This window comes from Diplotaxodon limnothrissa, linkage group LG10 (genome assembly GCF_057381915.1).
Source record: "Diplotaxodon limnothrissa isolate DT_005_m linkage group LG10, D_limnothrissa_male_GT1.1, whole genome shotgun sequence".
In the NCBI taxonomy this organism is placed as follows: Eukaryota; Metazoa; Chordata; class Actinopteri; order Cichliformes; family Cichlidae; genus Diplotaxodon; species Diplotaxodon limnothrissa.
Window position 1 is genome coordinate 19,303,843 of NC_140605.1, and position 113,047 is coordinate 19,416,889.

A 113,047-nucleotide genomic window follows, 5' to 3' on the forward strand; every position below is an offset into this window, starting at 1 on the left:
CTGAACATACTCCAGTAGCAGAGGATGAGGTTGTTTGAGGAGAGACCTCGAGAAATTGTGCAGATCAAAGAGAAGGAGTTTGATCAGGAAAAAGAGAGAGCCTTGGGAATCGAGGCTCACTGTCTATAGAGATAGACCAGTGGCAAAAATATAAAGTCTAAGAAAGCAACAGTGAAGATACGCAGAGAAATTTGCTGAAGTGTGCAGCAGACAGCCGTGTCTATACAGAACATATTTCAAGTTCATGACAAAGCCCAGAAACCAATGCTGCTATAGGAATAAAAAGCTGAAATACTTAATCAGACACAAGTCATATCAGAGAGCAAAAAAAAGAGAGCACTTCAGCAACTGATGAGCTCCAGGCTGCTAGACTCAAGAGGAAACATGAGAATAAGAGGACTAAAAGGCAGAACAGTCTCACAGTGCTGAACTCTGTGCAACCCTGACTGGGAATAAAACTGGGAGAAAAGTATTAAAGGACAGAGATGTAAGTCATGTCAAGTAAAGTTTGCTGATGTCCAGCCTCAAGGTACGGCCCTCACTCATCCTATTTCCTCTCAGAGGAGCAGCTACCAGCAGTGGTGTTCATTCTCTGTTGGAGAGGCTGTCCAACAGAGGGGCCATTCTGGCTTTAAAAAAGCAGCTTCTGCTCAGAGGGAGGTGTGAGAGCAGTCCAGATCACACTTCAGTGAATCTGAGATGTGGCAAGAATAGGAAGACATTGACAGCATGGATAGAAAAAAATGTTATATTGTGTCTATTAAAAAAAGTGTCTCTCTGAGCAACAATTTAAGATCACAAAGCTTTTAATTATGTTGCCGACCTTACACCTAGAAAATAAATCCTGTTTATTTGTAATGATGTAAGGATTTTCATGAGGTATTAAGCATGCCTCTTGCCCCCAAAATGGGCTTGAATATCTGATATCCATGTTTATGAGCAATCTTAATAAAAATCATGAATTACTGAGCAGATACATCATTTTTTGAGACGACAACTCTGTGGGAGACACATAAAAAGATGGGAATAAAGCGCACACATTAAAACAGGCAAAAGAAATTAAGTCCATCTTCAGCAGCCAGCGTTTTATCTTTAACCCTCTGTCAGAGAAAGGAGGTGTAGGCTCAAGGGCAAATAACCAACGATCTGTCCAAAGTCAGCAGAATGAATAGTGAGCAAGGCCTGATTGCAGCAAAACATTATACATTATACAAAACCCAGATCCAGCACAACCAGAGAAAAACAAGAGATAAGACGAAGGCCACTTAAAATTTTAACTTAACACAGTGTAAATATTTTTGCTGACAGCCTTCTGGGATCTCGTACACTTGTGCACTACATCACTCTGGATGCAGTTAAGGATCAACAAAGAAAACTTTTGCAACAGACTTGATACATAAAGTCAATGACTTGGGTTTCTACCTGACACTAAAATGTGAATTTAGTGTAACCTTCAGAAGGAAGAAAAACCATAAATTTGTTAACAGAAGCATGTGATGTGAGATTGCTGACTCACTGGAGGTAGGAATAAACAACTCATGTTCCAACACGTGAAAGCCAAGCCACTTTTAAAATTCATATAATTTTCCTGTATAAAGATAGCTCATTTTCCCAATTAGTCCTCTGTGTTCTCTGTACTACATTTGCAGCAATTCCTAAGGAAAATAGCTACTGGTATTTATTATATGTAGGCGGGTGTGTGTGTGTGCATGTGTATGGCTCACCTCTCCAGAGTCAGAAGGACTGCATGGCCTGCCCTCTTAAAGTAGATTAGCTTGAAAAAAAGAACTGAGCGTGCATCGTTGCCTGGATACAAAAAGCATCATTAAGCACAATTATCAGCCACTTCAGCTCACAATGAACAAGCTTCAGTGCAAATTTCAAAACAACATATCATTAAAATCAACAACCTATACAGAGGAGGAAAGAGTGGTATGGAAAGATGAGGCCAACAGGTAAGATGAGGAAATGTGGCTGAGAAGAAGGAGAAGAAGAGAGATTTGAAGATAGATAAGTAGGCAGGAGTTCACTGGCAAGTTTTTGGGGATGTTTCAGATGTATACACAACTAATTACTGACATTTTTTTTACCTCAATATATTGGAAATCTAATGTGACCAAAACATTTTATGCACTAAATGAAAGATGTCAGGTTGGGAGAGAAAACAGTACAGAGAACGATGCATTGCAAAAAGACAGCAGAAGCAATGAAAGGCAATGTGAGCAGCGTGTGCAGGGAATATCAATACAAGTTTCCAAAAGAGTCTGGGGGAAAAAGAGAGGCACTATAAGCTAACAAAAGCGGCAAGACCGTTTTTCACTGGGACAGGACAACCATTGGGAGCGTTTGATAAAGAATACAGAGTTAGGGCAAGAGAGCACGCAATCACAGAAAGGCTGCAGCCCAACTCATTCCTCCTCATTATGCTGTGCATCTCCCTGAAGGTAGTTTGGGTTTTAAATTAAAGAGAGCTAGAGTTATTGCCAAATGTACCATCCAGAGAGAGACAGTAAGAGAATAAAATGGAGTGACTACGTAGGGAAGAAAAGATTCTGGGAATGGAGTGCCAAATTGCCAAACTTCATAAGCAAAAATCATCACAGAAAGTTTTGTACCAAATGAAATTATCTGAAACTTTGTGCAACAAAACAGATTGTATATAAAAGATGGATATAGCCACTGTTTGTCACCCACTGGTTTGCACATTCAGTTCAGTTTTGTTTATACAGAGCAATCTCAGATTAACAACTGCCTGAAAGCGCTTTACATTGTAAGGTACATAACTCAGATATTAGACAGAAAACCCAAACAATCCGATGATCCCATATTAATAAGCACTTGGTGACAGTGGGGAGGAAGAACTCCTTTTTAACAAAAAGAAACCTCTAGTAGAACCAGCCTCAAGGCCACGACAGGAGAGCATAGTGGAGGACAAGGACAAAACATAAACTATTCAGCAATATGTAGAATATAGTCAAGTAAAGAAGAAAGTAGAAAAGTGAGTTTCCAGAAGTGAAAATCCCCCTCATTTTCCCCACTGGGATTTTGATTTGGAGTCACTATATTGTAACCATTCAGCTATCCACTGTTACTAAGTGGAACATTGTGGCATGGTGCTATGTGTTGCTGTGGAAACCTATCAACTTTGTGTTATTAATAAAAAAGTGTTTAATTTGCAGTGCTGTGGAAAAGAACTCTACCCACAATCCTCAGCTGAAACAGAGATCTCTTTGATTGGTGGAGGTTACTGTTATCATGGAAATGTTTAAACTTCAGAGAGCGCAAAATCTTAGAAAGTGAGAGCGGTGGATGCAGTTAGGAGCACCATATCAATATTTAACTACACACACAACACACACACACACACACACACACACACACACACACATATATATATATATATATATATATATATATATATATATATATATATATATACATACACACACAAAACTATTATTATTATTAGACGTAGTAGTAGTATACAATATTTTAGATGAAAACAACTCCATTCGTGAAGGCTTGAAGTTAGTCCCTTTGGAAGCTGGTATTTGGTGTGCATTTTGGCATGATTAGTTCATTCACTGCCAAATGTATTTAAGTTGCACAGTCTTTTCACTTTCTTTTATTTATTTATTTATTTATTTATTATCCAAATCAAATCTTTTAATGGTCATATTCACTTAGTAGCTTATTGGCTTGGTTCAAGTCTTATAACTCTTTGAGTAATGATTTTCCAAAGCGTCAGTGGATAAAATGAAGCTCTTAAAAAAGTGGGCAGGCAGCCTTAACTGTAAACTTTATCAAAAAGGAGCCTAATCTTTTACACCTCCCACCATTTATTACCTTATCTGAAAGAAAGGCAGCACGGTGGCACGGTGGTTAGCACTGTTGCCGCACAGCAAGAAGGTCCTGAGTTCAATTCCACCATCAGGCCGGGGTCTTTCTGTGTGGAGTTTGCATGTTCTCCCCGTGTTTGCGTGGGTTCTCTCCGGGTACTCCTGCTTCCTCCCACCGTCCAAAGACATGCAGCTTGTGGGGATAGGTTAATTGGATAATCCAAATTGTCACTAGGTGTGAATGTGCGAATGAATGTGAATGCAAATGGTTGTTTGTCCCTGTGTGTTGGCCCTGCGACAGACTGGCGACCTGTCCAGGGTGTACCCTGCCTCTCGCCCTATGACAGCTGGGATAGGCTCCAGCGCCCCCCGCGACCCTGAAAAAGGATAAGCGGAAGCGAATAAAAGAAAGCATGGAGTGCTAAGCTAATAAGCATCAGTTGTTAGCTAATGTTTTAGCAAACTTCGTTTGCTAAGACTATCCACAAATGGCTAATTAGATGTAAGCAACTTGCTAATAAGATTTGAACTTTCGGTTTACTGTGTGCTACTTAATCAACTGCATGACAGGGAATTATTTGTTAGATAACAAACAGGATCGAACAGAAGTAGAAATTTCTCAATATTTCAAGTTTTCACTGAGTAGCTTGCAGTTTGTAGTCACTTCTGGGTAAATCCAAATTTAGAGATGACTTATTTAAAATTTAGTGTGAATGTCTTGAGATACTAACCAAAACTTTTGGCCTACTGATGAAAAATGCAATTAATTAATCAAAATAGTGTCAAAAAGAAGCTTCCATAAGGTTAGCATGGACTTCAGTTGCTCAAATGTCCATTTGAAGAATTTCAGTTTTGTACGTCTGTATTATCATTTTTCAGACCCAGGGGTTTGCTGCTTGGGATTCATCAGTGTATAATAATATATAAAAAATACTAATGACTGTAACAATGTAGCATTATGAGCGTTTAATAGATTGAAAATGCTTATAACTTGCATTCACTAGCTATTCAACTTGCATCATTTAATCTCTGCCAATTCAGAATAACAAGCAGCTAGTTCAAGCTTAGTTAACTAATTAGCTTATGAAGGTTAAATCTACTAGCTAACTGTCCCTTTGTAGTATTATTAAATTTAAAACACAGTGTTCATTGGTCAGGTTAAATAAATGATTATTAGTCCACATCAAACTGATTTGGTGTCTGAGCAGCAAACTACAAAATTGAGAGAACACTTTGTGACACTGAGACAAGTTTATAATGTTTTTATTAATATTGTCAGAGCAACATTCCCAATTTCCGGAATGAAACATCATAATGAAATGAAATGGCAAAGCATTTAAAGTGAAACCTTCCAGTTTCTAACATGTTTTTACATTGTAGCTACTTCCGCAGTTTTCAGCAGCACTGATCTGATTAACAGAGGTTATTACTGCAGATCAAAAGGCAGGAGTATAATTTTCTCCAGCCTTAATATCGCACGAGTGGCCGGGCTCACATATGGGGCATGCTGAAATGTAGGCTATAAAAAATGGGGAGAAAAGGAGGCCAGGAACAGAAGATAAGAAAGAAGTTGAGCTCATACCACTGGGAGATGAAAAGTGTGCTGCTGACCTCTAGCTTTCATACCGGTCATGGTCATTTATTCCTCGCTTTGAAGTGTCTTTCCTCTGCTGTCATAGATCAAGTCAAGACACAAGGCTGGTCTAACCCAAATTCAGCACAGCCCCCTTCCCCTCTGTGTCTCACCAGCACAAAGACTCTGACTGCTCCTCCAGCGGTCGCTCGCATTTCCTCGCCAGTTTCGTGCCATGCAGTAATTTGTGATGGAATATTATTAACAATATTAATATACAGTGGAGGAGGATTGGTTTTCATCTGTCTTTGTGAAAGCTGATTATAAGGGGTTTAATTTCATCAGATAAGGATGGCTTCATTTATGAGCACGCACAGCTTTGGGCACCGAGCCTGACAGGCATTCAATAAGACAAGCACTCCCCCTGCTGTTCATGGCAGTGTCATCGGCATAAATAAAGTAAAACAAAAAGCTTCCTGACTTTTAATCTGAACAAAAATCCTTTTTTTAATTGATCATTTCCAACCAAGGCTGTTTGGGATTATGTGAGGGTGTGGGCATCAGGAAGCATCTCCCATTCTTCAGCAGACAAAGAGAAATCACTTTTTAAAGGCTTTTTGTAAATACTGGATTTTTAAACTAAACGTCTTTTTGCTCCTCAATAAATTTCCCTCCTCTTCCTTTTGTCTCTCTTGTTATTCCATGACGAAACAACAGTCAGGATGTCTGGGATTGACGTTCCGTTGATGGACCAAAATGAGACCGGAATCTCGTCAGTAGACAATGGGACTTTCCTCCGTTTCTCCCCGACCTCTGCCTCCACATCTGCGGCCGCCTCATCTCCGGGGCGTCCAGGGAATGTTTATGTTTATGTATGGCTCTTTCTCGGCCTGCTGGTGTTCCTTCTGACGCTGCTCGTCATTTCCCTACACAGGCTCAAGAACATCATCTCCTCTTCTTCCTCTGTCCCCGACTGCAGCAGCGAGGGAGGAAGCTCCTTCACCAACATGGAGATATGTAGCATCTCATCTCAGAGGTCCACCATCTCTGCACTCTCCACCTGAGGGATGTGGGAGGGAGCACATACAGTACAGACATATGCACATGTGCTCTCATTGGTGCATGCCCATGCAAACAAAGGCAAGCATGCACACACATATAAAGCACACAGAGGTCCAGCACCTCCTCACTGTGACATACAAACACAAAAACCTTTTGTCAGCCCCAAAGAAGCTGACATAATGGCATTACAGTCCGTGCATGCATATTCTAATTCTGGCGGGGCCATGCAATCTGCATAGGCACAGGGGAAATATCTGCTCATAATGTGATGAAGAGGTCTTGAAGGGTGAGTGTGAATGCACCCTTCTGAGTCTTACTTTCACAATTAAGACAAATGAATCTGAGATTCTGCTTTCCCTTTGCGGGGAACAGCATAATGAGGGACTCATTATCTTTTCTCCTCTTTTTTCTTTTTGTCATTTCTCGTATTGCACTCGTGTTCAACTTAGAAGAAATACTATTGTTTGAAGTGAAGCTTTGTACAGCATGCTTCATAATGTCTGTAGACTACATTGCAAACTCGGTATAAAAATCCTATTAAAGCTCTTTAACTTTGTACATGAAGTACATAGATGTGTCTCAGCTGTTCAGTAAGGTTTTGGAAATGAAAAGGCAAGATACATCCAAACTGTGATCACGTCAGGCTTGTAATCATTCAAAGTATGAAGAAAGGAGGTTGCACAAGAAGAGGACCGATAACGGTGATGTGGATGTGAAGGTAAGAAAGAAATGACGCTTGGAGACTTGACAGACAGGCACCCACGGACTCCAGCTCCAGACAGGCCAGGTCAAAAGTGCCATCAACTACAAGAGGAAATTCCGAGCCTGAAAGACAGGTCTACCAGCGCGACAGATTACCACTCTTGCCTGTCAATTTATAAGGCGTCCGATCCCGGTCTCCATAGAGACTACAGCAGCTCTGTGCTGCCATCAGCTTTTATTCCAGGCTTCGGTTAGAGAAATGGTTGTTTACTCTGAAAATACATCATTTACTTGTTTGTTATTTTTTTAATATTGTGAGTTGAAGTCTTTTTGACACTGTGACAAAAATGTATGGCACGTACAGAGAGAATTATTTGAAAACGGTTCATTCATCTTTGCCACACTTTGTCAGAAAAGTCAATAAACTGTAAAGACCACAAAGGCTCACAGATGACAGCCGCAAGCAATAAAAACAGCCAGAGCTGTCAGACTCCTTGACAAATCCTCACTGTTCTCCAATTAATCTGTGTATTTCAAGTGGTACGGTCTGACAGACTCAGCACTCCCCCATGTATAAACTTTAATCACAAAATCCCTTTAACTTCTATACATGCTGAAACATCACACTAATTAAAAAAGAGATTAGTGGCAATGCTTTCGTTTATCATTCCAGTTATAATTGAGGTGTTAATGGATTTGTTTGTCTTGCAAAATTAGGAAAATGGCTGTAGTACTAAGCATAAGATAAAGCATCAAATATACTGTAAACAAATTGGATGTAATTATTAGCTTTGCTGTAGTTTCACTTCAGCTCATTCTTCCCAATCCACGAATCCCTGGATTTTAATTTTTTTTTAAATGATTGAAAAAATGCCACATACAACCCAAAATATATACAAAAATATGTATCCATTCATCTTTTATTATTAATATTTGGCCAATTCTGGTAATATCTTTATAAAAACTGTGCTAGACACATCAATAAGATGCCATAATTAGGTATACAAGACCTTAATAATTGAATTTTCGGTGGCTATACAGCTCAGTGGAAACAAAAGTGGGTACACAATATAGTAATAAAGCAATAATAACCATAAATAGAGTGCGGTATTGAACGTAGTTTTTAGGTGAGCAATGGTAGATGTAGTATAGTATAAAGTATAAATAAAGAGATTAATAACTAGGGCTGATAATGTGCAAATAAAAGTGTAGTTTGTAATTGTACAGTTAATGTTTTACAATATGATAATATGTAAACATATTGGCCTGATTTAAGGTTATTACAAAGTAATAACTACCGCAAATATTTCCAGGTAACATTGATAGCATTAAATAGCACATTCAAATACAGATTCTTTTAAAACATGAGGTGGTATTAATTTTAATATTAAAATAGTGACCATAGCCTTGTTATTTTACTATATTTCTTATTGTAATCGGATTAATAAACACCCAGGTCAGTCAGTCAATCAGATTGTAAAGTTCTGGTCATTTTAAAGTAATTAGTTTTAAATCTAATAAAAAAAAAAATAGAAATCAAAATGTTTCAGTATAAAATTAAGTCATATCATTTTAATATTTCATTTATAATTTTAGACTATAAAATTCACTTTTAGTGGCATAAATTGATACTTAAACTAGTGTTATTTTCTACTGCCTGGTCATTTTAACTGTTTGGCATGTAAATTTTATCAAAACCAATGTTTCTCTTATTTAGAAGCACTTAAAACATAAAGAGATATATATTCTATATATTTATGAACAAAGAGCTGAGGCATGTTTAAAATCTGCAGACCTAGTATCACAGAGTAAGTGGCTTATGTAAGTAAGTGGCTTACTGAAGTGTCCATGGGCAAGACATTGAACCCCCAAGTTACTCCCAATGGCCGGTCAGTGACTTACATTTGATGCACTGGGTGAATATGAAAGGCGCGTTTTAGAAACTTTATTAGAAAACAAACAATTTCTTTCTTCCTGTTAAAAGGGCGTTTTTCCTTCCCACTGCTGCCATGTGCTTGCTCCCAGGGGGTCATCTGATTGTTGGGGTTTTCTCTTTATTATTGTAGTCTTTACATTATAAAGCGCTTTGAGGCAAGTTGTGTTTTGGCACTATGTAAATAAAATGGAATTTAATTGAAACTGAAGCTACAGTTGGTAAGGGCTCACAACAGAAGATTGGAAAAACGATGCATGGATCCATCCTGCCTTGTATTAACAGTTCAGGCTGCTTAATGAATAAATAAAACTGAATTGAATCAAATTATTAAATGATGTTTGATGAGAGCAATGTGTGGCCATTTTTTATAAGCAGCCAAGCAAGCAAGATTGTGTTTTTTAAGAGTTGCAGCAAAGCAGTAAAATAATAATCTGTTTATAGTTTCACAGCGAAAGTTCACAAATTCAACAACTAGTGTATAATTTTAGCTTTTAGTTTAATTTTGCACATAAAGATGTTCAGCTATGAGAACAAATGACTATTTTAAACTGGTGAAATAAAAGAAAATAGATAAAACTGAACCTCTAATGTCGTCTGTGAAATTTCAGGTTGTATAATCACTGTGACAACTTTCAGTGAGGACGGCTGTTCTGTTCCTGTGTTATTTGAAGAAGCTCCACAGGAGTAGGTTTAAATGGGTTCTTTAGAAAAGAACAATGCAGGAAATGCTGAAAACTGAAAGTGGTAATTTTGTACTACTAACAGGGTATTGATGTCTGTGATGCAGGATGTTGCTATTTTCACAAACAGGAAAGAAAAAAAAACAGCAGGTAGTTCAACGAATGACAAGTGTGTGCAAAATGCAGCGTTTTAACTAGAAATCGCATTTATGGAAGTAAGATTTCACTCAAAATGGCAATAAATGTACGCGTGATCAATGAAAAGCCAAGTCATCAAATTCTTTGCATATTTTATTTTCTTATCATGATTTTTTTTCCAACTCACACGTCATATTTTACATCTTTGCAATAAAACATGAATACAATAGTTTTTTTTTTTAGGGTTTCATAGATCCAAAAATATTTAACCTTTTTTTGGATACGTAAGTTGAACCTGTCGATAGAGTATGTGCATGTGCGCATTTGATCAAGATGGCTTCACACATACGGTACATCTCACATTTCATCCTCTCTCTCCGCCCTCCGCCCCGCCTCTATCAGCTACAGAATCATGATATTGCTTACAACTGTGAGGTTGTAAAACTTATAATCACAGATGAGCTCAACGTTTTAAATACAAACATCAATGCACAAATTATCCCGTAGGAAAATGGACCTAAACGAAATGGCAGCCGACCAGAAAGAACCAAGCTAATAAATAATGATATGTGATTGGTGCAAAGTGCAAATACAAAACAAAACTTTTACATTGATTTGATTCTCTCTCTTTTTTTCTTTTTTTTTTTAAATAATCAACAAATGTGGGTAAGTGAAAGTTTGCGCTTCCAGTCTTATTCAGCTGATCAAGTCTCCCGCCAAGCCTGAACCGAGACTATATGTACATATTTGACAGAACGATCACCAAATATACAAAGGAAATCATGTCAGTCTTGTGTTCGTCATCCTTGGTGGCACTGGTAAGACCTCTTTATCATTACCTTCCCTGGCAAAACATTTACCACCGTTATTACCATCAGCCTTGTCAACATTATAATAATTATTACACAGTATTTTACATACAGCAAGTCATTAATAAATTAAAGGTGATAAGCGCAGTTCGTGTAGTGAAAGTAGAAGTGTAGACTCTGAAGGAAGCAGAGCCTTATTTACATAAAAATCTGATTTAAGCCTGCTGAGGGTAAAGAACAAAAAAAACCTAAATGAATATTCAAAAAAAGAAAAGAAAAGAATAAAACAGGTGAAATTAAACAAGATTAAACAATTTTAAAAAATTAGACCTTCCAGCAATTTTTCAAGGGTGAATTTAAGATCAAGCCAATAGCACCTGTTTTTGAACAATGGGTAGAGCTAGTTCATTTCTGACCATTTCTTATCAGTTTAGATACATATTTCATTAATTATCCACCCAATAAGCGATGTGCTGGCATCTCCTCAAATGAAAAGTAAAGAACAAAATGTTAAACATAGCCAAAAGAAAAGAAAAGAAAACCTAGGATTTCTTTGAGGAACAGCAAATGTACCAGTCCTGTGAGTGGTACAGGTATGAAAGACCTCTACAATATCTGCTCACCTTGCCTCCCCCTCCCCACTCTGCAGTCTTCTTATTCTATTAGCAGGTTTTGGTGTGTATCTTCTGGGTATTAAGTGTCTGTGGTTACACACGTGTGTGTGCGCGTACATACACGTATGCACAGAGGAAGCAGTTTCCACCAGCGCCGTCGCATCCTAAAATCAAGTGAACTTCACAAGGGAATACAGCCTAAGGTCCGGTACTTGTTTTTCCATCGTCTCTGAACCTGTAGTTTCCCCTGTGCTGCAGATACACAGCAGAATGCATCACCTCCTCGCCTCCCTCCATCGTCCTCTTCCTCGCACTGTCCTCAGTACCTGTTCTGGTGTTCGTAGTGCCAGCGGTTGAAGTCTATGTTGAATGCCACAATGCTGCCAGACGCCATGCCAGTGATCAAAGTCCTGAGGGCAGAGAACACAGTAAATCACATCTGCGAACCATCGTAACTTTTGCAATCACATCACAAAGGTGACGCAGTCTTTGTCCTCTTCCTGTTTTACCTCTGGTCGTGTGATAGGTCCATGGCACGGATTCCGGCATCACAGCCCGGATAGATGTAAAGCTGTTTGAAGTCACACGCCTGCCACACCTCAACAACTCCATTATCGCCTCCTGTCACCAAATTCTGCCCGTCACTACTTAGCAGGATTGCCTGGAAAAGAAAAAAAAGAGTCCAAGTTAAAAGAAGCTCTTGGTTTATGGCTGAATAATGCGAACACCAGTGTATGAAAATGTTTGCATTCGAGTAACCCTGACAGCTTTACCCGTGTCGAATCGTTGACCTCCATTTGTGCCAGCAGTTTTCCATTTATGCTGAAGTTGCAGAAGCGGCCTCTCTCATAGTAGATGATGCAGTGTCCCTCGCTAGACACCGAGATGAGGCGTGGCTGCTGGCACAGCTCTGGACCCTCCAGGGCTCTGAGCAGGTCCCCTGTGATAGTGTGGACGAGGCACGGGCCCTCTGAGGGAAAAGATCAAAGCAAGATAGTGTAAAGCTTTGGCAAAAGCAACATTCACTGTGATTAACGTTCACTGCGTCCACGCCACTGTTCTCTGATGTGCATCTTTTATAATTAAATTAAATATTTATTTGCAAATAAACCTCTTCTGGGCAAAGACATATAAAGATGTACAAACCTTTGGCTCCACTAATAACCAATCCCAGCTCCGCGCAGACGGACACACACACCACCTCGTGGTCATGTCCTGTCAGTACTGCTCTGGGAGCAGGATAGTCACCTGAGGAAAACACAGTTAAGAGTCAAACCACTACATTTGCAGTAAAAATGTTTCCATTGCTGTAAATATACAATAAACATGCTCTAATTATTCAACTTAATGTTTGACCTTGAAGCGCATTCATGCACTCATGTCCCAAACAACGACTAGTTAACTTGCACACATTCTGTATCCACCATTTCACCACTCACTGTTGTTAGGGTTGTCCCCTATAATATGGTGCCGCCCACTCCAGTACCACAGAAGAAGAGTGGCATCTCTGGATCCTGACACGATGTAGCAGTCTCCTCCAATGTAAGACTCTGACCTAGCCAGACACGTCACCACATCCCAGTGGCCAAAAACTATCTGGGTCAGCTTTCCTGTGGAGAGCAGGGAGGTAGACAAGTTTGCCAACGTGTGTGTGCCTCTCCTTATCAAACTCCTGGAAGGCGACGGTGGGATAAAAATGCTTCGTGATGATAACTTAATCAAGCCGTGTCTCCTTTTAAACCCGAGGATCAGTAAAAACAGCATCTACCTCCATGTGCCTGCATGTATTTCCAAAAAAGCCTGCATCTCTTCTATGTAATAAATTAATAAACATGCAAAGCAAAGACACTGACAGAATCATAAATTTAAGCTTCAAAAAGGAAGCTGACAGCCTCGAGGAAATGCTTGCTGTACTTAGTGCTTGACATGACTTATAAATAATACAAAAACCAACCAGTTTCTGTGGAGTAAACACGGAAGCTCTTGTCCCAGAAGCCGCAGACGAGGATGTAACGGTTATCAGCAGTAACCACAAAACAGTGTGTGTTAATTTGGATGCTCTGGTCCACCAGGTCAGTGATCTGACGCTTGTTCACGCCTGAGTTGTTTGCTACATGGGAAGAAAAAGATGTAATCAGGCTAATGAGGGCAGAAAAATGGAAAATGGTTAACAGTATATCTAAATTCCCGATGCATCACGTGATGCTTTTGGCCACAGCTCCCCCAGTGATCTGGAAATTCCCTTTATCTACTTACAGAACATGTGTATCAAAACTATGGTCTGCAACTGCTTATATAAAAACAAGAGCTGCATATAAGCATCTGTGATAAATTCTGCAATAACCTATAATATTAAAAACTCCTTGATTCAGATCTGCATCTGGGCCACATCCCACCTCTGGTCAATAAAATACGACATAAATTGCATCTATAACTTTTTGAATGGATAAAATGCTGTGAATATGTGTGAGAACTGACCAATGAGAGGGTCCATCTCAATGGGCAGATGATGAGCTTGTTCTAGGGAGTATCCTGGAGCTCCACGGAGGCCTGAAGGGTTTGAGGCACAAATATTACACAGTCATACATACGCACATCTTCAAGTGGTGAAGAAGGCCTGATCCAGTGCTCTCTGATGGGAGCTCTGATGCAAGCGTACATTAAAAATTAAGTGCCTCGTGTGGCAGTCGGTACTAAAAGCCACTTAAGCTGCCCGTGATCCTGTATAATCACATTACCATGATTAATTACACGTAGTCTGTTGCGCTAATGAGGTCATTAATAAGGTTAATTGAAGCTTTAATTAACAAATATTTCTATGTCAACATCGAGGGTGTGAACAAAACAGGACTAAAGGGCATTATGAAACAACAAGAGCAAATGCTTCAGGCTCAGCTGTAAGTATACAAGCATTACCGGCTTTGGGAAATCAGTCGCAAAAATTCTTTAATAATTTAAATTTTACACGGACTTCCATCAACGTACACTCACCGACAGTGTTGTGCCAGCGGTTTACGGCGAACAGCCGGCTACATGTGACCGTCACGGCTGCTGGTATGCTGAGGTGGGGGAGCGTGTTGGCCGCGACGTGTGTCACGGGAGAGTTGGAGGGAAACTTGAGCACCATGATGACATCCTGCTGCATCTGATCCTTAAACATCAGAGGGCTCTGGGGAAGGAAACACTGGTGAGACAGACAGAGAAAGAGAAAGGGAGAGAGAGAAAGGGCAAGAGGGTAGGTTGGAGGAAGGGGGATGGAGACGAAGGGAGAGGGACAGACAGAACAGATGGGACAGAGGGACGGCAGGGGAAACGGTATATTAGTGGGAGCACAGGGTCAGAGCAGGTACACACACTGAGGGTGGCTCTAGGTCTAGGAAAGGAGGCGGATGCACCGGTTGCTGAGGGCTCGGGGTCTGACGGGTTTGGGTTGACATTGATGGCTCTGATGTAGAGAAGCAGAGGCCTCATGCTGCTGAGAGTAGCAGGGACTACAGAGAGGCTACAAACACCATTACATACTACTGTATGTAATAAAACTTCAAATAGCTTACATCTTGCTAATGGAAGCTATTCCTCTCGGAGAATGCGGACTAAAAATAATTGATGCACTGGGTAGAAATGTTTTAAAAATATGATAAATAAATGAAAACAATGAAGATTCAAAGCACTGCTAGCTCAGTAGCTCTGCAGCGCTCCTACAGTTGACTTGGTGTTTTCATCAGGTGTTTGTCTGTAAGTGCGTGCCAAGATGTGCTAAGGCTGTTGAGGTATCTCACCAGGTGCATGGCGGAGGACCGAGGTGGGTGTGGCTCGATCAGCAGCTGGGAGGGCACCTGACCACTAAGCTGAATCTGGGCCTCAATCAGCTGGAATCAGAGAGGAAGAGATGGGCTTACCACGCACAAGTTCGATTTCTGCACTTTAATGATAATCGTCAACAAACCTCACGCTGTACAGCATCTAGATTGTCTAGGTTGACTGCTCCCTCGTAGGATAAGAAGTTGAACACATTGAGAGCTCGCACCGCTTCTGGCCCTCGCTGCTTGTAGCCAAATATTAGATCAATCCACTGGTGAAGCTGGCACGACACGAACTCGCTCTCCAATGCCTGGAGAGAGGGAAAGAATCAGAGAGAGAGAATATTCGCAGTTTATCTCCAGATTTGAAGGTGAGGCAAAGAAAAAAAAGAAACAAAACTTCCAGGTTTAGTATTAAAAAAAACAAGTCTCTGTTTTTCTCACCATGCGGTTAATGCGAACAAAATCCTCGGGTTTCTTGGCCCAGACGGGAAGCTCCACATCACTTACAGGAACTGCATCTTCGCGCATCCCGAGCTCATAGTCATTACTGTTGACGAACATCTCGGGCAAGTAGTAGAACTCTGGGATCAGCTCCTTATGGACACGAGCAAAAACACATTGTTCAGTCACTGCCTCTTTTTGAGGAGCATGCTGTGCCATGTGGTGGCTTAACCTTGCTTAATGTCTGCATATCTTACTGGAAAGGAGACACAAATGATATTGTAACTGATTTTGAGTACATCATAAACAAAAAAGCACAATTAAATAAATAGAAAAAATAAAGACCTGAAGAGTACAGCCTACTTACGATGGGGAAATATTGTTCTTCTGCAAAATTACCAGGTAATTAAACAATACCGAAAATTACTTAAGCAGTACTTAAATTTCTTACAGTATAATTTGTATCTCCTTTCCAATAAAACAGAAACAATTTCGGTTAAGCCACTCTATAATACAGCCCACACACAGGTACAGCCTACTTGCTCTGTAAGATGGCAAAATATTATTTTGTTTTCTGCCAAATTACCAGAAAATTATGCAGTACTTGAAAATAATTATGCAGCACTTAAAATTACTTACAGTATAATTATTTCTTTGTTACATGTAAAAAACCAACTCGTTATTTGTTGTTTTAGTGGAAGCTAAATTTAATTTCAATGCATTTTCATATAAAAAAACATTGAAATTGTTATATTATAAAACGAACACCCCAAGATCAGAAACAAACAGCCAACAAACCAAAATCACACAAAATACCTAGCCTGGTGAACATCTAACAATCCACCCTCTGCACTCTCAGTATAATAACAGGCTATGCTGCTGCTTTAGTTAACTGGATCTAAGAAAAATCCACATCAATTATTGACGCTCCTTTAGCAAATTATTATCAAATATTTCACATATGGTACTTTCAGCTGCTCCCTTATTTCCCAAGGGGTCACCACAGCAAACGGCTCCACATGTCTGATCTGGCACAGATTTGTCACCAGATGCCTTTTCCTTCCCTGCAAAACTCCCATTTATCCTGGAGTGTGACCACCGCTGACTTGCAAACCCTTAAAACTGGGGTTGTGCCTCCTCCTGGAATTAAGCTGAGGACCTTTCCTCATATGCAAAACAAATATGTTAACCACTTGAGGCCATAAGGCCACTTCTAAATACTTTCAAATTGGAAATGAAAGAAGAAAATCATAATTTCATGCTCCTGGTGTTAGGTCTCAGTGCGGATGGATTTTATGCTGAATACATCTAGTCCAACAACCTCAAACCAGTCACTTCAGTAGGTTGTTCCACGTTACCTTCACATCAGCCGTGTCCCTCTGGCAGTTCCTCCACGAGCGACCGATGCCAGAAAAGGCTCTCTCTGGATGGTCGAACTTACCATCATTAGCGCTGAGGAAAAATGTGGTAAAGGGCTCCTACAGGAACAGAAAACAGACACGTTCATGTGAAAAGCAGCCCTGAGTGTCTGGCGTGTGTTTAGTTAGCTGTTTCCAGTTTATAAGTGTGTTAAGTAGGCACTCACTATTCTGAGCATCCACATCAGTGTTGAATGAGCTGTGGAGTATAAGGTTGTGTAGTGGTGAGGAGGTGCGCTGTCGTCATCCCATGTCTCGTAGCGCTCAGCATAAAATGCTGCTCGTTTGGGATTCAGGGCACCGATTGGCTAGAAGAAATCAGAGAGAAATAACTGGATGAATACTTTGAAGAGAAACCACACATTAGCGTTCTTCTGCATAGCGGGGTGTATACGCTCTTGGTGGGGATGTGATAAGGAGAGATTTGTGCTATTCCTTGGTACATTATGTACCGTAAATGCTATTTTGTGACTTTGATTCATTTGAGTTGATAGCATCTCCAAGTAGCACACATGCAGGAAATTGGAAAAGGTGCATAAAGAGTTTTATGGGTGGGAGCTCTAACCTTGGAAAGGTCTCTGAAGTTGCCCGGTAGTGTGAGATCGAGCTCCTCTGAATCATAGTTGGTCAAGACCCAAGGAAAGACAGGGTACTGGTTCAAATCATTATAGGTCCTCCCTGCAGAAGACACAACAGCCATCAGCGACAACAGTGTGGCGTTAGTCTTGTTATAAACTGCAAGGACACACACACACACACACACACACACACACACACACACACACACACACACACACACTACTCTTAGATTATAACAAACTATAAAATGTCTGTGTAAATGTTACTCTGGGAAAAGAAACGTTGCTATAAATATTTTAAAATCTTACACATCCATTATGCCGGACTCGTGCTGAAATATTAACGAACCGCTGAGCCCAGATGAAATGTTATACACACATTAACTAAAGACGCATGTTTTTAGTTAAAAAAAAGAAAGTCAAGCAGAGAGATAAAAGTACAAACTGTTGATAAATGATGTCAGGAGTTAAACAAATATTCACTCAGTTTCTTTGTGTGCTTCTGACACTTACTCAGTATCTCAATATGTATTAAAACAAGTGGTTTTATTCATTTTTCTAAATCTGTTTTCTAGTATATAAAGAACAATTTGGCAAACTGCAGACAAAGCATTCATCTTATTACAAATCTGTCACCTTCTTTGTCTGCCCTCTTCATTAAAGTGTTTATAGAATCACCAATGAAGGAAATACACAATGGAAGTGTGCGTTTTCTATCCTTGGCAATCGAAGCAACCAAATAAGTTTAAACTGCTAAAAAACTTCACAGTGAATAAGAAATGTCCGTATGACTCAGCAGAAATGTTTGGACATATCAGCCAGATTTGTGTGCTTGACCGATCTTCTGTTCACACGTATATCATTGACAGGTCCAGAGGTAGAAGAGTCAGCGCTCATTTAAAGTGGACTTCACCTGCAATAGTGTTGAGGAACATGAGGTACTCAAAGTTAGAGATCTCTCTCCGCTGCCAGCGCTGCGTCATGTTGGATGACTTGAACAGCTGGCGAGGAGTGGCCAAGGAAATCCGCCTGAAATGTACACACACACGAAATGTAATTCTCCATTTATCAAATCTTGGCATTGCCCTTCGAAGACAGAGCTGTGCATACCTGGCCTGTGGCAGACCATAACTCGTTCCTACACCGACCCGCGGGAGACTGTAGACAACCCGTTTAACGGTGGCCTGGTCGGGGAAGTTAAACATCACAGATGCTAGAGGGAGAACAAGATACAGTTAATGCTGATTTAAAATGAACCACTCACTTAACACTGAGCTAATATCCAAGAGTACATTTAAACAGATCAGGTAGTGTAGTCATTCTATACTAAAGCGGGTTAATTGCAGTGTCACCTGTGAGTATGATCGTTTCAGTAAGAACTCTGGAGACTTACTTCTGTTGGCCATGAAGACTTCTAGTCCAGTGTTCTGTAGCAGGTATCGTCTGGAGAACACAGCTCGGATCTCACTGAACATCCATTTGCCATGCAAACCCTCCGAGTAGGCAAGCACCTAATGAAGATGCACATTATTGGGAAAAAAAGCACAAAGAAAGACTTATAAGTTAACCCTGTAATTTACCGGTTTTCCTCCTCTCTCTTTCTGTGCACTGATCACTTATAAAGAAAAATGATTTGTTCTTACTTTAGGGTCCATCTTCTTAAACGCAGTATCTTCTTCATCTACCTCAAAGTAGATCTCAGTAGTAGTGATGGACAGAGTGCCTCGAGCCACCACCACTGGTGCTACCAACTGAGCTGGAGTACTCAGAACCACCGGACCTGTGGGGACAAATTCAAGGGTCAGGCATTACTATCGGTAGTTATACAAGTATCCGGGTCATGCCAATAAGCATGATCACAGGAGAATATAAAACAGCACATTAGGGTCATTTCATGTTAGTTAAGATTGACCAATCATTGGCTTCTTTCCCCTCTGTTGGAAACAACCGATCGGTTATGAAAGCCAGGGAGGAATCACTGGATTAAACAAGGTGTTTGATCTGATTTGCATCAGTTTTTAGTGAATTGTGATTTAATCTTCTGTGAGATAAATCAGCCAGACGGTTAGATTAGCTGCAAAGCTTTCAAATGTCAAACTTGCCTTTGGAGATAAAAAGTCTCGGACGAAAACGTACTAAAAACAAGAGTCAGAGAGTTTATTGTTCAGCTGGACTGTAACAAAGTCTGTGTGTGTGTGTGTGTCTGTGTGTGTGTGTGTGTGTTTGTTTCTTACCAGCGAGGTTATCGATCTCTTTTTCCTGCAGCAGACTAACAGCGTCATCGTCTCCCTCCAGCATGAGCTCTGCCTCCGGGTTTTGGGTGACCACCGACTGACTCCGGAAATTCTTTTTTTTGAGTCCCTTCTCCTCGTCTTCTGTACCTGTTTATGTTTAAGTGAGCATGTTAGAATATGCAGGAAAAAAACAAAACAAAGCAATATTTGTATGTTAGTAAACATTACTGACTGTACTCATCGAGAGCTTTGAGCGGCATGTCGGCGTGAGTAGATCCAAAGGCATTTCGCACGAATCTCCGCCTCCTCCTGAGGTCGTCCTCCCAGTAGTCTAGACGCCAGAAGTCGTGTAATTGGCTGAAAGTCGGGAGGAAAAAAGATGAACAATTTCAGTTGAGGCACTTGTCTAAAGACAGAGATGACGTTATATGTGACATTTATGCTAAAAACCACCCAAACTAATTTCCTACAGTCTAAAAGGTTCCTCGTTATTAGGATAAAGGGCATCATTTGACCATGAGGGCTTTTCCAACTCTACAAACACCAATAACGGGCTTTTAGATAAAGAGGAAGAACAAATATTGTTGAGTTATGAACTGTAAACAACCAACAGTTTCTTTAATAGTGGCATAACGGATGAAGGATGGATAAGGTTAGATGTTACATGTTACATCACATGTGGCCGCCAGCCTGTAGGAAGGTCTGGATGAGCAAATGCTGAAGTGCATTAAAACAAAATAAGGACATCAGTCTCTTGATGCTTCCAGGCAGTAAATATATTAGGAGTCAGATACTGCACATTTTTATTACCCATTTCATTAATTTATATCAAAATCTGACTCCTTACTCATACTCCTGCAGGGATCGCTCGTGAGATTACACAGTGATGGTCTACCTCTGTGACATTGTTCCCCATGCTCCGTGCTTATTGGTCAGGATGTTGAGGATCTTCTGTTTCAGCTGGTTAGCAGTCACATGATCTCTGTGCTTAGCGGCGCTGATGAGGTGATCACACATTTTCTCCTCCTCCCTTCGGTCTGCAGCGTACTGCGCACAGTTAGACTGGAGGAGAAGGGGACGTGGAAAGTTAAACAAGGACCAGAAACAGTAAGACCGTGGACCATTACTGTGACGAGGACATGGTGCTAACAAGGAGTCAGTAGGTGATCAGATGAGGATCCTTAGTATTTACACATCAGGCCGATACACGCGTGGATAACTGCTTATCTTATATTGCACATATGCTAACAAGATTTATCTGAAGTTATTCCGAAACTGTCAATTGCAATCTAATGTAAAAAAAAAAACTGTAAAAAATGTTTATGTAAAAAAATATACTGATAGTCCATTTACTCTTAAATATCAACAATTAGTTGATTATCATTTTCTTGGAGGATCAAGGCTGTTTGTCAACCCTGAGATGAGAAAAAACTGAGTTTTCTGTTCCAAAAAGAGTTGAATAAAACTTTGAGGCATTTATTGCGGTAACAGACTCTGTGAACCTGTCTGCTGTCTGGTTTTAGTTCCTCATTTGTAAGGCTGATAGAAAAATGAACAGCAGAGTGAATTCATCGCACAATTTTACGTCTTTGCAGACATGAAATCCCAATTATATACGGTATTAGCTTCATGTTATATTTCACACAAGTGCTTTTATGATCAATCAGTCAATGATGTCAGCGCATAGACAGCAATCAGTGGACATCATGGATTTATGAACAGTTTAAAATAACAGGCTACATCTTTCTAACTCCGTGATTCTTTGAACAATAATGCAGCTGTTTTTTCTAAAGAAAAAAAGTGTTTTTTCAAGTCACTTCACTTCAGTGACAGAAATATTTGCAAATGTTTTAAAACTAAAGTTTAAATATTAAATTTAAACACAATAATTTGTGATGCTGTAATCGCTCACAGTGACAGAAAAAGTGGGAGCATGACAATAAAACAGAACGAAACTTTGTAAAGTTAAACAGGCTGCAAATATATGCCTCGATATGCATCGATTATACATTGATATGCAGTTACTAGATGCATAATTTGTAAAGGTTTCAGTGTCTGAAAATTCACAGTTTGAAAACTTTGGGGCCATTTCCACTAAAAATCATCTAAATCGGTGATACTGGGTGTAAAAATTTGATTTAGAAATCAGTGTACGGTCCGACACTCAGCTGCGGTCATAAGCTGTGGGTAGTGGCTTATCCACAGAGACTGCTGACCCAAACCCAGACGATGGTTGAATTGACTCTTTTCTCATAAGATAAAAGTCATGGCCCACACCGACTCACACTCATATTCCAATGGATAAAAATAAGCTCTGCTTATTATTTACTTGTTGCCATGGTGACTCTTGGTATCAGAGCTCCATTAATGATGGCTTTTTGCTCCATTACTTATGCATGCTCTTAACGCAGAGTTTACTGACCTTATTTCTGGAGCTGAAAACTTAAATTTGTCCAACCCAGAGTTCAAAGTTAGTTTGTTGAACCTGCTTTCTGGAAAATGGACCAGATAAACCTGAACAATATTTACCTGAAGCCCTCACAAAACAAAAGGACTTCACTTATCTGCACTGCTGATTTTTTTAAAAACGTTGAAAACAATACATATCGTCCAGTTTCTGTGGCTTCTTGCTCGCATACATACAGCAAGTGACAAACAGAAGTTGTATTTTGTGCTTATACCTCAAATTCAGCATGTTTGTGTACATCCTCAGCCCTCTGTCTGTTCAGGATGAACTCCGCTTCATTCGCAACGCGCACAATATGATCCTTCATGGCATGGCACAGGAGTCTGGCAGTGGGAGTAAGTGGAAAAAGAGCAAAAGAATAAAATAAAATGGAAGGAACCATCTCTATTTAGAGAAAACATAAATTCTCAACAAGATGGGATGTGCAGCAATAAGAATGGCTAATGATTTCAGCTAACATCTGCTTCATTTTCAATGCAATGCTGTCGTTTTCCACTTTGTGCTTTCTTTGTTGGGTTTGCACTGATACTCGGGTAGTTTGGAGTAAAAAGGAAAAGCAAAACTGCAAGCACTGAAATTAGACCGGCTCAAATCAGCTGTAAATGTAATTGCACAATAATGATTCGACTTCCTGCTGGTCACACATGGCACTGTGCACTTATCCTGGCAAGGTTCTCATTAGGGCTCTATCACACCCATTAGTTGTTAAGCACTGATACAGAATTAGTGTTAATGTGTGAATTACAGAGTGATGTGCTGCGATAATCATTAAGTGTGATGGATTACCTTCCCTCATTGATAAGCTCAATGAAAGCGAGTCCAGCATTCTTCTGAATTGAGTTCTGCCACTCCTAAGTGTAGAAGAGACACCAAAAAGAGTACGATGAACCACAGCTGGGAGTAAAAAAGGGTAAATGATGAACAGGTCATGCCATGCACACACCTCTACGGGTCATTTTATACTGGTTTTATTCATGTTCTAAACATGTAGTCAGTTTATTTTGGAGACTAAAGAATGTTAATTCATTTACTGTTGGTTTTACAATGGCTCATGAAAGTGGATCAGAGCATCAGAATGACTAGTGGCGCAATATACAATTACCCAAATACTTCAATAAAATATGAAATAAAACATATGATTTACAAGTACTTTACTTGAGTGTTTCTGTGCTATGCTGCCTTCTACTTCTGCTCTCCATTTCTTTGTTTTAAAGAATTAAATTGTAATCCTTGAACACTCACAGGTAATCTTACTACGATACACAAAATCTATGTTTGGGTGTCTGTTTGTTTGCAAACTCCTCTTAGCTCATCAGGAGTTGAGCAGCCAAACTTGGCATGCAGGTACATCTTGGTGCCCCGATGGTTCTTATCCATATCAGACACTATGGCGTCATCATGTTGCCTAGCAACAAGCTAAAATAATCAATTTATGCACCTGTGAAATCTTATAAAATGTATCATATAATTTTGTCACAAACACATTTTCTTTATATTGCCAGAATCTAAATTAGCGTACTCCCTTCTGAGTCACCTGTGCTAGATCAGAAAGGATGCTATATTATGATGCTGTTATATTGCCTAGCAACCACATCTACCGCCCCATTTTTAAACATTTCTCAAGTTTATCAAGTAAATCAGTTTGGAACCAGCACCGACAGGCCAAACAATATTATAGCACGGGCATGCAAATGCAATGCAATGCAAAGTATATACACATGTAGTATCTACTACAGCTTACACTACATATCAGTATATACAGGATTAACAATTTATAATATATTTGTACCATATTCAGAGTTACATCTGAATATCTTTGTATTTGATGAAAAACAAAGAAAACACATGACGGTTCAGTTCCCATAAACATGTTTTAATGGAGTGTTGAATTTAATTTTTCTTTTAGCCTGCAGTAGGTTGAAGTTCCTGCCTGGGAAACCTGCTGAAAGCACCTCAGAAACGCAGTGACAGCAGATGCCAGAGCAGCTTCACTGATCCGATATTGATCGCGTGGAACTCTACAGGAGGGATGATTATTCCAAACGATATTCCCTCATTTGGTGTCTTGATAGTGAAAGTGGAGAAAACTGGTCTCCCAGAATTCATCTGCTATAGGCGTTCAATATCGTTGTGATCTAGTGACCTTCATACTCAAACTTTCACTGAGCTCTCGTGACATGCAATGGGGGCACTGTCATATACTGGAAAGGATCTCTCTCATCAGGATAGAGAAGTTTCAATACAGGACAAAACTGATCTGCAGCCAGCATTTCCTCAAACCATGACAACACAAGTGTCCTGCTTTCTTGGCCTTCTTGTTTTCATTAAACATCAACCTAATGACCAGCATCACAGTGATAAAATATGTGTTGGTAATTGATATTTTCAACCAATAATACTGAAGTATTTTTTCCACTAATCTAAAATCATCCAGGCCATCCTTTTAAACTATGATTCCTCCTTCAAAGCCACTTATCTTCAATGATGCTAATTAAAACAACAACAACTATGCCTTCTTGGCTTTTTAGTACATGCCAGAAACCCTTGATTATTAATACACAGTACTGCAGTGAACCTGTGTGAAGGCATCTGCATTTGTTATATCGGGGATTTCCTTTAATTGGTCAAACATTTGTTCATTCTTCCACAGTAAATGCTGTTACATCATCAGACCCTGACTGGACGAGCTGATCAACACGTAAAAGGCTTAAAAAAGAAATTTAAAAAAAAGCTTTATTTCAGAGGACATAAACGGTTTCATCATTTACCATTGACTGTGTGAAAAGTGCACAGTAGTGCAACACTGATCAAAGGAAAGATGAAAGAAACAAGTAAAAATGCTCCTGTCTGTGAGAGAATGGAGAGTGGAGAAGGGTAAGAGTGCTGCTGAAAGCCTCAAACTATCAGACCTCCATTAGCTCCACTGGCTCTTAAGGCTGTGAAGGACACGTGGGACTATCTCCTGTTACATCCCCCCATCCGGAGGATCGATTTCTGGGCTAGGGTTTGCTCTCCCGGGTCTCTAATGGCAGACAAGGCCGGAGCCAATGGTAATACTATACATGCTGACGAGCAGCCACCCAGAAGTGGAACAGAGAGGAAAAGAAAAGGGAGTGGTAAAGAGAAGGGCAGTGTGGAGAGTGGTACGAGATGAAAGCAGTTGCTCCTGAAACACCGATTTAAAAATGACCACGGCTGAAGATGTAAGAGGACAAAAGGCGAGAGAGAAGATGACATAGAGGTAAAGATGAAGAAAATGGAGAGCGAGAGGATGGAAATGAACGCCTAAAAGAACAAGAGCGCTTTGAGAAACTTTACAACTTAAAAGAAAAGAAAAGCTGGTGACAGGTTCCACTTGTGAAAGGCTCTGCGAAGGTAAGTGTCACTCTCGCTTTGAGTTTTATGGAGTTTTATTGAAGTAAACTGAGCTTACTGGCTTACTGTGATAGCAGACGGATAAATGAGCCAGACAAAACGAATTAAGATGTAACGTCTGTGACATAATGTGTTTTTATGTAAAACTTAAACCTTGCATATGTCACAATTCTAGCCCTGATTTTATTATTATTGAGGGAAAACTATGCTGTGATATTAGATTACATCTGCAATGCGCTTATTACACAGTCGTCCCTGCCTCACAGGGCAGATCAATAACTCTGAAGCTTCCGGTGTGCTCTAACCCCCCCACCCGAAAAAAAAAGCCTTTCAAAAACACTTAGGCACGTCAGGTTTTGACAAAACTGATTGAAAGCGTGAGGACATTTCATCAAGACACAGAGAGGAGAGGTGAGAAGTTACCAACCTGAGAACAGAGCAGCATTACGAGCTCCACCACAGACGTGCTAGACTTCATACAGACCAGACCTGTGGCACAGACACATACAACACAGTCAGGAGCCTCTCTTTTATTCTCTGTGACACGCACGCACGCACGCACGCACGCACGCACGCACACACACACACACACACACACACACACACACACACACACACACACACACACACACACACACACACACACACACACACACACACACACACACACACACACCACTGCAAGATACAAAAATATCATCAAGAAGACACTGTAGTGTCAGCGGTTTCTGCTGCTGTGCACAATCATCGTTTAAAAAAAGCATGCCACAGAAAAGACAAGAACAAACGGTGGAGAAAAAGATGAGGGACACCAGGAAGCAGGTGAGCAGAGGCAGGACTGCAACGCATTTAGTACAATCTCTTACACCCGTAACGCTAAAACTGGCATAATCTTATCTAAAAATATTGACACATCTAGCTAGCTGAATAGAAACAGTGCAAAATCCTACCTGCTTGACGAATGGGTGAAGCAGCCAGTTCAAAGACACACACACACACACACACACACACACACACACACACACACACATCACCTCGTTCTCAACCCTCCACTCACTCTTTTTCGATCTCACTCTGTCTCGCGCACACATACATTACTGTGAGGGACAGTGAATGAGGAGACTCCACAGAGAGACGCCAGTTAGAGAAAAAGGAGCCGTGTACAGCACCTGTACCTTCTATGAGCAGCTCCTGCCCATGGCTACCCAGCAGCGTCCTGGACAGGAACGGAGCAAAGTCCACAAATATCTCCCTGAGCAAAGGGGCCACCTTCTCCAAAGCACGCTCCAGCTTTGTGGTGATACTATGGCGGAGATAATCGAGAGACAAGGATGAAAACGATAGGCGGGCCGATAACATGAGCAACATACAGATGAGGGTACAAGAGCGTTTGAGGAAAAATCTCAGGGGATATACAGTAGGCGAGAAGGGACAAATGTGAATGAAAGAAATATGTGGAGACACGTGAGAACAAGGAAGGGAGGCACAGGACACAGGAGAAGAGAAAAAGCAGGTGAAGGAAACAGAAAAAAGTGCAAGTCGGACACAGAATGTAGAAAAAAACGATGGTGTGGTATGGAAGCAGTATGTCTGTATTAGTATTACTAGGAAAAAGATGAGTTAGAAAGGATAATTGTTAGCCGGTCAGCTTAGCACTGTGGGATGAGTGAAGGTTAAAGTGTGATAAAAACTGAACCTGAAAAACTGCCAGACTTGTCTCTTGAATGGTATACTGCGTCTTTATGTGTGTACAGCTGCATTTTAAATGCTTTTCCATTCTTTAGAAATTGAGACATGAAGAGTACAAAGCAGCAGACTCAATTATGGAGCCGCGATGGCAGTGAAGTTTATATTCCTGGCTTTGTAGGTAATGCGATCTCTGAAACAGACCTGGGTCGCTAATCTACCAATTGTGGTTTTGTTTTAACCTGCTCGGAGAACCAGATGATTTGCGAAAGCTGCGGTGAAGGTTAAAACAAGCATCTCGACTCAGGTCTGGCCTGGAGTTTGGGGTTAGTGTGAGGAGATGACCATGCCAGAAATGACAGAGTTGACTCTGCTACTGAAAAATTGTTGAAGCTGTTGAGGAAGTCGGCCCTTTCTTGCATGGCATTCTGGGAACATTTAGTAGTGGTTGGGCGTGGCAGAGGGTGTGTGGTGGAGGAGGGGCAGAGGGAGGGGCATGGGGACAGGACGAGTATCTCCTTGCCTAAAACACTGTCCTGCATCTCGGGGGGCTGCCTGGAAGCCAGCCAGAGAGCTAAAAGACTTGAGCTCAGGGGGCGTCTGACCGCTGCGCAGCGCACACTGCGCCACCTCACAATAGGCACTGCAATACAAACCACACACACACACATAAAAACACACGTGCAGACATGCGCACTGATTAAGGGAGACATGCACACGCATCCCACCCACTCCTGTGTGTGTGCACTTTTAGAAGAACATGTGCAGCCATGTGAAAAAAACTTTTTACACAACTATATGGAGTCCTGTGAAAAACCTGTGAAAGTAAACCCCACGATTCACCTTACAGAGCAAAGTAATGATTTCCTGATTTCCTTATCAGTCTCTTGCATCGCTGTGTGGCGATTTTGGCCCACTCTTCTTTACAGCACTGCTTGACTTCACTGAAGATTTCAGGCATTCATTTATGCACAGCTCTCTTGAGGGCCCACCACATTTAATCAGGTTGAGGTCTGACCTTTGATCATTTTCTTTTTCAGCCATTCTGTTGTAGATTTGCTGCTGTGCTCGGGATCATTGCCCTGCTGCATGACCCAATTTGGGCCACGCTTTATCTGACAGACAGATGGCCTCATGTTTTACTCTAAAATACTTTGGTATAACAAAAGGAGCCAAAAAGCAGGTTCTTTGGCTGAAAAACAAGCAACATTACACCCCTCCACCACCGTGCTGACAAGCATGGTGCTGTGCATTACAGCTAAACATCTCCACTTGATCTCGTTGTGGTTTGTTCAGCTGTGCAGCTTTGCAAACCTAAGCAGTGTTACTATGTGGAGTCTGAGATGTAGTTCTTGAGTTTTCTGCAGTTTCCCTAAGCATTGCACATTCTGACGTTGGAGTAAACTTGGGGAAGATTGCGGCATTGTGCTTAAACACACCTGAATGCTCCAGAGCAGCAAACTGCCAAAGCATCTGCTTTCATAGAGATGCTCACACGTGGCGATGATCAATTAATCAGGTGCATTCGATTAGCAGCACCTGGCTGCGACTTACCTTCTTAATTCCGTGAAGGTGTACTTAGTTTTTTTCACAGGACTGCACAGATTCCTGCGAAAACTTGCTTTTACACATGACTGTATCTGCTAACATGTCTAAGTAGAGTACAACAAAAATGTTACAGTGCAAACTCCTACAATGGTAAAGGAACACTGCTAATCACGCTAACTGGTAATTAGTAAAGACCTCATGTTGCAGATGATCATAATTTTTTTAGTGACACCTATAAAGTCTGAAGACAAAACAGATTTTTGTTAATGACAAGTTCATTTACATGTTTACAAATACAAAAAAAAGACTGTTGAGCCTAAGACATTAACGGTCTTAATTAGTAAGTGGTGACGTTTTCATACAAAGTTTTCATATCAGAGGTGATGAGCATCATACTGTACGGTAAGTGAGAAGTGTCAGGGGTGCGTGTGCATGACAACATATAATATGTGTGGCTAGAAGATGATTAATATTAGCTGATATTAGCTGATGGAACGATACCTGAACCCGTCTTTTGCGGTTGATTAGTTTAGCATGTCAAATGTGGTGTGTCTTACATGAGCCTAATAAAAATGTCCACAGCCACATCAGTCCAGAAAAAACTTCATCTTACCCTATAATCCTGTAATGAACGTGTAAGTGAAGTGAGAAATCTTTAGGGAGGATGAAGGGACAGGAATGAGGCAGGAAAAAAGACAATTTAACATAAAAAACAAAAGCCGGAGACAGGGGGACAAAATAAAGTAGGATGGAACTGAACCTATGAAATGAAATGGCCAAAGGCTGTATGATGGCGAGAGTTCTGACCTCATATTCTCCATGGTGTCTTCTGGCATTGGTGCCACTGTCTGCACCGCTGGCAGATTCTTACTAGTTGCACCATTGACAAAAGATGAAGAGGAAGATGAGGATGAGGAGGCCGAATCTGCGGCACCTGGACAGGAGGGAAAATAGTAACAAGAACCAAGATTAGTATGAAGTTAACAGTAATGGTAGTAATAAAGGAACTGGACATGCTGCTGCTTGTCCTTTTGGTAATGGCCCCGGTTTGAGAAAAAAGCTTTTCAATCAATATACAGAATCCATTCCAGAGAACAAATCCCTTCCTTATCCATTATGCATGTATGATAAAGTACAATATGTCTAACAGGCTGACAAAGCCTCAAATAGAAATCCACTCTGCTGCAGTGGATCTGCTGAGCATGATTCTACTCAGAAAGGATGATCTGCAAGTCTGCTGATGTTGTCGTTATCCTAAATTTGGGTCAAGGATCATCTAATAGACAATATCTCTCTGTTTTTTCTGCATTCAGTATTAAGTATGAGCCATATGTGCAACGTCCACCATAAGATAAGTATCTTATAGTTGCTGCGCAGTCTGCAACTTCCTTCATCTGCCCTCATATACAAGCTAAAACTAACCCTGAAAGGATCTGCTGGTTCAGTTTGCTCTGCCTGTTAAAGGACAAAAGCATGAAGCTTCAAAGACTTTTTGTAACAAAAGAAGAAATTCAACCCTGCTTGATTGAGCGGTTTCTGAGCTGCTTGAGGCCTTTTACACAAACACCTTTGTCATGCTGCAGTTCTCTATGTGCTCTATCTCCTTTAGCACACACACTACCAACTGGGCAAAAGTCTTTATGAGTAAAATATCGAATATATGCACGTCGAAATTACACGAGTAGGTTCAAAAAGACATGGGTGGGTTAAGTGTGCGCTACAGCTGTGTGTTCTCTCCCACCTGTAGTGTTGATCATGCTCTTGGGTGTTGCTGTTGCAGCAGCAAAAATGTTGGGTGTGCTGCCAGCTGAGGCTCCTCCGCTAGTGGTGGGCGTGCCCACAGTGTTGACTGACAGGCTGCCGGGTGGAGGCTTTTTGACTGGAACCACGACACTCCTGTGAAAGACGAGACATAAAGGCATCAGGCAAACATGTATCCATGTATTTGTTACGTCTAGACCTTGAAATAGGCTTATTGTAAAAGTACAGTGAGAGATAGTTCAGGAGACATACACCTTCTCCATTTTCAAGACTTATCTTAAAACTATGCTTTCTAATAAACCCTGTAGGTCAGGTGACCCTGAATCATCCCTAAGTTAAGCTTCTACAGTATAAGCTCAGACTGTTGAGGGACATCCCATGACGCTCTGAGTGTTTCACGTCCACTACCCTCTGAATTCTCCATATATGCATATACGACCACTGCATGCGATGTGGTGCATCCCATTTGCTGTTTGCCATTTCTCTATGATCCTCTTTTCTGTTTTGTCTCCGTCCTAAACCCCAACCAGTCATGTCAGATGGCTGTCCTTCACTAAGCCCGGTTCTGTTGGAGGTCTCTTGCTGTTGAACGGGAGTTCTTCCTCCCCACTGTCGCCTAGTGCATGGTCAGACTGTCAAATCACTGGGTTTTACTGTATGCTACAGCACCAAATAAATAAAATAGAATAGAATAAACTCTTTTCCCCACGAAGATGACATTTGAAAACGTCCTTTGTAACACTAATGATGAGTTTTGACACCTCAGTATATATCAATAAAGTTAGAATAGTTTCTGAGTTTTTCCAAGGGTAGACCACCCTCACTAACTTCTTCCTATTAGGCTTTCAAGGGGTAAGTTCTTCTTCAGACAGATGTGCAAACATCAATTCAATTCAGTTGTATTTATATAGCGCCAAATCACAGCAACAGTCGCTTCAAGGTGCTTTCATATCGTAAGGCAGACCCTACAACGTGGGTAGACAACTCCAGGCCTCGAGTGCTGTGTTGGATCAAGGATCTAAAACCTGCAGGACACCGGCCCTCGAGACCTGGAGTTGCTCATCCATGCCCTATAATAATACATACAGAGAAAAAAACCCAACAATCATATGATCCCTATTAGCAAGCACTTTGGGGACAGTGGGAAGGAAAAACTCCCTTTTAACAGGAAGAAACCTCCAGCATAAGCAGGCTCAGGGAGGGGTCTTTCAATGTAGAAACTACGGTTTCTTAATTTAATTAATGTATTAATTGACCTAAGAAACAGAAAACTTTCTTTTAGCAAACTCAATTTTTCTACCTATGAATCATCATCGTTACATTTTTTTCACATTCCTTTTAGTACCAGTGAATTTCAGGGCCCAGTAATGTCCCCAAAGATATCGAGACATCCTCTCAAAGAGTAATTTCTGCTTTTTATTCATAACAGCTGACAAAAATCAGGGAGCAACAAGGACATTTATTTTTCAGATGTAGAGACTACTGGGAGCTTAGCAGCAATGGGACAAACAGAGACTGCAGCGTGTTGTGCGCTCTGCTGAGAAGGTGATTGGCTGCAGACTCCCATCTCTGCAGGACCTGTACACCTCCAGGACACTGCGGCGTGCAGCCCGGATCTCAGCTGACCCTTCTCACCCTGGACACAGTCTGTTTGACCTGCTCCCCTCAGGCAGGAGGCTCCGGTCCATTCGCACCAGAACCTCTCGCCACAAGAACAGTTTCTTCCCCTCTGCTGTTGGACACATGAACAATAACCACATGACTGTCCCCGCCACTCACACATGACCCTACGCTGTGTCACTGCATCATCTCATGTCTGGCACTGATCACCACCTGCACTCATGTATATATCCTTCTACGTAGCACTCTTAATTCTTATTCTCATGTATATCTCATGCACATATCTTTCTTTCTTTCTACATAGCACTTTAATTCTTATTGTTTGCACTGAAGCACCGCAGCAAATTCCTAATGTTGTAAACCTCAACATCTGGCAATAAACCCATTCTGATTCTGATTCTGATTCTGAATATTAGAGACTATTTTAAATGTCAAAGTAGGTAAAACTATTGCGAACATGCTTTTTCTTTTTTTAAAACAAGTGCAGGTCTTTCTTTTGTGCAGAGATACAGAGGGAGATCTGATTAATCTTCCAAAAATGTCAACATAGCAGTCAAAACTGAAAGGGCGAGCACGCATTTCAAAACTACTAATAATACAGATGTGATTGTTTCCTGTTTCTGTACAGGAGATATCAGCATGTCGTCAGCAAAAAAACTGAAACCTTTTTTTAAACTTATCATCCCCCATCGTGTCCAAGTATCTAAATCTAAAATCCAAACTATCCTGCTATCACTGCTGATAAACAAAAATTAACATTACTGGGGTTTTTTTTTTTAAAACTGAATTTTCAAACTAATGCATCCATTTTACTCAAACCACTCAGCTGCATTTGCCTTTCTTGTCTTTGTGCCATTGTAGTCACCATCAAACAAAACATATCACAGACTGCTGGCAGGGGAGCACAATGTGTGTATTTGTAAATGTTACCATCAAAAGAACTTTGTTCAAAGTGAGAATTATCCACATATGAGGCAACGATCGGTTTCTGCACCCACGGTTTTCTAAAACTGGTACAAAGCAACTTGACAAACAGCACTACACTAAACAATGTAGTCTCTGTACCCAAAATCGTTTAACTGATGGATGTGTCAGGCTGCACCGAAGCTAATACCTCTGCTTGTTTTACGCCCCACGTAGGTCCAAAAACTGGGACTGACCTGTCGAAGGAGTGGAACTGCATGGGCAGCATGGGGTGCGTCTTCAAGGCAGGGTCTGGGTGATAGGGAGTTGGCCCAGACTCCTGTCCCAAGTCCCCTCCATCAACGGGAGCTGCCACCAGGCTCTTCAGGATTTCCTGCATTCCCGAGAGCAGCGAACGAGAGACAGAACACGATACTTATGAGGCGTATCACTAAATTTTGCTTTGAATGGTGGTTTTATTTTGTTCTTTTATCTAACATGGAAAAGTGAGTATGTTCTAATCACACATAAGCTCACTGAAAGGAGCATCTAAGCTCAGGTAATCAACCAGCTACAAATACAGGCGATAAAAGTAATAGAAAATTCACGTGACCTCTACAGTATAGGGTAAACATAAATGGATACATACATTTGGACTGCATTAAACCAGATTTCTATTAGTTAAAATAAAACACAGTGATTTTCAAATATTTAAAGAAACTACAACTGAGAGATCTAAAGATATGTGCTGACTATTGTTTTCTCAGAATTAGGCTCATGTGGATGCTGGAATCACACGCCCACCTTGACATTGATGCCTTTGTTTGTTTGACTGATGCTGGAGATGGACGAAGGCGGGGCTTGACTAGCGTTGGGGGTGGAGCCGGGGTTATGGGGAGAATCCAAAAGGCTCTCCTGTGACCTTCTAACATCAGATGACAGACTGCATAACAGATCTGTGCCTCCTCCCCCACTTCCTCCTCCGATGTCTCTGTCTCTATCTTTATCCGTCTCTCTCCCCACCAGGCCCAGCCCGAGTCCAAGACCCATCTCCGAACCGTTTAGCGATCCGCTCACATGGCCCTCTTCTCCAATGCCCGAGTCTGTGTGTGGAAGGCCGGCACGAGGGGAGTCATCCACAGGGGTGGGGGTCTGTTTGTCGCGGTCGGGGAAGGCTGTGGATGGATGTTCTGGAGAAATTTGGAAGAAATTTTTTTTTTATGGATAAACACTGATACAATTAAAGAAGTATATTTTCTCAGTGCAGATTGGATTATCAAGAAATTCCACAACATACTGACCTTTGATGTTCAACTGAAAAAAAAGACTAATGCTTTAAAGCATTTTTTCAAGTAACACCCTTATTTTCTCTTTTTTTTATTTTATTGGTGTCATATTGATTCTTCTTATCAGTATCATTGTTTGGTCAAACAATGCAAACATCCAAAATCATGCTTGCATGTGGAGGATGATGGAGCAAAAGAAAAACAAAGGTCACCTGTACTGGTTGGAGAGTTAATCTCGTGGCGGATGCTTCTCCCAGATAAGCTGGTAGATCTGCCAATCTCTCGCTGGGGTTCCAAAATGTCCCGGTACTTCGAAACCATGAGAACTGAGATAAAGTAAACAACTGCCAGCGCCAGAAACTGAGCCTGCTTACTGTCATCCTGCAGCAAAACAACACACGCACACAAAGTTATTCAGCAGAGAAACACTCAGGCATCTTCTTTTTTTTTTTTTTTTTGCTTCCTGTATCTATAACCAGACGAATACTGTATATACCAAAAATACACCCGCACGCTTACCACATCTCTGAAAACCACAGCTCGGAGACGATTAATGTCTACATCCTGGAGAAGTCTGTCTGGATCCTGCTAAATATGGAAGACAGGATATCAAAAGGTGGCGTGTCATACATATGCATGTTTCTGTGACAGTTTTAGGTGTTGCTGAATGCGTCCTCGATTCATGCGTGTGCTACCTTGCTGGCGGTGGAGGCACTGTGGAGGCTGTCCTGTGACTTGCTGCTGGTTAAGGAGGACTTGCAACTCCGATCTCTCTGTCTCTGCCTGCACTCCAGGCAGTTCCTAACCGCCACACAACATACTGAACGAGACAGAGAGGTAGAGGAAAAAAAACAGGTAAGTATAGTGTAATGGAGTCGGCTTTTACATTTCAAGAAAAAACAAACAGGGGATGTCCTGAAGTCATGCATGTCATGACTGCAGCGTGTATAAGCATTTATTTAAAGCACACATACATGCACCCATACATTACAAACAAAGAACGATTTTTATTTTGTGATGTGATCATTTCTCTGCCCTACATCAGAAATGACATTACAATATGGTGTAGCAGAAATGTAAGGTCATCCTAGAAATACTCCACTTACAATAATCTAAGAAATTAAGTAAACTGATGTGCTCTGCCAGCAATCAAATATTTCTGTGAGAAAAACCACTTGATTATAAAACACTGAACAAGTCAATAATCAGCTAATTAACCAATCACTGGAGCTCTCAAACTGAGGAACTGCCTTCCATCTTTCCTCCTTAGAAAGGTACAGCGACAGAAAGACTCAGAGATTAAATATAAGTAATCTGGATCCACTGGAAGCACCCTGTGATGAACCTCCTACTGAGGCGGTCGTGGCCTGCTTTCACCGGCTAAAGCAGCTCACCTGGGTTTTCCACTCAAGTTCATGTTTGTTTTCTCTCTAATGAATGTTTTATTTACATAAACCTCTTGCATGGATTCCTTGTTAGTCAGCTTGAGCCAGCTTGTGAAAAATGGGGGTCATCTGGGATTGAGACCTGGGATTTGTCACAAGCTGCTAAATGATAAAAAGGTGGTCCACAACAGAGACAGCCAATTATTAGCAAGAGTTAGCCAGGACTGCCTCCAACATGGTGTAAAGGGAATCAACAATTATTTTGGAATGAAAGCTTGTTGCGGTTATTTTGCCAATTAGCAAAAAATGAATTTGTTTTTTTATTTTCAAATCTCCAGTGGTTGTCCCTCTCTTTCTCTAAGCTCTCTACCCAAGGTGCCTCCAATTCCCCAAAACCTGAATTGGCTAAGCAGATAAAAATGGATGGACTTATCTACAGTATATCTGTATAATTTAAAAATACTTATTCCAATAGCGATAAACAAAAAAGCATTTTAAACCTCAGGGAAATAAAAACTGGCATATTTTCATATGTTTAACTTTAAAACTACACATTTAATTTGAAAACTGTTCAGTAATCTTAATGCTGACATAAGTAACTTTCAGTTCCAGTCATATGCAACAAGGCCATGAAGCAGTTTGTTTTTTTGCACGAGCCTTCAGAAGCTGATAGTTGCCAAAACACAACAGCTGCCTTATAATTTAGCTTGACCTGGTCACCCATGCTCCTCCTGCACTTCTTCCTGCGGCCCTCGTAGTTGAGAACTGCTGGTCTCGACTAAGAATCAGCTCATCTAAACATTTTATAAACACTGAAGAGATTCAACTCGGACGCACCGAGGCGGAGGCACTGCCTCATCAGTCCTCCTGACGACATGTTCTTCTCCGCTTCAATCTCACTGAAGTTGAGGGAGCTGGCAAACACCAGCACGTCCACCATGGCCATGAGACGAGAGAGGAAAGTGACGGCCGTCTCTGAAGACATCCCCTGCGTCGCCTCGATGTTCTCCAACTCCGTCTGCGAAAGAGGGAAAACACAACACGTGCTCGCCAGTTATTCAGTGAAAAACTGGCACTTAAACACAACGCACTGGATGCTCTCAGAAGTTAGGAGGGATGAAGAAATCCTGAGTTATCTTATTATTTTAACAAACAACAGAAAAAACCTATGCAGTCGCGCCTTGCAATGAGCAGGACCAAAACGGTCACGGCTGGCTGTTGCACAACAAACACGGAAGGCAACCTTGAGTGTCATGCTGGTTTAGTGAAAAACATACTTATAATGATGACGTTTGGCAACATGAGGTGTTCTACAAAACACAAAGTACAGCCTGGTGACACACATATCATGGTGACAGTGGGGTTGTGGCAAAGACAGTGTGGGTTTTTAGCATTAACAGCAGTAGTGTGGACACACTTGGGCTAGCCTTGAATATCTTATGGGCCCCTTGATTTATCAAACTGTGGTGCGACTACATTGAAAATCTGAAGGCAGCATTGCAGGGGTCAAAACCAAGCGGTGTAGTTTTCTGTGTCCCTGCTTCAGTAAGCAGGACGTGCAGGGCTGTGGAGAGCTGACAGCGCAAGCATCTGGTGGCTCATCAGAGCAAGTGAGCACAGACATTTTGGGGGATAACAGACACACAAGGTGAAGACAGAAGGGCTTGGGTTGGTGCTCTTAGCTCTTCTGGTGATGATGAGAGTCTCAAGCTCTTTACGCACCTCTCCCCCTGCGCCTCCTCCCCCAGGAACAGGGGTCACCTCCTCTCCCTTTGACCCCCTCTGGGGTCCGGCTCCTCCTGCCTTCTTTAGCGTTGATACAAATGGGACAGGCTTAGCAGATGAAACCCCCAAGGACGTTTGGAAATACTCTCTCTCGTAAAATATATAAGCAGACTATATACCCCCCAAATAATCTTCTCCCTTTTGTTTCTTATTGATCCATGCTGTGGCTTTTTAGGCTTTTTCACCCCCTATATATTCACATAGTATTCTAACTGGGTTGACATACTTAATCTTTATGAACAGAGACTAAGAAATCAATAGATTTAGACAATATAAGGTAAGCAGCAGAGGAGCACAACACGCAGAAACACTATGGATGTCAGACAAGCAAGGGTTAGTGTCAGTCACAATGGTTAATAAACCAGAGCTAAGTATTAGTAGAATAGAAAAAGAGGAAGAAACTGCAAACTTACAGTGTTGGCACTACTCTTAGAATTCTGCACATGCAAAACAGACAAAAACAGAGAAAAAAAGACAAGAAAATACACAAAACACATGTAACACAGAGAGGAAAAGAAAGGTTAAAATGCAAAAACGCTTAAAACAATAGGCTATCAAGCTAACGAAAACGGTTAATTGAAGGGATTAGAACTAAATATTGTTAAGAAGGGTTAGGTTGACAGTTGCACATACTGGTTTAATTGGGAGTTAAATTCGTTTACAAGTCTTTTTTTTATTTTATTTTGTCTACTGTGATTTTCTAGATTAATTCAGGGAAATAGCCCTATCAAGGCACACAAGATCTGTGCTGCAAGGGGAACTAAAAAAACCACACACACATACAAAAAAAAAAAAAAAAAAAAAAAAAAGTCTGTGTGGGCTTTAACGCTCCAGTAACAGGCCTGTGAAAGAGCTGTCGACCTGCAGTTTTCCCTCCTACCACAGAGGGGTGCAGAAGAGCCACTTACGGAAGGGGAGGTGGCAGCAGACAGGAGAGGCAGAATGCCTCCACAGGCAATGATGATGTTGTCCACCATCTGAGAAATGAGGTGGATCGTGTTGTGGACGAAGATGATGTTTTCATTGCTGTTCACAAAGTCCATCACAGACTTCGTGGAGTGGCTGGAAGAGAATAAAATGCAAACCGTTTGAAAGTAAGACATAGTTTCTAACAGGAAAACACAATATAGCTGTCACATGAATCAGATCTTTAGCATAATCAGTTTATTTAAAACGAGGCGTAAAATGACTAAAAATGGTCAACTAACACACACCTGGCGAACACAGCATCGAACTCACCTCCTCCACACATGCACATCTGTCTCCAGGGCAAACAGCAGGTCAGTGAGCAACCTCTGGTGCATTGGAGACCATTTGAATTCTGGGATTCGGAACATGGTCGTACGCGGGCCTGGGCTGAACTGACGCCGCTGCTCCTCCGTCATGGGCATACCCCTGAAACCCAAATCAACGCGTAGGTCCCTCTCCAACTGGGCTGCAGTGCGACCGTGGAGGGCCTGTAACAGTTGTTGAATAAGCAAGTGAAGCTCATTTGGTCTAATATAAGACTTGGCATACACGCATCGATGAAATTCAATTTCATTTAAGGTGTCAAAACCACAGGAAAAAAGCCCCCCAAAAAACACAGAAGACTCTCATTGTGCATTCACTGATCGGTTGCTGAAACTTAGCTCGTGTGTGGGCAGCTTCTCAGCTTTTTGGCCGGGAAAACAGGACTGCTGCTGAACTGTTTATTTTAATCACAACACAAATCACATTGGACAGGGTAGAGAGGCAGGCTTGTGACCAGTGGCTCACTTGTTCAGTCCTTAAACTGAGAGGATAAATCTCAGTGGGGGAGGTGAAAAAGCACTTTCCCCAGCTTTCTGTGATTTTATTACCCAAAATTCCAACAAGCAAGGGTAGCATAATGAGGCACTGCAGCCACTTGAAAGTCATGAGGTATTAGATGAAAGACAATAGGTATTAATGTGATTTATAAGGATGATTACACACTTTTTTCTATTTTTATTTTAATGCATTCACATTATAATTTTTTTTAACATTTTGATAAATGCAGCGAAGGAAATAAAAAAAATCACTCATATGTGCAGGATAACACCTCATGGCAGAGTTACTTAGTTTATTTGCTGACCAGTGTGTACACAACATGTGAGGAGCTCCCTCTTAACCAGCTGAACACACTTAAACACACCTGAGTGGTTGCAGTAGTTTGGATCTTCTTTGTGTCCTTGTCTTTCCCATCATCTGACCTCTCTGTGTCAGAGGTGGTGCTGGCTGTATCTCCTCCAGTCTTAAGCCCTGCAGTCTCTCCGTCTGCACCGGCTGTGCCCTCTCCCTCTGGGAAATCTGGTCTAGAGGTTCCCTGGGTCTGGCTCTCAGCCTCAGCAATTGAGCTGATGTCAGCAAGAGGGCTTTGGATTTTGAAGGGCCCATCCTCTGGAAGTTCCCCGGTAGTGTGGCTTTGGGTTTGTGTTAAATCAGAGCCGCAGCTGGTCATGTGGGCCAGCAGGCTGAGGTCATCACTAGCGCTGGTGGTGGAGTGAGCTGGGGCTGGGCCGGATGGAGTGGGCTGATCTGGACTGGGCAGTACAAGGGGGTCTGTGGCTGCCAAAGCTGGAAGCAACTTCTCATCAACCTGGAAGGAATGAATGGGGAAAAATGGGAAAACAGTACAGCTTCAGGTTTGAGGAAAACTTAGAAACATTATTTGGGAGAGTAAAAAGGACTAAGAAGGATTAGGCAGCACAGTAATACTAATCCTACCTTACTGAAGAGAAATCCGTTGTTGCTCGGGACACTGTCTTTCTCATCCGCCAATGTGATGAGGGGACCCATGTTCCCATCATCATCCAGGCTGACTCCTGAAAGCCCGAGGTTTGTCCCCATTCCAACCCCCGAACCAGATGTGTCATCTTTAGGCGCCAGATTCCCATTTAGGTTCTGAACCACACTGCAATAAGCACTGTCCAAGAGAGAATCTACCTCAACCAGAGGTCCATTTTCCATTCCTCCCCCACCTCCTCCACCTACACTTCCACCAAGACCTTCAGGAGAGAGGTCCAGGTCATCCAGCTTTACTTCCGTGGCTTCTACTTTCTCTGCTTTAATGTCTACCAGAAGGTCATGGACCTCCACTCTCACGCCTGGACCTGCACTTTGCTCCCCAGGTGTAAGTGCTTCTCCGTTAGGTCTCTTCACCGCGCCTTCTGCGAGGAGGTTGCGTGAGTCTGCGCCGGCCCCCTCGCTGTACTCCGCCTCACTCTCAGGTGTCTGCGTCTGGGAGTTGTCATCGATCTCCAAGTTGCCATTGACGACAGGCGCAGGTGTGGCAGAGAGGCCGGAGATGGTGGAAACTGAGCCTTTCTTTCCCTTCTTCATGTTTTCCTCCTCCTGTCGCTGGTACTCCTCATACATCTTCGCCAAATACTCCTTATGGGCTTCATAGGTCACCTGTGACAGATGGTAGATTATAACTGGTAATGTTATCGGCACACAAGCACTAACAAAAGTGAATCTTCACATCAATAGCCACACGGTAGTCCAAAGGAGACTCATAGATCATTTACACCAAAGTGCAGAAAACTGGGACACTAGCCTTCCGGGGCCATTAGACCATTACCCATAATGCCCCTTCACTTTTACCCCGAGATGAGAAAAAAGGGCGAGTTAAAGTTCTGTCACTGAACAGTGAAAAGAGAGGTGATCAGTTTCTGAAAGTGTCTCAATGCTGGGTCATTCTGGCCCTGGAAGATGTTGAAACAACACATAACAGTGGTCAAATTGCACAAATCACCAGGTTTCTGTACAGCTTATAAGCAGCTTGAATCAGAATATCAGCACCTGGAAAATCCCCATTAATATCTGCTCATTTGTAGCCAAACAGCAGACAAGAAAGTCAAGCTCAACCAGCAGTGCTGCACAACAGCTGTCATCAGTGGCAGCCCACATGAGCTTAAGCCCTATCTAAGGCTCCTATTGGACAATCTCCCATTAGCTCGCTTGCAGTTGTTACCGATCTGCAAGCCACTTTGCACTCCCCTCTACTACAGCTCCTCCTTTTTATTTGCCATTTCTGATTTTTACTAATGTCACGTTTGCTTTTATTGACACCTTCACTGCTCTTGCTCGGTCTTATTGCCAATCTCGCCATCTTTGGCATTCATGTATGTACATGGAAGGCTTTGGAAGTCCCAGGACAGAGACATACCACCAAATCTAAAATACAGCAGAAATAACATAATCGAAATAACAAGCTATACTTGTACTAAACGAAATAAGACTACTGGGAACTGTTATTGAATTGTGCATTTCCCACTCTTACCTTGGAGTGTGCTATTGAAAGGGTGTCCACCCAGACCCTCCATCCTCCCCATTCGTATTTGATGGCATGGTAGAGAAGGATCCTAAATATGTTGTACACCATCTCGGTTATTTTCTGCTCTTCTGGGTTCTTGGGGTTGATGTATCCGAGGGAGAACATCCAGTCCTGCCACACGGAGCACTGCAGCAAGCAGCTGGTGCACAAAACAGGCAGCATGTGAGATGAGCTGTAGCATGAGTTTGATTTCAAAATAAAAGCCACAGTGAGGAGCTAATGAACACGGTTGGATAAGTGCAGGTACAGTGATTTGTGTGCTTTTTACCGGCGATTCTCGCGGCTGTTACTGAAGAGTTTTATCATGTCAGAAAGAAAAAGTCTCCTGACTTCCATCAGCTCCACACCGGGACTGGAGTTCTTCAGCAAGGTGGCCACCACTTTCAGAATCACTGGGTGTGAGGTAAAAAGAAAACCAAGTAAAGGGAAGAGAAGAACAAGATGAGAGAGAAGGAGAAGCAAATACTTTTAAAGCATTTGGAATGAGATCAAGAAGTGGAAGATGGCAGCAGTGTCAGCTTCTCAATTTACGCTTTGTTGTTTGTTTACTCGCATTAAGAAAAGGCAAAACAAACAAAACACTCCATTACTGGCAGACCAAAGACCGCAGAGAGACACAGATGCGAGGTGAAGTGCTTATGCACTTACTGGGATTCTGGATCTTGACAGTGGAGTCGGGGTCTGGGTGTGGTTTGTGAACAACCTGAGTGCAGACCTGCTCAGTCAGAATCTGCACGGTTAGAAGATTGACAGTAGTCATTAAATTATAAACACACAGATCCCAACAACTCAGATCCGATGGCTTGATCCATTGTAATATTTACTGACATTCACCTACCTCGTACAGAGTATTGTAGGTGGTGATAGAGACGGTGTTGGTGTGCATCATCAGCCTCTCTCCCAGCAGCGTGAATAGGCTGTGTGTGTGCATGATCTCAACCTTTCTCCTGCAGGGAAACAAACACACACATTTGTAAAGGCTTTATGACAGTTGAAACTGACACTGATTGTCACTGACCGGGTGACGGTCTGATATTGGCAGGTGGCACCATGTGGCCCTGTCAGCGATGATGGGACCAGAGAGGATACGAATTGAATACCAACAAGAGAAATTAACAAGAGGCATTAACAATACGACGACACCATAGGAGGCAGCGGGGCAATGCTCATATGGCTGTGAATGATTAACTTTTATTAGTTACCTTGCCGGTGGGTAAAAATTGTGCTTATAAGAGGGTTTAAACTTGAGAGGCTCAGGAATCAGGGATGAATAACTTCTGAGTATTTTACAATTGAATTAAATGAATAATGCTTGAAGCGCCTTCATATTCCTGACCAAAGCCTTTGGAGGATTTAATCACACGCGCATATACAGTCAAAATAATGAGTCACTTTAGCTACTATTGTGCCGTTTTAAATGATATTTTCCAAAAACATACTCTCATTTAGAGAAATTGGTTTTGACATCAGCTCAAACTTCCAACTTTGTTTAAAAAAATGGAATAAACTCGAGGCAAAATGGCTTATAAATAAAAGCATCGTCTATATACCTGGCTGTCATAATAAGGCAAGTCTATAGATTCAGTGTAACCGTACTCAAGAAGCTGTTACCGAGTCTGGCAGGCTATTGTAGAGGATGGCAGTGAAGACGACTACGACAGGTATTAAACTACCGTGCTGTTGAAAAGTCTTGAGCTACTCCTCATTTCTTTATATTTTGCAGGGAAAATGGAAAAAAGATCCAGCGATTTACTGAAACGTGCAAACACACATGGAAGTACACTGTTTGTACAATTCTGAGCCAAAATTTGTTGTAATTTCTTTAAGTAGTCTTCAGGAATAGAATAATTCTTGAAGCACATTTGAAACTCTTCTGTGGATGTTTGCTGCCTTTTATTCTGTTCTCTCCCACGATGATCCCACACTTCAGTAATGTTGAGGTCCGCGCTCTGGGGAGACCAATCCATGAAAGCATGTATGGATGACTAATCCCATCCATACATGCTTTCACTGCACTGACAGTGTATGGGACCACTGTCATTCTGGCAATTAAGGCTGCTTTCCAGGCGGCATTGCATGGTGGATCAAAATCTGGCGCGTTTCTGCATTTGTGCCACTGATTTTTAGTCCATTTCTTATGTAATTTGGCACAATTCACTCTTTTTTTTCCCGTTTCCTCAAGTATGGCTTCTTGACAGCCACCCTTCCACAGAGACCATTTCTGATGAGGTTTCAGGGAACAGTAGATGGATCAACTAGCTAGAGCTAGATCTACCAAGTCTTGTGTCAGTTTATTGCTGGATTTTCTCCTATTCCTTGACATGACTTTCAGATACTGCTGCAGATAGCTCAGCTGAACATGGTCAGGTACAAGGACTGGACTGAAAATGGCTGAAAAAGCAGCCAATGTCCAAAAGAACTTGGTAAACTTGAAAAGCCTGGAGAACTCAAGACCACTTTAAGGACTTGAGGGATGGCTCAAGACCTGCGCACAGTTCTGCATTACGCCGCATGATTAAAGTAGGCCATCTGCCTTTTAGGAGTAGCTGCACTTTGAGTTGACTGACAGCTGGAAAAAACCTTCCCAAGAAACACAGCAGCAGACGTGTATTTATTTAAATATAAAGTCGACAGCTACCTAGATCGCTCTTACAGTGGACATCGCATGAACTTTAAAGATTTTGCTCTGGCTACATCAGACATTTATATTCAAAATGTCACTGGCTTTTAAGACGTTATCATAGCAGAACCCTGATTTTTTTATTGTGCTTTCTTTTTTTAATATGAGAAATCAGATTATCAGTAAATCTAATACCACCTGACAATGTTCAGTATATTTAAGAATATTTGAAGATTATTAGGAAAAGCACTTTTTACTTTACTGTAACGTATGCATGATTGGCTTTACTATTTAATTTAAGACTGATGTACTGATTAGGATCGATATTAAATTTCCATATGCAGTGAAATGACATGTAGACTGAAAGGGGCAGCCCTACGGGATGTTTGGCTAAAGCAGATGTTAAGTAGGTGGGGGGCTGACGGTGCAGGGCTCAGGTGCATTATGGCAGCCTGCTCTCATGTCAGGCAGCGAGAGGTGCGGCTGTCACATGGGATGAATAAATCCCCCAGCATTCACTGCTGCTCATCAAGGTTCCACCTCCCTGCCAGTGCACACTGTCAAAAGGATTATTCCGCCTGGACATGATGACGAGGGCATTATCTTGGTGTACACACAAACAAACAGTCTTTCTAAGGTTCAGTGGAGACTGCACTGTTGCAGCTTTACTGCAGTGTCTTTCCACACACTCAAACCTACACTATGCGTGGCACATCTCCATCTCCCTCCACTGATGCAGCATTTTGGGGGGGGGGTTTAGTAGTAAAAGATAAAAGGATTATAGGAAAATATCAAGTACTCCCTCACTTCAGTGCTGCAGAAAACCACACAAAGGAAATATACCAGGAAAGCTCAGCAAGCAGTACTGACTTGTGACCAAGGTGCTTGAGGAAGTAGCCCAGAACTTTGAGTGCCTGGACCCGGATACTCTCACTCTTAGAGGCCAGGAGCTTGCAGATTACCCTGTAACATGTGAGACAGAGTCACAGGTCAGAGAGACAGTTATAACATCTTTCTTTACTACAATAGCAAACATCAAGCAAACAAAAAAACAAGAGCAAAATTAGGGGTTCTTCACTGTGTAGTAAACACCTGCTGCCTGAAACTCAGCAAACATTCTTAAGAGTCACAGTTTGCAACACGAGCGCTGACTGAAACATTTTCTTCAAAGAAGCGTGCACACAGTACATCAAAAAAAAAAAAAAAAAGAGGAACAAGCCACAGTTTGCAACTAGCTCTCTAGCAACAGAAGAATTACCATAGCAACCAAAAAGACATCCATGTGTCGTCGTGCTTTGGGGGAATTACAAGCACAGCAAGGGTACGTCTTTGAAAAAGGCTGCGTAGTTCGAGCTACTCGAGAAACATAATGTGAAACTACAGGAATTTTATCTGAATTAAACAATTAAACTAATACTATTGAGTAAATTTTAAATCTATGTCTAAATCTTTCACTGGTTTTAGAAAGGGGCTTCATACCAAAAACCAACACATTCTCCACACCCCCTTTCTATTACTGTAAAGCAGCCCACTGTGAAAACATTCACATTTTATGGATGATGAACAGAACAGACTGACACAAGGGTAATTACTAGAGTGGTGCTGATATATCAGTATCAGGATTTATAACATCCAATAAATGAAACTTTAAAAAGTAAAGAGATGGGAGAAACACCCTTCAACCACGAATACTGACATTGCACAGTTTGTCCACCAGAGGGCACAGGCGTTTGCAACACCACAAATAAAACCAGCTAGGCAGTCAGGCAGAGCATAAGTAATATTTGGCTTTTGAATATCTACACATATCAAATTTTAGGAAAAAAAACTGGCCAATATGTCAGATATATAAATGACCAAATATTGATCTTAAAAATCCTATATCAGTCGGGCTCATCCCATCTCAGTTTTCCCACATTCAATTAGTCTGCTGTTACAAAGGATCTCTTCTTATGAATCAAAGAAACACATCCGCCCACCTACCACCTTAATGCAATGCCTTTGTTAGTAAGAAGGCCCCAATGATGATTCTGACCTCTGGCTCGATGAATTTAACCTTTCGGACAACAGGTCCTTTTCTTTCTGAACAATTTGCAACGCAATTCTTACTGGTACAGAAGTGAAAAGTCAAACATCGATGGCCTAATTTCCTGCAATCTTCACACTTCAGCAGGTCACATTCGAACTTTTGTTGGTGTATGCCTTGATTTGACCGACCTGCTCTTAAACATTTATTTCTGGCTGCTCCCTTGTCACAAGGGGTCGCCACAGTGGGTGGGCCAGCGTGTTTGACTTTTAAACCAGGTGCCCTTCCTGACACAACTCCAAAAACGACTTGTTTCTCCAGCAATCTTTGGTTTGCCAAGCAAATGTGTAATTCACTACACTATGGAGACACTTGTTAAATATCCTACTACAATATACTAAATCTCTATTTGTTTCTTTGTCCCCAAACTCCTCCTATACCACCAGGAGCTGAGCAACCAAACTTGGCACATAGGTAAATCTTAGACCCCCGAAGGTTCTTATCTACATCAGATAATATAACATCATCATGTTGCCTTCTAGCCACCTGCCAACAGGTTAAAATGGTCAGCTTTTAGCGTTTATACACCTACATCACCCTTTAAAAGCATTGTACAATTTTTATTTTATGACACTAACCTTTAACTCGTCTACAAAAGTTAAATTATGCATGTTGAAATTATGACGCTATCATGCTGCCTGGCAACCAAGTAGCAATTGGTTAAACTGCCATATTTTCAACCTTTATGCACCTATAAAACCTTATGAAAGCATCCTGTCGTTTTAATTTCAAACAATAAATTGCCAAGAAAGAAACGAAAATGATTTTTAATGTATAAACCACATCTACCATTCCTATTCTTTTAAAAGTTTGCCAAGGAGGCAAATAGTAATAATAATAAGAAACACAACACCTATGACGCAGCAGTTTGGGGATTTATGAAAGATATTACACTTTTCTGAATGAACACTATCTACTTCAATTAAATTATTCATAATAAATCATGGGTTTTCTTATAACAAAATAATATATAATACTAATATAGATATCGACATAGATGCATATGGATGCCTATGTTGACACAAACAGCATAGCTCTAACCATAAACTTATTTTTTCAGGTTCTGGTGTTGTGTAAAACCTTTTTAATATGTATGCAGATGTGTGAGCAGCATTCACCTTATGCCGTTTCTCTGGTCAAATGCGGGGATCATGGACGCCGGGTGTTCAGACATAAGGGCCACTAACAGCTGGAGCACGTCGTGAATATTCTCATCCTGCAAAGAAAGGAAAGATGAAGCAGGTGAGATGGAGAAAGCCCTGTGGGACAGACGGACACAGGGTTAAGAGGACAAAGAGAGTTGTAAGGGTGGACGCGGAGGGGGTGGATTACAGAATGGCAGGTGGTATTTCAGAGCAAGAATAGATATAATTGTTACAGAAGAGAACATTCTGTTCAGTTCATTGTTGCTCCATTTTTCATGCGGTCACAGCACTGAAGCTGACTCACACTCACTCGTTTAAGTGGACCATAACTTCAGCCCACAAATTATAATGCACATTTTGCCACCAGCTCCACTCAACCGCTCTCACAGTCTCTCCGTTTCCCTCTTTTGCCCTCTCTCAGTGTCTATTTTAATACAGAATTTAGCATTTACCTCATGCATGGTCAGTAGATAGTTGAGAATGCTCTGCAGCTCGTCCTCCTTCACGCCCCGGTCCTGTGAAAACCAGACATTCAGTTAAACATTCGTGATCTCCTGTTGTTTTTTACCTCTTATTAACTACACACCGCTTCATTAATTCTGTTTCTGGCTGCATTTTTACCATGAAGCAGTAACAACCTCCTTACACACACACACACACACACACACACACACACACACACACACACACACACACACACACACACACACACACACACACACACGCGCAAATACAGGAACAAATCAATATCAGAGCGCACAAACACAAAAGCTACAGTGTTTTATTCACGCTGCAAATCTATAATGCAATTCTCCACACACACATTTTAGATTAAGCCAACAGTCCCCAGGAGAAAAAACAACAGAGGACATAATAGGAAAAGAAAGCTAAAAAAGAAGCGATTTCTTGGATCTTATGCGATGAAGATCACGGTAAATTCGGTTTCTCTCATTTTACCTTGAGTATGAGTTGTTTGAGGAAGAGGAGCATGAAGGCTCTGAGTGAGATGATCTCCTTTTGGGACGGTCGTGGTCCATCTAGACAAAGACGCGCAAACACAAAATTAATTTCCTGTTAAAAATACATTTTTACACTCGATAATGATCGGCTAAATAAGCCCACCACTGAGCCTTGGTGTTTACTGATATTGGATTTTATTAGGCTTCCTGGAGAGCAGAGAAAAACACGTTAACACAAACACGCTCGCACACACTCACTCTGCTATATGACTGTAAATAACTGTCATTAACTCTAGTGGCAATTTGGATATTTTATGATTGTACTAATCTAACGTATTACAGCAAAGACGCAGTAATTCACAAAAATGTGATCCAAACCAAACAACCGCTGTAATCCACTGTATATACTTTACAGCTTTGGTACTGGATGAGTTGTTTGCTGTGGTGGTTTACACACAGATAATCGAGCTAAAAAAACACAACAGTATTTTCCGTGTAAGTTTACTTTCACAGAAGGCAAAGAGCATGCCCTTATAAAAGGTCTTCATCCGATGCTTTGAAATACTCTGGTTCTAACTCAAGTGATGTTAACCAAGAAGAAGTCATGTGCAAAGCAAAACATTGAATTATTCTTTTAAGATGTATCTGTCCCACTGCGCAAGTGTCCAGTGAAGGGGGGCATGGCTACGCGGAGGCTGGAAGGGGAAGTAGAAGTTTTTGGAGGGTCGGTTTCTTCTTGTGTGGAGGAACGAAAGAAGGCAACCATTAAAGTTGGAGTTAACATACCAGTTGTGTGATTATTGGACTAACAATTCCACCACCTGAAAACACACCACAAACTGCAGTGTGATAAATGCATGAAGACCAAGAAAAACAGTGCAGTGCTTTGTAACGTGAACTGTCCATCGCGAACTCAAACGTCCGTAAAAACGAGCCTGTACAGTGCATCTGCAAATCCACCGAGCACACAAAGAAGCCCTTAAATAACCAACACATTCCCCTTTGTTTAGGCCAAAAATGTGCACCCATTAAACACAGTGAGTAATGAAGGCTTCAGGAAAATGGTCAACATACTTGTCAAAAGACATGTTCTCCCCTTGAGCAATTATTTTTCCAATGTGGCAAAATCTGCACTGTATGCAGGAGGGAAAAGAGCTGTCGACTACTCTGCTACGAGTTTTAGTCACATCCATCACGCTGGTACGATGAATGAAGTGAAAGAGTTTCTATTATTTATCTGCATAGTTTAATTTATGAAGATTAACTTAATGTAGAACTATGTAAAGATGAAAGCAGCGCCCTGTTGATTTAATGCTGTGCCATTTTTTTTGTTTTTTAAACCAAATGATGCAAAAATGATTTAAAATGTATTTTTGAGAGCGGCACAGTGTGTCTCTTGTCCCGCATCCCTCCACTCATCCCCAACCAGTCACGACAGCTGGCCGCCTGTCCCTGACACTGGTTCTGCTGGAGGTTTCTTCTTGTTAAAAGGGAGTTTTTCCTTCCCCCTGTTACCGAGTTCTTGCTCATAGGGAGGTCATCTGATTGTTGGGTTTCTCTGTATTATTGTGCTGTCTTTACCTTGAAATATAAAGCAGGCTGAGGAGACTGTTGTGGTGACTTGGCGGAATATAACTAAAATTGAATTACTAAAGTTCTGTTAAGGTTCAGGAAAAGGTGCATGCTTTCTATAGCAGATACATCTAGAACTGGGCAACTTACACACACACATGCAAAAAGAGCAATAGTGTTTGTTTCTTCTGCGTCAAAGCTTCACAACTCTATCACTTTTAAAATGATTAAGACAAAAAAACTGACAACTCAGATGATGGCATTAAATTTTAATTGATGTAACTGTATTTCATTCTTTTTTTTAAGTGTTTAATGTGCACGTCAGATACAGTTGAATTTATAGCTGTGATGAATCGGCTCAAAACAGCTGCCAAATAACTAGCTAATGGAAAGCGGTGCCAGGAAGCCTAAAAATGCATTGATTTAGATCAAAACAAGAATGATATAAGACCCACCCTTCAAAAACAAGGACATTTATCCTCTGAATCCCACTGCAGTCAGATAAAGTTCCCTTCTTCCTTTCCTACTTTTTTTTTTTTACTTATTCTCCATTTTCCTCAACTACTCTATTTTTTGTATCGATGCCTTTAGCAACCAAGCACCCACAATGCAACCCAATAAACCTCAAATGCTACGTGTCCTCATCACTCCCGACAGAATTGTTCTGTTTATTAGAAGCAGTAAACATTTATGATGTCCAGTTTGTGTGTATTTGTCATTTCACACGTTGCTGTGTCAGGGTGTTTGAAACTATCCCTTATTATGTATTCCTCAAAGGAAGAGAAATACAATCGCAAACAGTGTTTATTGTAAACGGAATAAAATGCACCACGTCCTCTCAGAAACAAGACTTGACCCACTGTTGCTTAGCCAGCAGAAGTAGGCTCACGAGAAACATAAAAGGCCGAGGGTGTGAAAGGAAGACGATGTGAAGCCTGTCCCTCCATTTCTTTGTCACGCTCTGCTGCCCTTCAATCACGCGAGTGTGTACGTGTTTCAGTCTGTTCTCCTGCTCTTCACGGAGCCAAAACATGACACCCAAGCAATCCACTGCGATCCATCATCCTTATCTGTCAAGCTGGTGCGTGTAGCCTGAACGGTGACACTGACCATCCATCATGTTTACCCAGCCACTCTGCATTAAATGACCAGGTGAAAGCGGTGTGAGTGGAACCTCCTTATTTAAAGCTCTTTTGTCATAAGACGCCTTGAATAAAGCTTATATTCTTCTAAACAGCTTTCCTTGGGCAGGTTTAATTACCATCACTTACTCTTTGAAATTAATTTTCGTCTTTGTGTGCTCCTAGTCTGGCTGCACAGTTTTATCTAGTCTAATTTACGATAACAAACGAGTAGTTTTTATTTTAACTGGATAATGGCAAGCTTTCGAGAGATAAAGAGGTTTAAAGTGGTGCGATTTTGTTCTGACTTTGGGCCCTTTGCCACAACTACACACACACACAAACACACGCTTCAGATTTGATCTAAAAAGAAAATGAATTTCCTCAAGATTTGCCCATTTTACAACAATTAACACAAAGTACATAGAAAAAGTCACGGAAGTTGGCTGAACGAGGCTTAATACATAAAGAAAAAAGTGTATAGACAGAAAAAAAAAAGAGATTTGTCATGACTAAGACACTCACTGGCCACTTTATTAGGTATACCTGTCAGCTCATAACAATCTGAAGAATGGCCAGTTTACTTTGAGCTGACAGGAAGACAACAGTAACTCAAATAATCACTCGTCACAACCAAGGTATTATTGCAGAAGAGCATCTCTGACTGCAGATCGACTACAAGCAACAGAAGACCACACTGGGTTAATAGGGACAATTGAGATTAAACAAAAACTTGCCAAAATTGATAATCACCTGATCAATTCCGTTTTAATGACAAAATCAAAATTTAGTGTGAAACATGAACCTGAAAGCACGGCTCCATCCTGCCTTGTATATTCGGTTCAGACTGATGGTGGCACACTTCAGGTCCCTTGGTACCAACTGAGCATGGTTTAAACACCATGACTTGACTGACTATTGTTGCACACCATGTCCTTCAATTTAAGACCACAGTGTACCACCTTCTGACGGATACCACACCATGTCTCAAAGCTCAAATCATATCAAAATGCTTTATGAAACATGACAAGGAGTTCACCGTCATCAAATGGTCTCACCATTCACCAGATCCAGGCGAGCAAATTTGGGATGTGATGGAACAGAAGACTCATCACAACAAATCTGCAGCAACTCTTTGAGGCTATCACGTCAATGCAGAAAGAAAATGTCAGAGGACTTCCAGGACCTCATTGAATCTCTGACATGAAGAATTAAGGCAGCTCTGGAGGGAAAATAAGCTCCAGCCTGGTACTAACAAGTCGTACGTTAAGTGTCCGCTGAGTGTAATTCATTTAGAGCCCCTTCCTTTCTTTTTTTTTAAATTCAGTGGAGGACATCTGATTATAGTTAATGCAATTTAAGAGCAAAAGACCCAAGAGGTTTTATTGTGAAGACTACACACTCTTTCCTTGGAACTTCCAACCACCACCTAATTTAGCCATTTGTAAAATACACAGTTAAAGGAATTTGGTATTTTAAGCTCAGTCCAAGTCTGGTGCAAGATAAAAAAGAAAATACTAAAAATACAAAATTGTCCTTCCAACTCGGATTCAAGCCCATTCTTCAGCTAGTTGAATGCATTTTTATCCACAAAGCTCGTGGTATGAGCAACATAACTGTCCATTACTATGCAAATGAGTGCATATCACATTCATACAGTATAGTCAAGTGCATACATTTGCAGGCTTTCAAACCACAACTAGCTGCTTTTAGCTTTGAACTACAGTACGAATGTGTCTGAGGCTAATTGCTGCTATACTGTTATCTGCGCCTTTTTTTTTTAATGGGGCTAAATCCCAGCAGGCAAACAGTAATATCGCCAAACAGAAAAGAAGCCAGACAGCCACTTGATTAGAAATTCCAAAAGCTCCCTTGGATCTGCCAATCACATGTCTGTTACCATGGAGACATGGGATGCGTACTCATAGTCAGCGGAGGGTCCCGGGCAAAAGGAGAGGTTGATTAAAGTGTGAGGCTTCCTCCGACCTTTTGCTGCTACAGAGCGTGACAACAGCGGCGGTGCTAGCACTGCTAGCTGTTCCCTGCTCTATTACAAAGGCAAAGAAAATTGAATATCTGAGTCAGCCCTGTGTTATTTTAAAATAGATATGTTTTATAGTGGCTTTATAAAAAAAAAAACCATGGACAAATCTTTGAGACCTTTTTCCAAAAAAACTGCATTCACAAGAAGCACAAGGTGTGGGTACATTTAAGGAAATATAAAAGATTTATTTACACAGGTGTCACAGCTATCACCTGTTCTGTTCTTAAGAAATAAAATGCAGCAGTTGGAAAAGAGAACATGCAGTGTCTGCTTCTGAAATGGTCTTATTCACTCTTAAATACACAAAAGAAGCCGCTCAGCCATTCCCATAAACACCAGTGGTTGTTGGGAAAAACTCTGAATGTGTGTGTGTCTGTGTGTGTATACATGTATTACTCATATTGTGGAGGCATAAATCTGTTTCACCCTGTGGAGAACTGCAAAAGAAAGTATTGGTGATCAAAAGAAAGTGCCCACAATGTAGATATCTTAATAAAATTTATATTTTAGTCCAAAGATTTAGGTTGGGTCAAGTTCAGTTTATTTTTAGGGTCACTTGGATGAGTGACGAAACGTTTCTCCCACTGAAAAACTACGTCCAGATGAACAGAATCAACTTTTGGGGATTTACTTACCTGGATGATTGAGCATACATCAAGACAACTGTGTAATATATAGCAGAAATGATCATTTTCTTTACTGTATATACATTCATAACTTTAACTATTTGAAATGACTGAGTACGATGTCACTGCAAATTTGTACGGCAATTTGAAGTTATTAATCACTTATTCAGGTATTGAGGTGACCTTTAGTTGTCAACTGTCAGCAAAAAACTCCCTTTCACAATTTAAAAACCTCTTGAGCTGCATTTCTAAAACTATTTTTTGCAAGGCCCATCTCCATCTTTTAAGAAAAAAAAGCAAGTGCACCACTATTACAGCACAATAAAAATCAAATGAAAATGATTAACAAGAAGCTCAAAATTACTGCTCATAACTGTGAAAGAAAACATTCCTTAAATCTCACATAATCATGATTTTAAGAGTCGTTTAAATGTTAAACTGATGTGGTTCAAACGGGCGACTGTCAGGCTTTTAAGAAGAGAATATTTTACTGTATATTCTAGCAAATATCTTCTGTCCGAGCTCTGAATTATTTACTCTCTATTTTCATGACAAGTGTGAAATTCATTTGTTAACCGAGACAACAAAAACAAGAACGCCACGAGGCAGGAGATGAAGCGTTTTAACACAACCAAGGAAAGAAGGAAGTCATTAACAGGCGTGTAAAGGTAACAATTATCGTATTAATTTAGAAATAATGGAGATTTAGAGCAAAACACAGTAAAAGAAACTTCCTGGATAGACGACTGGAAGCCTTTATGTGGTCATGTATTAATGCTAGAAAGTTAAGTCTGTTAAACTAAGGTAATAGACCAGCTAAACTGCGCATTAGTTTGGCTGTAACTGTATCAGTTCTGTGATGTGTGTGACAGCAGCCTCTCTAAATATTTGAATCACAGAGGATGGGATCTGACAAATTAGCAAAAAAAATAAAAGAAGCAAAGCCAGAGCAGCTGTGGCTCAGTCCACATAACAAACTGTCCTTGGACCTGATACTGAATCGTAAAACTGCGCACAATTTATCACTAGTGTGTGTGTGTGTGTGTGTGTGTGTGTGTGTGCGTGTGCGTGCGTGTGTGGCAGAGTGCACCGTATGCACTGTCTTTGAGTCCCTAGTGGTGAAGTGATGGAAACACTGTGAGCATGTGAGCTGTGAGCCTAAGGGACTGTCATTGCTCCTTATTCACTCTTGTCTTTCTTCTTACAGCGAGCATGCCTTTGTGTTCATGCAAACTGTGTGCACTGTAAACATACCAAGACCTTTGGGGGTGATTCCACTGCACTCCAGGGGGTTGATTGCCCAGTAGTAGTACTTCAGAGTGTGCATCAGCTGCAGGACGGTGCCGATGCGGCGAATGGTGGTGTAGATGGTGGCAGTGCCGATGAACTCCGATGACAGGTATGTGTACAGGGACAGCTGGACCTGGAAATACACAAAATACATTCAAACAACACATGCACGGTACGTGCGTTGTCTTTATATGCGCATGTTGACGGACAAGTAGTTTGGGGAGAGAAATAAATCATCACTTTGTGTTTATGATATTCATGAAAAAAGCTGTTTAACAGTGAAAGGACGGCCACAGCGGAAACTTCCCTCCAGTAAAAGCACCAGTGTTTTCCTGCTTTGTGTTATTTTGATGTTTCTGTGCCTGAAGCTCTTCGAGCCTCATATGAGGAGGCAGTTACTGACTCTGGCATTTGAGGCGTGCGTTCTCCAATCGCTAATTTGCTCCTTTCCTCCTTTTATGTTCCGTTTAAAAAGAAAAAAAAAAAAAGTAAAAAGTCCCCCCCTTCTATTGATATTCCACTAACCAATCCTCTCAATCGCACTTTCATAGATTGGAGCGTGCTGTACGCTCAGAAATCTCTGAGCTCATTACAGTGACCGTGACGCTAAGGACCAGCCTTAACGAGTTAGCTCTGTTTAGACGGATGAAATTAGCAGGGTGCCACTGCCTGACCATACCACATCACAGCTCATCTAAAAAGGAGAGTGCACTCAGATGACTTAAATGGCCTTCATTATATTACATTTCTCACATTAAGCTGTTTATCTGGTGCAATTTAAAACCATCTCAGCAGAACTTACGAAAATTCTTGATCGTATTGCAACACTTCGGGCTCCGCTGCTCCAACAATGGCTTATTAAAACAAAAACAAGAAGAATATATATTCCTCCCTCTCTGAAAGGACTGTGTTTACCAGGAGAAACGGGCTCTTTTAAAACTGAGCAGGGGACACATTATGAGAGACGGGCGATGTGATTCACATGTGATTTCTTCAAGTGTTTCATTAAGTCCTGAACATGACCGAGGCTATTTTCGCCAATAACAAAGGTAATGATAATACACTGAGAGGCAGAAAATAATAACACTCAGCGGGAGGCAGAACGGTACAAAGGAAGTAAGATTAAAGGATTTTAAGATTTCTTGTGTGTGTGGGGCTGCTTAGTATGTTTATTATGCTGTTCTTATTGTGACCTTAATTATTATCATGTAATAAGAACTTATCGTCTTTCCTGCAGTGGCACTCAATTGCAGGTAAAAAAAAAACAAAAAAACAATATGTAATCACATACTTCAGTCACTTTGAATCTCTGAGATAAAAGCCAAGATCAATACGCTGTCTTTGTACAGTGTTGCATTCTGACATTCGCACACTCCTCCATCTCCTGAGAAGCTTGCATAGCTTCTGTTTTTACTCCAGGACGCCGTCGGCTGCACCGCTATACCCAGAGGCCAATCAGCTCTCGGGGTCAGAGGGAAGGAGACAGGGAGCCAGGAAGATTTGAGAATAAATGGAGGCAAGAGCTGAGGGGCCCTTCAGCGATGCCACATCGAGTTCAGAGTGAGGAGGAAAAGAGGAACAACACATCGCTCTCTGTCCCGAGGTCTTTTCAAATGTCACTTTTTCTTATTGTTTCCCCTCGTTCGCGTGTTCTGTCCTTCTCCTGTGTAATGCCCCAGCCCCTCCCCCCAATGTCTTCTTCCATCCTTGTTTATTATATTATTGTAAAGGGCAAAAGCCAGTGAGAGATATCAGCCCCTCCTTCATCTTTCTTTTATGATGTTTACATGTCTCTCTTTTTTCCTGAATTCAGACCAAACCTAGAGCACACAATAATCAGAAAAAAACAGTATCTCTTGCTTTCTTTTTATGTTTTATGTTCTTCCCTCTGCTGGTTATTTTTTTTACAGGCCTCCAGACCTTTATTTTCTTTGCAGCAAGGTCATGTAAAACACACTCGCACACATTTTTAGGAGATGCCTGAAAATGAACAGACCTTGGCGGGGGTGTGTATCCAGATGGCAGCGTTGAAGAGGACATGGTCACAGAGCTGTTTGAGGAGTGGCGCTCCATGAGGTAAACCATCCAGATACTTGGCAAAGGACAGGAACTGCTCAAGCACTGCCCTGGTGATGTGGACCCGTGAAGACTAGGAAAAGAGCACGCAATTATAGGTTTGAAGCTGATAAAAGAAAAAAGCTGATAAACACTCTTTTAAATTATTATTATTAACGTTTTATTTGCTGTCATCCTACAGTACAGCCAGTGTAACCACGGATACAGCCAATCACCTGCTGAATGACGCTTTTCAATACATAATTTTAGGTACCTAAGCTAGAGTTCAACACAGGTCTCAGGTAATTAATTTACACCATCTGTTTTGTTAAGAAGTGTGCATATGATATCGCTGTCTCTTTCCTCTGCACATTTCTATCTTCGCACAACAACTTCTAATACCTACACTGCACCGAGGCCTTGAGACAACGCTCCTTTCTTTACGTTTTTCTAGAAGAATGGGAAACATATACACAACTAAATCATATTCTAAAAAGCTTGTAAGTCAATATTTGATATGACCACCTTATTAGCACAGCCTGGACTCTCTTAGGTAAGCTTTCCTGTAATGTCTTTAAGCAGAATAGCTCTCCAGCCTTCTTAAAGGACATTCAAAGCTCTTTTATGCTGCCTTTTGTTCTGTTCTTTGTCAATATGATCCCACGCTGCTTTAGTAATATTGTGGCGTGAGCTCTGGGGAGGCCGATCCATGACCGACAGTGTTTCAGTGTGTTTTTCTATCCAGGTATGCTTTTACTAGATTGGCGTTTGGGATCATTATCATGCTGAAATGTTTTCACTGATAAAGATGTTGCAGATGGTACTGCATGGTAAAAGTCTCCAGCGTGTTTTACAGATGGCTGTAGACACTGCTGTACCTCTCTCCTAACTTCACATATTTAAATTTGGATTCATCGCTCCATAAGACTTGTTGTCACTGATTTTTAGTCCAATTATTCTAATGTAATTTAGCATATCTCAGCCTTCCCCACCCATTTCTCTTCCTTAAGTATGGCTTCTTGACAGCCACTCTTCCACTCAGACCATTTCTGATGAGGCTTCAGTGAACAGTAAATGGATCAACTTAAGATCCAGATACATCTCTCAGGTCCTGTGGCAGGTCTTTGCTGGATTTTGTCCTATTTCTTAAGGACCTGACTCACATACTGTTCATCTGCTGTATGATTTTTCAGCCTGCCACTTCTGCTTTTGTCCTCCACTAGTCCATTTTCCTCTCACCAAGTTGTACATGCAGTATAATGTGGAAATATGCCACATTATTGGCTAATAGCTCTCTGGAAATAACTAACTAACTAACGAACTAACTAACTAATAATACTATTTTATGTCAGATTTGTCTTGGAAATTTACAGATTCAACAGCAGAAATGGGAAACAAATTATGTGTTTTGTGACAGGCTGCTAGTAACTAAATGCTAAATTTGCTAAATTGCGGTTCATGTGTAGACACAACACTGGTTTATCTCGTGATTCATAGGTACACTAACAAACAAAAGCATTTCTCTGAAGATGGTCAAATACAAGGACTGGACTGAAAATGAGTGGAAAAGCAACCAATGTCCAAATAAAACTTTGAAAGACCTTCGGAAAGCTTGAAAACATACATGCAAACATGTATATCAGGAATTTCTGGCTCATTAGAAGCGAAACATAAAGGAAAGACAGGTGGCTCAAGACTTTTGCACAGTTCTGTAATACTGATGAAATGCAATCAACACTGCAATAAATTTGACCTTTAATATTGCACTGAATAAAATAAAAGAAACACCTGTCAGTATAGCCCAAAACATTTTAACAAAACAACAAATGACAAAAATATTGTTGCATCACGCCGCATCAGGTTTAAATAGCTATATACATATAAGCTACCTAGCAGAGAATACAGCGGAAATGTAAGTAAAGCTTGATAAAAAACCCTGATGAACTTAATGGAGCTCAAATAGAATGCAAACTCTTTCCTGGAGGCTCTTGTACTGACCTTCTCGAGCAGGTATCCGATCACCAGAAAGCCTTTACCGCCCAGCATTTGCTCCTGCATGGCCACTGAGCTTTTCAGCAGCTCCACCAGGAATGCCAGCAGAGTAGCACTGCAACATAAGCACACACCAGCAATGCTGCATTGAAATCACTACTGGACAAACATGTTTACTACTGCAGGCAAGACGATCCATGCCGTGTTTGCTTCATCACTCTTCAGACCCACATTCATATACCCCAGCATATATTTTTAATAAGCAAGGTGCTTTGCTGTTTCTTATTGTCATTTCCTTGATGATATATTTTTTAAATAATCGGACTGCAAAGCTGCTCGATACTGGATGTAACTGGATTAATACTGATGAGATGGGGCGGTTTAGGGGAATCTCGGAGCAAGGAGAACACGTTGACTTTCTAAAACACCTTGCTCTTCCTCCTTTTACTCTCTGTAATCAGTTATTTTGTAGCCTGCAGCACAACCGAGGTTATTCTTTTAAAAGGAAGACAACTCTCCCACATACGACATTTACCTTTCTCTAATGTCAACCATTGTCTATATTTACTTCTTCTCATTTTCCCTAGTTTGTTTCGGGGTCCCTACCAGGATCAGCTGCAGCACTGCATAGCAAACAAAACATGTAATATTTTGAAACTTCAGCCTGATTTCCTCTGCTGGAAAAGAAAAAATGGTGCAGTTGCTCTTCAGACAGCCATCAGGTTCTCTGTATTTATGCAGATGACTCACCAGACAGTGGTGTCCACGCTGCTGTCATTGAGCTGCTTGTAGTCCAGCTGTGCAAAGAGAGGGAACAGGACCTGTATGCCTCCTATAGAGTGAATGGCACTGTGGATGGAGTGGGTAACAATAGCCTTCACATCCTGGGGGTTGGAAAAAAGACTGTTAGCGCTGACTTTATTTGACATGTTCACACAGTAGAAATTGATAGGTTTGTAGCTTGAACCCATCCGCTGGAACGTTGAAGACAATATAATTACACTGCAAGCAAGACACAAGTAGGCAAACTTCTTCATGTTACTCGTGCACGGGAGAGAACCGGACAGAGCGCCGTTCCTTCGCTTGACCCCAGTAGCTCTCGTCCGTCCTCCCATACACTGTCCTTTTATTGAGGTTACATGAATATGCATAGGTTCATTAACATACGACGTCTACATACAAACAAAGAGTACCTTGCCTGTGTGTGTGTGTGTGTGTGTGTGTGTGTGTGTGTGTGTGTGTGTGTGTTGCTGATCAAAGGGTCAAACATCCTTGGTCAGGAAGAGGGTAGACTAGACCCCCCCCGGTGAGGAAGTCCAGCAGTTCATCTAAACAGAAAAGCACTTAGACTAGAACAGACGTAGCTACGTTAATCCTACCATAAAACAATTAAAACAAGATGCGACCTCTTCCCGTGCTCCCAGGATGTAGGTGTGCATTCTAGTGTGGAATGCACACCAAGCCTCTGTAGCCTGTTAAAGATCACACAACTTATCACTACACAATTGATTATACACCTCTAAGCATCTATGGTTAAATATTTCTAAGCATAAATAACAATCAACAATACAAACTCTAACAGAAATCACATGCTCACTTCCACTATTAAAGAGCAAACAGCTCTCATATGCAGACTTAACAATAGAAAATGTTGCAGACATTTTTTTATTCCACATATGGTAATTTAAGACTCGCTTCTTTTCACACACACATTTAGTGCATCTATTGTTTTGTTTTTTTAAAGACTAGTTTTAGATCCCACAGAGACAAATTGAAACAATTTACTTCAAAATAATTTTAATTATCTCAAAACGGAGCATTTCCTTAGGGCTATAAATGGTACCTGTGTACCACTTTAAGCTGTTTTAACCCACTGAACTAAAATCATGAAAAAGGCGACTGCAAGACCTTCCTTAACTAAATTAACTGGATAAGAAAACAGGACTCCCTTTGTGCCCTCATAATTATAAAATAGAGAATTTGCTGCCTGGATGGTTGGTGCATTTTTCACACACTGTGCAACTGAGGGAATTCTCAGAAATCAGGAGATTTTTTTTTAAGAAAAGAAAAGCACCACTGGTTGAGCAGACCTCCATCAACCTTGAAAGATATATGCTTAAACATAACTACAAGCAGTATCCTTCAAAGAAGGTTAAACTAAGATCTAAGAGTCCTGTCAAAATCAAATCTGTTTTCTATATTTTCTTAAATATCATATCAGCTATAATATCTTATACTGAGGAAATCCCTTATATCTACAGTACTCCAAGCAAGGTAAATACCACTTATTTTTCACAAATGCAATTGAGGCGAGCGTGAGTCAGCCTATGAAAAACTAGCTTGATAATCACACTGAGCAATCACTTCATTCCACTTCAGTCATTCACATATGCATTACTAAACACATCAAGAGCTGTGGGCTGTGATTTAGAGCGAGCTCTCTCAGAAGAAACAAGCCAAACTAACCTGTAGCATGAGTGCGTGCGGTGAGTGGACAAAGATGGAAGGGTTTTCCCTGGGCGACGACTCCAGGCAGAGCTGGGCATCCGTTGCCTTGGCGTTGTAGGTGAAAGAGATGGAGCTGGCCAGCTTTCCGTCATACAACACCTGCTTGTGGTGCTCAGCCAAGTGGATGTCGCTCTCGGACTTGAACTTGAAAGTGCTCTGCAGTGGCGGTGGAGGTGGAGGAGGAGGAAGAAGAAGATGTCAAGGGTTGTGTGAGGAAACCATTGAATCAGACAGACAAATGACTTTCCCCGAGACGACAGAAGCGCGTCTCTGTGTGCACAAGTTCAACACCCAAAATGGAGTCTGCTTAATTGCAGCATGAGCCGTGTGTAAACAACACAGCATTAGCTTAATGAACACAGCGCTAACCCGGGCACTAATTCAATTAGCCCAGAATAAGAGATGGATGGGGGAGCGGGATGTGTGGGAGAGGAGCACTCGGAGATCCAAATTTATCTCTCTCTTTGTAGTCCACCAACACCAAACACACAAAAGAGAAGGGAAACATTATTTACATTTATCCCACAAAAAAAAATACCAAAAAACCCACACAGCCTGGAATCTAAAATAGCTTTACTTTGGATCATTTTCTCACTTTTCTGTTCCTCCACTGACATTATGGACGAATGTAACACAGCAGTATGTTGAAACCAGGACACGCGGTCTAAAGATAGACGCATTTCTTTAGTCCACGCACAAATTGTAGGAACTGTAGGTTGCACTTCATCTGTATCTATATCCGTCTATCTGCACAGGTCTCTGGGTTCATGTGTCCTGCAGCAGTGCTGCTACACACAAAGTATAAAGCCCAGCAGATGAAAGGCCAGCGGACTGATCTGCCACCCTCTGCAGCAGCTCTAGGCGGGGGCCGCTCTCCACCTACAAGCGTCTGGGTCCCCAGGTACCTCACTCAGCCTGACTGCACAGGAAAGCCGCGGGCCGATGACAGACCTGCAGGCCCGTCTTCTTCTAAACCTTTCATCTGAGGTCAATAAAAATGCCCTGAGCAGTTTTAACCATGCACCACTAAATGTAACATCCTTATTTCCATCCAAGGGCTGAATACAAATTTACACTAAACCTTCTCTGATTCAGTTACGAGAAACACAAAACGCTTCCTTGCATGGACACGCAAAGAGGAGCCGGGAGAGGCCACTAATCTGCATCTAAAGCCACTTTTCACACAGTCTTCACAGCACAGCATTGTTTGCAAGAGTAATTAATGGTAATTACAGCATGCTTCTATTTTCTGAATTAAGAAGATATTACTTTAGTCAGATACGGGAGCTGATGACCCCGTGTTAAACAGCTCCTCTGTGAAGCAGCGTGTGTCAATAAGCTTATCTGTTAAAAATTGTCTGAAATTCTGCAATAATTCTTCACAATCACTAATAAAAAGCCTCTTCAGTTTATTTTGGAGCGGGCCCTACAAAAGTATTGTATAGCCTGAATGTGAAATTAATGCACTTATTAGGATGCAGATTTATTGCAGCGTCAGCCTGTTTATTGTGCTGTACTTACAAGGTGTGTGTGTGTGTGTATAGACGCAGCTCTTTTAAATGTGAGCTTGCATTCAGGTTGCCATAGTAAAAAGGGGGAAGGCGGGCTGCTGAAAGCGTGAAAGATCTTTGCTGACTCTTCAAAGTACGAAGACATAAGGGGATATCCGTCAGGTGGAAGGAGGAACATGCATTAAAGCGTGGGTTTTTACATATGTAAAGCCTTACGCGGCTGCACTTAAAAACATGTGTCCCCTCACACCGAAAGGAATGAAAGCGACAACTCTTGCCTTTTTCGCACCTGACAGATGCAGATGCGACATGGCCTGCAGTGATAACGGCGCACGAGCCCGTGCACGCACGCTTAAACCATTCAGCTCATCCTTCGCCTGCCTGCAACTCCAGACAGTTTACTGAATGACGGCCAACTCTTCAGGATGAGAATTCCAGCATCTGACAGAAATGTTTCCTGACTTATTATAAGCTATTTATAAAAAAAAAAAATATCTAAATCTAGGACTGGCTATCTGTAAATATTCAAAACTAAATGTCAACTCTAAACACTTTCTAAAACTGAATTAGAGCAAAAATATCAGAAATCTACCAAGACATTTGTAGCCAGCGTTAGTCACACATGTTAATCTGCACAGAAATCTAAAGGTTCAACATTAACAACTCGCACCACAAAAAAAGATTGTGAATGTCACTATAATGAAACATATGAGACAAGCGCACAATGCAGGTGTCCAGATACATACTCGCATGGTTCATTAATTAAGTTGTGGCCAGATTGCTGGCAGAGCTCTGCAACGAGGACATCTGGACCTCCTTTAAACAGTGTAACCAATGACATATTCAACACATGAGTGGCAGGACATATACAGAACACACACATACACACGCAGAGGAAGATAAAAATAACACCAGAGCTTCCTTTCAACCGTGGCCCGCACAGAAAAACAAGACGTTATGTCCCGTCTTCTTCTGTCATTAGGAGAACATGGAAGTGCTGAACTGCGCACGCAGACATTTAGCACAAACAGCGTGTCAGCCATCATAAGCCTCGTCGAACCGGAACACCACGCGCACCCTCACTGTGCTAAAGCAGAGTGTCTGTCTGCTTGCTGTTCCTCATTACTGAACAGTAACACTGACAGTGGCCGGGACTAAGAAGCCGCATACGGCTGCGCGCACACATACTGTGTGTATATATGTGGATACAGTTTGATTAAACACAGACTAGGCAAAACCCAAGAAGAAACGTATAACACACACACACATACGTCCACATATGCGTGAAGCCACGGGAACGAGGACCGACCTACATTCGAGTTAAGACAGGAAGCTGCGTGACACAAACAGACCCACTGGCGTCCCTCCTTTGGCTGAGCGAAAAGCCCACGCACTTGTCATTACAATGCCAGCGCCGAGGCCTGTGGCTTTAAAACAACTGAGCCATTTAATGGTCTCTTCTGGGCATCTGAGAAGCCCATTCTAAGCCATGCAGAGAGGCAATCATCTGACTGATCAGCCTCAGGAAACTGTGGGCTGTGACAGAGAGAGGAATCAGTATTCATGGCAGAGAAACAGCAAACCCCATGCATGCGATCATTTCGAGGAGCACAAGAGAAGTCTAGTTCATCAAATGCCTCGATGATTAAAAGAAAAAAGGAAAGGTGTAAAGGCCACATGTATGATTCAGCGCTCGTATATGAGAGACAGCTCTAACTCCTGCATTCTATATACTGCATCTTTCCCCGTCAGCGTCACAGTGACAATTTCAAATCCCTTCACCGGTGCGCCTGTAGTTTCACTTTCAGGCCGGCCAGATCTTTACTGCATCCCATTCACCTGTTCTCCTTCCCCCAGATCGCTCATGTATACACACAGCTGCCATCTAATACATGCAAACATGCCAAAGAAAAACATTATTTAAAAGAACAAAATCTGATTAAGGATATTTTCTTTCTAATAAGCAGCTGAAATCACATCAGCTGCCTTATCCCCATGACGACTCGCGGTTTTTAAAATTCTGACATCTTTGGACACCTTCATAAACAAGTCGTAAGTGGCCTGAGACGTGCGAGTGTGCCAAAACAAGAAGCAGACAGCTGGCAAGGCATTTCAGCTGCCACTGATAGCCAGACCAAAAGGCAGAAACTGTGATTTCTAAAGCAATCAGAGCTCAACACCCAACATTGTGAAGCCTCATTTAAATAACTTTAATAACCACAGGAACACAAAGTCCTAAAAAAAACCCCAAAAAACACTTGAGTTAAAATGTGGCATGTATGGATAGTTCTGTATTTGCCTTTTGTGCCTTTTTAACCTCAAGGAAATGAGTGCAACCAAAAAAAAAAAAAACTAGGTGTATGAGTAAATCTAGGCATTCAAAAAGCTCACTGAGAAGGAAGGTAGATGAACTCAAGCTGTACAACATCATCTGCTGCTGTCTTCACAAACTGATGTTGATGACACTGAAACTGACAGAAGCACGATGAATCAAATGGAAAAACTCCTGCACCTTTTAGATTACATTACTGATGACCTCTATGAGAAAGCCTGGCTTTGAACAATAACGTTTGATGTATATTTTTACATTTAGTTTTCTAAGACGTGCGTTTTCTATACTGGAATAAACTTGGTATTATTGTTAAAAATGTGTACAGATGTTTTTTTACCTGCTTTCAAGTTACGGCTTCACACATTAGAGCTAAAAAGCAAGAAGTAGCTTCAACTTAAACCAAGACAACGGACACGTCAACAGTAGCAGCAGAGAAAAGTCTTATAAACAGATAAATGTTTGAAGTGCCTAAAAAAATGTTCTTATTTAAAATACTACTTCTAATCAGCTCGTTAAACACACTTCATATTCTACTACTGGGATGAAGTACTTCATAATGTCTTCAACAGGGTCCTGAAAACACTGCTCAGAGATTCTGGTCCATATTGACATGATAGCACCACACAGCTCGTTCCACCACATCCCAAAGGTGCCCGACTGGGTTGAGATCTGGTGACTGTGGAGGCCATTTGAGTGCACTGTCATGTTCAAGAAACCAGTTTGAAATGATTTGGTACATTATCCTGCTGGAAGCAGCCATCAGTAGATGGGTACGCTGTGGTCATACAGCGATGGACGTGGTCAGCCACAATACTCTGTGGGGCTGTGTTGTTTAAACCATGCTCGCTTGGTACCAAGTGTGCCAAGATAATATGCTCCACACCATTACCCCTCCACCAGCCTGAACTCATGGCACAAGGCAGGATGGACCCATGCTTTCATGTTGTTTACACATTCGGACCCTACCATACAATCACAATAGACAAGGAGACTCATAAAAACCAGATGTTTTTCCAAGCTTCTATCCAGTGTTGGTTTTGTAGCCTTCTTAGTTTTTTTTAAAGTTCAACCCTGCCTTTAACTTTAAAATAGTGCAATAATTAAGATTTGTGGTCTGTGGTGAGGCCCCAATATTTCAAGATCGCCTTGATTTATGATATTACATTTAATCAAACACCGTTATTGTTTGTGTTTAAATCAGCACACAGCAGGTACCAGTGCACAGTGCAGACTTTGAAGATACAGGTAAAATCCTCAGGTTATAAACAACAACATGAATGGAAACCGACAGCATATAGAAACATTAAATAATAGTCAGGAGGCCGGGATGTTCTAACTGTGACACTGAAGCACTGCAAAGCATTTGGAGAACGTGCTATAGTGGTGATAAGCATGGATGCGGGCGCTATCTCACCTTGTATCCTGGGCCGAGCTGGTGAATAGCAAAAATCTGAGCTGGGTTGAGAGCTTCACTGAAAACGTAAATGGCCCCCAGCTGACCGCAGAACACCCTGTTAGCATCTGCTGTCTCTGATGAACCCAGGAAACACTTGTCGTAACTCTGAAGGAAAGACAGAGCACAAGATAATGTTACCTTTCAGACATAATCAAACAGAAATGTAATCAGAGTAATCGACAGTTTGGAGAAAAATAATATGTTTTGAAGTTTGCTGATCTTTACAGTGATCTGAAAGACAGATATGGTTCATTTTGAATCATAAGATCTCTGAAGCTATAAACAGTGGATGGTGGAAAACAGATAAACCTTTGATAGCTGCTGGTTCCTAATCGCTCGGTCCCAACTCTACTCTCACCTGCTATTACATTTGTCCCGTTCGCTCTCATAGCCCTTATCACAATGAAATCTTTACTCCTCTGCCTTTTTTCAAAATGAGGACAAACGTTTTATCTTCGGCCCTCAGGACCAAACAAACCCCGATACCGTCGACATTTTCCGAGACCCTTGATTTCAAGTCTCTGAATGAGCTGCATGAACAGCAAAACCCTCTCCCTCAGTTTCTTACAACAACGTCAACCTTCAATACCAGCAGAAATGTCAAAAGCTGGCCAGGATGGAAGGGGAACAAAGGCCGTGCAGCTACCTGTCACCTGCTAAATGGAAAAGTTGGAAGTTGGAGTTTGGGTGAGCTATGTTGGAAAGAGGCCCAAGGACAACTTTGTTCCTGCTGACAAATGCAGAGGGCAAACCTCAGATGTCTGCCAATATCACAACAGGAGAGAGGTGTGAAGTAGAGCCAGGCCAGTACTGGATTTCTGACAGTGCTGCGGAAATCCTTATTTTGAAGCTAAATCTATTTTTTTAAGCAATCGTCAAATAGAAGCAGCTGAATAATGAACTCCGCGTTCATAATCAACTGTGCACGCTACCACGTAAAATCCACAGCAAACAACATCAGCGCCCTTACATCGTTGGTGTTGACGTGCCAGGCCATATCACCATAGGAGACCAGCTGACCGTTCACATAGCAACGGATCTCGGAGTTCCTCCAGCGGTTGTAGATGTGGACGATGCTGATCATATACCACTGAAAAATTGAAAAAACACATTAAAATAAAACACACACACACAAGATGATTAATCAAAACAAGAAAAGCATCACTGCACCAAATTACCAAAACAAGAACTAAATGTTCTTTGATTTACCCGAGGCTTTTATATTTGTGGGAGTTCTTCAGAACTGTTTCGTGACGACTGAGACCTTTCTTGTTTTGGTTTTTTTCGTTTTTATATACAACCAGAACGGTATTTTAATCGATTTTATTCCTCTGCCTCTGCTCTCACCTTGGCTATTACTGACAGTTGTTTGTCCATCAGACGCATTACATCCAAACCCTCAGGGCTGAATTGAAACTAAATTGAAACTTAGTGAAAAGGTGACGCATTCATACTGAGAACTGAGAAATACGGCAACGGCCTTGGCGTATAATGTTTACTGCTGCGGGGGTCGGGCGGTCCACAGCGATGACACCTGAGTCCCGTGCTGCAATTGCACTTTTTGGGATTTCCTATTTTTATACCTCATCTGCTTTTGAAATGCAGAGCGAGTTATAGCCTGTTGTCATGTGTTTGTTGGGGTGTTGTGCTGTGACAGCAGAGAGGAAAACCAAGAGTGAAACACACAACGACAAAAAAAAAAAACACAAAAAAGGGCTCACAAGTTAGGCAAATAATTTGCTTTTTTTATTCTTTTTTTTTTTTCCCTTTTGCTTCTCAGAGAGAGTGAAGGGATCTCTCGGGGTTGCAAGTAATAGAAGGAAAAACACTGTCAGCCTTGATTGCTCCAAAATATCTGGTACACTGATGTTGTTGATTTGGACAATGGCTCTGTTGGTGGCTGAATGCATCATACAGACTACTAAAGCTACTGTAAAAGCAAACCAGTTGAAGCCTGTGGTGAACAAAATGTGTTACTTGCACCTTTGCACTTGTTATTTAATAAACACAAACTACTGAAAGATATTGACAAAAGCCTCCTGCTGTATCCACTACTGTATGTTTTCATCAAGACTTTATTTTATTTCCTAGCTTAGTGAAAATTCATATCTTTGTAATACAGAGAATACTCACTCTCACTGCCCTCTACTTTAGCTCACTATAAGAAGGTCAGCTAACATGAATTACAACAGTGTTGAACTCATTTACTCAACAGAACGCTTGTTGTTCTCTCTCTTTTTTCACTTTGCCCACCTTTATAGTGCATGGCTACAGCAATATGCTTGTGTGCCTTCATTAAAAAACATCTTCCCTGGTGATAATACACACAGGTTCCCTGGAGAGAGACTGCAATGGGGAACAGGAGTGCAAAGGGGAGGGTGGGGAAGCTATAATTTTGCAGGTGCATGTATACATGGGGAGTAGGGAGCACAAAGTGTGCGTTGCCAGCGTTCAGTCTCTCGTACATGCATGCACACACGCATTAACGCATGTGCACGACAAGGCAAAACGCTGTGAGACACGGTGGCTTTGAAATTTATCAAATGGAACCACTGGGAACTTCGTTAGGCGGTGCAGGGATTCTACTGGGTCAGCAAATCCTCTGGAAGGCCATCTCATCAAGTAATGTGTGTTTGTTTATGTGCGCGTGCGAGGATGTGTGCGAGCGCGTGTGTGGGACAGTGGCAAAATGCTGACAGCGCGGTACAGGGGCAGCGTGCAGGTCTTAATTGACAGACCTTATCTGGACTCATCAACATTCGGCGTGTGTGCAGAGAGATGGGGGAGAGCAGCAGCACTCTCCTGATGCTGTGTCATTTAACAAGTGGCACAGGAGCTCCAGAAAATGGGTGTTTCTTTTTCTTACCTTGCGGGGCTGGAAATCATATTTCACGCAGTGCTGAAAGCCTTTTCCTTTCGACTTCAACGATGTCACAATGAGGCAGTTTCCCACAAAGTGCGCGGAGTAACCGATTCCTTTACTGGTGCGAAAACTGAAGAAGAATGAGAAAGAGAAACACTCATTTCACTTTGGTGTAGAGTCGAGATACGAGTCTGAAAATGGCTGTGATAAGTTTTCAGCTAGCTGTAAATGAAAACAAATTAGCTTAGGCTAACTTTATGAATGAGCTGTCCCTCTTAATGGCATGTGAACCATGAAGCTGCTTAGACTAAAAGAGCTGGATTTTATTTCACAAATACAACTGCACCTCAAGATACCCTTACTACTGAAATACATGCACAAGGCACCTTTCACAGCCACATATCGCATCTTTTAGGGTCACAAAAAGCAGGATTTTAAGGTGCTTTCTTTTCAGCGATGCCAAGGGTCCCAGATTGTAGGTTTGTGAGAAACACCAGTAATCCCTCCATTTTACCCGCATAATTTTTCTCTTCCCGCGCTTGTAACCTCCACATAAAACCTAGTCTCACAGCTAAGCTTCTTCCTGAAACAAGCAGACATATTTTCTTTTTAAAATAGACCCAGAAGGATCGCGCATACAGCAGGAAGGAGATATAAATCCCTCTCAAGTGAATCCCTGGTACACATTAGTAGGACACGTACTGCGTTATCACGGCCTTCATGCAGCTGCTGAGGCCAATATCAGACAGGCAGCTGGAGTAGCAGCTGCATCTGGGGGAGGATGATAAGACCGGGGCCAGAGAAGAGGAGGCTGCCCTCCCTCTCTCGCACCCTGCTTACCATGACAACCTGACAAACCAAACTGTTACTAAGGAAACAAGATTACATCCGAGCACTTTTCCTGATTAGCACTCATCTCCGAGATAGTATCTGGAGGATATATGGATGCACATCGCGCTTCCGTAGACGACTTCACAACCGTTTCCCTCCGTAATGAATCAGAGGGAGGAGAGGTGAAGGCAGGACGGCGCTAGTTAGTGTCAAAGAGCGAAGAGGTAGAGAGAAGAAGCCAAGCAGTGGCGTGAGGGAGTTCAATTAAATAAAAGGTCAAAGCTAATGAAGCTTCATAGCAGCTAACGGCTTGCACTTGCAACACTAACGGTGAGGCCAGCGAGGGCCAGAGCTGCACAGCGAGGAGGAGGCATCCACCCAACAGGTCACTTATAATGGAGTGTGTTGACATTTAAAGTTATGTTCTAATTTATTATCTGTTTATCTATTAACTTCCTAACCATGTCATTCAGTCTGACTAGTTAACTCATTATATTAAATGTTTCACTGAAGACACTCAAAAGCTGAACAAATGTAACGCTGGAAAAAGATTTGAATAGATCTGATTGTTTAGGATTCGGGAGCTATGTGATCATCGCTGTGTCTGTGGCCAGCTGACAACACAACACTTTAACACTCCTAAGATGACAAAAAGATGGAAGTGAGGTGTTAGAAGAGCTGATCTGTTTCCTACGAGTCTCGCAGTACTGAAATTGCTGAAAAACACCATAAGAATGGACTCAAACAACTTCAGCATTTTTCTACATCTGATTTTAGACCAAAAATCCTCATTTTTATTTCCCTTTTCACAAATATAATATGGATTACGCGTCTAAACAGAAACATGATTAAAACAATGTCTTAACGCCTGTTGCAAATCAAAACAAACTATCACAATTTGTTTGCGATAGTCAACAGCGAGTGCTAACAGTTTGTTACTTGTCTAAAGCCGTCTGAGTATTTACTTGTATTAAAAAAAATTATTAAAAACCTACAAATGCAACTTGCTGTGATGATTGAAAACATGAAAAAAAATGCTTGTCTGATTTTCAGATATTTTTTTTTTTTTTTTTAAATCTTGTAACAGCTGCACTTTGACCCCATGACTCCGCGACAAGTTCCCACGGTGAGAGTTCTTAGGAATAGATAGACAGACACTTTGTTGATCCCACAAGGGAAACTGTGCTTGCTGTTGTGAACCCTTCTGAACAAGCCAAAAGTAGCTTTTGTTGCCTAAAGACAACAACAACTTCAGTTCATCCTCTGTCTCACACAAGCAGTTTGACCTCCCCTTCCTTTAACCCAGAATTCTTTTGATTCATTCAGTTTCTGACGTGACGTTAAAACCCATCACGTGCGTGCACCCTGACGGAAATCTGTCCACTCAACCTTTCCAAAAGCACCGATTGAAACCTTTCTTACATGCACATTTGTGAACCTATCCTGTATGGCGTTCATACAGATTGCGACAGATTGCAGTCTGCAGTATATTAAGTGCTTTCGCATACTGTGATTAAGTGCAGCACACTTTCAAACTGTGTCATCCGTGTTCACCTCAGGTTAGTTTTCTTCCAACTGTAACTATAATGCTTTTTGACATCCAGAAGGAACAGGCCTGAACTTGCTTTGTGCAGCTATGTCGGCTCCTCTGCTTGGATCAATAGTGAAAGCACAAGGACGTCTGTACGAACTAAAACCACTTCGTACACAAGTAAAATTTCTTTAAACTGAGAACACTAGCGAGTGCTGCCACTATAGAAATTTGCTCATGTCTGAGCCTCTTTTGTCATTTTCTTTTTCTCAAACCTATCTAGAGTTTTTTTTTTTTTTAAGCATACCAAGAGTCTACAAAGAAATCCTGTGCTTTTGTGATCCCGGAGGGCTGATAAAAAAAAACAACTTGGCGACGTTTGGATTCCTTTTCCTCGATTTAACGCCTCTCTAACACAATAATATCAGGGTGACATCATTAGGTCAACAAGTCAGGGAAATAAGTGCAAGATTCACAGCTAACAGAAACTCTTTAACAGTACTCGAGCTGATTTTTCATTGAAATTCAAGAAAACGTACACGTTTGAAGATGTTTAACTTTTTCAACAGTCCAGATGAATGAACTTACCAGTAGAGGTACGGCTTGTCTTTATCCACATTGATGTTGTTGAGTGGATCCTGCCTGAACCAAGTGTTGATAGTGAATCCGTTCTGGTATGGCCATTTGGCAATTGGTGGTAAAGCTATAGCCTGGAGCAGAACAATCAGCTATCACTACACTCATACGCACGAGAAAATGCCCTTTAATATGAGCTGACTGACTGCAAACAAGCATAGATTAATCTGGATAAAAAAGAATTATTCTGATAGATAAGTGGTGTATAAGTGGTTAGTGCGTTCTGGTCGGTCTCACCGCTGCACTCCGGCCTGGAAAGTTGAAAAAGGTGTCCGGGCCGTGTCTCTGTGGCATCTGGTTCAACACTGACAACAGCTTGATAGCGTGTCTTGGCTGGAGGAGAGGAGGGAAGACCAAAGTGACTGCCATTATTAAGTGACAGATGCTCCCTATCAGGGGCACAGGAGAGAGTAAGACTGTTAAAAAAAACAAAAAAAAAAAAACAACATGGTGTGACATCACATCTCTACCACAACCCAGCTGGATCAATAACTCTTCAATCACCTCCGTCCTACCCCCGACAACACCTCATCAATACCATGGCAACCCTTAATCGATCTGTCTCTGGAGAGGGCTGCTGAGGGGAGGAGGAATCGGAAAAGATGGGAAAACAGCGGTAGGTGGATGGGTTAGTGATAGATATTGGACAGCAGAGAGCAGTGGACTGCTGATCAGTGACCAGAGGTTGCTGATGGAGGTTGCCCTGGAGCCTGCCTAGAAGGGGGGATTGCCGAAGAAGTGGCAAGGATTCACAGGATGAGTTAACAAACACCGAATCATCGCACACTCTGCAAACCTTGCTAAAACTACAGTCAGTAAGGATGTCATAGGAGACAGTTTAGACTCATAAAACCCTCGTTAATCTTCACAGTACAGTTTTAAAACATCCGCTCTGAGTCAGCTAAACCGTCCGACTAGAAGGTGGGCCAGTGAGCAAACTACAGGGAGCTGTTAAGCTTACAACAAGAAGCAATGTAAGCTGAGATTGCACTAAGCACTCCCAAATCTAAGCTCCTGAATTAATCCCATTTTCAGGTACTGGCGTTTGTAGCTCTAAAAGTAAGCATGAATCAGCAATAGCAGAAGCCAATTTAAGCAGAAATTCGACAATAAACAGCATACGGGTTTCAGTATAAAAGCCTGAAGCAACCAAAGTGCAAGAGTGGTTCGTGTTGCCGTTTCAATAAAGGAGGAAATGTATTAATCAAACTCTCTTCCAATTGCCTGCAAAGCAATTCACTGAGAATACAATGCCAAATTGGCAGGTTGTGATAACAGACGTTTATTTGGCTCACTGTGCAAGAGTAAAGAAAGTTTGAGGTAAGGAGAAGTAAAGAAGAAGAAATGGAAATCCCCGAACAAAGCATTCAGCTTCATAGAGCGGTTCAGATGATTATATGTGTCCTGAATGTGACTCTACTGGACTCTACTGGCTCCTTCACCTTCACACCTGATTAAGCTTTCACTGTCACTTTTTTTTTTCACCATGCTTCTCTTCAATTACACTAATAAAATCAATTACAAGCAAAAACAAAAACAAGAACACAAGCTAAAGTGTCTTAACAAACATACAAAAATGAATCCTAATATGGAGTCAAAGGTATACACACCCATCCTGCATTATTCTAGTGCATTAGCACAAACATCTCACTAAGTGACATCCAGACTAATGACACGCAGACAAACTCATGCTGTATGGCTAATATAGTTTGCATTTTTTAAGCTTCCACAGCAAGTGAATACCAGTAAATCAAAAACAGTGAAATGTCTAATTCAGCAGCAAATGTGACATCTGTAAAAACAAAAAACCTAAAAAGATCAAACATATCCAAGGTTACAACATCCCAATAATCATCAGTGTTGGCAGAGAAAATTAATATTGCTTCGTGAATACCAGCTCCTCTCAAACCAGACATGAATCTTCAATAATGTTCTGATATATTTGTTGGTCTGCTGCCATCTGAGCAAACAAAGGGTTTCTGACTGAAGCTCCTTCTGTCGTTGAATTGTCCCCTGAGGTACACCACATCAGAAATGCTCCCAATATGAAACACATGACATACATCAAAAAATTTTTTGCAGTGTTGATATTTGTTAAACTGTAAAGAACCATTAAGTGCATGAGTCTTAGCCCGTAGCTAATGGTGCGTGTCACGCCACTTCCCGGCATTGGCCTGCAGGAGAACTCGCTAGATTGGATGACGTACTTTATTCTCTACAGCTACAACCATGCAAACCATAATCTGCACCCTACTGGATGAACTCGTGTGGGCTGTCTGGTTCCAGATCTTTTTAAACCGAGACCAAAGTGGCAGCTCGTTTCCAAATAAGCTCTCTAAGACTGGCGCAGAGGTAAACACATGAAATAGCCCTCCTTCATGACCAGGTAGAGACACAATTTCAGTCTCATGGGGGTGGGGGTCACAAGCCAGTTACTCCTAATGCTGGTCCCAAGCCAGGATAAATGGGAGGCTTGTGTTAGGAAGGGTATCCAGCATGAAATCTGTGCCAAATCAAACACGCGGCCCCCTTGGGAAATAAGAGAGCAGCCCAAAGTAGCTTTAGTGTAACAAAATGTGTTTCTGCAAGAATTTAAGACCTGCAGTTGCTGTTGCTGTCGTTGTCGACTGACAACAGCTAGTTTTCAGTTTATAGAGGCTTTGAGTTGCGCTGGATGCCCTTGATTTGCATGAAGGAGCCTAGACCACAACACTGCTCACCTGCTTACACAGACAATGAATGGAAGTCGTGGAAATGACAGATCCTGCGGAGACGTACCCACAATCTAAAATTCTAATCGCTTCTTAAATCACCACCAAAACTTACCCAGATGCCGTTTTCGCCCCTCAGCATACTAAAGAGCAGCTTCAACTCCTTGACTGTGATGCTGTAGCTGGCCATGACTCCCAGCATGTCCACCAGAAGGTCTGACAACAAAGAAAACACACACACACACAAACAAAAGGCAGAAAGTAAGTGTAAGACAGCAGAGATATCCTGAATGTGCATGCTCCTATGAGTTTGTGTGTGAGTCAGCGTTTGGAAGTCTCTCTACTGACATTTCTGATAGAATATGGTGAGGGCATAAGACACTGACAGGTTGTTCTACTGTCAGTTGAGCAATTTATTATTCAGAGAAGTAAAAATCAGCGGCGCTTCATCCAAGTACTCAGAGCTACTGCCATGTAAACAAAACACACACAACCTCAAACCTCAACGAGTGTTGCTTTTCACAGCACTGCTAAATACGGTCAGAGTACACATGACAACGGATAAAGCTCCATTAATACATAATGATCTTAATACATCAGGGAATAGAAGGCCAAACAACTGAGAAAGGGCTAAATACATTGTCAGCTGTGACAGCGTTAATTATGATTCACAAATATAGCTGTGGTCAAACGTTTACATGTTGTGGTGATTTGGGGCTTTTAATGATTTCTTTGAACTGTTCTTTTTCCAGAGTGCAATGACTGTACAGCTTACATCTTTAATCACTTTAAGAACACGAAGTGAGTTTTGATTTTCTCTAATCCACACAGGGTCACAATTGTACATACGGGCTCGACTATACACATACATCACCTCTACTCCCACTTGGGTAAACATCACTTAGCAGGGTGCACCTCAATCAGACAGTTTTGACAGCCATCAAAAAGCTTCTGATATAATTTTGGATGGACTGGTGGGATTCATCTAAACTGGTTGGCTTCTTGGTACAGACCCAACGTTCCTATGTTTGAAAGCTTCGCCTTTACTCCTGCAAACAAACCTCATGTCATTGTGGCCAGTTAGCTCAATCTTTGTCTCCTCTGACCACAAAACGTTTCTCCAAAAGCCATTTGGCTGATTCATGTGGACAGCTGCAAATTCCAGTCTAGCTCGAAGGTGTCGAATTTGGAACAGGAGCTTCTTGTTTGTTCTGGATCTCCTCAGTCCATGGCAAAAGCTCACTCCACTATGGCCAGTGAAGCCAGTGTTCCAACAGTTTCCAGTTCATGGCAGGCTTGTTGGGTTGTCTGAACATCCTAACCTAACCAAATATCCTCTCATCTGAGGGTGACGCATCTGAATATCCTGTATTTACATACAATTGTTTATTTATGTAAATCTACACAATCCTCCTTCTTAAATCTTCACAGAGTTCCTTCCTATTGTTCTGAGCATTGGTCCAATACCAATTTTTAACCTGGCAAAATCAATTATAATCACTCACAAGAAGTTAACAGACCTTGGACTTGTCAGGTTAACCCTTTAAGCCTGAACTGTGAAATAATTGTGAGAATAAAAAAAATAATTAATGAATTCAATATTAATTTGCAGATATGATCTTTAACTTGTATCAGGCTTTACAGGGTTAAAAGGCACCGAAGAAGCTACAGCATAACTTAAAAGATTTGAGTATAGGAAAATATTAGAGGCCCTACATTTTTAAATGTTGATCCTGTGTCGATTAGATAAAATCCAAACCAAATTCAAACGTGTGCACCCACTTCCCTTTTTTTAAAGTAATTAAAGATGCTGTACAATGATGAGTGTCTGTAAACTTCTGACCACACATGTCATTTAACTGCTAATAGTACAAAAAACAGCATGCAGAGTAGTATTAATCTCCTTTTAGCAAATAAACCCCAAAGAAACAAAAAACAAATATTCATATTCACCAAAATCGTAATCTATTCCTTTAATTTGTTCACATTTTAACAGACAATAGTGGCAAACCTCCCTCTCTAAGGCTGCGAAAGAGCTTTTGTTTAATGGCTACATGTCATGAAATGATAAAAACAAGACTTTAAATACAATTCCCTCTCAATATTCAAGCATATAATTAAATACCACATTGAGGCTTTTGTTTAGCCCAAATGACCTTCCTGCTTCATTGACTTTCACTTTACACAACCACAACAGATCAGTGTGGATATGGCAGAGAGACAGCACAGCTCTCTCAGAGGGAGCCAATCTGCTTAGAAAGGCTCTTCTTTCCCATTAGGCCTGCTAGATATGAATAGAGTCTTCCCATAATATTTCATTAGCCAAAGCCTAGCGACAGGGAATAAAGGAGAGGGATATCTCACTGAGGTGCTGGGTATGAGAGGAAAATGCAATACACAATGTCCTAGATTCAAAACCCCTAAGCTCTGTTTTTGTTGTGTTCAATTCATGTGGGTCATTTTGCATAGGTTTGGAAAAATGTTATAATCACAGCTCTCTGGAAGAATCGGCATTAAATTGATTTAAGTGGCGTATACTCTGCTGTAGTGAGCAGTAATAAGTCAAAGAAGTTATAAAACACATCATCCTGCGGCGCTAGCTAGGGCAGAGAGGACACTGGGGGGGTGGAGCAAAAGATGTGCACTCCGAGGCATCATTAAAGGGAAGCCAAGGTCAATACGTTCATGTAAAGAGGTGAATGTGGATGTGTTGTTTTGCAATCAAGCCCCGTGAACAAATGGCAGTGAGCACACAGAAACACATCGAGGTTAGTATTTTGCTTTTGCTGCACCGAAGGGTTTTATGGATGTTTCACTGCAGGGCAAACACTCATGGACACGTGGAATAGGTTTTGATATAAGGGAAAAACATCTGAGTTTTTTCCATCAAGGTGGAGGCACGTTTACAGATTCAGCTGGTTGTTGCTTCGTCAACACGATTACAAGGTTGAGAGGTTGGGCATCTGTTAAAGAACAGCCCATTAGGTTTTGGTATGGATCCCCATCACTTTCGTTAAAGTAGAGAGATAGGCCACTGGCCTTGGTAGAGGACTTCTTTCCTCTCTGTCAGCAAGGTTATGCAAAAAGTGCAGAACAAAGTGCATGAAACTTGGACGCACAGTGGAGAGCTGGAGTTTACAGAAGGAACTCATTACATATAAATGCAGATTTAGACACTGACCTTAGCACAGACTCTGCTCTTCTAGTCTGAGTCTTACCTATTTTTCAGTATCAGAGAAGTTTTACACCAAGCGTGCAATTCAAAATAAGTGGTTCCTGAAAATTCCATGGGTGACGTTTTGGGTCTTCTTCCAGAACTTAACAAAGTTTTGACACATTCGACTTTCTGTAGTCACAGTTTGAAGATGTCCCCTGAACGCCTCACATGCAAACAGTCATTGTGAAGGCATGCATACAGATAACGCTGGTGGCCTAATAGCTATAAGGTGGGTGTGTGTGTGTGTCACTGCAACTGAATAAAAAACACATGCTATTAAAAGTAAAAGCTAATGGTAACCAAGGCAGCTGTGTTCAATCCCAAACTTTGATTTAAGGCCTATTAACCATTTAAATAATAATAATAATATCATAATATTTTGTTAGCATTTGTTTCAAATACCAATAAGTTAGAATCAATAAGCGATACATCTGCATGTTTCTCTCCTCAAGCACTACCATCATCATAAACTAAGTGTGACCAGTAAGTTCTTCAGCCATAAAGAGCAAAAGCCTTTATTTAAATATGGCTGATCTTCTCTTCAAAGTGATGTCATAGTCCACCTCTGTGCCACTGCCAGTGTTTTTTGAAAGCTCTCTGGAAGTCCCGTTCCAGACTAATTGCACTTGTGTATCTGCAATGTGTGCTGGATCCCCTACACTGTCCCGAAACAGCATGAGGTTGGAAGAAGAGTAATTTAGAGAGTATCCTTTGTAGTTACTGACAACTGTGTTCATGTTTCATATTAAAAAAAACACCAGAATTTTCAGTGTGCTGAGAGCAGGTGCACAATGGCACGATCCAGTTGTTTGTGTCCTCAGACCCCACAGAAGGCAAAATTTTTGCGTTGACAGTTTGACTCTGGGATGAATTCACAGTGCCAAGCCCAGTAAAAAAGACATTAATATGTTTGGACACGGACACTGAAGACGCTTCCTCTGTAAGCTGTTTGGACCTGGTTCAAAGCCACAAATTTGAGGTCATATTAAAATTGTGGTAATTCGGGGAATTATCTAAAAACAGTCAGGCGTGGTTTTTGCTATTACAGGGTGGAGTTAATTCAGGGGAATTAAGCTGTAAAGTTATCATTATATCCCACTATATTCTCATTTTATAGGTTGTCCAATCTTGAAAAAAACTGATCAAAATACAAAGTATGTGCGCATGTATCCATGTGTACCCACTGCTCACCTGCAATCATGTCGTCCACAGTGCTCATCTTCAGCAACACCTGCTGGATGAGGCCAACCTCGGTGCTGGTCTGCAGGTTGCGCACACTCTTGCGGAGTATGGCTGTGAACATGCTCCAGATCTCCGCCTGGCACGTCACCTCGCAGTGGGAAAGCAGCTCCACCATGCAGCCGATGCTCTCTGCCTCCTGGATGATGAAGTTCATCTCCAGGTCAAACTCGCCGCCCACCAGCTTTAGGAGAAGAAGTGGGAAGGGGGAGAAGGGGGAGGGTTTGGGAAGGGAACAGACGTAGAGCAGGAATTGGGGGGGAGGGTGGAGAGAGAGAACAAGAAGAGTGAATGATTTAGTGTAGCATTTAACCTTATGTCTGAAGGAGAGGTAAGCCTGGCATCTGATGGATGCTGATTGTGGTTGGGAAAGCATCTCTTCTGCCCGGGGCCTCATATGCTGCAACAAATAAACGTCCTTCATGTGAGCACACACACACACACACACACACACACACACAGATCGTCCTTCCTCTCCTTCCTCCAATTACTCTCAGAATACAGCAGGCATAAATATGCCCCTCTCTACCACCTCAGATGCACAACACCAATTGAACACATACAAAGTTAACGCACATGTCAGTCCCTCTCCTCTCTGATGGCATTAGTGTGAGGAGACTGCACTTTAAAAACTAAATGCAAATGATTTTCCGTCTCTTAATGGCTGGCAACTATAATTACTTGGGTAAGTACAGCAACAACACGCTAGCACATTAACTAACACGCCACATGAACACAGCCATACCCACACAGTTCACCCTCAGCACGCTACGCTATCCAGGAAACGGTAGCCATAGCAACCAGCAAGCTATGAGAACACCACAGGGGTTATTAAATCAGATGGAAAAGAAACATGCAATAGATTATCAGAAGCTAGCAAGACAGCAAACAGGATAAACATTATGACTATTGTGGTGTTTACACGGCATGAGAGAATAAAACTAATCGATAAATCAAGGAGAGTCGGTCTGTTTCACAATGTGATTAAACTGGAGGGGCAGCAGGGCTGTGGTGTGCTGTCTGCAGTCAGGAGCGGGAAGACGCAGATAATGCTGGTGCTGTTCAATAAAGGGTTTATTTTCAATAATTCATTCTGCATGTGGTTAAACGACCCTTAAGCAAAAACTATTACAAGCTCAGCGGGGAATGTAAAGTTATACTCTGCGCACTCTTGCTATCTTTAAGAGATGATCACATAGCAATTTACAAACTGTGTTGTTTTTGGATCACTGTTAAAAAAAAAATAAGTTTCACACACTTAGCTTCAAAATGAAACTTTTAAAGAACAAATACACAATAATATTCATCTGAAAAATCAACAAATCTGTATTCGACAGCAGCTAAACACATCCCGGATTAATCAATACACCTTGTGAGACATTTAGATTCACTTCATTGTGTCCAGCACTGTTTTCCACCAAGAGTCTTCCTGGCAATTGTCTAAAACAAAAGGCAATCGTTTGTGTTCACTGACAAATAATACACCTCCTGTTGCAGATGAACCAAATGTTCTCAGCAAGAGAACTTATAGAGGATAGAGCAGATTATTGAAATGAAGGAATTAAATGCGTCTGGTTATTCCGGAGCATTCCCGGAGTTACTGCCGATGTGTTCATCGTAGTGTGTATGTGTGTGAATCTTAGCTCGAAAGCACTTAGATAGAAATGTGCGTGTGAATGGGTGACTCATACAAGTTGTATAGAGCGTTCTGAGTGCTCATGTAGAGTAGAAAAGCACTATGGAAGAACCAGTCCATTTACCTTAAAGCTGTTTATGAACAGCTCATCTTTGCCTCATTTGCTGCATATGAAACTTTATGTTTCAGCCTGTTACAGATAGCACATCTCTGTCCCTGGTATGAGCATCATAACCGCAGGGATGATGAGGGTTGAGCAATAAGTTAATTAACCTACTAGAATTTTAAAAAAATAATTAATTGATTATCAAAGACAAGAAAACAATTCTGTTGGTAGAAGGGCTAACAAATAATCCAAGGACACAGAAGGGGAACTGAAGTTGTTGTAGTCACCACAATGTTGGTTCAACTTTCATTTTCATCATCAAAATGTTTGGTCGGTTTGAATATTACACGTACAGACGCATGAATCGATCAGCTAGGGACCAGAATCAACCAATTTCTATAATTCTCGGGCCTCATCTGTGACTGGCCAATCTCACATGTGCCCGATTACAAGCCAGTCTATTTCATGCGTGCATAGCAGCACAACCAAACACACACACACACAAACACACACACACAGCCTAATGCTAACATGTCGTTAGCATGGTGGAAGCATCTCAGTGTGAGTAAAAACACAAACCTTTCCAAAACCCAATCAGACTCTTAACAGACCAAACCGAACTTGGATATTTTAAAGAAAAAAAACAACAAAGGAAAAGTGGCTAACGCTAAAGCTATCCAGAGCCTCGGTATGAGCAAAAGCTGAGCAAGAGGAAAATTATAGAGACAAGGGGAAAAAGTGCAAAGGGTCGATATCCTATTATCTGCTGACTTTATAAAAATACTGGAAAAATAATGCAAGTATCTGACATTTATTTTGTTATATAAATCTATTACCACTGCCTTTTTTCGGTAGGGTAAGCAAGAGACGATCCTACACTTAATGATTGATTTTATAATGAAAATAACATTTTACCATGAAGAAAAGTTTATTTTTGTCTGCTTATGCTGTCAGTTGTAGTTACAAAGCAAATAAGAATTGGGAAAAATAAATCAGTATCAGTGGATCTCATTTAGGCACACCAAGAAAACTTCAGAGCTTTTATAATTACAAGCAACTTTGCAAACAAGCATAGTCTTTGATTATGTCATCCTACTTTCCTACCTGTATAAATGTCATACCCAGCAATGTAAGCTCACCCTATGCTGGAATACCAATAAACACTCCACTACAGCAAACTTTAACACAGACAGGAGAAATGTGTGGGAAGAGAGCAGAGGAGTGACATGTAGTAAAAGACCAGCTGCTGGGGAATGGAACAAGGGACACGCTGCTGTCACCATTTATTAGTGCACAGATGTTTTGCTACCTAAACTGACAAAATCTGAGCAAGTACGCTTCAGTTTAACAGCCAGTAGTTACAGCACTGCAAAAGACTGTTATTAGAAAAAATAATAATAGTTGAAAGTCAAAATTTAGAAAACCTGACTTATGAATACATTTCAAACAAACAAACATCAAACAATGAACACTAATGTAACCCATTTGTCACCGAAGCTCCTGCAAACCTGGCTTTGATCTCACTTTAAAGAAAAATGACGCTGCCATATATAATATTGACATAAAAAAGGTGCGGCAATCATTAGCAACACCAACATTTGTCATGTGCTGCCCCATCCAATGACTTTCTGTGAGTCTCAGGCTCACAGAACTATAAGATTAAAGGTTGGTCCTTATCCATAATATCCATCATGCTTCTTTTCCCTTCCTTTTACAGACCTGCACCTTTTTCAATTCTTCAACACTTCCAAGTGTACAATCAGCATGTTACTTGCTCTTACCTCCCTCTCATTCCTGCCTCTTTCTTATTCTTCCCTATGTCTCTCCTCCCCCCTTTCAGTGACAAGAATTGATCCGCTGCACTCCGTGAATGCACAGATTAGAGTGGACCCCTGAATGAGGTATGGAATAAAAAGAGGAAGAATTAACTCATCCCACATTGAATTTCCCCTTCTCCTCTGAGGTTCCCAATTACAGAGCTCACTGGGGACCACTGTGTTGTATTACATCTATACAGCCTGTCCGTCTGAAGACACTCAGTATTACATGTAATAGAGGCTTAAGGGGGGGAGGCGGCGTAATTATTTTTTTCTGCAGAAACCTGCTCACGGATACGGAGCAACTTGAACAGAGAAACGCATACATCCCCGGGCCAAACCTACATGTGTACAGCACAAGAATCTCGCTGTGCATACTGCTTCCCACCCGTGTGAGGAAGATCACACCAAGATGAGAGGGGTGATGCAAACGACTGCAACGAATTGAGTCTCGTGACAAACAATAAGGAGGGGGGAAAGCGCGAGTGCAGAAAGCGCAGTGGGAGAAATAGAAGTGTCTGAATAATTATTATTATGTCTGCTCTACCAGAAACAACATCTGGGGGAAAGAAAAGAAAAACAACAACCTGGATGACACCGCCAAAAACCGCCTGAACCTCAAAACGTAAAAAGGAAGGAAAGTCAGACTGAAAAAGACTTCTTCAGTATAAAAATGTTCCAGTCAAAATTAATGTTCTCCATTTCATGAGACTTCAATAAAAGTGATAGATGCCTGAGTCCATTATTTGCTGGAATGGGGTTTTTAATTGATGTATAAATAAACACGCCACCTAAATAGCAATAAGGCTCATCACAAACAGCCTGAGCACACTCGAGCGCACTCAAGCACCATCACCGCCTCCATCGTGCACAGCCACAAAAGATTCCCAATTAGTTTTATGAGGGAACATGATTCTTTTGCATAAAGACTCGTAACCTTCAATCTTTCTTTTCACCCCCGGTCCACGTGTCTACAGTGTCGGTTCCCACCCATAACGACAATGCCCTCACAAATCAATGAGCACGCACAAGAGGCCTTTACTACCCACCCTGGTGGGTAAAAGACACAAACCAGGGAGGGAGCCACATTGCTCCTCATGCATCACGATAAACAGGCATGGCAGTGCCACCCACTCGCTGACCTCACCGTCTTCCTGGCAACTGCTAGAAGACGTTTGCGTTGGCTCCATTACGGCAACGATTGCTCCCAGAGCACGCCGTCCAGGGCTGGATGTTCCATTCACATGCACGCACGCACGCACATACACAGAAAAAGAGAGCAAGGCAACCAGCTAGAGTTCACATTTGACAGGTAAACACTGGAATGCATATGAACAGAAGCCTACTTGTTATATGCCTACACTGTAGAGTACACTCTTCTGATCACTGAGCATGTGCTGTTTAACCTTGAAACATACTCAGCAGCAGTCTGAAATGTAAGAATATCTCCCACAGGGCTCATGACTGATGAGTAATCTCCTTATATTGTGGTGTATTTATGGGCTTGAGAAGTGTTTGTCTGCCAGACACCACTCGTTCTCACTTTTTCACTCTGTGACTGAGGTGATTATAAAAGTCAGTTATTCCTGCAATGTACCAGCTCTATAATTGTTCACTTATGTGTTGCCGTTTCACCCCCCCACCGCCCGAAACCACGCCCGTTCTCCCATTTCTATTGCTGTACTGTTTGGCCTTGCAGCACTGCTCATTCAGACCCCAACGGGAGCTGGCACTGGGAGCTTGGCATCATCCGTACTGTGTCAGGGAAGTGGGAGTTTCAAGAAGGCTGGGGTGGGGGTGGAGGGTGCCAGGACCGTCACACCACAAAGGGCTTATACGGGCAGGCTCCTTGGCCAGCCAAAACCAGCTCTCATAAGAGCTCGGTAAAACAAACAGTCCCTCTGTCCCTCCGAGCGGTTCTCGCCAGCAACACTGCTCACAGATAATCCAGAGCAGCTCCAAGGGTCATCGGCATTTTCAAGCTAAGACAGGTCAGAATTTCAAAAGCTTTAAGTAATAAAATAAATGACACCCTGGGGGCCCAGTATTGTTCATATTAAATGAGTTTAACATAATCAGGCCTTAAAGGGACACTTAACAGTATGAAGCCATTAATAATGTCGTTATCATTGAGTAACCAACTTAAATTGTGAAAAATAAACATTTTGTTATCTTAACGGCAATTATCTGGATGTTTTTGGCTACGATCTACTCATTTCTTGGACTACACAAGCTTTTGAGTCTCTTCCATCCATCCATCCATCCATTTTCATCCGCTTTGTCCGGGGCCGGGTCGCGGGGGCAGCAGCCTAAGCAAAGAGGCCCAGACCTCCCTCTCCCCAGCCACCTCCTCCAGCTTATCCGGGGGAATACCAAGGCGTTCCCAGGCCAGCCGAGAGATATAATCTCTCCAGCGTGTCCTGGGTCTGCCCCGGGGCCTCCTCCCGGTGGGACATGCCTGGAACACCTCACCCAGGAGGCGCCCAGGGGGCATCCTTGTCAGATGCCCGAACCACCTCAGCTGGCTCCTTTCGATGTGGAGCAGCAGCTGCTCTACTCTGAGCCCCTCCCGGATGGCCGAACTTCTCACCCTATCTCTAAGGGAGAGGCCAGCCACCCTTCGGAGGAAGCTCATTTCTGCCGCTTGTATCCGCGATCTCGTTCTTTCGGTCACTACCCACAGCTCGTGGCCATAGGTGAGGGTAGGGACGTAGATCGACCGGTAAATTGAGAGCTTCGCTTTTACACTCAGCTCCCTCTTCACCACGACGGACCGGTGCAGCGTCCGCATTACTGCAGCTGCAGCCCCAATCCGTCTGTCGATCTCCGGCTCCCTTCTCCCATCACTCGCGAACAAGACCCCGAGATACTTGAACTCCTCCACTTGGGGCAGGAACTCATCCCCGACCCGGAGTGGGCACTCCACCCTTTTCCGGCTGAGAACCATGGCCTCAGATTTGGAGGTGCTGATCCTCATTCCCGCTGCTTCACACTCGGCTGCGAACCGCTCCAGTGCGAGCTGGAGGCCCTCACCCGATGAAGCCAACAGAACCACATCATCTGCAAAAATCAGAGATGAGATTCTGAGGCCACCAAAGCGAAAGCCCTCCGCCACTTGGCTGCGCCTAGAAATTCTGTCCATAAAAATTATGAACAGAACCGGAGACAAAGGGCAGCCCTGGCGGAGCCCATCACCCACCGGGAACGAGTCTCTTAATCAGCGATATTACCTGCTAGCAGTCGCTCAATGTCATTCTGAGGTGCAGCTCATTTGACCAATGTGTAACTTTGGTGCCTTTTGAGAACAAATCACACTTTCCTATTTATAATAGTAAAAAATGAAACGTTACGCTGTATAAGTTTGGTCATTTTTATGGAGAGAAAATCATTACAGAGAGAATTTGTGGCTGTGTCTGTGAATCAACTGTATTCCTTGTAGATGCCACTCCTGCAGTCACTGATGTCATTGCTTCCAGGAATTTCGAGGCATCTTGGTAGTGCCAGATTTTGGCGGAGACATGTGAAATCAGCGGTGAATCACATGGGTCTGAGTCCGCCCCAGACCATTTTCCTGAATTTCCTACTCTCCTTGCCTGTTAACTCTCTCTGCAGTGTCCAATATGATGAAGGCCAAAAATAAAAATGAAAGTTTTTAAGGTTTTGTGTAAATGAAAATGAAACTTATGAGTAATCTAATGCAATGAAAGCAATTCATAAAATGCCCTGTTCTATTCAAGTGTCCTTGTAATGGGGAAATTATTCATCGGCAGCTTTTGACTGCTCATCTCCACACAGAGAGTATTTACTGCCAGATGGGGGCAGTATAGAAAATATGTGGTACAACCTCTTTCCGGGCTAGTCTTATCAGTCTGTCAGCCAGCCATGAAGAAGAATGAATAATGAATAACAATCATAACAAAGAGCTGAAGTGAGACCAAGTGTTAAAAACAATGATAAATATCTGCTGTAGCCACTGTCTGCACTTTTCTTACTGCATTTTTTTTTAATCCTTGATGGTTTTTTCTTCGTGTCTCTGCCATTCTCTGTGAAACCTGCTGTCACATCCATTTTCAAGCCCACCTGTCAACCAATCAACATTCGACTGACCCACAGTGTCATCCACGTCAAGCAAAGTGCAGTTGGGATTTTGGATGACTGCATGGGAGCACGTTTGTGTTGGTTGAAAACCGCTTTCCGTGGGCTCGCTGTAGGCAAGAACTTGCACACGAATCGCGGCATAAATTAAGGATAAGACATAACAACGACACAGGAAACACATTTCTCGCCACTCTTAAACGAAAGCACCATTCAGGCATTAGTGATCTGACTTCTTCTGCCTCTGCTTATTCTTAGCTTGACATGAAAAGGTCTTGACGTGACATGAAGACAATAGCTATCTTACCACACGCCATTTTTTTTGTTAATGATTGTGCTTCATCATTTATAAGCACCTATTTACCGTTAATTTTTTTGTTACTTTCTAGTTCGTTTACAAATCCTTTTAATTAAAATTCTTATTTTATCACCTTAATTTAAGCCTTTAAACACAGCTATTCTGAGCATTAACTGAATGTGAAAATTCATCTCAGTAATTATTATTTAATCGAAAACAATCTCTCACAGACCCACCGCAGCCCATTATGTAGTGCTGTGATGGCACATCAAACAAGCGATTATGCTGGCTGATTACTACGACTGACTGTTGAATATTGGATAACTATCAAGGCCAAACCTGGCAAAAGAGGCACCTGTTGCTCATTATGGCTGTCAGAGAGATGACAGGTCAGGGAGGTGAGTGGACGGTCAATAGCCACCTCTTCTGCTTCTGCACATTCAATTGAGCCTTTGGAAATGGCATCATCAATATGCAACTTCAAAGCCCCCGGGAGTGTGCTGGAGAGGTGCGGCCATGTGTACGTGTGTGTTTATTTGGCGTGTGTGAGAGTGCGCGCATGTGTGAGTCATTACTCATTTGTGTCCCCTGAGTGAGTCGTGGCCATTCAAGCCCTTTGTGTGCAGAGTGAGAGGAGACGAGAGGCCCATCTAGACATGAGATCACAGATTATACACTTAACGCTTCGCCAAGAGGGCTCAACAGAGCGCAGGAGAGCAAAATTGAAGGAGAGCGAGGAAAAAAAGGGAAAAAAAAGGGGGAATCAGAGAGGGAGATGATGAGAGAAAAACAAACAACAGAGTGAATGGTGTGAACTGCAAAGGGGCAAGAGGAAGCGGCTTGCACTGAAGGGAAACAGTGATGAGAAAGAGTGCGTTTGTGAGAGCGAACGGGCGAGATGGAGCGAAAAAGAAAATGAGGGCGAGACAGCGGCCGAATGCTATTGTGCTTTTCTTATCAGGCCGGCAGAGCGATTTTATTGCCCGCAGCTTTACAATGAGCAGTTGAGGGTTTAGTGCTCCAGTGATGACCATAGCAAATCTCTGCAAAGATATGGATTACACTAGGGCTAAACTGGCCACTAAACACTCAATAATCCACATTCTGTATCCTGCATGACCTCATTTTCTGGAAAACTGCATTGATAAGAGCCTCAGTTAATTTTATCACTAGCGCAGATTCACAGGATAAACTTCTTCTTAATCTTGTTTTTTTATACCTTTAGGTTGAAAATATATGAGGGGCCCAACGGTGGTTGGAGGAGACAGGCATATTTCCAACAACATATTCTAAAAAAAAGTTGATTAATGGATTGCACTATGAGAGAGAATGAGATTTGATTAATTCTATAAGTGATTAACTACTAATGGTAGTGTTTTGGATATGTAATCAGACAACCCAGCAGGATGAATACGATGTATTATTTTGAAGCTCTGTGAACCAACAGTGTGATATAAAATGTAATATTTTTTTTAAAAAGGGGGTTATTTTTTGAAAAATATATAGCTAACCAGGACCAATACAGTCAAATAGAATAAACAAAAATATAATTAATGTGTAAACAATCAAAATAAATGGCAAAAAAAATGATAGTTGGCATTTTAATCCAGTTTCAGCTGCAACAGGATCCAGCCTCCTCCACCCCCCCACCCCCACCCCCCAGAGAAAACAGCATGATAAAAAGTAGAAGAAGAAGAAAGAAAAGAGGATGAGATGTTGAAATAAAAAGGGCAATGCATGTGTCTCTCCCTCTTCCTCTGTGATTGTGATTAACAATGACATGTTGACTGACTGGAGCCTCTAGACACATAGGGAGGAGGGGATAGCCTCCAAGACTGCATTTCCCATGGGCCTTTGTAACAGCGTCTGCACAGATGGCAGATGGGATGAGAAACTCATGAAGCCTCATTCAAAACAACAATCACACAATCACACAGTCAGCACACACACACGTACACGCACACACACCCAGTGAGTCAGCAAAATAAACATGATCAGCCATGAGTGTGTGGAATATCTAAAGGCTGTTATGCATAAAGTGTAGGGCTTTCACTTCAAGCTTTGGAGTGCGATGAAGAGAGAGAAGTGAAGATAACTGCAGAAATGTCAGACACACGCACACACCAGATACTGCAAGAATTACATAAATCCACACTAGGGGGGTGGATATATGGGTGGTTTGGACCAGTAAAAACTGGTGAGGTCACCCTGTGATCAGCGTAGCTATTTTTAAGGTCACAAATATAAAAAGAAAAAAAAAATCAAAGACGCAGGCATGTGGGATGAGTCGGAGATGCAGGACAAAAACAAAAGAGTGGCAGTAAAGCCTGTGCAAAGAAATGAAGATGACAGCATTCGCCAAAACCAGACGATAAGTTGACGGCATGAAAATCTGCCATAACTACACAAACTGGTACTGTACACTAAGCGGATGTGCAGTATTTATACTTATATACTTAAAGTTCACCACATCAGTTGTGACTGAAATAACTACTTAAAGGACTGCCAAGCCACAGCCATTAATGGGCCTGAAACAATGAATCCTACTGACATGATTCCCTTCCTCTCCCTCCGTCCAGGCTGACAGGTGCACTTTCGGTTTTGGACTGTAATGCTTTAAAAGCTTCTAGACAGCTTGACTCATAAACGTTCCCATTTTTCTAAGGAGGAAATAACTTTGATCGTCTATAACTGATTTTAAGAGTCAGATTTTTTTTATTTTCTTGAACAGTTTACGGAAATTTAGTCTGCATATGAATGAGAATGACGGATGCAGGATTTCTAAGACCCCAAACTCTTTTTACTTTAAGATTTTTATTTATCAGCATTTATTGGCAAATAGCCAATATGGACCGATATGTCAGCTGGGCCAATATATATCTATTGGTCAAGTTCTAATGAAAATAAAGCATAACCAAAATTTTAGGTATGGGAAGCTTTCTGGTTCCTTTTGCATTCTGTTTGTAGTCCTGTAATCCATGCAGGTAAACAGTGCGTGTTAATATGCTAACCTGAAAATGGTGATGGACAGAGAAATAAAAATGTGTGGTAGACATCACTATGGACGTACTGCTACTAGGCATGGTATAGTATATCCTCACATAGACTCAACACTCTCATTTTATAAATAAATAAATAAACAAAAAAACTACAGCATCTCTTTAGGAGCTGACACAAAATGACATGTTTTCAACCAGCCACTCAAAAACTGCATTGAAGCTAATGTGGCAACAGAGCACCATCTTTCATCTTCCACCAATACATGTGAGTATACATCTATAAGAAAACAACAAAAAGCATCGGGGAGCTTTAAACATCTCATAGAACTTGCCACACAAAATGCACTTTCTTAATACGCACTTTGCGTTTTCCCCGAAGAAGAGTGCAGATGGCCGTTTATTACAAGCTGATACGTCAGCCACATACAGCAGCTCCATGCAGCAACATCAACACTGTTCTCATCCCTCTCACTTTTTTTCCTCTCACACATAAGCCATCCAATCACAGGTCTGACACACAGAAAACTGGAGAAAATAAACTGGGCTTAACGTCTGATTGAGAGTGCTTATCCGACGCGCTTATCTTGGGCCAGGGCTTGTAAGATTTCATGTTTCCCCAAACGATTTGCTCGTTTCTCACTTATCATGTTTCCCACTTGTAGTAGTAAACACGGGCCACATTTGGTTTGAATAAGGCAAATACGAATGTATTTATAGGCGTGTTTTTTTGTGTGTGTTGCATTAATGTATGCAATAACTTTGAGCCATAATGCACCAAATTAAAAATTAGGTATTCAGTCCTTGTACCATTTCAGGACTTAATTTGGGTAAAGCCCTGTATGCATAAATATTTAGGCCCATGGGCAAAGAAGGCTTGTTTCCCATCAGTTAGTGTAATCCTGTCAAGGGTGCTGTGTGGGTAAGGTGACGAATTCCAATCAAGCATGTGCTGCCTCCAATTAAGCAAATAAGTGAAAGCTCTACATTTGCATTACATAAAAAAGAAATGCATTTAAAAAAAACAAAACAACTGCATTTTGGTTCTCAGTGCCAGGAGCTGTACCCTGGGCACGTTTTCCACAAAAATAAGCATAAATGTGCGTCTGTACATGCATCAAAGAGAAGCAAAGCTATTGAGCACTCCCATGTACCGGCTTGTCTGTTTCTATTAGCACCGCCAGCAACCAAAGAGGGAGAGCTGCATAAAAGAGGAGTGAGAAAAGGCAAGATAAGACAGTAATACCTGCTGAGATGTGTTTCTTATGACAGCCACTACAAAGTCTCCAGTTCGCTGCAGACCAGTTCAGTGTGCCTTTTCCCGCTTCCTGACTCAAACCTTATCAAGTGCTAGCTTAAAACATACTGTGCACACACGCAGACAAGTGAGCGCAAACACTCGGACGCCGCTGTTAAAGTCGGCCAAAGCCAGCACACATACTCAGCATTCACAGGGCTAAAGGCCTTTAAACAATTCATTGCAAAATGTCTTGTAGGTCTTAGTCATTCGCACTCTCGCTTGATTCGTCACCAACACACAGCAGTAGCAGCAATTCACATGAATGACAGCATGAGTAAACACAAAGAAAAGAGAAAAGAGAGAGAGAAGGGAGGAGATAACTGGAAGAGAACTGCAGGGATGCGGAGAGTCTTCCCAAAATAATCCAATAATAATGAGCCACCATTTCATTAGCATTTGAGTAGCTTGTAAAAGAAAAAAAAAGATTTTTCAGAAGTCTGTTTACTGGAGCAGAAGTGAAGGGAAAAAGAGCTTTTAACAGAAGAAGAGATCAAGAGTGGAAAGGGAGATGGAAATAAAGTGAGGTCAGATGTCACCAACAGGGCAGAAAGGAAAAACTGCAGAAAGAGTAACAGTGTGAATGTTTGCTTGGGGGAAATGACAGATAAAGAGAGACGACGGACAGATACAGCGGACTCTTTTCAGCACAGCGGACAGCTCCTGCTCTCTCTGCTGACAGATACACTGACTAAGAGAAGCTGCATTGGAAATCCTTCATTTGGGCGGAAAAAGTCATTGACAAACAGCTGAAGCTGCAACTGCACTAATTGCTGTATTAATACCACCAGGATCTTTTCAAGGTCTAAGAGTGCGTGGCGGCAAAATACGACCAAAGATGCGAAAGCCCCGCTCTTTGCAGGAGCCCCCGCAGCAGAGCAGAGCCATACTCAGCACGGCTGATATTATATTCAGGGGGAAAAAAATCCAGGTCAGAAAGATGTGCACGTACGCACACACACACTGCAGGGATTGGAGGATTGCAGCCAAGTGATCGCAAAGCTGACTTCATCCAACTGCAGTTTAAAATGTCTGCCACCTGATTGGCTAAAGAGGCTTAGTAACGGATCTTGCAATAAGCCTTGTCACATGCTATTGGGTAACAAACAAAAACAAAACAAAAAAAAACTTTTTTTTGCTCATTCGTGTTATAGATCACGCCCTGATACTCTTTCACAAACACATTATTAAAAACCACGTTTCCGATTCAAAAAGCTATAAAAACATCACACTGAAATGATGCAGTACTGAGTAGTAAGTATAGCAGTAACAGTAGCTCAGACTTTTGATTAAAGTTAGGCACAGCTCGTTTGGCTGTTTATCAGTGGGATCTTTAAAAAATGCTTTTTTAAGTTTATGTAATAAATTTGAAGATTAGGAAAGCCTGAGCGCCAATGAAAGTTTGAGATTTTTGGATTTTCTTCCAATAAAAGCCTGCTGCATGGTGCTACTTTTTTAATTTATTTATTTTAGCCAGGGAATTAAAAAAAGGAGTTGGATATATAAAATTAAAATGCATGTGCATCCCCTACATAAAACCATTTATCATAGAAATCTGAAAGCATGTGCTTGAGACTGACAGCGCTGAACTGCTAGAACCGTGCCTCTCAGCTAAAATAATAAGCCGATGCACTTTCTCATGAATAAATTTACATCTTTCTTTATACAACACAATTCAGTCGATGGCCTTTTCAGTTCAGTTTGCTCTTGTTGTTCGGTTGATCCCTTTCATCTAGTGTTAACTGGGTCCTGGACCCAGGAATAAATAAGTAGGACGCAAAGAAAAAATAAAAAAGTGGTATAGTCATATCGTGCTATTGTTGGGTGCGGCAGCCACCCTCAGCAACATATCCTTTCTACAAAGACGTGTATAAAGTCAAACAGCTGCACTTTAAATCTATAGTGTAGTCGTCTCTAACCATTTGCTTGGCAAGTGGCAGGTTGCTCGTTCGATTCCAGCCATAGACGCAAATCCTTTTGGGATTGTGTCAGAAAGGGCATCTGGAGTAAAAGCTCTGCCAAATCAAACACGCATCACCACCTGCTGTGGCAACCCCATGTGACAATGGAGCAGCCAATGACACTTTATTCTGTACTGAAGGAACTGACTATACAATTTTAATAACTTAGTGTGTGTCTTTCAAGCGTAGCCTCCAGAGTGGCGTCATCTGAGAAATTCGAGGTTCGTAGTCGTTCCGATTTCTTCTACGCTGGTTGTGTTTTTATTTACTTTTGTGATAAAGCTGCAAAACTGTGACACCATAAGGACTGCTCTCCACTTAATGCCACGAGAGAGGTGAAAAGCTTGTCATGTTCATAGAAAATATCAGATCAAGTATTTTAAGTGAACTGTAATCAAGAGGCAGCACCAGAATGTAAACTGACTTTTAAGCTAATCAAGTTAATGATGGCAATTAAGGCAATCGGCTGCCTTTTGAGCTGCTTGTTTTTGTAAAAGAAATGTTTTTTCACAGAATGGCAACAGCGTTAGCTTCATCATTTCTGGAAAGTACAGATCGATAAATCGTTAAATAAATATGCCAGAGTCACCACGTGCTGCACTTAGCTTTGCTCATTTAACACCTGAAACCAAAGGAATGAATGAACACGGGTGTAACTTCTTCATACACTCTGGAGACAACCTAAGAGCTGCAGTAAGGAAGCACTGCCTGGGCCTTTTACCAGAACACAACTTTTATGATTTATGTGTTAAGGCCAAAAAAATAAAAAATAAAATAAAATGCCTGGAAGTCACGAGTGGGAGAGCGAAAAAGTATCTAAAGTAGAAAGGCTCAAAGAGAGAAAAAATAGAAAGGGCCAAGGAGAGAAGTGAAATCAAGGACATGTTCTCACCGTGGGAAGGACTGCATCAAACAAATGAGAGATGCTGCTGAAGCCGGGTGAAGGCATTAGTTAAACCGTGAGGTGCTGAAGTGGAACTTTAAGGACCCTTCTTTCAGCATTTTTCTCCTCTTCCACTTGGAAACAGCAGATTCTGTCTAGGAACTGATGTAACTTAATTTCTCTTTTCAGTTTTTCCTCAAGACAGGAAGTAACAAGGGCATGCTTGTGCGTTATGTCATGGGAGCCTCAGAAGGAAGCACTCGAGGCTTGCGTTCTGTACTTTAACAAGGCCTTTCGCAACTTGTCTCCTGATTTCACTCAAAATGTGATAATTTCAAAGCTGAGAGGAAGTGAAGTCCTACAGGGCATCCAGCGTGTTGCTTACACCTCACTGGGTGTAAGTCACTATGTGCTCCTTGTTCTTTCTCAGCCTCCGCAAGGAATGATTGATCAGAGCAACTTGTTTGCAGTATGCAAGTAGTCTGGCGTTTTATATGTGCAAGTGTGTTTCTTCTTGGCTCCATATTCAGTTATGTGATGATTGCCTTTTTACGGAATGCGTTTGAGTGTGTGCGTCTTTGTGTGTCTGTGAGATGAGGCCGCTGTAGACTAGCTGATGTTAAGTTCAAAGATCACTAGATAAGACCCAGCAGACCTGCCTCGCATCAAGCTGGTGGCAATTCAGGATCGCTAATCTGTTTGCTTGGTTTGGTTTGTCGTGCATGCACTACATCAGATAGGATGTGTGCATGCACAGTGTGTGTGTGTGAGTACTCACACACAAACGCATGCCTCCGTGCATGTTCACCATCAGCTGAAACAATGGAGAGTACTGTTCCATTGAACCGCAGTTGATGGAGGATAAGAGCGGGAGCAAGCAGCTCCAGTGGGTCTCAGTAATCCATCATCATAAGACACAGTCAGGAATGACACACTCAAATGTGCGCGCACACAAAATACGGCTGAGGGGTTAGCGGACCATGATGTACTTTGCGTTATTGTACAAAAAAAAAAAGATCACACACAGTGTGCACACACACCCACACACCCAAGACAATCAAAAGTCAAGCCAGACAATTACAAAACTGAACACAAAGAAGCCAAATTTGCTGAAGCCAAACTCGGCTCTGACGTATTTCATTATATAATTATTCTCTAACAATTCCAAAATGTGCTTTTTAATAAAAGACGGCCAAAAGAATGAGCTCAGGCCTCAACTACACATCTGTTGTGGTGCTGTACCAGTACAGGCCTGTCCATCAGCTTTACTTCAGACTCGTCCTCCACGCTGGACAGTGGTGAACATGAGGTGTTAGATTTGTATTGTTGATTGTCATTTATGCTTAGAAATATTTACTTATATATGCTTAGAGTTTTGTAATTAGTTGTAGATTGGTAGAGGTTTTGATCCTTGATAGTCTGCAAACTTTGTGTGTATTAGACAGCACTTTGGGAGCATGAGAGGTCATACCGTGTCTTATTGTTTTATGGTAGGATTAACGTAGTTGCGTCTGTTCTAGTCTAAGTGCTCTTTGTTTAGATGAACTGCAGGACTTCCTCACCGTGTTATCTAGGATGAACCATCTAGGGTGAGGGGGAGGCTACCCTCTTCCTGACCAAGGATGTTTGACCCTTTGATCAGCAGTCCACACACACACACACACACACACACACACACACACACACAGGCAAGGTACTCTTTGTGTGTATGTAGACGTCATATGTTAATGAACTTATGCATATTCATGTAACCTCAATAAAAGAACAGTGGTACGGGAGAACGGACGAGAGCAACTGGGGTCAAGCGAAGGAACGGTGCCTGTCCGGTTCTCTCCCGTGCACGAGAAACATGAAGAAGCTTGCCAGCACTTTGGGAGCATGAGAGGTCATACCGTGTCTTATTGTTTTATGGTAGGATTAACGTAGTTGCGTCTGTTCTAGTCTAAGTGCTCTTTGTTTAGATGAACTGCAGGACTTCCTCACCGTGTTATCTAGGATGAACCATCTAGGGTGAGGGGGAGGCTACCCTCTTCCTGACCAAGGATGTTTGACCCTTTGATCAGCAGTCCACACACACACACACACACACACACACACACACACACACAGGCAAGGTACTCTTTGTGTGTATGTAGACGTCATATGTTAATGAACTTATGCATATTCATGTAACCTCAATAAAAGAACAGTGGTACGGGAGAACGGACGAGAGCAACTGGGGTCAAGCGAAGGAACGGTGCCTGTCCGGTTCTCTCCCGTGCACGAGAAACATGAAGAAGCTTGCCTACTTGTGTCTTGCTTTGCAGTGTAATTATATTGTCTTCAACGTTCCAGCGGATGGGTTCAAGCTACAAACCTATCATGAGGCGTTTGAAGTAAAACAAAAACAGCGGTAAGAGAGAAGCAGTTGTCAGAAGCTCGTGCTTTGGAAATAAAACCTTGAAAGACAACCAATTGAAGTTTGTGCTGGTGTTGATCATTTTAGATTCAAATCAAGTCAGTTTTGGCCAGTTCTTTTTTTTACATAAACCATGTTTTCAAGTCATCTCCTTCTGTCCTTTGCATTATTTGCATGCCTTTAGGGGATTTAATACATTAATACTTTATCTCTCATAGCTTCAATTTATCTGATGACTTCTGTTTTGGTGCATGCCATCATCCTGGAGGAGATTTTCTTGGATGCTATTAGATACAGTGGGGCAAAAAAGTATTTAGTCAGCCACCGATTGTGCAAGTTCCCCCACTTAAAATGATGACAGAGGTCAGTAATTTGCACCAGAGGTACACTTCAACTGTGAGAGACAGAATGTGAAAAAAAAAGCCATGAATCCACATGGTAGGATTTGTAAAGAATTTATTCGTAAATTAGGGTGGAAAATAAGTATTTGGTCACCTCAAACAAGGAAAATCTCTGGCTCTCACAGACCTGTAACGTCTTCTGTAAGAAGCTTTTCTGTCCCCCACTCGTTACCTGTATGAATAGCACCTGTTTGAACTCATCATCTGTATAAAAGACACCTGTCCACAGCCTCAAACAGTCAGACTCCAAACTCCGCCATGGCCAAGACCAAAGAGCTTTCGAAGGACACCAGGAAAAGTAATCTACAATAGGCAAGCAGCTTGGTGTGAAAAAATCAACTGTGGGAGCAATCATCAGAAAATGGAAGACATACAAGACCACTGATAATCTCCCACGATCTGGGGCTCCACGCAAGATCTCATCCCGTGGGGTCAAAATGATCATGAGAACGGTGAGCAAAGATCCCAGAACCACACGGGGGGACCTGGTGAATGACCTGCAGAGAGCTGGGACCCAAAGTAACAAAGGTCACCATCAGTAACACACTACAACGGCAGGGAATCAAATCCCGCAGTGCCAGACGTGTTCCGCTGCTGAAGCCAGTGCATGTCCAGGCCCGTCTGAAGTTTGCCAGAGAGCACATGGATGATACAGCAGAGGATTGGGAGAATGTCATGTGGTCAGATGAAACCAAAGTAGAACTTTTTGGTATAAACTCAACTCGTCGTGTTTGGAGGAAGAAGAATACTGAGTTGAACCCAAGAACACCATACCTACTGTGAAGCATGGGGGTGGAAACATCATGCTATGGGGCTGTTTTTCTGCCAAGGGGACAGGACGACTGATCCGTGTTAAGGACAGAATGAATGGGGCCATGTATCGTGAGATTTTGAGCCAAAACCTCCTTCCATCAGTGAGAACTTTGAAGATGAAACGAGGCTGGGTCTTCCAACATGACAATGATCCAAAACACACCGCCCGGGCAACAAAGGAGTGGCTCCGTAAGAAGCATTTGAAAGTCCTGGAGTGGCCTAGCCAGTCTCCAGACCTCAACCCCATAGAAAATCTGTGGCGGGAGTTGAAAGTCCGTGTTGCTCGGCGACAGCCCCAAAACATCACTGCTCTCGAGAAGATCTGCATGGAGGAATGGGCCAAAATACCAGCTACTGTGTGTGCAAACCTGGTAAAGACCTATAGTAAACGTTTGACCGCTGTTATTGCCATGAAAGGTTATGTTACAAAGTATTGAGTTGTATTTTTCTTATTGACCAAATACTTATTTTCCACCCTGATTTACGAATAAATTCTTTACAAATCCTGCCATGTGGATTCATGGATTTTTTTTTCACATTCTGTCTCTCACAGTTGAAGTGTACCTCTGGTGCAAATTACTGACCTCTGTCATCATTTTAGGTGGGGGAACTTGCACAATCGGTGGCTGACTAAATACTTTTTTGCCCCACTGTAACTAATGGATGTGTGAGCAAGCTAGAAAGACCTAATCAAAAGACTTAACTTTGAGACGTAAAGAAGGGCAACTAGAACCCAAAAATATAAGCTGGAGTTACATTTAAAAACATCTAAAAACTACATACGCAACAACGTTTATGAAAAAAACTTGTGGTATTAAGTTAACCAGAAATGCCTTCCTTACACACAAAATGTACTCAAAATTTAACAATTTTTACCTTGGAAACCAATTACAAAACCACTATTTAAGTCATTTTTTTACTCTATTTAGTAATATTTACATAACAAGTCATCCACCACTACACATATGGATTTGTTTATTAGTAAACAAATCGAGGAAAGTAATTAATAAATGTCTCACTGTAGCTGCCATTAGGTTAGGTATTAGTGGCCGATATCCAACTCCCGATTCCAGTCTAACTACAATGAAATAATATTAAGCTTTCAAAATTATAACTGCACGTACACGAAATGTTTAAGTGTCGGTTATGATAAAGTTACAAAAATATAAAAACCCAGATAATGATCTCATGAATGTCAAATTCACTCACACACACAAACTATTTCCAATCAAAAGGTCATATCAACACAAAATCCATTCTCAAATATCACAGAGCCATGCCAGCATGCACGCTCTCTTTGCCAAGAAGGCCTCACACTTGAAATAAGAGAGTAAACACACGGAAAGATTAGGATTTTTAGAAAAGAAAAAAAGAAAGACTGCAGTGACTAAAATTATGTCATGGGAGGAATAACTCCTGGCAGGAGTCAGCAGTGACATTCAAATACAGACATCTCATGAATCATTTGTAGCAGCTTTGGAGATAAACATTTCAGTGCAATTCCAGTTCCTTAGGCAAGCAACAAAATCACATTTTAGGTACCCATCCATCCATCCATCTGACTATCTATGCACACACACACACACACACACACACACACACACACACACACACACACTCTCACAAATCGATGTCTGTATGATTCTTGTCAGCAATGCCAGATTTTTCATTTAGGTCACTGTGCAACTGGGAATGAAACAATTTCCATGCGTGACCCCCACGGTACAATGCACAGGGTGAGACTCAGCCATCTATTGAATCCATACATTAACTTGATTATAAGAGCCTCCATCTCTGCACTCAGATAACATAATCCAACCCTTACCCTGAGCTGACCGCATTCAGAGCTTGAATGTGGCGAGTGCAGGGTAAGGGGTCAGTGGATATAGAGGGGTGGGTTGGTGAGGCACAGGGGCTTTTGGAGGTTAGTACAGTGAGTCACCAACACTGTCAGATATTGGCTTCAAAATGATTTCTTGTACCTCTCTCCTCGAGGGTTTCCGAGTGTGAAAGTGCCTGAAGGAGGGGTGAGGATAAACCATGACATAGTGCTACAGGATCATGGTTGTCCTGCTGGTATCAGAAACGAACATTTCTACATGTGGTTACGTCTTATTTGAATAACTGGTTTGTGTCATTTTACTCATAAATACCAAAAACTTATAAATGTCAATTATAACATAAATGTTTTTTTTCTCTCCAATATTTATTTGTACAACTAGTCAGAGTTAATTTAATTCAACCAGTACATGCCAGTGCTTCAGTATTGTTTACTTCATGATGTTAGTTGTTGGCTGGTTACTAGGCAACATCTTGATGTCATAATATATCATGGATTATTTAAGTTTTGGGGATAATTAATGAGATGACACTGTTATGGAATTAAAATGATACAACACAAGATGTTACAGGTGCATAAACGCTACAAACAGGTCTCTTTAGCCTATTGGGAAATGGTTGCTAGGCAACATGATGACGTTTCTTCAGTGCCTGAACTTAATTTCATTATAAAAGAAATGTGTAAACTTTACAATTCCTCCAAATTGCATTAAGCTGCAGGATCATCTTCTCTCCCTGAAACAATTGAAAATAAAGTGCTCTTTAACTATAAATAATTAATTGTAAACAGTTAGTTATAAATAATTCACTGGAAATGAGCCGCTCTACAGCCACCTTTATGTGACATATTTTACCTTCCCAAACAAAAGCAATTGCAACAGATTTATATAACAATGTCAGGTTTTTAAATCATTTCCCAGCATGTTTACGGGACATTGGTGCTTTTCTCCTTGTAATTGCATTGATGCTTTGCTCATACTGAGGCTGCTAGCTAGTTCTGTGTTCCTTCTAGCTTTAGCTTTGACCATTTTCCCTTTGCTAGCTTCTTTAAAGTGTTCATATATAGTTGTGTGAAGGTGATTTGAGTGACTGGGTTTATTGTTAGGAGTATTTTCATGACGGTGGTCCTCCCATGGTTTACTTTGGCAAACTTTACGAGGCGCTTCAATGCTAATTACATGTTGTGTGGCTGTGAGTGTTTGTCTGAAACCAAATTTCTGCTGAAAAATAAATAAATAAAATGGCACACCCAGCTTAGTTGAAAACTGGCTTTTATTTTCTCAGGTTAAAACAAATGAGTGATTTTTTTAATGCATTTTCTACACATATTTGATTTAAGTCACAAAACAGTTTTTTTTTCTTTTTATATGCTTTGTAAAAGGTCTTATGACAGCACAGCTTTTTTTAAATGTGATAATTTAGCACTTTACCATCACAAACACTACTCCACATGCTGTTAAGAGTTTCAGTGGATTTTGAGCCTTTTGTGACATGGTTTATTTTTCCTCAATTACTATGAAATAGGTTTAGGAATGTCACACAGATGCTTCTAGCTAAGGGCAGGATGGGCTTTACAAACATCTTGTTCTCCATCAATCATTAGATCTTTTCTTCCATCCTATGGAGAAATACCGAAACATCAGCACCTTTTCAACTTTTGGTTGGTGGGCAAATACAGAGGTCAGGCAAAACAGGCCACACTGTCATGAAGCGTTTCCAAAGGTGTTCAATTAAGTCTGTTAAATTCAAAGATGTACTAGGTTTTGCATCTTTTCTGACTGGCTGCTGGGCACCGAGAGTGAGCCTGCCACTGTCTTTGTGTTTTAACTTTTTAATTAGATGTGTGCTATATATATTATCTGTAATATTCTTGTGTACTTGTATGGAATAACTGCCTCAAATGAGCAGCATAACAACAAAAATAAGCTCTTTATCTAATGAGCAGTCTAAGAAAAGCCATTATTTATACTTACATGTAAACTGGAGGAGTAGACTTTCAGTGAAGCGATGACATTTTTTTTTTTAACTTTACCCACTGACTATATTTTATCCTGCTTTTAATGCAAATACTGCAAGAGCATTGATTATAGCAGCATTTGTGATCTAACACACATATACACCCTGATATGCTTCAGAGGGTTTGTTTTGCATGTGCTTACAGTTTCTCTGTTCCAGAGAATAAATGGAGTGAGGCTGATTTTTGCAGTAACTGCTGTTTTTGAGGCTGAGGTTATTATAGTTAACTAAAACTAACTGAAATGATTTTTTGAATTTGGAAAAACACAAAAAAAAAATCCTTAGTTTTAGTTTTTATTAGTTTGGTAAAAATGTTACAACCTGTCTGATGAGGCACTGATTTCAAGACATTCTGTGTTTTTATTGCAATACCTAAATTTTGACTCTGACACTGATGACTAATAAAACCTCATCTAAAATAAGGAAATCAACAGGAAAATCAACTCTGGATTAAAAGCAAAAATTCAGAAACCAAACTGATTTAAAAACAACCAGTCAAAATGAAATCTAATATATGTATAGCTGGTTTTTGGGTCATTGCAATTATTTTGTTAGAGCTACAAACGAAAAAACTAAATACAAAACAAGGAAAAAACAAAAACAAAAAAACAGGTCGACAGGTTACTAGTCGGCTACTATAATTTCCGGTATTGGCTTTTCCACGTTTCCACCTAATACAGTATTTCTAGCTGCCCACGCTAACATAGATGACTAGAAAGGTGCTAGATCCAAACATCAGTCAATAAACTTTTGTACCAGATGGTTACTAGATGTAAAACAAAGTAAGTTCTTACACATTCCCACCCAGAAGAACAGGCTTCAATGGCCCTGGCTTAATACAGACTAGTTGAACTCTGCTACAGGTGATGTAGCAGTCCTCTCACTATAAACGACTTCAAACCCGGCATATAGGCTTGCACAGGAAACAACACTGCAGCAACCGTCTTTGTGTTTGTCGTCGTGTTGGCACATTTACAACTGACACCACAGCCAAAGCTGCCGCAAAATGATTCTCCTCGTAAGTCCAGTTGATCCTACACCTCAATGGACACAGAACAGCTGATTAAGAGGGTCGATCGTGTAAATATACGCTCCACGTAGCACCTACTCCAAGCACCTGCACTGGAAAGACCCCACATGTAAGATTTGTCATGGCCCGAACTGCTTTCTTATCAGTTGTCGACACTACTGACTGATATCCAGCCCACCTACACAATGTTATTGCCAAATAAGGACACTACAGTAGATTATGATACTGTTCTTATTTCCCTTGATGATATGAACCATGGCTCACACTCCTAACTTCATTTTGTGAGCCAAAACCAGCGCTGCTACGCTAACGGCATCACCTCCACAAAAAAGGAAGACACACACAAAAAAAAGCATACAGTGTCACTGTGGCCTGGGTAACTAGTGTTCTTATTCTTACTTAGGAAAAAAACAACAAGTTTTAAGTCTAATATATATACACTATTTCAAGTCTATGTCATGTGGTGGCCATGTCGTCCTGATATGTTCTTCACTCACTGTGTAACAGGGTGGAAAGCAAAAAGCAGACAATGATTTGCTGTGATGCAGAGCAGAACTACTAACCAGTGTAATGTGGTGTTAAATGACAACTTCTGACACCGTTTTCAGGCTGTAGGGGATGCACGAACATACCTCAGAGATCCTAGATATCTAATATAGAATACTAAAATTACACACACACACACTACAAACTTGGCTATAATCAACCGTCGGCCACTGCAATATGCAGCATGATGAATAGGTACACAGTTAGCTATACTTCCAGTAAGGCAAGTGTGTGTGTGTTTAGAGCCAAGGGAGTGAGGCGAAGTAGGCCAGCATGAATATAAAATCACCCCTGCCAGGGAATGATGTGGGCTACAAAAAGGAAGAGAGCAGAGAGTGTGTGTGTGTGTGTGTGTGTGTGTGTGTGTGTGTGTGTGTGTGTGTGTGTGTGTGTGTGTGTGTGTTGCCAGAGAAAATGTGCAGATGAAGGTGTAGGAAACTAAAGCAGGGGTTCTGTAGGAACACTCATTTCTCCTCTTTCTGGGATGTTGGGGGCGCACCCTCGCCGGCACACAAAAACCAGGTAAATCAAACAAAGCAGCTTGTTATAATTTTGGAGATTACTGCATTGTCATTGTGCCAGATGTAAATGCACGCACACACACGCATACACCGATGCAAAACAAACAAGATTCTCAACAGTGTTTTTGATCCAAATGTTTTGTATTAAGATGACATAGGAATTATATTGTTATGGCCCCTCCCATCTCACTACAATCACACGCAGACAATGCACACTTTTGGGGGAGAAAAAAAAAACACACACACACACACACAAAAAAAAAAAACACAATAGAGGCAGACACAAAAGCATGAAGCAGCCAGACACACAGACACAATGGTGTTGAAGCAAGGAGCACAGCAGAGGACAACCAGAACAATCGAGAACATATGCTTCCTGGAGCTCTTAATGTGAAGCTGTGAAAATGAATTATGCATTAGGCCAGAGAAAAAAAGCTGATATTAAATTAATCAATTAATATTTTATATCTTAAGGAATTTAAGAGAAATCTCAAAGTCCAGCTGGTTACACTTTTACAAATGCAAAGGGACGAGTTGGTTATCTTTGGTTAAGTACTTTACACAGTATTAATATGCGGACCTTACTTCTATTCACGGATACTTTTGATGCAGCGAATTACTAACAGGGCTGAGTGTTTCAGGTTTCAGGTCACATTTACGCCTAAACTAATAACACACAAACAGCTGCCCTTTTAATGTCTTTATTGAAAACCTTGGGTCGTCAATCACAGCGCAGACTGGAAAAAGTAACTGAACCTCTGTGCTAATGACTTTGCTAATGATGCGAATCATGTGTTGAATCACATTTTAGATTTGCTGAAGTGTACTCAGTGTTCAGTCCTTAACCTAACAAATCTCATATTAGCATATTGAGGCATTAAAAAAAATCAATAAAAGTTGAATTATTTATGAGTGGTAATTATAACAAATTCAATCAAAAAATTATCAAGATTGATAATGGAGCCTTAAAGCATACAGCAAACACAGAAGGTGACTGTTCGGTTCAAAAGCGATTACATTTTCAGCTCGATAATTGCCAACAAGCATGTGCTTCCCTTATGCAATTCATTCATAATTCATAAAACCTGCTCTTGCTTAATTAAGACCCCTATGCCGATGGTGTTTTAAAGAAATCAAACTCTAGACTTAAAATCCCCTCTATGACAATTTATAGCATTGCAGGTAAAAGCCAGGCCTGAGCGCCTTATGTCATCTCCTTATTGCACTTCTCTTCCATCTGCAGTTGCATTTACAAAAACCTAGCAACAGTAGGTAAGAGGTGATGACAGGACAACACAAAGTCTCCCTCCAGACCTTCTAATGCTCAAAGACGAGAAGACGGAGAAAGTATTCCGAGAATAAGAACCAGTGAGGGGTGGCGCTGCAGACAGCTCCATTACCTAATCATAAAAGGGATCATCTACATTCATCCAACGGCCGCTTCACCCAGCCAGGGAGCCAAAGAGCGAGACAAGATTACACCAGTGGGTAAGGGGAAGTGGATGTGCTTAGAGGAGATGAACAATCTAGAGGGATGGAGGAAGTGACAGAGAAGCCACTTCCTCCCTCCTCCCCACCAAACCTCTGCCCCTTGTTTTCTTCCCATTCTCAGAAGACACGCTCACCCAAATCTTACACGGCTTATCCTTGGAAAAACCCCACATCTGGAAATAGCTGCTAACAAAGGATGAGAAGGAATTTAGAGAAGCGAAGCAGAATTTAGGAGCCTTAAGACAGAGAGGTGAACGTTTTTAGCCCGGATGCCTAATACACACGCATACAAATCAGTCTGGTTTGAGTTTAGCGCAAATCGTGTTTTAATTCAAGCTAAAAAGGCTGAAAAAGAAATGATAATGAAAGCGGGCCTCAGCATTATGCCTTAAAAGAGATTCTTTGGTTCAGAAGCAGATCATTCTGGAGGAGCTTGGTAATAAGAGGATTTGGGAGCAACAAGGTTTGTAGTTTAATGGACAACCTGGCATTTATACTTCTAATTGGGTATTTTCCTTCCCCAGAAATTTGCAACACTATGAAAAGAGTTTGTAGATTTGTCCGGACTGCGGGAGAATCTGAGAGGTGCAGATCTCGGCTCTGGAAGAACGCTAGCCATGCTAACAAAGTAGTACAAGTTAATTCCACGCTGTGACAAGTGATCGATGAAGAAAAATGGCCAATTAAAAGTTTAAATGTGAGCGAAGTCTCACATTTTCCCTGGTTTATGGGACTCCCAACTACATTTCCCTGCTGTACCCAAAAGAGCAGAGGAAAGAGGAGAACAGTGATACCCACAGCATGATGAGGCTCCGCAGGGGGGCTGGAACTCATCAGACCCCCACAGAACATCATACAGCTGGACCTATGTTACACTCAAGAATAAAAGAGCACCTGAAGGACAATCACAAACTGAACCGCTCTGAATCCTTTTCATCATTTCTCACCCTTTAGTTCACCATCTTTCTCCTTCAACCGCATTTTGTTCTTTTCTTTTTTAAAGTACAAGATGAGCATCCTTCCACATCATCGTTTTCTTCCTGGCTTTCATGCTCCCTGTCAGGACAACCCAGCTGTGTGATAGATAGCAAAGTCATCCATGACCTTGCAGCAGAAGCCACACCTTCTGTCCTCTAGCTCTTCCTTACATAGGGGTGTGTGTGTGTGTATATATATATATATATATATATATATATAGTATACTCATTTAGGGAAACAAAATAAGAGAGCGTTCATGCAGTGTTTTTGTCCAGCACTGTTTACATCGTTAGCTAACGCTGCTTACTGCCTGTGGACCCTAGGCACAAACTGGCAACCGTAAGCTTCTCTGCAGCTTTACAGCAGCTAATCTTTCCCAAAAATAACCACCTCAATATCATCTTGCAGAAGATGGGAAAACAGTTTTTGAAAAAACAAAGTGGAGCTGGCAGATTTAAAACATATGTGTGCATATCAGACAATATACATACCAATACTTATATTATATGACAGTCCAATATGGGCCAGCAGTACTGAACGGTTAAAAAAAAAAACAACTTTCAATCAGATCTTTGTCTTTGTGTCTTTAAAACTACTCACTATACTCAAAAGTTCATTTAAACCACGCTAGCAAGAGAGCACATGATTTAAATGACTGTTCAAGTCTGTTAGCTGATGCTTGTTAATACGCTCATCTCCACGGTTGTGCGAGCACCAGATGACGCATTGTTATTCCACCGCGAGGCCATGCAAGAAGATCACAGTGCTGCAGGGAAATAGTTAACCTATGCCCTAGGTATGCAGCCACGGGGCACCCTTGAAAAACGGTTCATTTAAACTGAGTTTTGTGCTGATGTCTCAAACCACCTCAGGGCAAAGTACAATGGCACAAAATGCATCTTGAAAATGGGTGACCTATTCCTTTACAAATCCATGAAGCATAAATCAGCATGCCAGAGTCGCAGCGCACCAGACAGAGATTCAAAGACACAGAGCGAGTCTCTGTGATGCATTTGTTCCTCCATTTATAACCTCGATGAATGGATTGAAGTGTGCCTGCATTCACCTCGGTGTATTTTTATAATCAGGATGTGTCTGACTTGGTGTGCTGTGCCAAGTCTCGCTCTGCCGGCTGAGGACTCAGGATCAGGTGACCTTGGTGATTGTGGAACGTGTGGACAAGAATAATGAGACGTTTGCTAACAGAGAGTCAGTGGGACCACTGAGGAGGCTCAGGTGGGGATTGACACTGCCAGAAGATATTGCATCTGACCGAGGAGGATGGCAAAGGAGGAAAGGAAAAGCAAAGAAGGTGGCATAAAAACTAAGAGTGAGCCAGAGTGTGTCACCAATCATTTTCTATCCCAGATAAACACGCCGTTTTGATCCCAAAAAAAGCATTACAACTAGATAAAGCCGCCTATAAATAAGCCCAGCTGGTGCTGTACTGAGGCAGAGGGACTGACAGTATTGCCTGTAGATGCATTTGAAATATATGTCTCAGTTCTTCAAACAAAGAATAGATATGACAGTACGGTTCAGACAGATAAGTCACACATCAACACTCTTCTCTCTGTCAACAAAAATTGCTTCTCACCTGGCTTTCTTCCACCAGCATCACAACGTGTCACACAAATAACCAGCGACTGGGTGGAAGAAGTGGCTGAACATTAACTGGAAAGATTTTAGGGTTAAAATCTACAGAACAAACAGTGCAGTGAGGCAAACGAAAGGAAGTTCTTGGAAGGGGAAAACTCAACTGTGAAATGGGCCCAATCAAACAGACTGAAGTATCCCATCGTGGAGAGGGCTGCCCATAAGAGTGGTGCCTAAACTTTAAATTACTGCAACACCAGCTGAATATTTCCAGGTCAGCTGAAGAGATCTGGGTTCCCAGTTTTACTTGGGACCTAAAAATGTAAAACTACTCAGTAATTCTTAAGGATAGAAAAAAAAAAAGCAAAAGATTAAATGAACGTCTGAAAAAATAAATCTGCTTACTGCTCCCCTCCCCTATTAATCATCTTATGATCCCTCGGAAAGGGCCTCAACTCCCAGACTGAGAACCATTGATCTGTAAAATCTACATTAGGCGGTTTGATGTACATCTACTTACCTACAGACAGGTGACAAATTTAAGAGAAAGACTGAATAAATTAGAACACAAACACATCCATCATAGATGCCTCCACATAGGGCTCAGCGAGGTATGAAAATCACATGCTATGGACTTAACAATTGCCAGATTTCAAGTCAATCTTAACCCCAATGGGAGATACAATAAGTAAAAAAGTAACTCATCGCCTGTTCTGTACTTTAAGATATATTAAGCACATAAACAGGAGACTGACAAAGGCAGCTAGAGAGAGAGGGAGAGCAAAGAAACGCTGTGGAAGAGTGCTGTGTGAGAAGTCCGGAAGTGCAGAGCAACACCAGGTGGTGGAGCGTCTGGATGCAGGCAATCAAAGACCGGTGTTGCCTTGACAACTGTGATGCCTTGTTGATGATAATCGCTGAGCACCTTGCTGTCAGCACCCCCCCACACCTAGTGAAGGTCTATTAGTCTATGTGTGTGGACTTATTAAAAGATTAAGAATAAACAAGGGCAGCACTGAAGTGTTCGGGCTCAAAGTTGATTTCTCAACTGTTCTTCTCTTTCTTTCTACACAGTTTCATGTCGCCGTACAGACCAAGGAGCATATCTGATACAGCAGACAGGCCCATCTGTTCACTCCAGCCGCAGTGGGATCTGATCAATAAAGCCCCGGTGGAGGAGAATGTGGCTGCTGTGGTCTCCCACACTGATTGGAATAATGGATCAGCTTTTGGGTCACAGTGGACTCATTGTACCAGCAGCATGACCACTGAGGTTTCCTGCCTCCACACCTCTTTGTTTCAACTCTTTTAATTAAGGAGCTGGGCAGCCGAATTCCCTAACAGGCTTAGCTATTGGCAGCCTTGCAACCAGAACTGATTGTTCAATTCAGGATTTAGCAAGTAAAGCTTTGTATGACCAACACACGCTGCTTTAATTTGTCAGCGTGTCGGGCCTAATGCAACACTTGCAAATAAACATTAAGGCCTTAAAAGCGGGTTATTTACAGAAAATGATGCAGAGTGCATTTCAGCTGAATGCTCTGATGGGCTTTCACTGATCTGATGTGGACCAGTCCTGTCCTCTTCCGCTGCATCAGCTGGTGATTTTCTGAGCACATAGCCACTGCAGCATCCTACCACCTCCTCCTCCTCCACTCTCTCTTCTCCTCCCCCACCCTCCCTCAACCCCTCTCCACCTGCTTTTAAATGCATGGCGCTGCCCTGCCAACCTAGTCTATGCAGGCAGCATCACTCCTCTCAGTCCCTCCAGAGTGAAGGAGGAGGCTGTGGAACAGGATGGATGGTTATCAGCTTGTGCAACCCGGGGGGTTGTAAAAGAAGGAGACAAGATTGGAGTGAGCCAGCGAAAGCCCCTCTGCACTTCCCCGTAGTACCAATAATCGATTGGGGAGATGAGAGGCGACCTGAATCAGAATGGCTCACCACAGTCTGACTGAGATCAAACTGGTTTGGCTCAACTGTAGGCTGTCCTGCTCCAAGCATCCAGTGAGTTAACAGGCCGTCAGACTCGCTGCACTGTAATCGGGTAAAAAATTCATTATCAAGTCATTATTATTCTACCTTCAAAAGAAAATCAATAATGATCAGACCCCCTCCTCCTCTTCTCCATGCTAGATGCATGTAATATCATGCAGCACACGCCATCGCCTGATAGATGAAGGAGGGGGACACAGCCAACGCGCACACGTCCTATACCTCCCCCCAAAAGCATTAGTCTTCCAGACCTACATCGGCTGTACATTTTGCTCATCTGTTTCGTAACAGTACACACCAGTCATGGGAAAAAAAAGAAGAAAAAAAAAACCCAGCTGGATTAAATCCTCTGATCTAGGCCCTGCATCGCCGACACAAGCCTCCGATGGAGGGGTAAAGATGGAAGAGGGGTGGAAACGTATATGTGCTCCAGAAATAATGGCTGCTTGAAGCAGAGTAATATAAACCATTAACAGCTCCAAAGCCACCTATACACAAACGTATATGTGACTCCTTTGGGCTCGGGATGCAGGGCCCTGCCTCCAACAATAGGCCTGTGCATAATTTTGACCCATTCTCATACACACACACATATGTCGATGGTAGCATAATGCTAGTCGGCCTTTGTCCGCGTTGGATCTGTTTGTTTTTGTGCTGCCAGGACGTGCACACATGCATGATTTTGCCCGTTTAGGGACACGAATGGAGTACGTTGTAGGGGTCCTGATGTTGTGCGCAACATTAAAACCACTCGCGGCTTGTTACAATCTGCCTATGCATCACTTCAGGGTACATATCGGGGTCAGGAGAATAGCCTGCATAGACTTTTTCAGTATCCCCCACAGTTTGACTGCGAATGTCTCCGGTTGTTGTAGCTACCGCAAACGGGTCATTTAGTCAACAATGGCCGGTGATTAGACTACCCTCAGAGCCTCGGTGGGGTCACATGCTTCATTCAACTTCTCTGGTCTTAAATATAACACACTATTATTTCTTACAGCGGCCTTGTTTCATCTAAAGGAAATAAAAGAGAAATATCAACCACCTCTCGAACAAACAAATGACATCATCCCCTGAAAGCCACACAACCAGGAGAGAGCGAAGCATCGTAAATAAAACATAGCGGGTTGGGGCGCAGCGACTGTGCTGTGCTCTATGGCTTCCTTTCAGCGTTTTCCAGGACTGCTCGGTCCTGCTCCCACTCACCAGGTTCAGCACCGTCTCCACGATGTCCCTGTTGCTAACCTCCCCGACCTGGATCAGGCCCACCAGCACGGCAAATTTCATCTGGATATTCCTTATCGGAACAGCGGGGTTGATCACCCCAGCCGGGAGGACCATAGAGCCGGCTGCAGACACCATCCTTTCCCCGGTGGTGCCGGAGCCAGAGCCCGCGGCGACCTGCTGCTGCGGTGGCGGCGGCTGCTGCGTGGAGGAGCCCGCCGGAGGATGGGACTCTCGGTCCGTGTCCGTGAGCGAAGAAGCAGAGCCCGGTGGTACTGAAACCGGCTTCTCGCTCGACATTTCCCCTCGGAAACAGGGAGGAGAGGAGCGGTCGCCGCTGTCCCTCACACCTGCTCTACAAGCTCGGGCGTCTGCTGCTGCCACCGAACAAAAACCATCCACTGCGCAGGTGAAACAAGGGGGAGCGGCGTTTGAAAAACTCTGGAAATTCACCCTATCCACCTGAAAATGTGTAGGGACTCATAGGTGTAGGAGAAAAAAATGATGGAAGCTTGACAGGAATGGAAACCTACGCTTCTCTCGCTTTCTCTCCTCCTTCTGTCTCTCCTCTCTCGCTCTCTCTCTCATTGGCAGGTTGCAGTCAGTGCGGTCGTGGAGGAGACAGCGCCATGTTAACGCCCCCTGTCTGCGGTAGCGCGCTTAAGCCGCGCATGCGCAGTGTGGGGATTTCTGGGAGGGTGCTGAAGCGGAATAACATGGAGCCATCCATGCATGGGTTCACACAGAACACAGCACAGTCGAAACAACTGTGTGTTATTGTGA

At 41.8% G+C, this 113,047-nt stretch overlaps 2 protein-coding genes across 4 annotated transcripts; one reads left to right on the plus strand and one right to left on the minus strand.

Annotated features, from left to right (window-relative positions):
* The first annotated feature begins 6,134 nt into the window (after positions 1-6,134).
* On the plus strand, positions 6,135-6,476 carry sertm1 (serine rich and transmembrane domain containing 1). Its single transcript, XM_085363835.1, has one exon. The coding sequence runs from the start codon at positions 6,135-6,137 to the stop codon at positions 6,474-6,476; it is 342 nt and encodes a 113-aa protein (XP_085219961.1).
* Positions 6,477-11,672: 5,196 nt separating this feature from the next.
* On the minus strand, positions 11,673-112,564 carry nbeaa (neurobeachin a). 3 transcript variants are annotated; one of them, XM_085363836.1, is made up of 62 exons: positions 112,247-112,564; positions 80,280-80,511; positions 75,987-76,087; positions 73,398-73,493; positions 73,113-73,234; positions 70,166-70,292; positions 68,270-68,389; positions 67,258-67,404; positions 61,959-62,156; positions 60,243-60,376; positions 59,499-59,607; positions 57,442-57,594; positions 55,410-55,578; positions 48,791-48,870; positions 48,286-48,348; positions 47,807-47,904; positions 45,473-45,565; positions 42,821-42,929; positions 42,631-42,712; positions 42,251-42,374; positions 41,929-42,121; positions 40,371-41,057; positions 39,799-40,242; positions 38,883-39,100; positions 38,552-38,705; positions 38,057-38,080; positions 37,581-37,664; positions 36,696-36,876; positions 35,169-35,293; positions 34,993-35,061; positions 34,686-34,854; positions 33,992-34,377; positions 33,445-33,581; positions 30,645-30,799; positions 29,711-29,837; positions 27,879-27,998; positions 26,839-26,972; positions 26,097-26,158; positions 23,081-23,145; positions 22,509-22,617; positions 20,723-20,889; positions 20,060-20,184; positions 19,828-19,974; positions 19,696-19,728; positions 19,237-19,373; positions 18,987-19,104; positions 18,704-18,806; positions 18,507-18,622; positions 17,581-17,693; positions 17,183-17,323; positions 16,956-17,075; positions 15,598-15,750; positions 15,300-15,464; positions 15,133-15,222; positions 14,345-14,537; positions 13,832-13,903; positions 13,308-13,463; positions 12,793-12,963; positions 12,500-12,601; positions 12,127-12,323; positions 11,863-12,014; positions 11,673-11,763 (listed from the first exon to the last, which is right to left on the minus strand). In XM_085363836.1, the coding sequence occupies exons 1-62, from the start codon at positions 112,562-112,564 to the stop codon at positions 11,673-11,675; spliced, it is 9,180 nt and encodes a 3,059-aa protein (XP_085219962.1). The 3 variants fall into 3 exon arrangements, with proteins under 3 accessions (XP_085219962.1, XP_085219964.1, XP_085219963.1); XM_085363838.1 differs by lacking the exon at positions 19,696-19,728 and having other exon boundaries at positions 26,845-26,972; positions 37,581-37,661; XM_085363837.1 differs by lacking the exon at positions 19,696-19,728.
* Positions 112,565-113,047: the final 483 nt, after the last annotated feature.

Coding starts and splice junctions, on each gene's coding strand:
- nbeaa (XM_085363836.1), bottom strand. CDS start 112,564: ATGTCGAGCGAGAAGCCGGTTTCAGTACCACCGGGCTCTGCTTCTTCG. Junction 48,871..55,409: donor AATCACCCCCAAAGGTCTTG/GTATGTTTACAG, acceptor GTCTTTGTCTAG/ATGGACCACGACCGTCCCAA. Junction 34,378..34,685: donor TAACTCTCCAACCAGTACAG/GTGACCTTTGTT, acceptor AAATTTCTCCAG/AACATCCATCCACAGCCTTC.
- sertm1 (XM_085363835.1), top strand. CDS start 6,135: ATGTCTGGGATTGACGTTCCGTTGATGGACCAAAATGAGACCGGAATC.